General features: G+C 46.6%; 21 protein-coding genes and 1 pseudogene across 21 annotated transcripts, besides 1 other annotated feature; 11 read left to right on the forward strand and 11 right to left on the reverse strand.

Annotated features, from left to right (window-relative positions):
• Window positions 1-33145: 33145 nt before the first annotated feature.
• Window positions 33146-34011, forward strand: MYCTH_2310986 (uncharacterized protein). The gene is made up of 3 exons (XM_003666320.1): window positions 33146-33210; window positions 33268-33465; window positions 33531-34011. Exon 3 carries the CDS (start codon window positions 33707-33709, stop codon window positions 33893-33895), a length of 189 nt encoding a protein of 62 aa, XP_003666368.1. The 5' UTR covers window positions 33146-33210; window positions 33268-33465; window positions 33531-33706; the 3' UTR covers window positions 33896-34011.
• Window positions 34012-59597: 25586 nt separating this feature from the next.
• MYCTH_2310989 (uncharacterized protein) lies at window positions 59598-61124 on the forward strand. Its single transcript, XM_003666321.1, has 3 exons — window positions 59598-59957; window positions 60082-60521; window positions 60616-61124. Exons 1-3 carry the CDS (start codon window positions 59909-59911, stop codon window positions 60829-60831), a joined length of 705 nt encoding a protein of 234 aa, XP_003666369.1. The 5' UTR covers window positions 59598-59908; the 3' UTR covers window positions 60832-61124.
• A 590-nt stretch (window positions 61125-61714) lies between these two features.
• On the forward strand, window positions 61715-63210 carry MYCTH_2096690 (uncharacterized protein; the record flags this gene model as incomplete). The annotated part of the gene is made up of 2 exons (XM_003666322.1): window positions 61715-61799; window positions 61880-63210. The coding sequence occupies 2 exons, from the start codon at window positions 61715-61717 to the stop codon at window positions 63028-63030; spliced, it is 1236 nt and encodes a 411-aa protein (XP_003666370.1). The 3' UTR covers window positions 63031-63210.
• A 389-nt stretch (window positions 63211-63599) lies between these two features.
• MYCTH_98458 (uncharacterized protein) lies at window positions 63600-66840 on the reverse strand (the record flags this gene model as incomplete). The annotated part of the gene is made up of 12 exons (XM_003666323.1): window positions 63600-63738; window positions 63834-63970; window positions 64094-64604; window positions 64731-64757; window positions 64862-65057; window positions 65138-65302; window positions 65382-65475; window positions 65647-65781; window positions 66028-66136; window positions 66208-66374; window positions 66467-66692; window positions 66767-66840. 12 exons carry the CDS (start codon window positions 66838-66840, stop codon window positions 63600-63602), a joined length of 1980 nt encoding a protein of 659 aa, XP_003666371.1.
• Window positions 66841-69007: 2167 nt separating this feature from the next.
• On the reverse strand, window positions 69008-71457 carry MYCTH_2310995 (uncharacterized protein). The gene is made up of 2 exons (XM_003666324.1): window positions 70767-71457; window positions 69008-70708 (listed from the first exon to the last, which is right to left on the reverse strand). Exons 1-2 carry the CDS (start codon window positions 71117-71119, stop codon window positions 69346-69348), a joined length of 1716 nt encoding a protein of 571 aa, XP_003666372.1. The 5' UTR covers window positions 71120-71457; the 3' UTR covers window positions 69008-69345.
• Window positions 71458-73873: 2416 nt separating this feature from the next.
• On the reverse strand, window positions 73874-75162 carry MYCTH_2310997 (uncharacterized protein). Its single transcript, XM_003666325.1, has 2 exons — window positions 74647-75162; window positions 73874-74470 (listed from the first exon to the last, which is right to left on the reverse strand). Exons 1-2 carry the CDS (start codon window positions 74801-74803, stop codon window positions 74118-74120), a joined length of 510 nt encoding a protein of 169 aa, XP_003666373.1. The 5' UTR covers window positions 74804-75162; the 3' UTR covers window positions 73874-74117.
• A 1-nt stretch (window position 75163) lies between these two features.
• Window positions 75164-76400, forward strand: MYCTH_2310998 (uncharacterized protein). The gene is made up of 3 exons (XM_003666326.1): window positions 75164-75444; window positions 75551-75628; window positions 75740-76400. Exons 2-3 carry the CDS (start codon window positions 75563-75565, stop codon window positions 76232-76234), a joined length of 561 nt encoding a protein of 186 aa, XP_003666374.1. The 5' UTR covers window positions 75164-75444; window positions 75551-75562; the 3' UTR covers window positions 76235-76400.
• A 274-nt stretch (window positions 76401-76674) lies between these two features.
• On the reverse strand, window positions 76675-80905 carry MYCTH_2310999 (uncharacterized protein). Its single transcript, XM_003666327.1, has one exon. The coding sequence runs from the start codon at window positions 80788-80790 to the stop codon at window positions 76888-76890; it is 3903 nt and encodes a 1300-aa protein (XP_003666375.1). The 5' UTR covers window positions 80791-80905; the 3' UTR covers window positions 76675-76887.
• A 78-nt stretch (window positions 80906-80983) lies between these two features.
• MYCTH_2311000 (uncharacterized protein) lies at window positions 80984-82474 on the reverse strand. Its single transcript, XM_003666328.1, has 3 exons — window positions 82270-82474; window positions 82012-82153; window positions 80984-81917 (listed from the first exon to the last, which is right to left on the reverse strand). Exons 1-3 carry the CDS (start codon window positions 82329-82331, stop codon window positions 81264-81266), a joined length of 858 nt encoding a protein of 285 aa, XP_003666376.1. The 5' UTR covers window positions 82332-82474; the 3' UTR covers window positions 80984-81263.
• A 295-nt stretch (window positions 82475-82769) lies between these two features.
• Window positions 82770-84947, reverse strand: MYCTH_2311001 (uncharacterized protein). The gene has a single exon (XM_003666329.1). The coding sequence runs from the start codon at window positions 84583-84585 to the stop codon at window positions 82885-82887; it is 1701 nt and encodes a 566-aa protein (XP_003666377.1). The 5' UTR covers window positions 84586-84947; the 3' UTR covers window positions 82770-82884.
• Window positions 84910-86720, reverse strand: MYCTH_2311002 (uncharacterized protein). The gene is made up of 3 exons (XM_003666330.1): window positions 86317-86720; window positions 86184-86259; window positions 84910-86133 (listed from the first exon to the last, which is right to left on the reverse strand). Exons 1-3 carry the CDS (start codon window positions 86550-86552, stop codon window positions 85117-85119), a joined length of 1329 nt encoding a protein of 442 aa, XP_003666378.1. The 5' UTR covers window positions 86553-86720; the 3' UTR covers window positions 84910-85116.
• Window positions 86721-86871: 151 nt separating this feature from the next.
• On the forward strand, window positions 86872-87932 carry MYCTH_2096708 (uncharacterized protein). Its single transcript, XM_003666331.1, has 4 exons — window positions 86872-86989; window positions 87047-87063; window positions 87150-87355; window positions 87454-87932. Exons 1-4 carry the CDS (start codon window positions 86921-86923, stop codon window positions 87738-87740), a joined length of 579 nt encoding a protein of 192 aa, XP_003666379.1. The 5' UTR covers window positions 86872-86920; the 3' UTR covers window positions 87741-87932.
• Window positions 87933-88249: 317 nt separating this feature from the next.
• Window positions 88250-89539, reverse strand: MYCTH_2035750 (annotated as a pseudogene; the record flags this gene model as incomplete).
• Window positions 88250-89539: a sequence feature (glycoside hydrolase family 61 protein).
• A 1342-nt stretch (window positions 89540-90881) lies between these two features.
• On the forward strand, window positions 90882-91208 carry MYCTH_2130288 (uncharacterized protein; the record flags this gene model as incomplete). Its single annotated transcript, XM_003666332.1, has 2 exons — window positions 90882-90950; window positions 91041-91208. 2 exons carry the CDS (start codon window positions 90882-90884, stop codon window positions 91206-91208), a joined length of 237 nt encoding a protein of 78 aa, XP_003666380.1.
• A 244-nt stretch (window positions 91209-91452) lies between these two features.
• On the forward strand, window positions 91453-93901 carry MYCTH_2311011 (uncharacterized protein). Its single transcript, XM_003666333.1, has 2 exons — window positions 91453-93315; window positions 93424-93901. Exons 1-2 carry the CDS (start codon window positions 91647-91649, stop codon window positions 93747-93749), a joined length of 1995 nt encoding a protein of 664 aa, XP_003666381.1. The 5' UTR covers window positions 91453-91646; the 3' UTR covers window positions 93750-93901.
• A 3061-nt stretch (window positions 93902-96962) lies between these two features.
• On the reverse strand, window positions 96963-98657 carry MYCTH_2311014 (uncharacterized protein). Its single transcript, XM_003666334.1, has one exon. The coding sequence runs from the start codon at window positions 98162-98164 to the stop codon at window positions 97064-97066; it is 1101 nt and encodes a 366-aa protein (XP_003666382.1). The 5' UTR covers window positions 98165-98657; the 3' UTR covers window positions 96963-97063.
• Window positions 98658-99130: 473 nt separating this feature from the next.
• MYCTH_2311015 (uncharacterized protein) lies at window positions 99131-99725 on the forward strand. The gene is made up of 2 exons (XM_003666335.1): window positions 99131-99413; window positions 99531-99725. Exon 1 carries the CDS (start codon window positions 99195-99197, stop codon window positions 99396-99398), a length of 204 nt encoding a protein of 67 aa, XP_003666383.1. The 5' UTR covers window positions 99131-99194; the 3' UTR covers window positions 99399-99413; window positions 99531-99725.
• A 1253-nt stretch (window positions 99726-100978) lies between these two features.
• MYCTH_2316383 (uncharacterized protein) lies at window positions 100979-103491 on the forward strand. Its single transcript, XM_003666336.1, has one exon. It carries the CDS (start codon window positions 101682-101684, stop codon window positions 102849-102851), a length of 1170 nt encoding a protein of 389 aa, XP_003666384.1. The 5' UTR covers window positions 100979-101681; the 3' UTR covers window positions 102852-103491.
• A 1389-nt stretch (window positions 103492-104880) lies between these two features.
• Window positions 104881-105693, reverse strand: MYCTH_110038 (uncharacterized protein; the record flags this gene model as incomplete). Its single annotated transcript, XM_003666337.1, has 1 exon — window positions 104881-105693. A coding segment is annotated over exon 1 (252 nt), but the record flags the coding sequence as incomplete, so codon positions are not given.
• A 1136-nt stretch (window positions 105694-106829) lies between these two features.
• On the reverse strand, window positions 106830-108487 carry MYCTH_2121009 (uncharacterized protein; the record flags this gene model as incomplete). The annotated part of the gene is made up of 5 exons (XM_003666338.1): window positions 106830-106984; window positions 107105-107605; window positions 107732-108004; window positions 108128-108206; window positions 108344-108487. 5 exons carry the CDS (start codon window positions 108485-108487, stop codon window positions 106830-106832), a joined length of 1152 nt encoding a protein of 383 aa, XP_003666386.1.
• Window positions 108488-110686: 2199 nt separating this feature from the next.
• On the forward strand, window positions 110687-112520 carry MYCTH_113577 (aldehyde dehydrogenase-like protein; the record flags this gene model as incomplete). The annotated part of the gene is made up of 3 exons (XM_003666339.1): window positions 110687-110710; window positions 110982-111946; window positions 112064-112520. The coding sequence occupies 3 exons, from the start codon at window positions 110687-110689 to the stop codon at window positions 112518-112520; spliced, it is 1446 nt and encodes a 481-aa protein (XP_003666387.1).
• An 8948-nt stretch (window positions 112521-121468) lies between these two features.
• Window positions 121469-121636, forward strand: MYCTH_40437 (uncharacterized protein; the record flags this gene model as incomplete). The annotated part of the gene is made up of 1 exon (XM_003666340.1): window positions 121469-121636. A coding segment is annotated over one exon (168 nt), but the record flags the coding sequence as incomplete, so codon positions are not given.
• Window positions 121637-138900: the final 17264 nt, after the last annotated feature.

Consider the following 138900-nt stretch of genomic DNA (forward strand, 5'->3'; position numbering starts at 1 on the left):
GTGGCTTAGGCGGTATCTATATGTATATTTCCGTGACACGATGCCCTCCCTCCGAGGCTTTCGACCCGAAAGCCCTCTTTTAGGCCGTTTCAAATAGCGCCAACATCCTTTCCACGTATGCCTCGTAATTTTTTCCCTTTTCCCGTACTGCTGGTGACTGACAAGATGGCAGATCGTGTTTCTAAGCGCCGATCTTCGAAATCCTAACAGCGCGCCGCGCTTGCTTCTTTTATTGATTCTTCTGGCGTAGACGTCATGCCGTGTTCGTGGTATTTTAAGCGGAACTTGGCTTATTGTATGGCGTCAGGCTCTTCTCGCTATAGCGAGTGCGTACATCAGGGTCATTCTTACGATGGTTCCGACGTAGCGTCTACTTGTTCGTGACCTGGTTTGTTGCCTTAATGTTCGTGGCTAATTCTTTATAGTAACGAAGATTATATCCGAACAAAAGCGTGTAGAACAAGAAGAGGCCGATACTAAAAAGGCCCTTTTTGTCCTTCAGACTTAACTTCAGACGGCTGTCGGTCGATTAGCTCGTCTTCGTCGCCAGAAACGTTTCTTGAAGGAGCAGGGTTCCGAGTTGTTTCGTCGAGGCATGCAGTCTCTAGAGGAAATAGAGGCAGAAGAACGGAGGGTGTGGGAGTCCGAAGCACGCGTTATTAGTGATGTACGGTCCTAGGGTGCTGACGTCCCATTTGACTGGTCTTCTTTAGGCCTAGATTTGTCGGAGGCCGACTTGGCCGTTTTGTCCGAGCTAGTGCCTGCGGTCGATCCGGGTTCTGCTGGTGGAACTGTTCTAGTTTCTTAGGGTAGTTTAAATTCTTGATTGGTTCCTATAAGTTGTCTTTTAGTCCAAAATTAAGCCATTTGACCAGGTACTACAGTTCCCTGTTAATGATACGTAAATCCAGAATTTCTTTGACGTCCTATTTTTCTTCCTCGTCTTTTGCTTCGATGTACGTAGTAACCTTGGCGTTTTTCGGTGCTAGTTCGAGAAGCGAAATATGAAAAACATCCGTCCGTAGGCGCATGGATGACGGTAACGATAGTCGGTAGTTAGATGTCGAAATTTGTTCTTTGATAACGAAGGGTCTGACCTTTTTAAAGTCTAGCTTTGTGCTTGGTCGTTTGGTTCGTAAGTTTCGTGCGATTAGGTAGACTTTGTCTCCCCTCTCTAGGCGAGGTCCCTCGAGCCTATGTTTGTCGTAGTAGTTCTTTATTCTGGTTTTAACAAACCCGAGTTCCTTCTTAAGCTTCTTATATAGTGTGTATATCTGTTCTGCTTTGACTGCTGCTCTCGGCACTGTGACCTCTGGTCCTTGCCTAAGGTCTGCTTTATATCTATAGTTCGCGAAGAACGGTGTGACTTTGGTCGTTTCTGTTGGCGTCGTGTTGTAGGCGAGTTGTGCTACTGGTAACAGCATGACCTAGTCATCTTGCTGGTAGTTAATGTAAGAATGGAGATACTACTTGACAACTTGGTTTAGTCGCTCCGTTTGTCCGTCAGTCTGTGGGTGATATGCCGTTGACAGCTTGCTGTTGACGCCTAATCGTTGTATTAACGCTTGCCAGAACTTTGATGCGAACTTGGTATCTCTGTCGGTGATCCATTCTTGCGGCTAAGCATGTACTAATGTAACTTGCCGATAGATCACGTCTGCTAACTGTTCCGCTATCTAGGACTCCTTGTAGGGAAAGAAGTATACCTATTTAGTCAGGCGATCTACTATAGTAAGAATACTATCGTAGGTCACTCTTGTGGCTGTGTCCTTGGATTCTGGCAGCTTTATGACGAAGTCTATCGTAACTAAACTCTATAGTTTGTCAGCTATTGGTAGTAGCTAAAGTAGCCCGTACGGCTTATATCATGCCGTTTTGCTCCGATTGTAGATGTCGCAGTTCCGTACGACTTCCTTGACTCGTGTCGTTAACTATGGAAAGTCATAGTGTTTCTTGACTTGTGCGACAGTCTTCGTGACTCCTTTGTGTCCTCCGAGTTTCGACTCGTAGAGTTCTCGAATCATCTGCAGCTATTGATCTTTGTCGTGGATATACGCTTTGCCTCGGTACCAGAGTTTCCCATCTTTTTCTTCTACTCCGTCAGGTACCACTGGTCCGGGTGCTGCTTGATACTATGCCTCGTTGATCCTTTCCTCTCGAAAGATTGCGTAGCATTCTAGGAACGAGTCAAGTAGATCATCTTCTACGGGTGTCTACGTTTCGTGATGTAGCGTTCCGTCTGTTCGTTCCTTGAACAACGGTGGTATTATTCCCGTTCGTCCTTTCGTGTGATCCGTTCGTCGGCTTAAGATGTCCGCTCGTACGTTCTCTTTGCCCTTCTTGTAGCGGATCTCAAAGTTGAATTCCGCGAGGAATTCTGCCTATCGTATTTGTCGTCCGTTGAGTTCCTTTGTCGTCGTGAAGTATCGTAGGTTCTTGTGATCTGTATACACTTGTACCGGTTTAATCGTACCACTGAGGTATAGTTGCTATTCCTTGAAGGCTTCGATAATCGTAAGTAGTTCCTTGTCGTGAATCGGATAATTGAGACGTGGTCTGTCGAGCTTCTTTGAAAAGAAGGCTATAGGATATAGCTTCCCTTGTTCGTCTTGTTGTCCCAATTGTCCTCCGATGGCGTAGTCTAAAGCGTCCGTTTCTACCTCGAATAGCTTCTTAGGGTCTGGCAGTACTAGTATTAGGTCTTTGGTAATGGCGTTCCAGATCTACGTAAATGCTTACTTGTGTTATTCTTCCTATTGGAATTTAGCATTCTTCTTGGTAAGTTCGTATAAAGGTCGTACGATCGCTCTAAAGTTCCTAATGAACATCTGGTAGAAGTTTGCAAATCCGATGAAGCTTTGTACTTCCGTGACTGACGTCGGTCGTAGCCAATTCTTGATAGCTTTAACCTTTAAAGGTTCTATCCGGATTTGTCCTAGGGATATCTCGTATCCCAGAAACACCGTTTTCCTGACGTAGAATTCGCTCTTTTCCTTGTTAACTGATAGCTTGTACGCGTATAGCGCGTCTAGTACTGCTTTTACGTGCTTCTGGTGTTCGTCTATCGTCTTAGAGAAGATGAGTATGTCGTCGAGATAATATACCGCAAATTTGTCGAGAAAGGGTCGGATAGCTTGATTAATCAGGGCTTGGAACGTTGCCGGCGCGTTCGTAAGTCCGAATGGCATGACGAGGTACTTATAGTGGCTATAGGGTGTCCTAAAGGCCGTTTTCTACTCGTCGCCTTCTTTGATCCGTATATAGTTATAGGCCGATAGCAAGTCAAGACGTGTAAAATATTGGGCTCCTGCCAACTAATCTCGGAGCCGTGAGATCAGCGGTAACGGGTATCGGTTTTTCACGGTCTGTTCGTTGAGTTGCCGATAGTCGACGTATAACCGTAGCTTTCCGTCTTTCTTAGGCATAAACAGGATTAGGTAGCCTGCTAGCGATGTCGACAGGCGGATATGTCCTCTTCGAAGGTTCTCCTCTAAATATCGCTTAAGTTCTTCGTTCTGTGTCTGGCTTATATGGTAAATCTTGAAGAACTTTAGTCGTGCTCCTTCCTTGAGCTTGATCTCGTGATCCTATAGGCCATGTTCTGGTAGTCCTTCTAGATGTTTCGGTTCGAATGCTAGGTATCCTTTGTATTCCTTTGGTACTTCCCTAGTCTTGTCTCGTCTCTCGGTTTTCTGGTAGTATGCGAACTTGGTTCCGTCTATGGCGATACTGGCGATTTCTCCTATCTTAACCTACTACTCCTATTGTAGTACTCTGCATTCGTCAACGGAGAGAACAGCTATCGGCGATTCAGCTCGTTCCTCCTGTCGCGATATCGATATCGTTGTACCGCCTCTTCCAGAGTCTGTAGTGGTCTGCCTGCCACTATCCGTCTCTTGCGGTAGATCTGTAGGATATGCCTTTCCTCGAGTATTATCCTCTTGCGATCCTTGCGCGCTCCCTATCTCGCTGGTCGAATATGACTCCGTTCGGGGTTGTAGGTGGCTACTATTCTTCTAGCTAATGTCTAGGTCATAATCTTCATACTATGGTAACCCTAATATTATGTCTTTGTCGTTACCCATGTCTACGATGCTAAATATGACTACTATAGTCTTCCCTACCATAGTGATATCGATCGGTTCGGTCTCTCTACGTACCTATTACGTCGGAAATAGCCCTTTGACTATACCATGCTTCCGCTTTATTCTCTAGGGTATCCGTAGCTGATTTACAAGTGTCGGCGAAATCAGGTTCATCTCTGCTCCACTATCTACTAGTACAAGCATTTCGTGCCGTTTCCATTGTGCTGTTATCTATAGTCGCTTGTCTTGCCGCCGTCGTCTAAAGATTGCAGCGATTTCCCATGTTTCTGCCGGGAGGTCTTGGTATAGTGGTCTCTTGCGCCAGTTCCTCCTATACTGCACTACCACTCGCCACTACGCAGGCGTTAATGGTTTTCGGGCCCCTTGAAAGGCCCTGACCTGTTTCCCAGGTTAGTGCTAACCTCTTTAGTTGTTCGGCTGATAGCGGCTTTGTCGATCGTGCTCATTTCCGTAAGCCATTAGGTGCTTGCGGCTTCCTACCATTAGGTCCGTTCTACTTTCCATCGTACATGCCATAGCTTCGTCTGAAGCTCCCGAATTCGCAATTTCTTTTCGTCCGCGTGATAGAGGCAATCGTTGCTCCAGCACGAGTCCCATATATCTCGTCCGGTTCCGCAGTACCTAGGCCAGGCTTGTCTTAGAACTATCGTGATGCTTTCTAGATCGCGGGCTTCGATCTTCTAGAGCAATTCGGCCGCTCTATTTCCTATATTGTAGACCTATTCCATAGGGTACAAGCCTCCGTCCCTGTTTTCCTGTCGGGTCGGCTAGTGATTGTTTTCGAATTTGTCGCGGAAGTGATATCGGCATTCGTATGCCACACACTGGAACCAGGGCACTTGCACATGTGCCTCGTGTCGCGGGTGCAGTCGCGTGGCGTTGCCTAGAAGGTATTAGAACTCTTTCCCAAATCCTTCCCATTGTACGTAGACTGTAGGTACTCCAATGCTAAGATAGGAGTGTTTCTTCTAGTAACTTTCCTATATACGCTCGTCTTTCCCGCGATTCGCTCGCATAAACTGGTATTCTGGGTTCCGTACGTCGTTGCTAAGTTGCTGGCCGTCAAGATACTCGGTGTAGCTATCGGGCCTATTATATATCACGGGCTATTCTCCTTTGATAGTTTCTACGATACGTCGGAGTTCCCTTATTTTGTCCTTTATCTTATCGCTCTGCTAGGCAAGTCGAGTCAAGCGCCTATCCCGTTCGTATAGTTCTGTGTTAAGTCGGAAAACTTCGTTACGGTACTATTCAATTCGTTCCTAGAGGAATAGAGCATTAGGTCCGGGTCTTTCGATTCCTTGAGTGTCGGTTGTCTACGATCCATCCCGCCTCTACGTGATTATGAAACCCTACTACCTTAAGGCTAGGAGAATCGAAATTGGCGGTGTATACTCTCCTGCCGTGTCCCATTCGGCGAGACCTGTCTCTGGATCTACAGTGACCAGTTCGGAGTACGGTGCTTCGTCTTTACCATTGCCATCGTATCCGAGACTGTCCGTGTCACTGCCTTTGTCTTCGTAGCTTGTGGCTGCTACTTTAATAACGTCCTTGGTGGTTTCGTCGATAGCCGTAATTTCCTTCCCAGGGGTTGGTTTCCATTCTTTCTTCGGGCTCTAGCATTCTCGCTTATAGTACCCTTTCTTTCTGTAGTTATAGCAGGTGACATTGGACTTGTCTTTAGTCGTCTTCTTCTGATCCTGCTTCTACGCTACGTCTACATCTATGGCTCCGGGGTACGTCCCGTACGAGGTACTGACGTACGCTTGCTTTTTCTTGTCGTTAGCCTTAACCGTGGTTCCGTTTATTCGACCTCGTTTCTACTACTCTTGTGTGTAGAGTCGATCATCGATTCTAATAGCCTGTATAATGTATTCGTCTAGGGTCTTAGGCCGGTCGTACTTATATAGCTTGTCCTTGACCTTTTCCTTTAGGCTATTATAGAACAATTATATTAGTGCCTTATCATTAAGCTAAGACTTGAGTATGTCCTATCTAAACTATATGGCATAGGAGGCTACTAACTTGGTCTGTCGAAGATTGGCGAGTCTTTCTTACGTATAAATCTTCTTATCTTTATCGCCGAAAACCTTTCGAAGCTCTTCTTTGAAACGGTCGTAAGATTGGAAGACTGCCTGTATAAACGCGTCTCGGTCGTCTTCGTCTTCCTTAGTGAGATAGTCGTTCCACGTAGGCTCGAACCATCTGAGTGCCTTGCCCTCTAGTCTCGTGGCTACGTAGAGGACTTTGGCTTTGTCGTCCGGAAACTTGTCGTTATTAAGCCGGAAGTAGGATTAGAGGTTTATTAGGAATCCTACGAGATCCTCCTTGGTTCCTCCGTATTTACTAGGTAGTTCGATCTTGATACGGCTCGCCTTAGCGGTCTCGAGCGCTTCGATTTTGGCATAGGCCTCGTTAACCAACTTCTGCAAGTACTTTTCGCGATTCTCGAGTTCCTTGATTCGAGCTTAAGTAGCCTTGTCTCTCTGGTCTAACTCCTGGATCTGCTACTGGAGTTAACTAAGCTAAGTGAGCAGCTGTTCGGCTGTGACGTCGATAGCCATGTTGATGTCGAGGTCGAAGTCTCCTCCGTTCTGAACCATGACAAAACAAAGGGAGTAGTAACAACGTGTGACGAACCTAACTCAGACTTCTTCTGAAAGGGTCCAGACGGAGGTGGATTGAGCAGGACAAGCAGGCAGGTCGTCTGAGGGATTCGGTGAAGCCAAAGGGTTTATAACAACACTTAGAGTTGTCTCTTATAGTAATTAACAATGCTCGGTATAAGTACTATGATTGTGATTGTTACTACTGGTAAACTCCTAGAGTCTACTATAACGAGTGACTATTTACATGTATATATACTCCTAGGATCACTAGCAGTCGTGGTGATCATTTATACTGGCTTACCTAGCTTATATCGTGAGCCAGTGATCCTCTGTTGGGATCATTTCTTGCCAAGCGTGATCCTGTCCTGATTGGTCCATCATTCCTTCGGCTTGATTGGCCCGTTCGTGCCAGTGGCTCAGGCGGCATCTGCATGCATATTTCCGTGACAAATGGCCGTTACCTTCTAGGCGACTATAGCCTCTAGTACCTTGCCTACTATTAGTAAGAGCGCTATAGGCCTATAGCTACCTAGGGTAAAGTAGGCCTATAGGGGTTTACTGGGCTTATAGAGGACTACTGTCTTAGCCCTTTTAAACTAGGCTAGGAAACAGCCAAGCCGTAGGCTTTCCAAGGCTAGTATAGCTAGTATCTGGTAGAGCGGCCGCCTATAGGCCTTTAGTAGACCTATAGGGAGGAGGTCCTCCCCTAGGGCCTTCTATAGGGCCGCTCTAGCTAGTACTACCCTAACTTTGCCTACTATAACCCCTTGGCTCATTTCGAACTTCGGCTCCTAGTGGTCGTTCAGATCCGGGTCGTTAATATCTAATAGGTCTGCTTCTAGGTTCGGAAAGAACTTATCGGCCAGTGCTTTAGCCTTCTATTAGTAACTTATAAGCCTTCCTTTAAAGGTTAGGAGCTTTAGAGGGTCGACCAGTAAGTGGCTTTATAGCCTTATCTACCGCTCTAGCCTCTATAGCAGGTCCGGCCGGTTAGTTAATGTTACGATTTAGCTACATAAGGCGACCCAGCAAGGCACACAGAACCAATCAGGAACCACAAGACCTAAGGACCAATCAGGAAGTAATCGTAGTGATCGTACTTCGATTAAGACGAGCACTTAGGTAACGATCGCAGGATCGTAATAGCGATCGCACGATCAAGACTCGAGGGGGAAGGACAAGGAAATTGTATATAGTCACTCGTTCTAGCGAACTCTAGGAGTTCACTAGTGATAGCAATTATAACTTATAGTACCCTAACATTATAAGGAGATAACTAAAGTGTTATTATAAACCCTTTGGCTTTACTAAATCCCTTAGACGACCTGCTTACTAGCTCTGCTTAATCTACCTTTATCTAAACCCTTTTAGAAGAAGTCTAAGTTAGGTTTATTATATATTGCTATTACTCCCTTTGTTCTATTATAGTTTAGAATAGAGGTGACTTCGACTTCGATACTAACATAGCTACCGACGTCACAGCCGAATAATTACTTACCTAGCTTAGTTAACTCTAGTAGCAGATCTAGGAGTTAGACTAGAGAGATAAGGCTGCTTAAGCTCGAATCAAGGAACTCGAGAACGGCGAAAAGTACTTGTAGAAATTAATTAACGAGGCCTACGCCAAAATCGAGACGCTCGAGGCTATTAAAGCGAGCTGTATCAAGATCGAACTACCTAACAAATATAGAGGAACTAAGGAGGATCTTATAGGATTCTTGACAAACCTCTAATCCTACTTCCGGCTTAATAACGATAAGTTTCTAGATAAAAAAGCCAAAGTCCTTTATATAGCTATAAGACTAGAGGGCAAGGCACTTAGATAGTTCGAGCCTATATAGAACGACTATCTTACTAAGGAAGACGAAGACGACTAAGACATATTTATATAGGCAGTCTTCTAATCTTATAACCATTTTAAAGAAGAGCTTTAAAAGGTTTTTAGCAATAAAGATAAGAAAATCTATATATAAGAAAGACTCGCCAATCTCCGATAGACCAAGTTAGTAGCCTCCTACACCATATAGTTTAGACAGGACATATTTAAGTCCTAACTTAACGATAAGGTATTGATATAATTATTCTATAATAGCCTAAAGGAAAAGGTCAAAGACAAGCTATATAAGTATAATCGACCTAAGACTTTAGATAAATATATTATATAGGCTATTAGAATTAATGATCGGCTCTATATACGAGAGTAGCAGAAACAAGGTCAAACGAATAGAACTATAGTCAAGGCTAACGACAAGAAAAAACGAACATATACCAGTACCTTATATAGGACGTACCCTAGAGCTATAGATATAGATATAGCGTAAAAGCAAGACTAGAAGAAGACGACCAAAGACAAGTCCAATGTTACCTACTATAACTACGGAAAGAAAGGGCACTATAAGCAAGAATGTCAAAGCCCGAAGAAGGAATAGAAGCTAGTCCCTAGAAAGGAAATCGCGGATATTGACAAAACTACTAAGAATGTTACCAAAGTAGTAGCTACAAGCTACGAAGACAAGGGCAGTGACACGGACAGTCTTAGACACGATGGTAACAGTAAAGACGAACAAGTACTGTATTCCGAACTGGTCACTATAGACCTAGAAACGGGTCTTGCCGAATGGGATATAGCCGGAGAGTACGTACCGCTAATTTCGATTCTCCTAGCCTTAGAGTAGTAGGGTTTTATAGTTATATAGAGGTAGGATAGATTATAGATGACCGATACCTAAGGAACCGAAAGACCTAGACCTAATGTTCTATTCCTATAGGAACGAATCGAAGGATACCGTAACAAAGTTTTCTGGCTTAACACAGAACTGCGTAAACAGGATAAACATTTGACTTAACTTGCCTAGTAGAGCGATAAGATGAGGGATAAGACGAGGGAACTCCGACGTATCGTAGAAACTATCAAAGGAGAATAGCTTATAGTATATAATGGACCCGACAGCTACGCTAAGTGCTTTGACGATTAGCAACTTAGTAACAATGTATAGAACCTAGAATATCAGTTTATACGCGTAAACCGCGGAAAAGACGAGCATATATAGGAAAGCTACTAGAAGAAATACTCCTACCTTAGCATTAAAGTACCTACGGTCTACGTATAGTGGGAAGGATTTGAGAGAGAATTCTAATACCTCCTAGGCAACGCCACGCAATTGTACCCTTGACACAAGGCATATGCGTAAGTGCCCTAGTTCCAATGTATAGCATACGAATGCCGATACTACTTCTATAACAAATTCGAGAATAACCACTAGCTGACCCGATAAGGAAATAAGGACAGAAGCTTACGCCTAGTAGAGTAGGTCTACGATATAGGAAACAGAGTAGCCGAATTGCTCTAGAAGATTGAAGACCAGAGTCTAGAAAGCATTATAATAGTTCTAAAACAAGCCTAGCCTAGGTACTACGGAATAGGACGAGACATATAGGACTTATGCTAGAGTAACGATTGCCTCTACTACGCGGACGAAAAGAAGTTGCGAATTTGGGAGCTTTAGATAAAGCTATGGCACGTACGACGGAAAGTAGAACGGACCTAATGGTAAGAAGCTATAAGCACTTAATGGCTTATAGAAATGAGTACGATAGACAAAGCTGCTATTAGCCAAACGACTAAAGAGGTTAGTACTGACCTGGGAAACGGGTTAGGGCCCTTTAAGGGGCCTAAAAACTATTAACACCTGTATAGCAACGAGTGGTAGTATAATATAGGAAGAACTGCTATAAGAGACTACTATATTAAGACCTCCTAGCAGAAACATAGGAAATTGCTATAATCTTTAGATGACAATAGCACGATAAGCGACTATAGATAATAGTATAATAGAAACAGCACAAAATACTTGTATTAGTAGATAGTAGAGCAGAGATAAACCTAATTTCGCTAACGCTTATAAATTAGCTATAGATACCCTAGAGAATGAAGCAGAAGTATGACATAGTCAAAGGACCATTTCTAATATAATAGGTATATAGGGAGACTAAACCAATTGACATTACTATAGCAGGGAAGACTATAGTAGTTATATTTAGTATCGTAGATATAGGCAACGACAAAGATATAATACTAGGGTTACTATGGCATAAAAATTACGACCTAGACATTAGCTAGAAGAATGGTAGCTACCTGCAACCCCAAATGGAGTTATATTTAACTAGCGAGATAGGGAGCGCGTAAGGATCGCGAGAGGACGATGCTTAGGGGAAGGCATGTCCTACAGATCTACTACAAGAGACGAATAGTGGCAGACAGACCACTACGGACTCTGGAAGAAGTAGTAAAACAATAACGACGATATAATAGGAGGAATAAGCTAAACCGTCGATAGCTATTCTCTCTATTAATAAGTACGGAGCACTGTAATTAGAGTAATAGGTCGAGATAGGAGAAATTGCTAGCATTACTATAGATAGAACTAAGTTTGTATACTATTAGAAAACCGAGAGACGAGACAAGACTAGGGGAGTACCGAAGGAATACAAAGGATACCTAGCATTCGAACCGAAACATCTAGAAGGATTACCGGAGTACGGCCTATAGGATTACGAGATCAAGCTCAAGGAAGGAGTATAACTAAAGTTCTTTAAGATTTACTATATAAGCTAAATATAGAATAAAGAACTTAAGTAATATTTAGAGGAGAACCTTCGAAGAGGACATATCTGCCCGTCGACATCGCTAGTAGGCTACCTAATCCTGTTTATGCCTAAGAAAGACAGAAAGCTACGGTTATATATTAACTATTGGCAACTTAACAAACAGACCGTAAAAAACCGATACCCATTACCACTAATCTTATAGCTCCGAGATTAGTTAGCAGGAGCCTAATATTTTACACGTCTTAACTTGCCATTAGCCTATAACTATATATAGATCAAAGAAGGCAACGAGTAGAAAACGGCCTTTAGGACACCCTATAGCCACTATAAGTACCTTGTCATGCCATTCGGACTTACAAACACGCCGGCAACGTTCTAAGCCCTAATTGATCAAGCTATCCGACCCTTTCTCGACAAATTTACGATATATTATCTCGACAATATACTTATCTTCTCTAAGACAATAGACGAACACCGGAAGTACATGAGAGTAGTACTAGACATGCTATATATATATAAGTTATTAGTTAATAAGGAAAAGAGCGAATTCTATGTTAGGAAAATGGTATTTTTAGGGTATAAAATATCCCTAGGACAAATTCGAATAGAACCTTCAAAGGTTAAAGCCATTAAGGATTAGCTATAACTAACGATAGTTACAGAAGTACAAAGCTTCATCAGATTTATAAACTTCTACCAAATATTTATTAGGAACTTCAGAGCGATCATACGACCTTTATACAAACTTACTAAGAAGAATGCTAAATTCCAATAGGAAGGACAATACAAGCAAGCATTTATATAGATCCGCGACGCCATTATTAAAGACCTAGTACTAGTACTACTAGATCCTAAGAAACTATTTGAGGTAGAAACGGACGCTTCGGACTATGCTATTAGAGGACAATTAGGATAACGAGACAGATAAGGAAAGCTACATCCCGTAGCCTTCTTTTTAAAAAAGCTTGACGGACTACATCTTAATTATCTAATCCACGACAAGGAACTACTTACAATTGTTAAAGCTTTTAAGGAATAGCAACTATACCTTAGCAGCATAATCAAACTAATATAAGTATATATAGATCATAAGAACCTACAATACTTTATAACGATAAAGGAGCTTAACGGATGACAAATACAATAGGTAGAATTCCTTGTAGAATTCAACCTCGAGATCCGCTATAAGAAGGGCAAGGAAAACGTATAAGCAGATATCTTAAGCCGACGAACAGGTCATATAGAAGGACAAACGGAAACAATGCTACTATTATTCAAGGAACAAATAGACAGGACGTTACATCACGAAACGCAGGCACCTATAGAAGATAATCTACTTGACTTGTTCCTAGAGTATTACGCAATCTTTCGAGAAGAAAGGACCGACAAGACATAGTATTAAACGGTACCTAGACTAGTAATACCTAACAGAGTCGAAGAAAGAGATAGGAAACTCTAGTACCGAGGCAAAGTGTATATCTACGATAAAGATCAATAGCTGCAAATGATTTAAGAACTCCACGAATCGAAACTTAGAGGATACAAAGGAGTCACGAAAACTGTCGTACAAGTCAAGAAATACTACAACTTTCTACAGTTAACAGCACGAGTTAAGGAAGTCGTACGAAGCTATAACATCTGCAATCGAAGCAAAATGGCATAATACAAGCTATATAGGCTACTTTAGCCACTGCTAATACCTGACAAACCATAGAGTTTAGTCATAATAGACTTCATTATAAAGCTGCCAGAATCCAAGGACATAGCTATAGAAGTGATCTACGATAGTATCCTCACTATAATAGATTGCCTGACTAAATGGGTATACTTCTTCCCCTATAAGGAATCCTAGATAGCTAAATAGCTAGCAGACGTAATCTATTGGCAAGTTACATTAGTATATACTTAGCCGTAAGAATAGATTACCAACAAAGACACCAAATTCACATCGAAGTTCTAGCAAGCGTTAATACAACGATTAGGCATTAATAGCAAGCTGTTAATGGCATATTACCTGCAAACCGACGGACAAACGGAGCGACTAAACCAAGTCGTCAAATAGTATCTCCGTTCTTACGTTAACTATTAGCAAAACGACTAGGTTATATTATTACTAATAGTATAACTTGCTTATAATACGACGCTAATAGAAATAACCAAGGTTATACTATTCTTCGCGAACTATAGATATAAAGCAGACCTTAGACAAGGACTAGAGATCATAGTGCCAAGAGTAGCAGTCAAAGCAGAACAAATGTACGTACTATATAAAAAGCTTAAAAAGGAACTCGAGTTTGTCAAAACAAGGATAAAGAACTACTACGACAAATACAGGCTCAAGGGACCTCGCTTAGAGAGGGGAGACAAAGTTTACCTAATCTTATAATACCTACGAACCAAACGACTAAACAAGAAGCTAGACTTCAAAAAATTAGGACTATTCATTATCAAAGAGCAAATCTTAACATCTAACTATTGACTATCGTTACTATTATCTATACGACTATAGATAGACATTTTTTATATTTTACTCTTGGAACCAGCGCCGAAGGACGCCAAGATTGCTATAAACATTGAAGCAGAAGACAAAGAGAAAGAATAGGACGTCGAAGAAATTCTAGATTTACGTATCGTCAACGGAGAACTATAATATCTAGTTAAATAGCTTGATTTTAGACTAGAAGATAACTTATAGGAACCTATTAAGAACCTAAATTGCCCTAAGAAACTTTAGCAGTTCTACCAGAGAAACCCTAATCGACTAAAAGTAATAAACTAGAAACTAACCCAAAATCGGCTAGCAAAGATAGATCTAAAGGAACTTCAGGATACACGGTATCCCAAAGCTATCCGAAATCGGCAGACAGGCGAGATAGGGTCAAAGAAGACATAGTAACCCTAGAAGCCTCTGCTACCACCACCACCGTAGCCTCCTCATGCTCTACTCGCTCTAACTCCTCTATACTATTAATACCCTAAGTAATAGCCCTTATTATCTTCTTAAACTACATCCGTTTTTGCTTCTAAAGACGAAGGACTTGCTCCTTAGCAGCTATAAGTTCATCCTTAAGTTTCTAATGCTAAGCCGTGATAGACCGAAGCTAAGCAAGGGAGACGCCAAGAACATTATAATTCAAGCATTTATTACAGACGTACTCTACATATTAAGAAAAGTCGGCTTTCGAGACCTCATATAAACTAAGGCCTTTAGACTTATATAGTAAACAAGGACGTATCGTTAAAAGGCTATCTAAAGAAAGAATCGCCGTAAGAAGGTAATTAGTACAAAGAGTTAATATAGCAGGTTTAGATTTTAACTTCTTTCTTATATAATCAGCCATCTTAATAACATTATAGGAAGGTAAAGGAAGGAAGAAACTAGGAAACGTAATTACATATAGACAGAGGATGTTAGCGCTATTTAAAACAGACCAAAGTCTTTCGAGGACAAAAGACCTAAAGGAGAGGCATCGTGTTATGATTTGGCTATATAAGGCAACCCGGCAAGGCATATAGAACCAATTAGGAACCACAAGACCTAAGGACTAATTAGGAAGTGATCGTAGTGATCGCACTTCGATCAAGACAAGCACTTGGGTAACAATTACAGGATCGCAGCAGCAATCGTACGATCAAGACTCGAGGGGGAAGGACAAGGAAATTGTATATAGTCACTCGTTCTGGCGAACTCTAGGAGTTTACCAGTGATAGCAATCATAACTCACAGTACCCTAACATTGTAAGGAGATAACTAAAGTGTTGTTATAAACCCTTTAGCTTTACCGAATCCCTTAGATGACCTGCTTACTAGCTCCGCTTAATCTACCTTTGTCTGGACCCTTTTAGAAGAAGTCTAAGTTGGGTTCGTCATAGTTAACTCCTATAGCATGGCTCTCTAGCTCTTGGTCTTCGCGGCCGTAATGGTCTTAGCCTAGTCCTATAGGGCCTGCCGAAGTGCCTCCTATATATAGGGGTTTAGGGTGCTCTTATAGGCTCTCTCTGCCTCCTTAGCCCTCTTCCGGGCCTCTCGTACCTCCTTTGTCTACTATCGAGCTCGTTTGCTACTTACGCTAGCCTTCTTTACCGGAGCCGAGACCGAAGCTATCTCCTTGAGGGCCTCTATAAGCCTGTCAAAGGCCTGTAGAAGCTCCTCTAGGCCCTAGAAGACAGGCCCGGCCCGGGCCGATACCTATCTACTAAGCCGGAGTAGGAGGTAGGCCGCTTTGGCCTACGCGACCTTCTAATCTAGGCTATTCTAGTCCTATCCTTTGTTAGCCGGTATAGGCCTACTAGTCCCCTAGAAGGAGACGTATAGGGCTTATAGGTAGTAGTTAGATTTCCTACGTTTTACAATATCCCTATAGGTCGCTTCTAGCCCGGCCGAGGCCTAGAATAGGTCTATCGTAGAAGGCCGGTTACGTTAGTCCCCCTAGAGGGCCCTAGTGACTTGGCTATAGGGTGTATATAGGTTAAGGTCCTACTAATCCGCAAGGCTAAGGAAGTCCCTAGCCCCCGGGCTAAGCCTGTCAAATAGGTCCTAGACCGGGTGGTAGAGGTTAAAGTCACCTATAAGAACTAGGGGGTAGGTTGGCCAAGGTAGGGCTAGCAGGTCCTATAAGAGGGTCCGCTCCTCCTTATTATTATAGACTAACTAGAGCTCGAACCCCTTCTCTCCTAGGGCCAGAAAGGTTACCTTATACTAGTTCTCCTTTGCCGAATAGTCCTACTAGCTAACTAGGAAGCGCTTAGCCATTAGAATAGCCGCCTTGCCCTTAGGCTTTGTTACGAGCCAACCATATACCGCGACCCGGTGGGGCGCAGAGGGCTGAATGAGCCACCAATCAAGAAGGGCACGAAGCGAGGCTAACACGGATCGCTAGGGAGCGCAGGCTACTACAGACGAACAATTGCCAAAAGGGGAAAGATAGCAGAGGATAGCTAGCTACCAAAGGCAATCTAGGGACAGGACCGAAGAGGGCTATAAGCGGTCAGAAGGAATATATATACATATAGATAGTCACTCGTTATAGTGGACTCTAGGAGTTCACCAGTGGTAACAATCACAATCACAGTACTTATACCAAGCATTGCTAATTACTATAAGAGACAACTCTAGTGTTATTATAAACCCTTTGGCTTTACCGAATCCCTTAGACGACCTGCCTACTCGTCATGCTTAATCTACCTCCGTCTAGACCCTTTTAGAAGAAGTCTAAGTTAGGTTTGTCATACGTTATTACCACTCCCTTTGTTCTGTTATAGTTTAGAATAGAGGAGACTTCGACCTTAATATCGATATAGCTATTAACGTCACGGCCGAATAGCTGCTTACTTAGCTTGGTTAACTCTAGTAGCAGATCTAGGAGTTAGACTAGAGAGATAAGGCTACTTAAGCTCGAATTAAGGAACTCGAGAACCGCGAAAAGTACTTATAGAAGTTGGTTAACGAGGCCTATACCAAAATCGAGGCACTTGAGGGTACTAAAGCGAAGCGTATTAAGATCGAACTACCTAGCAAATATAGAGGAACTAAGGAGGATCTTATAGGATTCCTAACAAACTTCCGATCCTACTTCTAGCTTAATGATGACAAGTTTCTAGATAATAAAGCTAAAGTCCTCTATATAGCTATAAGACTAGAGGGCAAGGCACTTAGATAGTTTAAGCCTATATAGAACGACTATCTTATTGAGGAAGACGAAGACGACTAAGACACGTTTATATAGGTAGTCTTCTGATCTTATGACCATTTTGAAGAAGAGCTTTGGAAAGTTTTTGGCGACAAAGATAAGAAGATTTATATATAAGAAAGACTCGCTAATCTCCGATAGACTAAGTTAGTAGCCTCCTACGCCGTATAGTTTAGATAGGACATACTTAAGTCTTAGCTTAATAATAAAGCGTTAATACAATTGTTCTATAATAGCTTAAAGGAAAAGGTTAAAGATAAGCTATATAAGTACGATCGGCCTAAGACTTTAGATAAATATATTATATAGGCTATTAGGATCGATGATTAACTCTATATATAAGAGTAGTAGAAAAGAGGTTAAATAAATAGAACTATAGTTAAGGCTAATGATAAGAAAAAGCGAATATATATTAGTACCTCGTATAGAATGTACCCTAGAGCTATAGATATAAATATAGCATAGAAGCAGGACTAGAAGAAGATGACTAAAGACAAGTCTAATGTTACCTACTATAACTATAGAAAGAAAGGGCACTATAAGCAAGAATGCTAGAGCCTAAAGAAAGAATAGAAACCAGCCCCTAGAAAGGAAATTATAACTATCGACAAAACTACTAAGGACGTTATCAAAGTAGTAGCCACAAGCTATAAAGACAAGGGCAGTGACATAGATAGTCTCGGACACGATGGTAACGGTAAAGACAAACAAGCACCGTACTCCGAACTGGTCACTATAGATCTAGAGACAGGTCTTGCCGAATAGGACATGGTAGGAGAATATACACCACCAGTTTCGATTCTCCTAGCCTTAAGGCAGTAGGGTTTTATAGTTATATAGAGGTAGGATAGATTATAGATAACCGACACCTAAGGAATCGAAAGACTAGGACCTAATGTTCTATTCCTCTAGGAACAAATCGAATAGTACTGTAACAAAGTTTTCCGACTTAATACGGAACTACGCGAACAGGACAGGCGCTTGACTCGACTTGCCTAGTAGAGCGATAAGATAAAGGACGAAATAAGGGAACTCTGACGTATTGTAGAAGCTATTAAAGGAGAACCGCCTATAATATATAATAGGCCTAATAGCTATACTAAGTATCTTAACAGCTAGTAACTTAGTAATGATATATAGAACCTAGAATACTAGTTTATATAAGCGAACCATAGAAAAGACAAGCGTATATAGGAAAGCTACTAGAAGAAATACTCCTATATTAGCACTAGAGTACCTACGGCCTATATATAATGGGAAGGATTTAGGAAAGAATTCTAATACCTCCTAGGCAACGCTATATGACTACACCCTCGACACAAGGCACATACGCAAGTGCCCTAGTTCTAGTGTATAGCATACAAATGCCAATACTACTTCCACGACAAATTCGAAAATAATCACTAGCCGACCTGACAAGGAAATGAGGACAGAAGCTTACACCCTATAGAATAGGTCTACGATATAGGAAACAGAGCAGCCGAATTGCTCTAGAAGATCGAAGCCCGCGATTTAGAAAGTATTACGATAGTTCTAAGATAAGCCTAGCCTAGGTATTACGGAACAGGACAAGATATATAGGACTCGTGCTAGAGCAATGATTACCTCTATTATACGGACGAAAAGAAATTACAAATTTAAGAGCTTTAGATGAAGCTATGGTACGTACGACGGAAAGTAGAATAGACCTAATGGTAGGAAGCTATAAACACTTAATGGCTTATAGAAATGAGCACGATTGATAAAGCCGCTATTAGCCGAACAACCGAAGAGGTTAGCACTGACCTAGGAAACAGGTTAGGGCCCTTCGAGGGGCCTGGAAACCATTAACGCCCGTGTAGCGGCAAGTAGTAGCATAGTATAGGAGGGACTAGCACGAGAGACCACTATATCGAGACCTCCTGGTAGAAGCATAGGAAATCGCTATAATCTTTGGACGACAGCGGTAAGACAAGCGACTATAGATAATAGTATAATAGAAACAGCATGAAATGCTTATACTAGTAGATAGTAGAACAGAGATAAACCTGATTTCGCCGACACTTGTAAATTAGCTACAGATACCCTAGAGAATGAAGCGGAAGCATGGCATAATCAAAGGGCCATTTCCGACGTAATAGGTATATAAGGAGACTAAACCAATCGATATTACTATAGTAGGGAAGACTATAGTAGTCGTATTTAGTATTGTAGACATAGGTAACGATAAAGATATAATATTAGGGTTACTATAGTATAAAGATTACGACCTAGACATTAGCTAGAAGAATAGTAGCTACCTATAACCCTGAACAGAGTTATATTTGACTAGCAAGATAGGGAGCGTACAAGGATCGCGAGCAGACGATGCTTAGAGAAAGGCATATCCTATAGATCTACTATAAGAGACAGATAGTGGTAGGTAGACTACTACGGACTCTAGAAGAGGCGGTATAACGATATCGATATTACGATAGGAGGAACGAGCTAAACCGCCGATAGCTGTTCTCTCCGTTAACGAATGTGGAGTACTGTAATTAGAGCAGTAGGTTAAGATAGGAGAAATCGCTAGTATCGCTATAGACGGAACCAAGTTCGTATACTATTAGAAAACCGAGAGACGAGATAAGACTAGGGAAGTACTAAAGGAGTACGAGGGACATCTAGCATTTGAACCGAAGCATTTAGAAGGATTACTAGAATACGGCCTATAGGATTACAAGATTAAGCTTAAGGAAGGAGCATGACTAAAGTTCTTTAAGATTTACTATATAAGCTAGACATAGAACGAAGAACTTAAGCGATATTTAGAGGAAAACCTTCGAAGAGGATATATCTGCCTGTTGATATCGCTAGCAGGCTACCTAATCCTATTTGTGCCTAAGAAAGACGGAAAGCTACAGTTATACGTTAACTATCGGCAACTTAACGAACAGACTATAAAAAATCAATACCCGTTACCGCTAATCTTATAGCTCCGAGATTAGTTAGCAGGAGCCTAATATTTTACACGTCTTGACTTGCCATTAGCCTACAACTATATATAGATTAAAGAAGGTAACAAGTGGAAAACGGCCTTTAGGATACCTTATAGCTACTATAAGTACCTTATTATGCTATTTAGACTTACAAACGTGCTAGCAATGTTCTAAGCCCTAATTAATCAAGCTATCTGACCCTTTCTTAACAAATTTACGGTATATTATCTTGATGATATATTTATCTTCTCTAAGACGATAGACAAACACCGGAAGCACGTAATAGTAGTACTAGATACGCTATACGCATATAAGCTATTAGTTAACAAGGAAAAGAGCGAATTCTATATTAGGAAGACAGTCTTTTTAGGATACGAAATATCCCTAAGACAAATCCGAATAGAACCTTTAAAGATTAAAGCTATCAAGAATTAGCTATGACCGACGTTAGTTATAGAAGTACGAAGTTTCATCGGATTTACAAACTTCTACCAGATATTTATTAGGAACTTTAGAGCGATCGTATAACCTTTATATAAACTTACCAAGAAGAACGCTAAATTCTAATAGGAAGAGCAATATAAGTAAGCATTTACATAGATCTGTAACGCCATTACTAAGGATCTAGTATTGGTACTACCAGACCCTAAGAAGCCATTCGAGGTAGAAACGGACGCTTCAGACTACGCTATTAGAGGACAATTGGGACAACGGGACGAACAAGGGAAGCTATATCTTATAGCCTTCTTTTTAAAGAAGCTTAATAGACTATGTCTTAATTATCCGATCTATAATAAAGAACTACTTGCGATTGTCAAAGCCTTTAAGGAATAGCGACTATACCTTAGTAGTACTATTGAACTAGTATAAGTATATATAGATTACAAGAACCTATAATACTTTACGACGACGAAGGAACTTAATAGATAATAAATACAATAGGCAGAGTTCCTCGCGGAATTTAACTTTAAGATCCGCTACAAGAAGGGTAAAGAAAATGTATAAGCAGACATTTTAAGCCGATGAACAGATCATATAGAAGGACGAACAGGAATAACACTACCGTTATTCAAGGAACGAACAGACGGAACGCTATATCACGAAATGCAGACACCTATAGAAGATGATCCACTTAACTTGTTCCTAGAATGCTATATAATCTTTCGAGAGGAAAGGATTAACAAGGCATAATATCAAGCAGCACCCGGACCAGTGGTACCTGACGGAGTGGAAGAGAAAGATAGGAAACTCTAGTACCGAGGCAAAGTATATATTTATAACTAGGATTAATAGCTACGGATGATTCGAGAACTCTATAAGTCAAAACTTAGAAGATATAAAGGAGTTACAAAGACTATCACACAAGTCAAGAAACACTATGACTTTCTATAGTTAATGGCACGAGTTAAGGAAGTTATATAGAGCTACGACATCTATAATCGAAGCAAAACAGTATAACATAAGCCGTATAGGCTACTTTAGCCACTGCTAATAGCTGACAAACCATAGAGTTTAGTCACGATAGACTTTATTACAAAGCTACTAGAATCTAAGGATATAGCTATAGGAGTAATCTATAATAGTATTCTTACTATAGTAGATCGCCTGACTAAATAGGTATACTTCTTTCCCTATAAGGAGTCCTAGATAGCTAAACAGCTAGTAGACGTAATCTATCGGCAAGTTACATCAGTACATGCTTAGCCGCAAGAATGGATCACCGACAGAGATACTAAGTTCGTATCAAAGTTCTAGCAAGTGTTAATATAACGATTAGGCATCAATAGCAAGCTATCAACGGCATATCACCCGTAGACTGACAGACAAACGGAGCAACTAAATTAAGTTATTAAGCAATACCTCCACTCTTACGTTAACTACTAGCAAAACGACTAGGTTATGCTATTGCTAACAGTATAACTTGCCTACAATACAACGCCAATAGAAACGACCAAAGCTATACTATTCTTCGCGAACTACGGATATAAAGCAGACCTTAGGCAAGGACTAGAGGTCATAGTACCAAGAGCAGTAGTCAAAGTAGAACAAATGTACGTACTATATAAAAAGCTTAAAAAAGAACTCGAGTTTATTAAAACTAGAATAAAGAATTACTACGACAAATATAGGCTTGAGGGACCTTGCCTAGAGAGGGGAGACAAAGTCTACCTAATCGTACGGAACTTACGAACTAAACGACTAAGCACGAAGCTAGACTTTAAAAAGGTTAGACCCTTTATTATCAAAGAACGAATTTCGATATCTAACTACCGACTATCGTTACCATCATCTATATAACTATAGATAGATATTTTCTATATTTCACTTCTTAAACTAGCACCAAAAAACGCTAAGGTTGCTACGTACATCGAAGTAGAAGACGAGGAAGAAGAATAAGACATCGAAGAAATTCTAGATTTATATATCATTAGCAAAGAACTATAGTACCTGGTCAAATGGCTTGATTTTAGACTAGAAGACAACTTATAGGAACTAGTTAAGAACCTAAATTGCCTTGAGAAGCTAGAGCAGTTCCACTAGTAAAATCCTAACCGGCTATAAGAACCGGCTCTAAAGCCCATTCCCTAACAGAAAAAGAAGGGAACCTACTAGAATTAGGACTAGGATCTAACCCGATCGACTCCTAATCAAGCATGTCAAAAGTACCTAACGCCTAAGCCTAACCTGTAAGGGTCTACGTCTCTGACATCGGCAGAGGAGTATCTGGTTCTTCCTCTTCTTCTAGACAAGCTACGCTACAACGAAAAACTTCGGCACCACGATCGTATAGGGATTACTATAAACGACGTAATCGACTTAAACGGCTTAGTATCTAAGTAAGTAGCGCTTCGGTCTTAGTAATCTCTTTTAAAACCTTTTCCTGCTCTGACAAATTCGAAAGGACTAAGATAGTTAGTAACCCAAGACTACAAAGGAAAATAACAAGGAACCTATAGGTATCTATAATATTCAAATTACTGTACTTCTTGCCTATATAAACATAGTTTTGACACTTGTTTAAACCCTTTATTATTATATAATGCTTTTACGGCTTTGTATTCTAATAACGCTCGTAAGGCATGGCGACTTTGTAACCCTCTTGCTCAATCTTGATCGTAATAGTATGTCGTTCACGTTTAAGATCACGACGATTCCTAGGAATACGATTAGCTATAACAAAAGGAAGTTAGCAGAAGAAGGACGTTACCTATTAAGAAAAGGGGATATAGGTAGTATTTAAAACAAGTCATAAGAAGCTTTTAGGTCGAAAGCCCTAAAGAGGGGGCATCGTGTCACGAGCTAACCATATACTACGACCCGGTGGGGCGTAGAGGGCTAAATGAGCTACCAATCAAGAAGGGCACGAAGCGAGGCTGACATAGATCGCTAGGGAGCGCAGGCTACTACGGACGAACAATTGCCAAAAGGGGAAAGATAGCAGAGGATAGCTAGCTACCAAAGGCGATCTAGGGACAGGACCGAAGAGGGCCATAAGCGGTCAGAAGGAATATATATATATATAGATAGTCACTCGTTATGGTGGACTCTAGGAGTTCACCAGTGGTAATAATTACAATCACAGTACTTATACTAAGTATTGCTAATTACTGTGAGAGACAACTCTAGTGTTGTTATAAACCCTTTGGCTTTACCGAATCCCTTAGACGACCTGCCTGCTTGTCACGCTCAATCTACCTCTGTCTGGACCCTTTTAGAAGAAGTCTGAGTTGGGTTCGTCATAGGCTTATAAACTAGGTAGTATTTCGAAGCCTAGGGGTAGTATATTAACCCTATAAACCGGTTGATCTACGGTTCTTAGATAGCTAGTAGGTCGTATTTGGCCTCCCCTAGTAGGACCTTAAGGGCCTGTTTATTACCTTAGGTGTTTTATTAAGGGATCTTAATTTGCATTTGAGGTAGCCGGAGTAGAGGCCAAGGGTATAGTAGTTAGCTCTATAGCCGTTACCCCCTTAGCTAGTTACGAAAAGGAGGGGGTTCCGGGCTATAGAAAGGAGATATAGGTCTATCGGGCATCGAATAAGGCGCTCCTAGCTACCTACTAGGCTAGGGTAGGCCTTCTATAGGGGCATTTAGCCCTAGTTTGGTAGTAGTCGTCATCTTCCAGCTGGTTACTAAACTCGAAGGCTACCTTCTAATGTAGTTGTTCCGGTAGTTAGAAGGTCTAGGGTCTATACTAGTAGGCCTCCCTAGCCCTCTCCTAGGCTTCGACTTTCTTCGGGCAGCCCCTATACTAGGCTATATAGGGGCCCCTATAGGCTATATACCTATAAGGGAGTTAGTTAGAGTAGGTAAGGCACTAGGCCTCCCTAGTCTTCCCCCCCTCCCTATAGGCCTTTACGCTATAACGGCCATAACAGGCCAGCCGCTAGTAGTACCGCTAGGTATAGCCAAAGCTCCAGCACCTATAACACTACCTTAGCTCTAGAGCATCCTAGTAGGGCTCTATGACGAACCTAACTCAGACTTCTTCTAAAAGGGTTCAGACAAAGGTAGATTAAGCGGAGCCAGCAAGCAGGTCGTCTAAGGGATTCGGTAAAGCCAAAGGGTTCACAACAACACTTCAGTTATCTCCTTACAATGTTAGGGTACTATGAGTTGTAATTGTTACCACTGGTGAACTCCCAGAGTCCACCATAACGAGTGACTATCTACATATATATATAATCTCAGTGATCACTCGTGATCACGGTGATTATAAGTGATCGTATGGTGATAATCACCCTAATCACTAGTAAGCGTAGTAATCACTATGCTTCCCTATGTTGTGATTAGTCCTTTCGTTCCTTTGGCTTGATTAGCCCGTCTATGCCGGTGGCTTAGGTAGCATCTATATATATATTTCTATAATACGATGTCCTCCCTCCGAGGCTTTCGACCCGAAAGCCCTCTTTTTAGGCCGTTTTAAATAGCGCTAACATTCCTTGTATTCCCTATACGTGTTCTTTCTCCTTAGCCCTTGTTGCCCTTTATACTGTTAATCATGTCGTCTAACGCGCGTAGATCCCTAGCGTCTATTTGTCATAAGTATTTGGCTTAGTTTATTTCTGATTACGGGTTTGTAGTAATAGTATATTCCTATTGCGTAGAGTATAACCGAGTATATAAGATGATTGAAAAATCTCGTTGCTACGAGGCTTACATGCGTCGGGGTCGTGCTTACGATGGTTCCGGCGTTCTAGTTTCTTCTTATAAGTTCCTATTTCTTTACGAGGGTATACTTCTAATCGCTATATAGTAGATCGCATTATACGCGAATAACGTCGTTTAAAGGCTGAAGAGAAAGAGGCCGAAGCCTTACTATAGGAATATTAGCGTAAAGCGTCTAAGGCATTAGCTCGTCTAACTCGGGTTTATAAATAACAAGAGTTCCTGGTAGAGAAGGGGGCAGACATGGTTACATGGGGTTTGTCGAATCTAGACGAATTGGAGGCGGTAGAATAGTAGGAATCGGGGGCTATTATGTAACTTAGCGGTGGTATCAAGGTTGTTAACTAGGGCACTGTTTTCGGTTCTGTCCTAGGTTTGCCTTTGGCCGATCCGGGTTCTGTCGGTGGAATTGCTCTAGTTTCTTAGGGCAATTTAGATTCTTAATTAGTTCCTATGAATTGTCTTCTAGTCTAAAATTAAGCCATTTAACCAGATACTATAGTTCTCTATTAATAATATATAAATCTAGAATTTCTTTAACGTCCTATTCTTCCTCTTCGTCTTCTACTTCGATATTCGTAACGACTTTGGTATTCTTTAGCACTGGCTCCAAGAGTAAAATATAAAAAATGTCTGTCTGTAGTTATATAGATGATAGTAACGATAGTTAATAGTTAGATGTCGAGATTTACTCTTTAATAACAAATAGTCCTAATTTTTTAAAGTCTAGCTTCTCGCTTAGTCATTTAGTTTATAGGTATTATAAGATTAGGTAAACTTTGTCTCCCCTCTCTAGGCAAGGTCCCTCGAGCCTATGTTTGTCGTAGTAGTTCTTTATCCTTGTTTTGACAAACTCGAGTTCCTTCTTAAGCTTTTTATATAGTATATACATTTGTTCTACTTTGATTGCTACTCTTGGTACTATGATCTCTAGTCCTTGTCTAAGGTCTACTTTATATCTGTAGTTCGCGAAGAATGGTATAACCTTGGTCGTTTCCGTTAGCGTCGTGTTATAAGCAAGTTATACTATTGGTAACAATATAACCTAGTCGTTTTGCTAATAGTTAATATAAGAACGGAGATACTATTCGACGACTTAGTTTAGTCGCTCCGTTTATCTGTCAATCTATAGGTAATATGCCGTTAACAGCTTGCTATTAATGCCTAATTGTCGTATTAACGCTTGCTAGAACTTCGATACAAATTTAGTATCTCTATCGGTGATCCATTCTTACGGCTAAGCATACACTAATGTAACTTGCCGATAGATTACGTCTACTAGCTATTTAGCTATCTAGGATTCCTTGTAGGGGAAGAAGTATACCCATTTAGTCAGGCGATCTACTATAGTGAGGATACTATCGTAGATCACTCCTGTAGCTATGTCTTTAGATTCTAGTAGCTTCGTAATGAAGTCTATCGTGACCGAACTCCATGGTTTGTCAGGTATTAGCAGTGGCTAAAGTAACCTATACGGCTTATATTATGCCATTTTGCTTCGGTTACAGATGTCGTAGTTTTGTACGACTTCCTTAACTTATGCCGTTAACTATAGAAAGTCGTAGTATTTCTTGACTTATACGATAGTTTTCGTAACTCCTTTATATCCTCCGAGTTTCGATTCGTAGAGCTCTCGAATCATTCGTAGCTATTGATCTTTGTTATAGATATACGCTTTACCTCGGTACCAGAGTTTCCTATCTTTTTCTTCCACTCCGTCAGGTACTACTAGTCTAGGTACTACTTGATACTATGTCTCGTTAATCCTTTCTTCTCGAAGGATTACGTAACATTCTAGGAATAAGTCAAGTAGATCATCTTTTACAGGTGTCTATATTTCGTGATGTAGCGTTCTGTCTATCCGTTCCTTAAATAACGGTGGTATTATTTCTGTCTATTCTTCTATATGACCTGTTCGTCAGCTTAAGATGTCTGCTTATACGTTTTCTTTGCCCTTCTTATAGCAGATCTCAAAATTAAATTCTACGAGGAATTCTACCTATCGTATTTGTCATCTATTAAGCTCCTTTGTCATTATAAAGTATTATAAGTTCTTATAATCTATATATACTTGTACTAGTTTAATCATACCACTAAGGTATAGTTACTATTCCTTAAAAGCTTCGACAATCGCAAGTAGTTCCTTATTATAGATTAGATAATTAAGATATAGTCTATCAAGCTTCTTTAAAAAGAAGGCTATAGGATGTAGCTTCCCTTGTTCATCTCGTTATCCTAATTATCCTCTAATAGCGTAGTCTGAAGCGTCCGTTTCTACCTCAAATGGCTTCTTAGGGTTTAGTAGCACTAGTACTAGATCTTTAGTAATAGTGTCGCGGATCTACGTAAATGCTTACTTATATTGCTCTTCCTATTGGAATTTAGCGTTCTTCTTAGTAAGTTCGTATAAAGGTCGTACGATCGCTCCAAAGTTCTTGATAAACATCTAGTAGAAGTTTATAAATCCGATAAAGCTTCGTACTTCCGTAACTATCGTTAGTCGTAGCTAATTCTTGATAGCTTTAACCTTTAAAGGTTCCATCCGAATTTGTCCTAGGGATATTTCGTACCCCAAAAATACCGTTTTCCTAATGTAAAATTTGCTCTTTTCCTTATTAACTAATAGCTTATATATATATAGCGTGTCTAGTATTACTCTTACATACTTCTGGTGTTTGTCTATCGTCTTAGAGAAGATAAGTATATCGTCAAGATAATATACTATAAATTTATCGAGAAAGGGTTAGATAGCTTGATCAATTAGGGCTTAGAACGTTACTAGCGCGTTTATAAGTCCGAATGGCATGACGAGGTACTTGTAATGGCTATAGGGTATCCTAAAGGCTGTTTTCCACTTGTCGCCTTCTTTGATCTGTATATGGTTGTAGGCTAATAGCAAGTCAAGATGTATAAAATATTAGGCTCCTGCTAACTAATCTTAGAGCTATAAGATTAGTGGTAACAGGTATTGGTTTTTCATGGTCTATTCGTTAAGTTACTAATAGTCAACATATAACTATAGCTTTCTGTCCTTCTTAGGCATAAACAGGATTAGGTAGCCTACTAGCGATGTCAATAGGCAGATATATCCTCTTTAAAGGTTCTCCTCTAAATATTACTTAAGTTCTTCGTTCTATATCTAGCTTATATAGTAAATCTTAAAGAACTTTAGTCGTGCTCCTTCCTTAAGCTTGATCTTATAATCCTATAGGCCATATTCTAGTAATCCTTCTAGATATTTTGGTTCGAATGCTAGGTGTCCTTCGTATTCCTTCGGTACTTCCCTAGTCTTGTCTTGTCTCTCGGTTTTCTAATAGTATACAAACTTGGTTCTATCTATAGCGATGCTAGCGATTTCTCCTATCTTGACCTACTACTCTAATTACAGTGCTCTACATTTGTTAACAGAGAGAACAGCTATTAACGGTTTAGCTCGTTCCTTCTATTGCATCGTCGTTATTGTTTTACCGCTTCTTCTAGAGTCTATAGTAGTCTGTCTACTATTATCTGTCTCTTGCGGTAGATCCGTAGGATATGCCTTCCCTTAAGCATCGTCCTCTCGCGATCCTTGTATGCTTCCTATCTCGCTAGTTGAATATGACTCTATTTAGGGTCGTAGGTGGCTACTATTCTTCTAGCTAATATCTAGGTTATAATCTTTATACTATGGTAACCCTAATATTATATCTTTATTGTCGCCTATATCTATAATACTAAATACGACTATTATAGTCTTCCCTGCTATAGTAATATCGATCGGTTTAGTCTCCTTATATACCTATTATATTAGAAATAGTCCTTTGACTATACTATGCTTCCACTTTATTCTCCAGGGTATCTATAGCTAATTTACAAGCGTTAGCGAAATCAGGTTCGTCTCTGCTCTACTATCCATTAGTATGAGCATTTTGTGCTATTTCCATTATGCTATTATCTATAGTCGCTTGTCCTACTATCGTCGTCCAAAGATCGTAGTGACTTCCTATATTTCCGCTAGGAGGTCTCGATATAGTAGTCTCTTACGGCAGTTCCTCCTATACTATACTACCACTCGCCGCTATACAGGCGTTAATGGTTTTTAGGCCCCTCGAAGGGCCCTAACCCGTTTCCTAGGTTAGTGCTAACCTCTTTAGTCGTTCGGCTAATAGTAGCTTTATCTATCGTGCTCATTTCTATAAGCTATTAAGTACTTATAGCTTCCTACCATTAGGTCTATTCTACTTTCTATCGTACGTGCTATAGCTTCATCTAAAGCTCCTAAATTCGCAACTTCTTTTCGTCTACGTAGTAGAGGCAATCGTTACTCTAGTATAAGTCCCATATGTCTCGTCCTGTTCTGTAGTACCTAGGCCAGGCTCGTTTTAGAACTATTGTAATGGTTTCTAGACTCTGGTCTTTAATCTTCCAGAGCAATTCGGCCACTCTGTTTCCTATATTATAGACCTATTCCACTAGGCGTAAGCTTCTGTCCTCATTTTCTTGTTAGGTCAGCTAGTAGTTATTCTCGAATTTGTCGTAGAAGTAGTATTAGCATTTATATACCATACATTAGAACTAGGGCACTTGCGTATGTGCCTTATGTCAAGGGTATAATCGTGTAACATCGCCTAGGAGGTATTAGAATTCTCTCCTAAATCCTTCCTACTATACGTAGACTATAGGTACTTTAATGCTAAGGTAGGAGTATTTCTTCTAGTAGCTTTCCTATATACACTTATCTTTTCCGCGGTTTATATATATAAACTAATATTCTAGGTTCTGTACGTTATTGCTAAGTTACTAATCGTTAAAGCACTTAGTATAGCTATCAAGTCTATTATATACCATAAGCTGTTCTCCTTTAATAGTTTCTATAATACATTAGAGTTCCCTCGTCTTGTCCCTTATCTTATTGCTCTACTAGGCAAGTTAAGTTAAACGTTTATCCTATTCGCGCAGTTCCATGTTAAGCCGGAAAACTTCGTTATAGTACTCTTCGATTCGTTCCTATAGGAATAGAATATTAGGTCTAGGTCTTTCGGTTCCTTAGGTATTAGTCGTCTACGATCTATCTTACCTCTATATAACTATAAAACCTTACTACCCTAAGGCTAGGAGAATCGAAATTGGCAGTACGTACTCTCCGGTCGTATCCTATTTACCAAGACCCGTCTCTAGGTTCATAGTGACCAGTTCGGAATACGGTACTTATTCGTCTTTACTATTGCTATTATATCCAAAACTGTCTGTGTTACTGCCCCTGTCTTTGTAGCTCGTGGCTACTACTTTAGTAACATTCTTAGTAGTTTCGTCGATGTCCGTGATTTCTTTTCTAGGGACTAGCTTCTACTCTTTCTTTAGGCTTTGACATTCTCGCTTATAGTGCCCTTTCTTTCTATAGTTATAGTAGGTAACATTAGACTTATCTTTAGTTATCTTCTTCCGGTCCTACTTCTATGCTATATCTATATCTATAGCTCTAGGATACGTCCTATACAAGGTACTAATATACGTTCGCTTTTTCTTGTCATTAGCTTTGACTATAGTTCTATTCGTTTGACCTCGTTTCTACTACTCTTGTATATAGAGCCGATCATCAATTCTAATAGCCTATATAATATATTTGTCTAAAGTCTTAGGTCGATCGTACTTATATAGCTTGTCTTTAACCTTTTCCTTTAGGCCGTTATAAAACAATTATATTAACGCCTTATCGTTAAGCTAAGACTTAAATATGTCCTATCTAAACTATACGGCATAGGAGGCTACTAACTTAGTCTATCGGAGATTAGCAAGTCTTTCTTATATATAGATTTTCTTGTCTTTGTCGCTAAAAACCTTCTAAAGCTCTTCTTCGAAACAATCGTAAGATTAGAAGACTGCCTATATAAACACATCTCGGTCGTCTTTATCTTCCTTAGTAAGGTAATCATTCTATATAGGCTTAAACCATCTAAGTACCTTGCCCTCTAGTCTTATAACTATATAAAGGACTTTAGCTTTTTCGTCCGGAAACTTGTCGTTATTAAGCTAGAAGTAGGATCAGAGGTTTGTTAAGAATCCTATAAGATCTTCCTTAGTTCCTCTATATTTACTAGGTAGTTCGATCTTGATACGGCTTGCTTTAATAGTCTCAAGTGTCTCGATTTTGGCGTAAGCCTCGTTAATCAATTTCTATAAGTACTTTTTGCCGTTCTCGAGTTCCTTGATTCGAGCTTAAGCAGCCTTATCTCTCTAGTCTAACTCCTAGATCTGCTACTAGAGTTAACTAAGCTAGGCAAGCAGTTGTTCGGCCGTAACGTCAGTAGCCATGTCGGTGTCAAGGTCGAAGTCACCTCCGTTCTAAACTATAATAGAATAAAGGGAGTAGTAATAACGTATAACGAACCTAACTTAGACTTCTTCTAAAAGGGTTTAGACAAAGGTAGATTAAGCGGAGCTAATAAGCAGGTTGTCTAAGGGATTTAGTAAAGCCAAAGGGTTTATAATAATACTTTAGTTATCTCCTTACAATGTTAGGGTACTATAAGTTATGATTATTACCACTAGTAAACTCCTAGAGTCTACTATAACGAGTGACTATCTATATATATATATAATCTTAGTGATCACTCGTAATTACGGTGATTGTAAGTGATCGTATGGTGATGATCACCCTGATCATTGGTGAGCGTAGTGATCACTATGCTTCCCTATGTTGTGATTGGTTCTTTTGTTCCTTTGGCTTGATTGGCCCGTCTGTGCCGGTGGCTCAGGTGGCATCTGCATACATATTTCCGTGACAGGCTCGCAGTCTAGCACCTAGGCATCCTAGATTATGCCCTCGTTATAGGCCTTCCGGGCCTCTTCGAGGTCCCGTAAGCCTAGGAGCACTATGGCCTATTTCCTCTACAGGCTCTTTGGCAGCCGGAACTTGACCGTTTCGATCGAGTATAGGCCTACGGCCCCCTTAAAGTCCTATTCGCTAACCCCCTGTAGCTCTTCTTTCCAAACTCCTTTAGCTAGGACTATATAGGCCCTACCGACCTCCCTAGCCTCCTCTCCAAAGGCTATAGCCATCCATTGCTTATTAGCCAAATACCAATCCTTAGTAGCTTTATCCTTAAAGACTACTACTATATCCCCGCTTAGGAGCTTCCTAGCTATAACGGCTCCCTAGTAGCTAGAAGCCCTGTTAACTGCTTAGACTATCTCGGCCGGGGTTTAGGCTTTAAGGTCCTCCCGTAGGCCTACGTTCCGTATCGTAACCTCCCGCGAGGCCTATAACGGCACTGCCTTAGCCGACAGTAGGCCCCCCTAGGGGCCTATTACCCCCTGTTACAAGCTTACGGCTACCTGTGCCTAGGTAGGGTAGGGGGTGGCCTTAAGGGCTTCTTTAAGCCTCTTTTTGACTTCCTCGGCTATAAGTTCCTATAGGTTCGGAACCAGGCCTATAACGGTAGTCGTAAGGCCCTATAAGAGCCCATTAGCAAGGTCCTATGCCCTGCCCCGTTTAGGGCTTAGTACGAGGTCGACTAGTTACGTGATAAGACCCCTTAGTTCCTTGATATCTAGGGTAAGGTAGTGTGACGAACCCAACTCAGACTTCTTCTGAAAGGGTCCAGACGGAGGTGGATTGAGCGGGACAAGCAGGCGGGTCGTCTGAGGGATTCGGTGAAGCCAAAGGGTTTACAACAACACTTAGAGTTGTCTCTTACAGTAATCAGCAATGCTTGGTATGAGTACTGTGATTGTGATTGTTACCACTGGTGAACTCCCAGAGTCCACCATAACGAGTGACTAGCTAGCTATATATACACAATTGTCTGTCCTTCTTCAATAGTTATCACCAGTACCACTTCTCCTTTCACTTCGTGATTCTGCGTTGTCGACGGTGACATGTTATTATCACCAGTGAAGACCTTAGTCTTGGCGGTGATAATCTTCTGATTGGTCCGTTAAGTGATTGGCTGTTAGAATGTCCCGCGTCCTGGCTACAGCCTGCTAGGCCGCCCATGTGCTTATTCGTGACACGATGCCCCTCCTTCAAGGCTTTCGACCCGAAAGCCCTCTTAGGCCGTTTCAAATAGCGCTAACAACCCTTCGCTTATGAGTACTGTATTCTCCCTGTTTCTGCGTCGCGGTCGCCATATTGACAAAATGCCGATAGAGAAACGGAAGTCGCATTCTGCACGTTACCGTGCTTCCCTTGCTTAGAACATCGCTAAGAACGGTTTTGTCGTTATACCTTGCTCTTGGTGCGCGTCGCAAGGCCTCGTTTGCAAAATGATCACGCGTACAAAGCGTTGCGAAGCCTGCGTTCGTCAAGGTCGTTCTTACAATAGCTCTAGCATACCGCTTTCTTCCTGTAAGCACGTCTCCTTTTCTTTTTTTTTTTTTTCCTTTGAATGTAATTCCTGATGTTCGTTCTAGTGGATCGCATTCTCTAGGAGCAGCGTCGTATCAAGGATGCTAAACGTCGTGCCGAACTTGAGCTGGATAAATCTCAACGCCGTCTGGAAGAAGCCCAGCGCGAGTTGTCCGAAAAGCTTGCGCGGCTCCGGCGTCTTCGTCAGCAGAAGGAGTTTTTGGTGGAGAAAGGTGCCGACATGGTGGCGCGTGGTCTGTCGACCTTGGACGAGTTGGAGGAGGTTGAGCGGCAAGAGACGCCTGCTATGCCCTCGTCACAGATTAATGATGCCGTCGATGCTGTCGACTGGGGCGCCGTCTTTGGTTCTGTCCCGGGTTTTCCTTTGGTCGATCCGGATTCTGCCGGTGGAACTGTTCTAGTTTCTTAAGGCAGTTCAAATTCTTGACTGGTTCCTATAAGTTGTCCTCTGGTCCAAAATCAAGCCATTTGACTAGGTACTACAGTTCCCTGTTGATGATGCGTGAATCCAGAATTTCTTCGACGTCCCATTCTTCCTCTTCGTCCTCTGCTTCGATGTGCGTGGCAACCTTGGCGTTTTTTGGTGCTGGTTCGAGAAGTGAAATATGAAAAACATCCGTCCGTAGTCGCATAGATGACGGTAACGATAGTCGGTAGTTAGATGTCGAAATTCGTTCTTTGATAACGAAGGGTCTGACCTTCTTAAAGTCCAGCTTTATGCTTGGTCATTTAGTTCGCAAGTTTCGTGTGATTAGGTAGACTTTGTCTCCCCTCTCTAGGCAAGGTCCCTCGAGCCTGTGTTTGTTATAGTAGTTCTTCATTCTGGTTTTGACAAACTCGAGTTCCTTCTTAAGCTTCTCGTGCAGTGCGTGCATCTGTTCTGCTTTGACTACTGCTCTTGGCACTATGACCTCTGGTCCTTGCCTAAGGTCTGCTTCGTATCCGTAGTTCGCAAAGAACGGTGTGACTTTGGTCGTTTCTGTTGGCGTCGTGTTGTAGGCGAGTTGTGCTGTTGGCAACAGCATAACCTAGTCGTTTTGCTAGTAGTTGACGTAAGAACAGAGATACTGTTCGACGATTTGGTTTAGTCGCTCCGTTTGTCCGTCGGTCTGTGGGTGATATGCCGTTGACAGTTTGCTGTTAACGCCTAATCGTTGCATTAACGCTTGCCAGAACTTCGATACGAACTTAGTGTCTCTGTCGGTGATCCATTCTTGCGGCTAAGCATGCACTGATGCAACTTGCCGATAGATCACGTCTGCCAACTGTTCCGCTGTCCAGGACTCCTTATAGGGAAAGAAATATGCCTACTTAGTCAGGCGATCTACTATAGTAAGAATACTGTCGTAGATTACTCCTGTGGCCGTGTCCTTAGATTCTGGCAGCTTCATGATGAAGTCCATCGTAACTAAACTCCATGGTTTGTCAGCTGTTGGTAGTGGCTGAAGTAGCCCATACGGCTTGTGTCGTGCCGTTTTGCTTCGATTGCAGATGTCGCAGTTCCGTACGACTTCCTTGACCCGTGCCGTTAACTGTGGAAAGTCGTAGTGTTTCTTGACTTGTGCGACAGTCTTCGTAACTCCTTTGTGTCCTCCGAGTTTTGACTCGTAGAGTTCTCGAATCATCCGCAGCTGTTGATCTTTGTCGTGGATGTACGCCTTGCCTCGGTACCAGAGTTTCCTATCTTTCTCTTCCACTTCGTCAGGTACCACTAGTCCGGGTGCTACTTGATACTGTGCCTCGTTGATCCTTTCCTCTCGAAAGATTGCGCAGCATTCTAGGAACGAGTCAAGTGGATCATCTTCCACGGGTGTCTACGTTTTGTGATGCAGCGTTCCGTCTGTTCGTTCCTTGAACAATAGTGGTGTCGTTCCCGTTCGTCCTTCCGTGTGATCCGTTCGTCGGCTTAAGATGTCTGCTCGTACGTTTTCTTTGCCCTTCTTGTAGCGGATCTCGAAGTTAAATTCCGCGAGGAATTCTGCCTATCATATTTGTCGTCCGTTAAGTTCCTTCGTCGTCGTGAAGTATCGCAAATTCTTGTGATCCGTATATACTTGTACCGGTTCAATCGTGCCACTGAGGTATGGTCGCCATTCCTTGAAAGCTTCGACAATCGTAAGCAGTTCCTTGTCGTGGATCGGGTAATTGAGACGTGGTCTGTCGAGCTTCTTTGAAAAGAAGGCTACAGGATGTAGCTTCCCTTGTTCGTCTCGTTGTCCCAATTGTCCTCCGATGGCGTAGTCTGAAGCGTCCGTTTCCACCTCAAATGACTTCTTGGGGTCTGGCAGTACCAGTACTAGGTCTTCAGTAATGGCGTTGCGGATTTGCGTGAATGCTTGCTCGTGTTGTTCTTCCCATTGGAATTCAGCATTCTTCTTGGTGAGTTCGTGCAAAGGTCGTGCGATCGCTCCAAAGTTCCTGATGAACATCCGGTAGAAGTTCGCAAATCCGATGAAACTTCGTACTTCCGTGACTGACGTCGGTCGTGGCCAATTCTTGATGGCTTTAACCTTTGAAGGTTCCATCCGGATTTGTCCCAGGGATATCTTATATCCCAAAAACACCGTTTTCCTGACGTGGAATTCGCTCTTTTCCTTGTTAACTAATAGCTTGTACGCGTGCAGCGCGTCCAGCACTGCTTTCACGTGCTTCCGGTGTTCGTCCATCGTCTTGGAGAAGATGAGTATGTCGTCGAGATAACATACCGCAAATTTGTCGAGAAAGGGTCGGATAGCTTGATCAATTAGGGCTTGGAACGTTGCCGGCGCGTTCGTAAGTCCAAATGGCATGACGAGGTACTCGTAGTGGCCATAGGGTGTCCTAAAGGCCGTTTTCTACTCGTCGCCTTCTTTGATCCGTATGTGGTTGTAGGCCGATGGCAAGTCAAGACGCGTGAAATATTGGGCTCCTGCCAACTGATCTCGGAGCCGTGAGATCAGCGGTAACGGGTATCGGTTTTTCACGGTTTGTTCGTTGAGTTGCCGATAGTCGATACATAACCGTAGCTTTCCGTCTTTCTTGGGCACAAACAGGATTAGGTAGCCTGCTAGCGATATCGACGGGCGGATATGTCCTCTTCGAAGGTTCTCCTCCAAATATCGCTTAAGTTCTTCGTTCTGCGTCTGGCTCGTGTGGTAAATCTTGAAGAACTTCAGTCGTGCTCCTTCCTTGAGCTTGATCTCGTGATCCTATGGGCCGTGTTCTGGTAATCCTTCTAGATGCTTTGGTTCGAATGCTAGGTATCCTTCGTATTCCTTTAGTACTTCCCTAGTCTTGTCTCGTCTCTTGGTTTTCTAGTAGTATACGAACTTGGTTCCGTCTATGGCGATACTGGCGATTTCTCCTGTCTCAACCTACTGCTCCAATTGCAGTGCTCCACATTCGTCAACGGAGAGAACAGCTATCGGCGATTCAGCTCGTTCCTCCTGTCGCGATATCGATGTCGTTATGCCGCCTCTTCCAGAGTCCGTAGTGGTCTGCCTGCCACTGTCCGTCTCTTGCGGTGGATCCGTAGGACATGCCTTCCCCTAAGCATCGTCCGCTCGCGATCCTTACGCGCTCCCCATCTCGCTAGTCGAATACGACTCCGTTTGGGGTCGCAAGTGGCTACTATTCTTCTAGCTAATGTCCGGGTCGTAATCTTCATGCCATGGTAACCCCAATATCATGTCTTTGTCGTTGCCTATGTCTATAATGCTGAATACGACTGCTGTGGTCTTTCCTACCACAGTGATGTCGATCGGTTCGGTCTCTCTACGTACCTATTGCGTCGGAAATGGCCCTTTGACTATGCCATGCTTCCGCTTCATTCTCTAGGGTATCTGTAGCTAATTCACAAGCGTCGGCGAAATCAGGTTTATCTCTGCTCTACTATCCACTAGTGCGAGCATTTCGTGCTGTTTCCACTGTGCTGTTATCCACAATCGCTTGTCTTGCCGCCGTCGTCCAAAGATTACGGCGATTTCCTATGTTCCTGCCGGGAGGTCTCGATATAGTGGTCTCTTACGCCAGTTCCTCCTGTACTGCGCTACCACTCGCCGCTACGCGGGCGTTAATGGTTTCCGGGCCCCTCGAAGGGCCCTGACCCGTTTCCCAGGTCAGTACTGACCTCTTTGGTTGTTCGGCTAATAGCGGCTTCATCGATCGTGCTCATTTCCGTAAGCCATTGAGTGCTTGCGGCTTCCCACCATTAGGTCCGTTCTACTTTCCGTCATGCGTACCATAGCTTCGTCTGAAGCTCCCGAATTCGCAATTTCTTTTCGTCCGCGTGATAGAGGCAATCGTTGCTCCAGCACGAGTCCCATATATCTCGTCCGGTTCCGCAGTGCCTAGGCCAGACTCGTTTTGGAACTACCGTAATGCCTTCTAGATTACGAGTTTCGATCTTCTAGAGCAATTCGGCCGCTCTGTTTCCTGTATCGTAGACCCATTCCACAGGGCACAAGTCTCTGTCCCTGTTTTCCTATCAGGTCGGCTAGTGATTGTTTTCGAATTTGTCGCAGAAGTGATATCGGCATTCGTGTGCCACACACTAGAACCAGGGCACTTGTACATGTGCCTCGTGTCACAGGTACAGTCACGTGGCGTCGCCTGGAAGGTATTAGAATTCTTTCCCGAATCCTTCCCATTGTACGTGGACCGTAGGTACTCCAATGCTAAGGTAGGAGTGTTTCTTCCAGTAGCTTTCCCACGTACGTTCGTCTTTTCTGCGGTTCGCTCGTATAAACTGGTATTCTAGGTTCCGCACGTCGTTGCTGAGTTGCTGGCCGTCAAGATGCTCGGTGTAGCTATCGGGCCCATCATATATCACGGGCTGTTCTCCTTTAATAGTTTCCACGATACGTCAGAGTTCCCTCATTTCGTCCTTCATCTCATCGCTCTACTAGGCGAGTCGAGTCAAGCGTTCATCCCGTTCACGCAGTTCCGTATTAAGTCGGAAAACTTCGTTACGGTACCATTCGATTTGTTCCTGGAGGAATAGAGCATCGGGTCCAGGTCTTTCGATTCCTTAGGTGTCGGTTGTCCACGATCCATCCCGCCTCTGCGTGACCGTAAAACCCCACTGTCCTAAGGCCGGGAGAATCGAAGCTGGCGGTGCATATTCTCCTGCCATGTCCCATTCGGCAAGACCTGTCTCTAGATCCACAGTGACCAGTTCGGAGTTCGGTGCTTGTTCGTCTTCACCGTTGCCGTCGTGTCCGAGACTGTCCGTGTCACTGCCCTTGTCTTTGTAGCTCGTAGCCGCTACTTCGATGACGTCCTTGGTGGTTTCGTCGATGGCCGCAATTTCCTTTCCCGGGGTTGGTTTCCATTCTTTCTTCGGGCTTCGGTATTCTCGCTTGTAGTGCCCTTTCTTTCCGTAGTTATAGTAGGTGACATTGGACTTGTCTTTGGTCGTCTTCTTCTGGTCCTACTTCTACGCTGCGTCCACATCCATGGCTCCGGGGTGCGTCCCGTATGAAGTACTGACGTACGCTCGCTTTTTCTTGTCGTTGGCCTTAACCGTGGTTCCGTTCATTCGACCTCGTTTCTGCTGCTCTCGTACGTAGAGTCGATCATCGATTCTGATGGCCTGCGCGATATATTTATCCAGAGTCTCAGGCCGATCGTACTTGTACAGCTCGTCCTTGACCTTTTCCTTCAAGCCGTTATAGAACAATTGCATCAACGCCTCGTCGTTAAGCTGAGACTTGAGCATGTCCTGTCTGAATTGTACGGCGTAGGAGGCTGCTAACTTGGTCTGTCGGAGATTAGCGAGTCTTTCTTACGTATAAATCTTCTCATCTTTGTCGCCAAAAACCTTCCGAAGCTCTTCTTCGAAACGGTCGTAAGACCGAAAGACTGCCTACGTGAACGCGTCTCGGTCGTCTTCATCTTCCTCGGTGAGATAGTCGTTCCACGTAGGCTCGAACCATCTAAGTACCTTGCCCTCTAGTCTCGTGGCTACGTAGAGGACTTTGGCTTTGTCATCCGGAAACTTGTCGTCATTAAGCCGGAAGTAGGATCGGAGGTTTGTCAGGAATCCTGCGAGATCCTCCTTGGTTCCTCCGTATTTGCCAGGTGGTTCGATCTTGATACGCTTCGCTTTGGCGCCCTCGAGTGCCTCGATTTTGGCGTAGGCCTCGTTGACCAACTTCTACGAGTACTTTTCGCGGTTCTCGAGTTCCTTGATTCGAGCTTGAGCAGCCTTGTCTCTCTGGTCCAACTCCTGAACCCGCTGCTGGAGTTGACCAAGCTGAGTGAGCAGCTGTTCGGCCGTGACGTCGGTAGCCATGTCGATGTCGAGGTCGAAGTCACCTCCGTTCTGAACCATGACAGAACAAAGGGAGTGGTAACAACGTGTGACGAACCCAACTCAGACTTCTTCTAAAAGGGTCCAGACGGAGGTGGATTGAGCGGGACAAGCAGGCGGGTCGTCTGAGGGATTCGGTGAAGCCAAAGGGTTCACAACAACACTTAGAGTTGTCTCTCACAGTAATCAGCAATGCTTGGTATGAGTACTGTGATTGTGATTGTTACCACTGGTGAACTCCCAGAGTCCACTATAACGAGTGACTAGCTAGCTATATATACACAATTGTCTGTCCTTCTTCAATAGTTATCACCAGTACCACTTCTCCTTTCACTTCGTGATTCTGCGTTGTCGACGGTGACATGTTATTATCACCAGTGAAGACCTTAGTCTTGGCGGTGATAATCTTCTGATTGGTCCGTCAAGTGATTAGCTGTCGGAATGTCTCGCGTCCTGGCTGTAGCCTGCCAGGCCGCCTATGTGCTTATTCGTGACAGGTAGGCCTATAGCAGGCCTCCCTTTGATTAGTTCGAAGCCATAGGCCTCCCTACTTAGTGGCTTGGCGGTAGGCTTTAAATCGACGTTACGTTCAGGGGCGCTAGGTGGTCTGTACGGTGAAAATTTTGACAGGCGTGCGAGGTACGGTCGGATTGCGGTCGGGTCCGGTTTCTACGCCTGCGATGCCTGTTGTATACCCGCAACGGCTCGCGCGTGGTTGAAAGTGGTACCGTTAAATAGCGTTTTTCGAGAGCTTTCTAGCGACGGTAGTTTCATGTGTTTTGGTAGGGTATTCGCAAAGATACAAGAGAAGTACCTCGGCTCTTAATAAGGTTAATATAGAAGGTAGGGTAGAGGCTATAGGGAATATTTAAAGTTATTATTAATAGTATTAGTATTATAATTACTTTATATTTAGTATTAACTTAGTTAAGTTTATAGCTAGGGCGGTTAGTCTTAATATTATATAAGGATAGCTATACTTTATCCCCTACCTTAAACCTTTTAACTAGATATTAAGAGTAATTAGTATTTTCTTACTAATGCTATTATATATATATAATAGTAGCCTAGGTCTATTCTATACCTTCTCTTAGGTAATGTAAGAAATTAGTAGCTCTTCCTTATAGGGTCGAGATAGGAGTATCTAACAAGTCGGTAAACTATATTAGGCTTATATTATAACTATAGAAGAGGTAGCTTATACTTATCCTAATTACTATCGAGTTACGGTTATTAATTATAAGCTAGTATATAGGTAGATATTTAGGCTAGTTATACTAGGCAAAGGAAACTATAGTCTATAGGATAGTCTATACCTCCTAGTTTGTACATTCTATACCTTTATCTATTCATAGGTAATAGGCTATCGATAATAGCTATTCGATGCTAATAATCCTATAGAGGGTAGTCCAAAACTAGCTAAGCTAGTCCGAACTATAATTAGTAATAATTTATATTAGAAATCTATAAAACCTCTACTATATATCCCAGAATCGGAGTATATATACCTCGGCTCCTATTAAGGACATAGCTTCAAGCTAGACATACTTTAATAGCCGGTTAGTAATTACTATAAGGTACTAGGGTAAATTCTTGTCTTATATAGGGAGATTGACTATAAAATCGATAGAAATCTATTTCTAGAAGCGATTAACGATAGGTAGGGGCTAGAGGAGTCCTTATTATAGTTAATATAAAACCTTAGCCCTTTAACACGTATAGTAGTTCCTCGTAAATCTCTTTATATCCAGAGATATAAAGTCCTAATGGTAGTCCCATTAGAATATTTTAAATAACCCGTTCCTCCCTAGGTAGCCCGATATAGGGGAGTTATAGATACGTTAAAGAATGGTAGTTATAAATAGCTCCTATATAGAAAGCCAAAGTCTACCCTAGAATTAAAGGGCACCCTATATATTAAGGGAGTAATCTATAATCTAGGTCTATATTATATTTACCTCCTTTAGGAATTTTCGGGCCCTATCTTAGATAGCCTAGAGCTAGTATATATAATGTTTGTCCTTAATAACTCCCTCGTCCTATAAAGCTATTAGCTATCCATCTACGAAAATGGTACTCCCCTTTGGCAGGTAGTATATTTCAGGTAACGACGAGGTACCAGTTATATCTATCCGAATGGCAGGGAGGAGTTACACTATATACTATATATCCTTAGGGTAATCTTATTTATGGTAGGATAAGGCATTAGGATAGGAAGCTTATAATCCCGGTTAGTAATAAAGTTCAAAGTTAAAGAGGGAGAGTATTTTAGCCTATTAAGCTTGCCGTTTACTAATTAAACGAGGCTAAGAGAAGTATTTAAGGTTTTTATAGTTAGTTAGGATCTGAAAGGAGGCGGTAACACTACAAAGCTTAGCTAATTAGGCCTTTAGATATAAGATAATCGTAAGTAATTCCTTGTTATAGATCGTATAGTTCCATTCGGCCGGGGATAGTTTTATAGAATAATAGGCCATAGGATATAGAACCCTATCTTCTCCCTATTAGGATAAGTACCCTCTTAATACCATCCTGGAGTAGTCTACCTCGAGTACTATCTCCCGTTTAGGATCCTATTATACTAGGACTAGTTCCGATATAAAAGCTATTTTAAGAGCTTTAAAGGCCTCTTGTTCCTTAGTCTCCTACTAAAATGGGGTGTTCTTACGAGTTAACCATATTAAGGGTATAGTTAGTATAGAGAAGTTAGGGATAAAGTCTTAGTAGAAGTTTATAAACCCTAGGAAGCTCCGTACTCCCCGAACCTTATATAGTACCTCTTACTCGTGGATAGCGGCTAGCTTTTTAGGGTCTAGGTAAACCTAAGCCCCTACCTTTATAATATAGCCAAGATATTTGACTTCTTTTATAGCAAATATATATTTCTTAAGATCTAATATAAGTCTTACTTTTTATAGCCTTTAGAGTATATCCCTCACCTACCTTATATAATCTTTCTTACTACCTAATATATAGACTAAGATATTATTAAGGTATATTATTATAAAGTCTCTAAGTATTAGGCCGAGAGTATTATTAATATATTATTAGAAAGTTATAGGTATACCTATAAGTCTAAAGGGGTAGATAAGCTACTTAAAGAGGATAAACTAGGTCCGAAATACTATTAAATACTCGTAACCCTCTATAATCTAGATATAGTAAAAGGCCGCCTAGACGTTAAGCTTCGTAAACTACTTAGCTCTGGCTAGGGAGTAGAGTATCTCCTTAATAAGTAGAAGGGGGTACCAATCTTACTTTATAATCTTATTTAACGCCCGATAGTCGATATAAAACCTCTATCCTCCGTCTACTTTCTTTACTAAGAGGATAGAGGCAATAGCCAAAGAGGAGCTAGCTTAGATCTATCCCTTATCTAGCAAGTTAACGACTTGTTTTCGGACTTCTAATAAATAATCTCGTAGCATATTATAGAGAGGCCCCTAAGGGAGTTCGGGAATCTTTCTATCTAGGCCTTCCTTTAATTTGATATAATGGTCGGCTGTACTACGATATAGGGGGAGTCTACTAGCTTTCTCCTTATTAAAGAGGTTAGTAAAGTTACGAAGTTTGTCTAGTAAGGTAATCTCTAACTCTATACTGGGCTTAGATCGGGTACCCCCTTTTCCTTAGCCGTCTCTATTAAATTGGTGTCTCGATTCTAGGATAGTTATTATCTCCTAGATACTAGTAACTAGGAAGGTATTAGAAGTCTTCTTTTTCTATACTCTCTATATTATACCTATAAAGATTATATCCATTATTTAGGAGATTCCTATTTACCTAGGCTATAAAGAGATCTTATAAATAAGTAGTCCTAATTATATTCTAATCTTAAGAATACCTATATATATATCTAATATAACCTCTTAGTATTCTATCTATAGGAGGCCTAATATAATATTATATATAAGTCCTAAGACTATATAGAACGTGGCTTAGCTCTCCTAGCTATTGATATCCATTATGATACAGGCTATCCAAGTGATCTTCTAGTCTAGTTATAGCCTAGTTATAGTCCTAAGGGTATATATAGTAGGTAAACTATTAATTCTAAGCTTCTAGTATATTCTCTCGCTAATAATGCTATAGCTAGAATATTTACTATCTATTTAAGCGTTTATAAAGCTAATAGAGTTAAGGAAGATTAGAATGAAAAAAGGAGGTCTATCTATTCTTTTGCTAATCTCTATAAACTCGTCTTTTAGGTAGTTATAGTCTTCTAGCCCCCTTATAAGACTTTGCTCAGGGGCTACTCTTTTCCCTACTCCCTGTCTTCTTCGTTAGATAGATCGTTATCTTCCTTCTAATCCTTAGCCTCTAAGGCATTAATATCGATTCTTAACTAGTTCTACTATACCGGCCTTAAAGCAGGGGCAAAGTTATATTTAGTAATAAAGTGACCTTTCTACCTATACTAGATATATACTCTAGTTACCTATTAGGCTATATATACTTCCGGGCTAACCTATTTTGCCTATAAGGTATTACCCCTCCGTTTTCTTACCCTATCCTTATTAGGTCTCTTCCTCTATAAGTTAGTATATAAGGGGTTAATTCCGGTTATTAGTATATCTCCTTCTACGTCCTTCTCTCTCTATAGTTCAGGCGCTACCTACTACCCTTATATCTACTAATATTTGTCACTAAGCCAAAGAGCCTTAAGATCTATAACAATCTTATAGTATTTCTTAACCACCATTATATAATTATCTTAGGGGATTCCTTATCCGACCGCTATATATTTAAGTTTCGAAGAGAGGTATTATTATAATTTAATTAGGTATAACTTGTCACTCTAAACGAGGCCGCCTACCTTTGATAGCTTGGCCTTAAACCAAACAATAAAAGCAGTAAACGGTTCGTCGTCTCTCTATCGTAAGAATTCTAGTTCCAATAAGGCTACCGTTTTCTTATAAGGATCGGAGAAGATACTCTCGAGATATTAGAGGAACTAAATCGGGTTATACCTAACTTTTAGGCCTATAGATTTATAGTAGGCTGTAACTTAGGTCTATACCTAGTATATTAGGTTTCTCTAGATAAAGACCTATTAGTTATAGTTAGAGCCAATAAAATCTCTATTAGCTATAAGGACGTGTTCTATTATACTCTTCTATACTATGAAGAGTTCCTTTTTACCATCGAAAGGTTATCTAGTTAGGAGGCACTTTCGTTACGGCCGTTAAGCTTTAAGGGACACCCTAGCTGACTTAGGGGTTAAGATAGGTTAGGTTTAGAATACCTAGAGAGTCTCGATTATGGTATTCTATTGTTCTACTACTACTTAAAGGGAACGGATAAGCTCCTATAATTCCGCTAAGCCCGAAGGCCTATATACTCCCGAATCCGCTATAACTATATTGTTAATAACTCCCTTAGGGAGTTACCGCCGGTAAGAAGGTAGTTAAAATGTAATATACTAGCCTTATAGTATCTATAGATAAGCGTATAATGTTCTATTCGACTACCTTAAGGAGGAAAAAGAGGAAGAATACAAGAGTTATACAGAAGAGCGCCTTTTTAATATATATATATATTACGATTTGGCCGTATAAGGCAACCTAGCAGGGCACATAGAACCAATTACAGGCAACGGATACATAGCCAATTAGGAACAGATCATTAGGACCGAGGAATGATCCTAGATAGATCATTAGGACGCTAACATAATCTAGTAAGTTAGATCATTAGATTATAGTAATGATCTAAAGATCTAGAAGAAGACTAGGGAGAAGGAAATTATATATAGTCACTCGTTCTAGCAAACTCTAGAAGTTCACTAGTAGTAACAATCATAATTACAGTACTCATACTAAGCACTACTAATTACTATAAGAGACAACTCTAAGTGTTATTATAAACCCTTTAGCTTTACCAAATCCCTTAGACGACCTGCCTACCTGTCCCGCTCAATCCACCTTCGTCTAAACCCTTTCAGAAGAAGTCTAAGTTAGGTTCGTTATACATTATTACTACTCTCTTTGTTCTATTATAGTTTAGAATAGAGGTAACTTTGACCTTAATACTAACATAGCTACCAACGTCACGGCCAAATAACTACTTGCCTAGCTTAGTCAATTCTAGTAGCGGATCTAGGAGTTAGACTAGAGAGACAAGGCTACTTAAGCTCGAATCAAGGAACTCGAGAATGGCGAAAAGTACTTATAGAAATTGATTAACGAGGCTTACGCCAAAATCGAGACATTCGAGACCGTTAAAGTGAGCCATATTAAGATCAAACTACCTAGTAAATATAGAGGAACTAAGGAAGATCTCGTAGGATTCCTAACAAACCTCTAATCTTACTTCTGGCTTAATAACGACAAGTTTCCGGACAAAAAAGCTAAAGTCCTTTATATAGCTACAAGACTAGAGGGCAAGGCACTTAGATGGTTTGAGCCTATATAGAATGACTATCTTACCAAGGAAGACGAAGATGACTGAGACATATTTATATAGGTAGTCTTCTGATCTTACGACCGTTTCGAAGAAGAGCTTTAGAAGGTTTTTAGCGACAAAGACAAGAAAATCTATATATAAGAAAGACTTGTTAATCTTCGACAGACTAAGTTAGTAGCCTCCTATACTATATAGTTTAGATAGGACATGTTTAAGTCCTAACTTAATGACAAGGTATTAATGTAATTGTTCTATAACGGCCTAAAGGAAAAGGTTAAAGACAAGCTATATAAGTATAATTAACCTAAGACTTTAGATAAATATATTATATAGGCTATTAGAATCGATAATCGGCTCTATATACGAGAGTAGTAGAAACGAGGTCAAACAAATAGAACTATAGTCAAAGCTAACGACAAGAAAAAACGAATGTATGTTAGTACTTTATATAGGACGTACCCTAGAGCTATAGATATAGACGTAGTATAGAAGTAGGACCGGAAAAAGACGACCAAAGACAAGTCTAATGTTACTTACTATAACTATAGAAAGAAAGGGCACTATAAGCAAGAATGTCGAAGCCCGAAGAAAGAGTAGAAGCTAGTCTCTGGAAAAGAAATCGTAGATATTGACGAAACCACTAAGAATGTTACCGAAGTAGTAGCTACGAGCTATAAAGATAAGGATAGCAATATAGACAGTCTTAGATATAACGGTAATAGTAAAGACGAACAAGCACCGTACTCCGAACTAGTTACTATAGACCTAGAGACAGGTCTTGCCGGATAGGATATGGTAGGAGAATATGTACTGCCAGCTTTGATTCTCCCGGCCTTAGGACAGTAGGGTTTTACGGTTACCTAGAGGCGGGATAGATTATAGACGACCGACACCTAAGGAATCGAAAGACCTAGACCTAATGTTCTATTCCTTTAGGAACGAATCGAATGGTATCGTAACGAAGTTTTCTAGCTTAATACGGAACTATATAAACGGGATAAACGCTTAATTTGACTTACCTAGTAGAGTAACGGAATAAGGGATAAGATAAGGGAACTCTGACATATCGTAGAAACTATTAAAGGGGAATAGCCTATAATGTATAATAGGCCCGATAGCTATGCCGAGTATTTTAACAATTAGTAACTTAGCTACGACGTATAGAACCCTAAATACTAGTTTATACGTATAAACCGCGAAAAAGACAAGTATATATAGGAAAGCTACTAGAAGAAACACTCCTACCTTAGCATTAGAGTACCTATAGTCTATATATAGTAGGAAGGATTTGGGAGAGAATTCTAATACCTCCTAGGCGACGCCACGCGATTATACCCTCGACACGAGGCACATACGCAAGTGCCCTGGTTCTAATATATAGCATACAAATGCCAATACCACTTTCACAACAAATTCGAAAACAATTACTAGCCGACCTGACAAGGAAATAAGGACGGAAGCTTACGCCCGGTGGAATAGGTCTATAATATAGGAAACAGAGCGGCCGAATTGCTCTAGAAGATTAAAGACTAGAGTCTAGAAAGCATTATAATAGTTCTAAAACGAGCCTAGCCTAGGTACTATAGAATAGGATGAGATATATAGGACTTATGCTAGAGTAACGATTACCTCTACTATATAGACGAAAAGAAGTTACGAATTTAGGAGCTTTAGATAAAGCTATAGTACGTATAATGGAAAGTAGAACGGACCTAATAGTAGGAAGCCGCAAGCACTTAATGGCTTACGGAAATAAGCATAATAGATAAAGCCGCTATTAGCCGAACGATTAAAGAGGTTAGTACTAACTTAGGAAACGGGTTAGGGCCCTTCGAGGGGCCCGGAAACCATTAACACCTACGTAGCGGTAGGTAGTAGTATAGTATAGGAGGAACTAGTACAAGAGACTACTATATTAAGACCTTCTAGTAGAAATATAGGAAATCGCCGCAATTTTTAGACGATGGCAGCAAGACAAGCAATTATAGATAATAGCACAATAGAAATAGCACGAAATGCTCGCACTAGTAGATAGTAGAGCAGAGATGAACCTGATTTCGCCAATACTTGTAAATTAGCTACGGATACCCTAGAGAATGAAGCGGAAGCATAGCATAGTCAAAGGACCATTTCCGACGTAATAGGTATATAGGGAGACCAAACCAATTGACATCACTATAGCAGGGAAAACCACAGCAGTTATATTTAGCATTATAGATATAGGCAATGACAAAGACATAATATTAGGGTTACTATAGTATAAAGATTATAACCTAGACATTAGCTAGAAGAATGGTAGCCGCTTACGACCCTAAACAAAGTTATATTTGACTAGCGAGATAGGGAGTACGCAAGGATTGTAAGAGGACAATACTTAAGGAAAGGCATGTCCTACAGATCTACTACAAGAGATGGGCAGTGGTAGACAGACCACTACAGACTCTAGAAGAAGCGGCAAAACGATAACGACGATGTAACAGGAGGAACAAGCTAAACCGTCGATAGCTGTTCTCTCTGTTAACAAATGCGGAGCACTATAACTAGAGTAGTAGGTTGAGACAGGAGAAATCGCTAGCATTACTATAGATAGAACCAAGTTTGTATACTATTAGAAAACCGAGAGACGAGACAAGACTAGGGAAGTATTAAAGGAATATAAAGGACACCTAGCATTTAAACCGAAACATCTAGAAGGATTACTAGAATATAGCCTATAGGATTATAAGATTAAGCTTAAGGAAGGAATATAATTAAAGTTCTTTAAGATTTACTATACGAGCTAGACATAGAACGAAGAACTTAAGCGATATTTAGAGGAGAACCTTCGAAGAGGATATATCTGCCTGTCGACATTGCTAGTAGGCTACCTAATCCTATTTATACCTAAGAAGGATAGAAAGCTATAGTTATACGTCGACTATCGGCAACTTAACAAACAGACCGTGAAAAACCAATACCTATTACCACTGATCTTACGGCTCTAAGATTAGTTAGTAGGAGCCTAATATTTTACGTGTCTTGACTTGCCATCGGCCTATAACCATATACAGATTAAAGAAGGTAACAAGTAGAAAACGGCCTTTAAGATACCCTATAGCCATTATAAGTACCTCGTTATGCTATTCGGACTTATAAACGCGCTAGCAACGTTCTAAGCCCTGATTGATTAAGCTATCTGACCCTTTCTTGACAAATTTACGGTATATTATCTCAATAATATACTTATCTTCTCTAAGACGATAGATAAACACCGGAAGCATATAAGAGCAGTACTAGACACGCTATACGCGTATAAGCTATTAGTTAATAAGGAAAAGAGCGAATTCCATGTTAGGAAAACGGTATTTTTAGGATACGAAATATCCCTAGGATAAATCCGGATAGAACCTTTAAAGGTTAAAGCTATTAAGGATTAGCTACAACCGACATTAGTTACGGAAGTACGAAGTTTTATCAGGTTTACAAACTTCTACCAGATGTTTATTAGGAACTTTAGAGCAATCGTACGACCTTTGTACGAACTTACTAAGAAGAACGCTAAATTCCAATAGGAAGAGCGACACGAGCAAGCATTTACGTAGATCCGCGACGCCATTACTAAAGATCTAGTACTAGTGCTACTAAACCCTAAGAAGCTATTTGAGGTAGAAACGGACGCTTTAAACTATGCTATTAGAGGACAATTAGGATAATAAGACAAATAAAGGAAGCTATATCCTATAGCCTTCTTTTTAAAGAAGCTCGATAGACTATATCTTAATTATCTAATCTATAACAAGGAACTACTTACAATTGTCAAAGCTTTTAAGGAATAGCAACTATACCTTAGTAGTACAATCGAACTAGTATAAGTATATATAGATTACAAGAATTTATAATACTTTATAACGACAAAAGAGCTTAACAGACGACAAATACAATAGGTAGAATTCCTTATAGAATTTAATTTTGAGATCTGCTATAAGAAGGGCAAAGAAAATATACAAGCAGACGCCTTAAGCCGACAAACGGATTATACGGAAGGACAAACAGAAACAACACCACCGTTATTCAAGGAACAAATAGACAGAACGCTATATTACGAAACATAGATACCTGTAGAAGATAATCCACTCGACTCGTTCCTAGAATGTTATATAATCCTTCGAGAAGAAAGGATTAACGAGGTAGAGTATTAAGTAACACCTAGACTACTAGTACCTAACGAAGTAGAAGAAAGAGATAGGAAACTCTAATACCGAGGCAAAGCGTATATCTACGATAAAGATCAATAGCTGCAAATGATTCGAGAGCTCTACGAATCGAAACTTGGAGGATACAAAGGAGTCACGAAAACTGTCGTATAAGTCAAGAAACACTATGACTTTCCACAGTTAACAGCACGAGTTAAGGAAGTCATACGAAGCTATGATATCTGCAACCGAAGCAAAACGGCACGATATAAGCTATATAGGCTACTTTAGCCACTGCTAATACCTGATAAACCATGGAGTTTGGTCATGATAGACTTTATTATAAAGCTGCTAGAATCCAAGGATATAGCTACAGGAGTAATCTATAATAGTATCCTTACTATAGTAGATCGCCTGACTAAATAGGTATACTTCTTTCCCTATAAAGAGTCCTAGATAGCAGAATAGCTAGTAGATATAATCTATCGGCAAGTCGCATTAGTATACGCTTAGCTATAGGAATAGATCACTAACAGAGACACCAAGTTCGTATCGAAATTCTAGTAAGCATTAATACGATGATTAGGCGTTAATAGCAAGCTATTAACGGCATATTACCCGTAGACCGACAGACAAACAAAGCGACTAAACCAAGTCATTAAATAGTATCTTCGTTCTTATATTAACTACTAATAAGATAACTAGGTCATGCTATTGCTAATAGTATAGCTCGCTTATAACATAACACTAATAGAAATAACCAAGGTTATACCATTCTTCACAAACTACGGATATAAAGCAGACCTTAGATAAGGACTAGAGATCATAGTACCAAGAGCAATAGTCAAAGTAGAATAAATGTATACACTATATGAAAAGCTTAAAAAGGAACTCGAGTTTGTCAAAACGAGGATAAAGAACTACTACGACAAATATAGGCTCGAGGGACCTTACCTAGAAAGGGGAGACAAAGTCTACCTAATCGTACGAAACTTGCGAACTAAACGACTAAGTATAAAGCTAGACTTTAAGAAGGTTAGACCCTTTGTTATCAAAGAACGAATTTTGACATCTAACTACCGACTATCGTTACCGTTATCTATACGACTACAGACAGATGTTTTTTATATTTCACTTCTCGAACTAGTACCGAAAAACGCTAAGGTTGCTATATATATCGAAGCAAAGGATAAAGAGGAAGAATAGGACATCAAAGAAATTCTAGATTTACGTATTATTAATAGAGAACTATAATATCTAATCAAATAGCTTAACTTTAGACTAGAAGATAACTTATAGGAACCTATCAAGAACCTAAATTACCCTAAGAAACTTTAGTAGTTCTACTAGAGGAACCCTAATCGGCCGAGAGCAACGAACTAGAGACTAACCTAAAATCGGCTAGCAAGGACAGATCTAAAGGAACTTTAGGATATATAGTATCCTAAAGCTATCCGAAATCGGCAGATAGGTAAGATAGGGTCAAAGAAGACATAGTAACTCTAGAAGTTTCTACTACTGCCACCGCCTTAGCCTCCTTACGCTCTACTCGCTCTAACTCCTCTATACTATCGATACCCTAAGCGATAGCCTATATTATTTTCTCGAACTATATTCGCTTTTAGAGGTATAAATAGTTAACCTTTGCTATAGATACCGCTAACTCAGCCTTAGCCTTTTCTATTTTAGCCTTAAGCTTATTATACTATAAAATGATTCGATTAAGTTACTAAACCGAAATCCTAAATACATCATACTAAGACTGGCCGCAACGAACGTATTCGAGACAACAAGAAGAATCGGAAGCCGATACCTCGCAAGACAACTTGCGAGACTCGCAGAAAGAATACAGACACTATATGAGGGTAGGCGTACGGAGAATCGATTAAATTAACTCGAAGCGCCGGAGGGACTTCGGATGGAAATTGCGAGACTTCAACCTCTTCTTTACACGGTTAGCTATTATAGTAATATTACAAAGGAAAGAAGAGAAAGGAAAAGCTAGAAACGTAATTACTTATAAACGTAGGACGTTAGCGCTATTTAAAACAAACCTAGGTCTTTCAAGGACAAAAGACCTAAAAGAGGGGCATCGTATTACGATTTGGCCATATAAGGCAACCTAGTAGGGCATATAGAACTAATCATAGGCAACGGATATATAGCCAATTAGGAACAGATCATTAGGACCAAGGAATGATCCTAGATAGATCATTAGGACGCCAATATAATCTAATAAGTTAGATCATTAGATCATAGTAATGATCTAAAGATCTAGAAGAAGACTAGGGGGAAGGAAATTATATATAGTCACTCGTTCTAGCGAACTCTAGAAGTTCACCAGTGGTAACAATCACAATTACAGTACTCATACCAAGCACTACTGATTACTATAAGAGACAACTCTAAGTGTTGTTGTAAACCCTTTGGCTTCACCGAATCCCTCAGACGACCTGCCTGCCTGTCCCGCTCAATCTACCTTCGTCTGAACCCTTTTAGAAGAAGTCTGAGTTAGGTTTGTCACAACGTATATAACCTAGGTAAGGCCCGGTTAGGCTCCGGGTTAGGTCCTAAGTAGGCCCTGACCGCGCGCCCTATGAACGACCTACGAATATCTTACGAACTAATTATATATACTTAGGTAGGTCGAGTAGGTCCGGTCTGTTGCCAGGTAGGTCTGGTCCGTTGCCGGGCAAAGCCTAGCATTATTTAGCCCAGGTGAAGCCTAGGCCTATAATACTAATTATCTATCTAGATTTAACCTTAACATTTTCTATATTCTAGGAATCTTAAATGTTATACCTAATGTATTGTTAAGACTGCCTATATAGGAATAGGAGGATCTAAAGGTTAAGGATAGTCTAGCTAATAAACTTAGAGACATCTAGAGCGATTAGTAAGATAAGGATATCTTTATAGTAGACATGACTATTATAGAACCAGTGCTTAGTGACAAGTTTAGGGCTAGGATTATTGCTAGCTATTCTAAAGACCGTAAGTACGGACCTATCTACTATATACTCTAAGAAAGCAAGAAGGACCTGGTTAGAAATGACTAGGATAGGGTTAGGAAACGTAGACGGCTAAATCTACCTATAGGACCGTTCGAATTAACGAATAGGCTACTTTTTCATATTAACTTCAATAGTACTAGGAGACTTTACCTACTAGAAAGCTATATTAACCTAATCCTTTAAATCGTTTATAATGATATATACTATTTTAGTGAAAACAAGATAATAAACGAGCTTATAGCTATCTATTTCTATAAGAAGGCTTGGAAAGTTTTAAAGTTCGTATAGTACTATAAGGTATACTAGATAAACTCGACCGACTAGAACCTATTACTAGGGGAACTCTAGTCAATTCAGACCTAGCCAATACTATACTATATAGTAGCTATAGACTTTATTACTAACTTACCGCCGGCACTAACCATTAGGACCCTCTAGTTACTTAAAGGCCACGTACTAGCTAATATACTCTATACCGTAATATACAAGTTTAGTAAGAAGAAGCTACTCGTAGCAGGCCACTAGATATATACGGCCAAGGAATAGGTAACCGTACTTCTAAGGACCTAGATATTTACTAACTAGGGTATACCTACCTAGATTATTAGCGATCGTGACCCTAAGTTTATATCCGACCTATAGAAGGAAATATTCTTACTACTAGGAACCAAGCTATTATTTTCCATAGCCTACTACCTATAAACCGATGGCTAGTCTAAACGAACGAACCAGACAGTGGAAATCGCGCTTAGAATAAACTTTACAGCCAATTCTAACCACTTATAGGTCGAAATGCTCCCTGCCCTATAGTACTACCTTAATAATATGCTAGTCACTAGCATTAGAAGGTTACTAAACGAGCTAGTATATAGGTTCAAGCTACACTCGGTTCTAGATATCCTAAGCAAGAGGACTACCAAATCTAGTAGATAGGAAGCTTTAGAAATCTTATATAAGCAATACTAGGCCGAAGCTAGTAAAATGATTAACCGAGCTATAGTATTAGCCAAGTTATGGTATAACTAGAGATATATACCTACTAAATTCGAGGTTAGAGATACCATTTGGCTATACCTATATAAAGGCTACTACCTACCTAGTAAACCTAATAGGAAGTAGTCAGCCTAGAGGGCAAGACTGTTTAAAATCAAACGGAGGGTAGGAAAACTAGTATATGAGTTAGATTTTCCTAAATCCTAGAAAGTCTACCTAGTCGTATCTATTGCCTAGCTCTACTACGTTAAATAAGGTCCTGATCTATTTAAAAGGACTACTCCTCTACTATAGCCAATTCTGGTTGACGGCGAGGAATACTAGAAGATTAAGAAGATCGTCGACCATTAGGTACGTAGAAAGAAGCGCCTAAAGGTAGAATACCTTGTCCGTTAGCTTGGATTTAATGTAAAGGACGACTAGTAGCTTCTAAAAAGCGAACTTGAAGCTACTACTAGCGAACTAATCTAGGAATACGAGAATTGCTATCAGATTTAACTGCTACCTAGAAGAAAACAAGGCTAGCTACCTAAGTAGAAAGCCTAAGGCGTCATTTCTAGCTAGAAAGAGGCCAAATAGCGCCTAGGGGTATATACTTTCAATAGGATACCCTAGAATCTGGTTTAATACTGGAAAACCTATTACTACTCCCCTTTTATCTACCTTTTACCTACTATATTCGCTTTAATTTTACCTACTATATTCGCTTTAATTCTACTACTCGTTACAAACAGGGTTTTAACTACCACTTTAAACTATATACCCGGCTTGGCTAACCTATTAAACAGCTACTTGTTTAATCTATAGGGCTAAACAGCCTACCTATTCTGGTTAGCAGGGCCAAATACCCCTCTTATTTAGGCACTTTTCATCCTATCTTTAAAGCCCTGCCCTAAATTATAAGAACCCTAGTTTTCCTACTATTTCCCACCTCTTTAAACCTCTTCTACTTCTTCTATAACTTCTTTAATAACTACCTTCTTTTCTAACTACCAGACCCTTTAACCTAGCCTTTCTATTAACCTACTACTACGTAACCATTTTCTATAGCCTGTATATTGCCATTTCTATTAAAAGGAGGCTTTAGAGTTTGTTTTCCTGCTCCCTTTTGCCTATTTCGTCGCGCGCGTAAGAAACTACTAAGTTTTAGCGATTTTAGCTAAGTTTTGTCAACCTAGAACCACCTAGCTATAACCATTATAGCCAAGTCTAGAAGCAAAGCTAGGAAGAGTGATAAGCAGGCTGCCAAAAGCGCTAAAGGCCCTATAGCTACAAACCCGGCCTAGGGAAATGAGCCTATAGCTAGCTAGTAAGATATGCCCGTACTATAGTTAGTAGTAGCAGAGTCGACTAACACCCCTACTATTACATTTACGCCTATTAATCGGCAAAGGGCGTCGTTAACTATAGGCACTAGGGCAACCAGCTAGGTATAGCCTATACTAACACCTATACAGGGTATATATTCTAGCCCTATAAGCGAGAATAATAGCCCGGATGACAGGGTTATCTAGGAGGTCCTTAACCATATAGATACCTTCTTCGAGAGCGGTATAGGCTTTGCTACCGCCATAGGTGATAAGGAGGAAGTTCGGAATGACCTGGCAACAGGTAGCCTAGTCCGAGTACGCTATAAGGATATAACCTCATACTTCGATTCTAAGGGCAAAGACCTTGCTATACCCTAGAATAACCTATAGCGTATATCTCTTCTAGCCGCTATTAACGATCTATCTGCTATATATAATACCTTTGGCCCTCTATACTTATAGTTCCTAGATAATGCTATCGTTAAATGGTACTATAATAGTAAGATAGGTGCTATAGTCTAAGTCCTAGGTAATGTCGTTAATATAGTCTATACTAGCACTAGTAAGTACGATACGGTTTGTCTCCTAGCTATATACTACTTTGTCAATAGCTACTAGTCCTAAGGAGAGCAAATGACTATAGCTAACTATAAGACCTTCTATAGTATAGATAAGGATAATATTACTAAGATCCCCTGCCTAGAGGCTAGATTTACCTTTATTAGAGTCGATAGTAAGATAAAGGCTGTGCTCTTTAGCATTATTGCCGGCACTACGGTCGTGGTTAACTTATATAAGGCTACTAAGGCCAAGATCTACTATATTATACTAGCGCTATTCCTTGCTAGGTACTATAAGACCTTAAACCTATAGGGAGGATTCTAGCCTTGTACTATTAATAGCAATATAGTATACGAAACGGATAATAACTATATAGTTATATATAGCTAACGTATTAGTATAACTAGATAGGTACTAATTAACCTATATAAGGCATATAAGTATGAAGAACTAGCCGCTAATAGCCCTAACGAGCTAATAGACCAAGATAATAGGCTGACCTTACTATCGTTAATCAAGTTCGCTATTACTAAGGTACAGAATATAGTAAATAAGAAGAGGCTGCTAATACCCCTAACTATATACTAGGCAATTCTAATGCTTAAACCTACTAACCGCCTGTCTTATAAATTAGATATAGCTTAACTAGAGTAGAACTACTAAGACTCCGGCTCTATCGACGCTATTACCTAGGACACGACTATGTACCTATATATATATATTAGCCTACCTATAACTATATAATAAGGCACTAAGCACTATAACGATAAGGGCATATCGGTTATCACTAAAACTATAGCTACTACTACTACCACTCTAACATCGTAGGCCTTGCTATAGCCAGATCTAACACTCTACCCGCCCGAGCCTACACCCTAGCCTGTCACGCCAACTAGGTATACTTAGTATAGGGTACCTACTAGCAGGTTCGTCCGTAGGAATGAGAGGGACCCTAATGACGACAAAGAGGCCGAATTATAGGCCAGATTTAATAATGCCTATATTATCTTCGATAGCCTTAAGGAGGTAGAAAATACCCTTATAGGCATAGAGTTCGACCCCTTTACTAGTACTAGGGTTATTAAGTCTAGCCTGCTATACCTGTCTACAAGCACGTTAATTAGGCCTGTTAAGGATTACCTTGCCTATACCTACTAGGAGTATCATAGTAATAAGGATATACTTATCCGTACCTATTACTAGATCTACTACTATTATAAAAAGGCCGGTAGTAACTCCTTTAGGGCTAACCTAGCTATATATAGCCTTAAAAAGAAACTAGAGACTATATATAGGATATACTATACTACTAGTATAGTACCTGCTAGTATACCTAAGCCTAAGGAACTATTAACAGCCTATATCTATATACCTAAGGGAGATAGTAATGCCCTAGTTAGCGGCTACCTATTTAAGCTTAGCTACCTACATTATAACTTACCTAGCTACTAGGCTATATAGTCTATACCTATATAAGTCATTATTACCTAGGGTATAGCTAAAGATAATAAGGATAACAAGGACTTTACTAAGCGCTAGTAATTAGCTACCAAGGCCGACCTTCTTAGGCTAGCTCAGACTATAGTTTAGAGATAGGATAAAGCTACTAATAGTATTACCAAGGCCCTTAACTAGATTAAAGAAGAGCTTAAGTAATTATAAGAGACTTTAATAGCTATAAATGATAGCTATATAGCTACCCTTAACTAGAAGAAGGGCTTAGATAAGAAGCTATAGTAGCTTAAAGGTATAGTTACCTAGCTTAGCAAGCGTACTATATTAGCCACTATACTATAGAGGGCTCCTAGAGCCTAGGTACCTATAACTCGGCCATTACTACCTACTATAAGGGCCGGCGTCCCTCCTAGTTTAATTGCCTACCTGGTTATATACCTGCCGCCTATAACTACTAGCTAAAAACGCCTATAGCCAGAAACGCTAGTATAGGAGAGCCCCTCGCATAAGAGGGCCACTAGCGTACTCTATAGTAACCGTACCCTAGCTAGGGATACCTAGGCCAGGGCTAGGACCCTCGCGCGCCTATAGTAGGAGCGCCTATTAGCTCTATCTATATTTCTAGATAACCTAGGCCCGGCTAGTAGTAAGAAGGACTAATAGGCAAGTAGATAGATACGATTATAAGATAAAGGAACAATTATAAGGATTGTTACTATAGAATGGCTAATATATTTACTAAGTTATAACGGGTTGTCATTTTTCTTTTCGAACCCTAGTATTTATTATAGTATATAACTACTAGTAGGTCAGATCTGACTAACCTACTAATAGGGATGACAAGCCAGGGTTAATATATATTTAGATAGCTTCTCTAAGTGCCTCTGGCACTTAGAATAATCAACGCTTTTATTACCTACTTCTGTAGACCGTGATAGTTGGTCTAGGAGTGCCGCCTATAGCACGAATACTGCTATGGTGTCGTACTTTTACAGCCTATCTGAGCTGTACTGATTGTAGCTACCGAGCTGTAGCACTGTTGCCGTTTAATAGTTGAAAAACATCACCATTCCTGCCTGAGTACTACCTCTAAGATTATATATAAGTACTGGATAATTAGGCTCTCTTTCCCAGGTTCAATTCCCAGACCATCTTCCTTTTTCCATTACTAAGATAGAAATCGGCCTCTGATTTACCCATTTTCAGTCCGCTGAGTGCAGCAGGATTAGCTATTACAGGAAGTTAGTTGCTTGCCCCACGAACAGCGTGCGCCACGGGCTCCGGGCAGTCCGCATCCGTCTCACAATCAATCCCTATTAGCGCTCCAGAAGCGCTTAGGAAGGTAGGCAGGTGACTTCGTTGGCACATACACAGGGCGGAAGCTCCCTCGCTTAGTAAGGTAGAATTAGAAGATCAGGTAATTAAGCAGGGTATCACCAGCAACCCGAGCACGGAGAGATTGTGGAACTAAGGCCGGAGTTCGGGGCAACAAGCCAGCATACCTACCTACTAATTACCTACGGACTATGTGAACTGGCACTTTGGCGGAGGTTGCGAACCATTTATAAACACGGGACATGATAGCGTCGAGAGAGAGATTGGCAAAGAATAACATCGAGTTGTTCTGCCGATCAATGTTCGGAACAAGATGCACCCTAATTAGTCTTCAAAGTCCCCTTGGAAAGCAACCTCGACTTTTCCCTTCCATGCTGCGGCCGCGTGAATCGGGTGGAGATGCCGGTCATTGTGACTCGAGGTGCCCCGCTCGGCGAAACAGTATGGATACCTAAAGATAAGGTAGCTTAGAAATATTCTAACCCCGCAAACACGACATCCCGTCTCGGGGACTTAAGTGGTGGGGGCTTGGCGCTGCGTTGCCTAATTAGAGTTCGACTCCGCTCGCCGTAGTGCTTGCTACGTAGTTTCGAAAGGCCCCGAATACATCGAAATAGCGCCATCGATGGCGCAACAGGTTTTGATATGTCAGCAGGCGCTGCAGCTTGGACTCGAGCTGCGTTTTCCCGACCTCGACAAGCTACCCCAGTGAAGGTGTCCGGCTCGCCTAATTAATTACTTAAAAGGAGCGCATCTCCCGCTCGTCGTTCGTTTTTAAAACTCGAACCATAATTACCTGCACAGCTGTCAAGTCACCCATCCGCTCACCGGAAGAGAAGAACAAAAGTAAACAAACCTTCGAGCAGTGGCAAAAGCTGAGCAGACACCATGGCGTCCCAAGACAAGCTCATCCTCTACACCAACCACATCTGCCCTTGTGAGTGTCGATGATTGATAGAAACAGCCCCTCCTCCTCGGGGGAATCAAGGAGGGATAGGAGCGACTGGGTGTGTGTGTGAGAAGACGGCCTGTGCTGACGCTGGCATGCGAACACAACCAAGGGGCGCACCGGGCACATATCGCGCTGGAGGAGCTCAAGATCCCATACGAGGAGGTCATCATCGACCTGACCAAGCCGCGGACGCCCGAGTACCTGCAGATCAACCCGCGCGGGCTGGTGCCGGCGCTGTCGTACAACGGCGAGATCATCACCGAGTCAGCCATTGTCGCGCAGTTCCTGGCCGACCGGTACCCGTCCCACTTGGTGCCGCCCTCGGACGCCCCCGGCGGCGCCCTCCGCCGCGCGCGCATCGCCTTCTTCGTCGATGCCTACTTCTCCAAGGTCTTCAACGTCCTGCTCGGTCTCAACTCGGCCAAGACCGAGGAGGCCCAGAAAGCGGTCGCCGAAAAGGTGGTTGAGGGCCTCCTCAAGGAGGTCGAACCGCTGCTGGCTGACGCCAACCCCTTCTTTGGCGGCAGCGACAAGCTCACCCTGGCCGAGGTAAGCCGCGCCCTCGAAGCCGGCGTATTGGGGAAGGCGGAAGATAAGAAAAGAAAAGAACGAGAAGGATGATGCTAACGTGAAAATCTCGCAGGTTCTGACCGGCTCGTTCGTCATCCGTCTCAAGGCCGTGACGCAGGCCAACATCTATCCCAAGTCCATCTGGGCGGCCATCGAGGAGAAGGCGCCCAACTTCCGCAAGTGGGCCGAGGCCGTGATCGCACACCCCAGCGTGACGTCCATCTGGAATGAGGAGAAGGTCTTGGAGATCACCAAGACCCGGCTTGAGAAGGCCCGAGCAAGCGCTTAAGGGTGCCGTGCTGGACTTAGCTACCTAATCAAATGCTGTATGTCGGTAGTTTGTAATTGTGTATGTACTGCACATGCAGAACATGCAGAGAGTAAAGTGTGAAGCAGCTCTCTACCACGCTGCCACTTGAAATAAAAGACCATAATTGGCATTCGATGAATGAAGCAGGCGTGTTGCGCAAGTGGATAATTAAAAGACACAGGATTCTGTGTGCGTATTCAACGAGAGTTTCTGCTGTCATTATAGGAGTGACGCTGCCATCTTTGATGAGCTTCAGAATCATTCGTGTATAAGGGAAGAGGTGTTTCGTGGTGCTGACTACTAATCACGAATCAGTTGTAATAAGGTGTTTACTCGTGATGATCTCCGGCCAAGCTTCCCCGCTGCCACTTTTGGTCCCTGGCACCACTGTCAGACCCACCCACCCAAACTCGGGCAGCTCTTTCGCAACCGAGGCATTGCGCTGGACTTCAGCAAAGGCCAACCCAACCTGAACCAAACCGGACCGACGCGTTCACCCACTCCGTCATCCCAACAATCAATCCCGGCCACACAGAGATACGACTACTTCGCTCGATGACGAAGCCATCCCACCTCCGCTAATGTGTGCCCCCCAGCATTGAATTCATTCTCGAAAAAGAGGGTCTAAGGCTATCCGTGTCAACACCCCCCACCCGACAACATTCGCGGCCGCATGTCCTCACGTCGGCGGCCCTGACCGCATCATCTCCCGGTCTCTCTCTCCAAACATCCTCCATCCGGGACGATGGGCTCCTCCGATTTCCACAGCAGCGGCAGCGGCAGCCTCCCGCCCCGGCGCATCCCCCCCAAAAGCGCCGACGGCGTCAAGAGTGCTCTGACCATGCCCGCGCGATGGGTGCACATGTACGATGACTTCATCACCAAGAACGCACACCAGGTGTCGCAGATCGAGTCGACTCTGCGATCCCTCACCTACATCATTCCCGGTACGTGGACTTTGCTCCTGTTTTTTTGCGATGCATTTGAGGAAATAAAGCCAATGGCCCGCTAACTCTCTTCCCCGCAGGCCGTTTCCGCGACGCCGAGATCGCCTCCGAGTCCATCCACAGCGGCGTCCAGCTGCTATCCCTCTACCACGACATGCTGCTGCGGCGAGCCCACAAGCTCGCGAGGTTACCCCTGCCCCCGTCGCTCGCCCACCCGCCGTCGCCGCACGGGCGATACACGCGTTTCTGGACGTTCAAGAGCGCCCTGTACCGCCGCGTCGCCTACGTGCTGCAGGTCGTCCAGTACGTCGAGCTGCTGTGCGAGATGGCCGCCAAGCGCCGCGGCGAGCGCGTCCGCTGGCGCGTCGTCGTCCTGCTCGAGGCCGTCAAGGCCGTCTGCCGCCTGCTGCTGATGCGCATCACCCGCTCCCGGCCCCTCGTCACGCCCGTCCTGCCCGAGCGGGAGCCGATCCCGGAGGAGCCGCCTGAGGAAGAAGAGGAGGTGTACCAGGGAGACGAACCCGGGCTCGGGGAGGACGACGAGGATCGTCGGGGCGGGAGGACTGTCGAGGGGGCGCAGGGCGAGTCATCTTCATCATCATCACCACCACCGCCACATGCGAATGTGTCGGCGGACACTCCTTCCTCCTCATCACAACCACAACGACAACAACATCAACGGCAACTTGGCCCCCACGGCGAATGGACCATGTCGCGCACCGGCATGAGCCTCCCAGCGCTGCCCGCGCCGGGCGACACGAGCGGGTACCTGCTGTCGCGGGTGCTCACGGCCGACGACATCAAGCCAGCGCCCAAGCTGCTCAACCGGCTGCAGGGGCGGGCGCAGGCGGCCGAAGTGCTGCACATCCTGGCGCCGCTCATCTTCGCCGTGGCGCTGGCGCTGACGCGGACGCGGAGCGGCGAGTCGGCCAGCGGGGGGCCGAGTCGGGACCGGCGCCGGGCGTGGGTCCCCTGGCTGCTGGGCGTTGGCGCCGAGCTGGCCGCGCGCCAGCTGCGCGACCGCAGCCTCCGCACCACCCCCCTCGAGCGCGACGAGTGGAGCCGCCGCGCCTGGGCCATGGGCTGGTGGGCCATGCGCGGCGCTTTCTACGAGCACGTCACCAAGGGCCTCGTCGAGGGCGTCCGGCGCCGCATGCCCGGCCTGCTGGCCGGCATCCTGGAGGATTACGAGTACCTGTGGGAGAACTACCACTTCAGCACGAGCTCATGATGAGCATCAGGTGGGGAAAGAAGAAGATGAAGAAGGATGATGACACAAGGACGGGGGGATATTACGGTGCTGGCGTCCGTGGCGGACACCTAGGATCCTTCACCGCAATGTATGATAACTAATCTGGGCATGTACACGACATATCACGGCACCGTTCTTCTACATTTTGCACATATCTCGATTCTCCCTGTCGCCTTCTCGCAAGAGCCGGCCGACTGTCTTCTTTCGCTGCCGGACTCACTCGCTCTCCTAAACCAACACAGCAAACAACAGAAAACAGCACACATTCAACAGGACAAATCGTATTTACGAAGTGATAGTACGAGCGAACATTTCTCTCGCCCCTGCCTAGGCTCGCCCGCGTTAGGGCTGTTGAGAGAGAGAGAGAGAGAAAAGGAATGACGGGGACCCAACGGCATTGCCCAAATCTCGAGCCAGCAACGAGTGCTTTTGTTTGAATCAATCTGTGCCGGCAGGGGAACATCAAGAGAAAAAAATAAGAACAATCAAGTTGGTCCAATACGCCCACCATCCATGAAACTCCACACACAGCAGCCGCAGGGCTCACCTCACAGCCTCGATGCGAGCCGGTTCTCGCCCGGCGCGTGATAGTCGGGCACGCGCATCTCGAGCGCCTCGCCCGCGTAGCCAAGGTCCTCGGCGACGAGGACGGCGGCCTTCTCGCCGATCAGGAGCGCGGTCGAATACCTGGGAAGGCAGTCGTCAGTTTTTTTTTTTTTTTCATTCTTCTTCCCCCCCTTTTTTCTTTTTTAATCTGATTGGGCATGCCCTGAACGACTTACGTGTTGCAACCGACGTTGTCCGGGCAGATGCTCAGGTCGGCCACCTTGAGCCCCTTGACCCCGTGCACGTTCAGGCGCTCGTCCACGACGCCGTGCTTGACGATGCTGTTGCCCTCCCGGGGCGCCATGGAGCAGGTCTGGGAGCGCAGTCCGTGGTCAGCAGCGACCCTTTTTCCGCAACAAGGCCCATCGAGCATTAAGAGGGTGGGTGGGAGGAAGGGGGGAAAAAAAGAAAAGAAAAAAGAAAAGAAGATACTAACCCCGAGACAGTGCCAGGTCGTCTCGACGTGCCGCTTGACCCATTCCTCGATGGCCGCGATGTCCTCCCTCGAGTACTCGAGCTCCTTCCGCCTCTCCTTCCGGTTGCTGCTGACCACCGCACCGGCGCCGCCGGCCGCGGCGGTGCCCACGGGCACGTCGGCTGGGGGCAGGGGCGCGCTCCAGCTGCCGTGCTGGATCCCCGCGGTGATGTTGCCGGGGAGGGCGTAGCGGGTGGTGTCGTCGAGGTCGAGGTCGTGGGCGCGCGCGGGCGAGTCGAAGGGGAAGTGCGGGTGCATGGCCTGGACCTCGCCCGCGTAGGCGTCCATCCGGCGGGCCGTCTCGCGCGACTTGATGTACCCCCACACCAGCGGCGCCATGTCGCGCCCGTCGCGCAGGAAGCCCGCGTCGAAGTCGGGCGCCGCGTACGGGTCCGCCGACCGGATGTGCGTCTCCCCGCGCGAGAAGGGGTACTCGAGGAAGTGGAACATGGTGAAGAAGTTGCCCGGGGGCCTGAGAGAGAGAGATCAGCACCCAAACTTATTTTTTTTAATTTTTCTTTCATCTTTTTTTTTCTGTTCTCTTCTACTCTTTTTTGCATGGGGCAGGTGGACAAAAGAAAATGGGAGAGGGACTTACATCAACATGTGGTCGCCGAACCAGCCACTGGTGATTTCCAACCGCCAAGAGGCGGTATTATTTAGTGGTCAGCATCTTCTGAACTCGCCGGCTTCAAGTTTGATAAAGGGAGTAAATAAGGGAGCACCTGCCTAATGATCGAATAGTGCATCACCGGCTTGTCGGGCTTGTTCTTGAAGTAGGATTCCCAGCCTTCAGTGAAGTCGGGAGTCGGCCACGACCGGAACTGCTTCAGCTCGGCCTCGGTCGGCCGGATCTTGACGCCGGCTTCGATGCCGTTGGTGGCGAGGGGTCCGGTCCCCTTGACATTCCACTCGTCAAAAACGCCTGTGGCCATGGGGTTAACGACGGTCCAAGGTGGATTTGGGGGGGAGAAGAAACATGGTACAAGGAAGAACTGGACATACGCTTCTGCACTTCGGGATCTCCCCGGGCAAAGTCGTCAAACGTCTCGGTTCCCGGCTTGGCTCGGTAGACGGCAAAGGTGAGGTAGTGGTCCTGGAAGTTCAGACCGACTCCCGGGAGGTCGACGATTGGCTTGACGCCGACGCGGCGGAGCTTGTTCGGGTCGCCTTCAAGATTGTCAGTTGTTTGTTTGATCCGTTTTCTAAGGGCCTCGTGGAAGCCGGGCAGGGGAGAAATCAATCATACCGATTCCGGACCGCTGCAGAATCAGGGGAGACGACAATGTCCCCGCCGACACGACAATCTGCTTGCGAGCGCGGAAGACGCGAATTCCAGGATCCTGCAAGGGGTGCGTCAGCCGTGTTCGATGGCCGTTCCACCTGATTGCTGGAAGGCGCGCACTTCACCACACCGCTTGGTCGGACTGTTATTGGCGTCAGCGGAGGAGTCGCCGTCAAAGGCCCTGGTCTGTTATTTCACGCTGCCAGGGGAAAGGGGGAACACATTACACAGTCTGGACAGCAACGGCTCGGCCGTTCTCGATGATCACCTTGTCGACCTTGGTATTGCAGGCCAGGTACAGGTTCGAATGGACGGCGCGGGTGGAATGAACATACGCATGAGCGCTGTCGCTGCGACGGCCGGTCTGCATGTGTGTCCATGGATTAGATGCAGGGCATCAACGTCAGTGGCCGTCCTAAATTATGATTACTTAGCCCCTTCGGACAGGGTAAGCCACTCACGTCGCGGTTGATCCACTTCAGCCTGGATCTCTAGTTGATCAGCATCTTCCCTTTCTTTCTTTCTTCCAGCAAGGGCTGAGCATGTGGGCTCGGTGACCATCACCAACCCCCCCTTTCCAGGGGTTCGATATCAGATAGTATGTATGTACATACCATTGTTCAGCACCATGGCCGGTGCGAAGATCCTGTAGGTCATCAACAATAGGGATTCCCTGGCTCTCGACAGCCCTGAGGAAGTCGTCCTTGATCGGGTACACGCTTACGAGAGGTCAGCATCCGTTCTCCCTGAGAAAAGCCGGGTGCTGATATCCGACTGATTATACACATACTAGTTGCCAAACGAGACCTTGATAGGGCCGTCAAACCCGTGGATGTCTCGGTTGTGCGAAGCACGCTGGTACGTCTCATGCTTCTTCATCAGGGGCAAGAGCTCCTTGGTCGTCCACCCTTTCGCCTGGAAGTCGTCATAGTCCGAGGCGGAAGCGCGAGTGTACATCTGCACAGCGTTTAGGTCGGAGAAAGGTTCTCGATGTCCGGGGGTAGTGGTAGTGGGTAGTTGAGCTCTTCTCGGGACGTCCTCCAACGTACCATGAAGTTGATAGAGGATCCGCCGCCAAGGACGTGAGCTGCGGGAACTATGGCACTTCGGCCGCTGAGCGATTTCGACGGACGAGACTCGTAAAAGGTCGCCGTCTTGGAGTCGAGCTTCATGTTGCGCGGGTAGATGGCCGGGCGGTACACCCATGGGTTGTTGAGGTTGGACTCTCCGGCCTCGATCAGGAGAACCGTGAGGTTATGGTCCAGGTTGGCCAGCCTTGGAATCATGTCGGTCAGTCGGTCAGTCGAGGGAAAACCACGTTGCCGCCGTTCCTGTCGATGGTCTCATACCTTCCTGCCACCACACACCCACAACTCCCACCTCCGCAGACGATAATGTCAAACTCCTCGGGCAGCGGCGACATCTTGATCAGGGCACTTCTTACCCCAGGACGTGCTGCAAAGTCGTACACGAGCATCCTCCGCCAACATCTCGGGAACCAGAGCTGTTCTTATAGTTTCTCTGCCCCGACGTCAAGCGGGATCACCTGCCCAGTCATCATTATTCATGCTTGGGCCAACCCCTCAGCAAGAAGTCGGTGGCCTAGAGTCCGGGTCCCCGTTTCCCTGACCGTCTCCAGATGATGTATGGTTGGTCGGTTGGTTCGTTCGCCTTCTCACACTGTTGTCTTCGCAAACGCCCTGCATTTCACCTCGTCCAGGTAGCAGATGACCTTGCGAGGAATACGACCCGGGCATGCATTCTTGGGAACCCCTCACTGCCCTCGGCGTTGCTCGTGTCACCGCGGCTTTGAACACTCTCTGCCGGAATGGAAAGAAGGGCGTCATACTTGACGGCAATGCAGTTGTCCAGAGCCACTTCAACGCTCTGATTGGGGCCCGCACCCACCACGATCATGAAACATGAAGATGCCTGGACAAGAACTTGGACCCCCCACGAACGGCTCACGGTTTCCAACATCCAACGGGCTGTACCACCACCACATACCGGTGAACACAATTGAGTACCGGCACAATGGAGCGCCTACAACGCGTTTTGTCCTTATTCGACAGGTCTTGACTGGATGGATGCCTTTACCCGGGAGCCCTCGGACTCTATAGAAGATGAGCTCGAGTTTGTATGCCCCCCTCCTCGTGTCTCAGAACCTAGGGGTCACTCCAAGTGGGCCAACCACTTTTTGAGCCCTATTTTCGGACATGATGTTCCTGACACATCTAATATGGTATCTCCCCGGCCAGAACCGTGATTAATTAATGGACAGAGTAAAGCAAGTCTATCTCTATCTTTGAGTGCCTAACGACCTCATATAAGCCACCCAAGCAACATGTCCGTGGCTTCTCCGCGACTAAAGACGGTACAAGAAGGTTGGGGGGTGGTTGTGCATGGCCAAGAACGACCGCGTGGAGTGAAGCACACCGGAAATGTAATCCGGATGCTGCATGCATGCATCTAATAGGTTTCCCCGATTGTTCCACGACATGATTTGCGGGGAAGCACACTCGACGGCCACAACGCGGGGCTGCCTTTCAAGGATCCATTGGACCCCGGATACCCCAGGGATCCGGAGTCCCAGAACCCCTTCAGGCTCTCTCGTGCTCGGTTGGACAGTGACCGGAGCATAGCACACCGGAGCATAGCACCAGATGTTCCCAGAGAAATTGCCGAGCGGCCGTGGATGGATTCCTCCCATGTCACGCGCCGCCTGTGTCTTGCAGTGATTTGTCTCCTGGCCAACAATGTCCATGGCCACCAGGACGATCTACACGGAAGAATTGAATACCTAAGTAATACTGTATGTACACAGGTAGGGAAAGGGCATGTCGATATCAACTCGGCAGTGGATCCTCCCTTGAGCGGTGTCACTCCGAGGAGAGCTGCACATAATCGTTACCTGTTTCTTTTCAAAGTCAGATCGAGACGGAGACGGCTTGCCGCTGCGGCAAGACACCCAAGTGTTTTTGTTCCAAAGTGATTGGCACGAACTGAGCCAACCAGAAGAAGGGGACAAGACAACAATTGATACCTTATGTGCAACACATACAGTACAGAATGCACACCTTCTCGAGCCAACAACCGGCAGATAATACAGTACGACACACGCGGAAACCTCCCCCTTCCTTCCTTCCCTACCCTCCACTCCCCTCTCATGAAGAGTAGCACAGGCCGCTAACTTTGCGTCGCCTCAAGTTCCCAAACTGAGCTCCCCCCTCATCCCTCCTCCGTTCACCAACGGTTCTATACGAGGGTACTCCATACCTAGATATCTTAGGTTATGATACCCGGAAACTTGTTAGCTCCTGCGCCGGCCCGGCTTGCTGAAAGCCACAGCACAATATGTATGTAATTATTTACTGCACTCCGTAGGACCCAAGCCAGAGGGGGGAGGGGGAGGGGGGTTAGTTGGGGTTGTAGGGATTAATGAAATGGCGAGAGAGCCCGAGTCATCAACCAGTCACTTGAACTCACCTCGTCTACCGACGACAATAATTGATGACAGATCCAGGATCACCTCGAGTTACAAGGGAAGATTCAATCTTGGAATAAATAGAGAGCGCAGACAGCTCTCAGTAGCGAGATTAATACCAAAGCAACTTAGCTCGCTCCATAACACTTGCCATGGACCAGACTCTTCAGGATCACAATGTTGGAAAGCATTGCAAATACTAACCGCAGTTACGGACAGCCCGGTAGAACGGCACACAGGCACAGAGACACATTAGGGACAAGCACCAAAAACGAGAAAACCGAGTCAAGTGTCCATGAATATGCATAGATTGTTGTGATATATACACAGTATAAGAGCACGAGCCGTCTCGCGCAGCACCAGAAATCAACGCAAAACGAGACTACCAAGGGTTCCCTTTTCGCCATGCTATGCCATCCAAAAAAATTGATTCATACAGATCGTTCATTGAAAGCGCCGCCTCTTGAGGGAAGCAGGCCGGTCTTGTTCTTCCTCCTCTCGCTTACGTAATACTTTCAAAACGAATGTTGTCTTGTTGGCTGGTGTCGTCGTCTGGGTGACACCGGACGTTCCGGGCTTCGACAGGGCCTTGGCCTGTTCGCGAATTTGAAGCCTCCGCTCTTCGACTCTGAGGACCCACAAGAGGGTGAGTAGGACCTCCTTCGACGGGAGCGCGGCTCCGTTCAGCCATCCACTCAACCCGCGACGTGGCAGCTGCTGCGGCGAAACCCCGCTGACTGCTGCCGCCGCAGACTCGTCCGCTCCTGAAACCCGGTCGCCCGAGCGTCCCTCAGTTGACACCAACCGCAATACCGCCATCGTCGCATCCATCAAGGGACGCGCCAGAGTGGGGCTGCAGGTAAGGATCTTCCGAAGGGTTCGGAGTCTCAGGGTTGAGGAGTGACGAGTCGGCGACAGAGCGGCCAAGGAGTTGCTGCTGCTGCTGCTGCTCGCTGCTGGGCGCGCCATGGAGCTCGCCGTCGGTGATGAATTCGTTGATGTCGAAGTCGGTCGTGAATGGAAACGACGAGGTGTCGTCACCAGCCAGATGATCGTATTCAGAATCGCTTGAGTTGGGGGAAGAGAGAAGTCCGCTTTCAAGGAGATAGCGATCTGCGTCAAGGGCCTCTGGCATATTGAAACCATCGCCGAGGTCGAAGCCAGCAGGAACTGGAGCTGGAGGAGCAGCGTCTGTGCTGGGTGTAGCTGTTGCTGGGACGCCCGCTGCCACGGCGAGGCTGGTGCTTCCGCCGACCGACACTGCAGGTCCGGGCACAACATCTCTGCAGGATGTTGTGTCGCGTCGGGGGAAGTACTGGCCTGGGCCGTGGTGGGGGCATCCGCAACAGGAGCGGCGGGCGCCGCCGGCTGCTTGTTCTCCTCTTCCGCCGCCTCCGGGATGGGTGGAAGGGCGGGCGACAGCGACGATGGGTCCACCGTTTTGTTCGTGGCTGATGGGATGGATTGCAAGATCTGCTGCAGCGTGCTGGTGCTACCCATGGCAGGATTGTGATCGCCCTGGGAGCCGAACAATTGCTGCGAGAAGGTGACGGGGGTTGGGCGGAGGGCCTCGAAGGCCGGCGAGGTCCTGGCACCGCTGCCACCCCGCATCCTCTGGAGTTCCTCAAGGAGGGTCAGGTTGATTTGCTGTGCTTGCAGGAGCGCCGCCTCGAGCTCCTTGTTCCTCCTCTCCAGACCCTCAACCTCCAGGCGCTTACGCTCGCGCGACGACTGGGCAGCGCGGCGGTTTCGGAGGACACGCTCGACTCGCCGCTGTTCCTTCTCGTCCTCGGTCTTCGCGCGTTTCCTGTTTCTCACGTCAGCGTGTGACCTTCATCGTGACCAGAAGCCGTCCATGCACATACCTTGGAGGCAGGTTTGTCTTGGGCTCGGGAAGGACTTGACCCCACGACTTCCTCTTCTTGACCGGCTTCTTCTCCGGCTCCGGGGTGACGGTTGTCGGGGCCGGAGGCGCGGCCAAGGTGGTATGTGTTAACGCCGTCAGGCCGGCGAGTAATGTGAGGTCGGGCTTTGGGAGTTGAGGTGCCGGCTGGGATGACCTCATGTCGACCGGGTTAACGGTAGTCGTCGGCGCAGGGCTAGTGCCGAACAGGGAGGGATACATCTCGTCGGGGGTCGAGAGAATAGATTCGGCGGGCGATCCCTCGAACTTGATGCTTGGTGACGCTGCGCTGGCCCAGGAGTGCATTTCAGACATCTCGGGACTCGCACGACGTAGGAGGACTTATTAGTGCTTTCTGCAAATGGACCGGTGGTTTCTTCTCCTGCCAGGCTGAATAACGGCTGACAAGAGGGCGGTCGGGTGTGATGTGCAGAGCAGTATTATTGTATTGACCGTATCGAGGCGCCTTCCCAATTCCTCAATACTTGTATGTCAGGGAACAAAAGCGTCAAGGGAGTTGCATTGCGCGTGACGAGTCTGTCAAGTTGGCTCGGCCAGCACTGACGACTCGAGCGAACAGCTGGTTGGCTGCGTTGGCGAAGAGGACAGTCTGGCTTCTTTGCTGGGCAAGGAAGGTTCCTGTTCGAATGATGAGGGCTCCAGGCTTCTTTTATGTTCAGGACACGTTGCGAAAGGGGGTGGTCGCCTGAGGCAGGAGGCGTGACCGCAGGTGGGCCCGCCGTTGCTTTGATTGGCCCGATTTGTCTTACGAGAGCTGAGACGTCCGAGGTCCCAATTAGGAAATCACAAAGACCAGCCAAAATCGCCCACGGATCCACAAGCTCCATTTGCACCATGGAACCTGTGCCCAAAGAACCAAAGAACGCTATTCGCACATATTGCGAATCAGTTGCCAGTGATAGGGGGCGGGGACAGAACCCAAGCCGAGACATACTGTACAACCCAGCGGGTTGTCAATTGCACGCTACATGGTGTAATTTGTATTCCGGACGCACATCATTTCGCAGTTAAGGTTGTGCCCGCTTTTCTGCACTGCCGCTTTGGCGTCTCTTTTTTTTTTTTTTTACGAAGGCTTGCAAGGCGACGTCTTACGCGGTCGGACTTGAATCAGACAACCTCGCGGAGTGTGGGCCAATGGTGCGCCAATCTCCAGCTAATGCTGACTTCGCTGGGTGCGCCACGCTCGTGTTGTGCATACATACACGACGGCTGTGCTACACAACAGTTTCTAAGTGTAGAAGTGTATGCTGCTGCGGCTGCTGCTGTAATTCACAGCACTGATCTCGATCGTCTTGCGTGCACTAACATGTTTTGGACATATTTGGAATAGCAGCCCGACCGTTTGAACCAGTGTGGGTGCAAATGGTTGACCACTGCTAAGACCTGGTGCATATTCCACTTCATTCAGGAAGCAACCTAAGACGGATGATGGTCTCTCGTCCTTGGCTAATAATCTACGGAGTATCGTAGAGACTACGGATTACAGCAGATTGAGTCGACTCAAGCGATCTGACTTTCGGTCCGATCGTGCCTTGACTCCGGCTCAGGCCGGGGGCAAATGGAACCGTTCGTCCTCCTTTTGCATGCTCCGAGCGAGTTGGATCGGGCCTCTCCAGGTGCGGCAATCAGGCTGAATATCCCCGGACCCAAAGATTCCCCAGATTCTCGCATGCAACCGAAGGATGAATTAGCGCTCAGATGCCACTCGCTATACCGGGTGCGAGGTTTTCTAGAAGCCCCAGATTAAATCAATTCGAAATGGCTCTGCATTCGGCATTGCAGCGGACCGCATCGTCCGCAAAGGCGGAGGCCGGGAAAGTTTCCCGTCTTTGAACTGAATGTAGTGTCTCGTCAATTTTGTTGGCGATGGTGTCGAGCTGATGACGGTGCAGTACGGACAATACTGCACTACGGATTAAAGACGTGTGGAATCATAGTTACTGCAACATGCCAAAACACGCAGTCAGTGGTCTTAATCGGCAAGACATGAAAGCATTCAAGGCTGAGCAATATGGATGTGTTTTACGACCGTTCTGTCTGTCCGCGGCTTGACTTGTGGGCGTTTCTAGCCTTCTTTTTCTGGAAGTGCCAAACCTACATACATACATTCCACCTCCCAGATCTGGGAGTTGCAAAAGGGGCGCAAGGGGCGCCAAGGGGGGGCATCCATCTCCATTTCAGGGGTTACTTCCGGCGGCCGTTCGGTGGATGTTCCGAGACTTCTTGGGCTTGCAGGTCGCTCCAACGGAAGGAAGGTGCTGACATTTTGGCTTGGCGGCACGTGTTCTCACCCGCGTAGCCCTTAGCCAGATGCTCCCAAGTTTTCCATCGTCCACAAAGAAGAGGCTGTGCAGAATTTGCTTCTCCTCCTCCTGACAAGTGAAAAAGAACCGCTCGGTGTCTGCACGCTCGGAAACATCCTCCACCAATTTTTTTCTGAGCATCATGGCGGTAACGCCCAAGTCAACAACTTGAGCACAAGAAGTCCAAGTCGAGGGCGGGGCTAACGAGTAAGTGCTCGGGACTTTTGCCTTCTTCGCCTCCGGGGCTCCCCACATCAAGCCAGCGCAAGCGCGTTGCATCCCAGATCGCCTCCAGCGGCCGGCCCGCCATCCCTGGGCCCTTCTCTCTAGTGTTCTACTCTGACATTGGATGGGCAACCGCCCCCCGCAACCTTCCTCTTTTCCCCTCCGTTTCTTGTGGAGTCGCTTCGAGTGACGGGCCTGAAGGAGCGCTGGAAGGGTGGAGGACTGCAGGGTTGCCATCCTCCGCACTCCGTTACAGCTGGTGAAGTGGATTGCCAGCGATCTGGGATGTGCGGGAGTGTCAAGCGGCACGGGAATCCACGCTTCGGCGGAGCTGCTTACGGGATGCTGTGCTCCTGCGTATGTATGTATGTACTGTACATGCTGAGAGTTGCGGCTCCATCCGATACGCAGGAATATATTATGAAGCGCTGCCGATTTTGCTTTCGTACCCTGGACCGCACTCTCTTCCCTTCCTCCATATTAGTGGGCACGGCTTTCGAGGCCGGCTCGAGAGTCTGTCGACGAGCTCACATCTCCATGAGAAGCCTCAAACCTGGACGAGAAACATTTTTTCTACTCCGATGCCGTCTATCAGTCCACCTCGCCCCAGCCTAATGCCCTCCTCCAAGTGATATGGACCGTTCCCCAACGCCGCAGACACCGAACATGCTGACCGCTCCTTTACTACCCCTGAAGATAGCGGTGGCGGGATGTGAGAAAAAATTTTCTTCCTTTCGTCTTCTCTCCTCCTATGGTTCTCCTCGTCAGAAGACGCCGTCCCAGCCTGTTCCCCACTGAGGCTGATGGGGCGAGGGCTTCACGAGACCCTCAATGTCGCTGGTAACCCAGCCGCCGTAGTAGTCACCCGGCGGAGGTTGGGCTCTCTCATTGTCGACATAGCACTCCCAAGGTCCGACGAAGAAGGCGAGGTAGCCCTTGATGGCCTCGTACTCTTTGGGCGGCTCGTTATACGACCAGATGCGGTTGCTGAGGATCTCGGATGCGGAAATAGGGCTCATGATGGCATAGTACGTGGCCGCGCCATGGAACTCGGAGAAGGTCGACCGAGGAGTCGTCGAAAGTGGCAGCCGGACTCTGTTGGGAGGGATGTAGTAAGCTACATATAGGGAGCCACCACCGGTCAGTAAAACGGTCCGGCACATATCGAGGGAATATTTGCCTGGTTCGTCGCCAGAAGCAGGGACGTCCATCAACCAAACGGTAGATGGACGGTGAATAGCGATACGGGATATGGGTGTCCGCAATGGGAGAAGCCAGGGGAAGGGTACGGACTCGGAGCATGATGGGCTTCCAGCACCCAGTAGGCCTCGCCGGGCGGGCAGTCGGCCACGAGCTGGCCGTGCCACTTGATCTGGATGTGACGGTCTGTCCTCTCCACAATCGGCGGACGAGGAAAGGTCGTGACGTTGTGTTTCCGCATGGTCGACATCGTTGCCGCTACTTTCTTTCGAGGGCTACAAGGGAGATTCGGGGCTTGTATCCGGATGGGGAGGAGAAACCTTGCGGGCAATCCGAGGGTGAACGTTGGCGAGGTGAAGAAAAAAAAGCTCTTTCGACTCTTCGAAAAGTCTACCGGGGCCATCCATGTGCAGTCTGCGGGTCATGGTGTGGCTTGCACACGGCCCACATGTGCATACCCACACTGGGCAGGCGTGCATTAACTAACTACAGTACATGACAAGGACCACAAGCTTGAGCCGAGGGCAAACGCAGGCGCGCTGCAAAACCGCCCGCCTCACCAGCCACAAACACTGCGTCATGGGGCCAAGAAAAAAAGCCCCGCCATGCCCATGCCGTTCAGCATTGTGCGCCCCGCCTTTTTAACTGACCAACGGAGTGCGGCCTCGCCTTCAGGCCTGGAACCATATCGCCGTCACAGCCAAGCACCTCTTTGCCGCCGCTCCATTGCCATCCATCCATCGACCCTTTCGACTCGCATTCATTAAGCCGATTTAGCGCATTTACGCGAACACACCAACTTGAACGCTATCTCCCGTTACTGCGAAATCACCGTCCACCATGTCGAACCGCCAGCTTGCCCGCGACATGCAGCTTGAATTCCAGGCTCGGGTACGCTTCTCCCGTCCTTCTCCTCGCGCTCCGTTGCGCTGCTGCCTTTGCAATCGAGGCACGGCAGCACGCAATCAAGGCGACGAATCCTAACACTTCAGCGCAGTTTAACGCCAAAATGGCTCGCCGAGAAGCCCAAAAGGCAGCGAAGCAAGACAATGAACTGAAGAAGCAGATCCAGAACGTACGCCATCTATCATTCTCTACTTACACCCCCCCTCCCCCCCCCCTCCCCCCCCACAGGCCACGTTCATTTTCCGAACAACGGCTAACTCTCTACCTCGCCCGAATCCAGCTCCTCAAGAAAGGCGAGACGGCCCAAGCCGCCCAGAAGGCCCGCATGCTCCTGGCCAAGCAGGCGATCGCCGCGCAGATGGACCAGGCGGCCGACATGGCGGAGCTGTCGCTCGCGCAGATCCAGGCCAACAACGCGATGAACCGGATGACGGCCATGATGGCGCAGTCGTCCAAGACCATGACGCGCGCCCAGCGCAGCGCCAACCCGGAGAAGACGCTGCTCACGCTCGAGCAGTTCCGCGCCCAGAACGAGGAGTACGCCATGAGCAACGGCATCTACCAGGACGCCATGACGCAGAACACGTCCGTCCAGGTCAGCGACGACGCCGTCCACGAGCTCCTCGGCAAGCTCGCCGACGACGCCGGCCTCGAGCTCGGCCAGGAGCTCGCCTCCGCCTCCACCAGCAAGGTCGAACCGGTCAAGGAGCCGACCGAGCCGACAGCCGAGGTCGAGGACGCCTTGCAGCAGCGGTTGAGGGCGTTGAGGGCATAATGCTAAGACGTAGGGAGGAGGGAGGGGGGGCGGGGGGGGGAACCCCGGGGGAGCGTCTGACGGGATGGCGAGGATTCCAGGGACACGAGACGGGCGACCATACAGGGCGGGCCTGTTGTTTGACTGACTGGCTGCAAGCTTCCGCGTTTTTGCTCGATGGACGGACGGTGCACAATTTTTTTTTTTTTTTTTTTGTTTTGGCTACGGCGTTTTGGGCGCAGGGTTGATGTATCTGGCTTCCCATGATGGAACGATTCCTGGAGGGTTTTCACGCTGCACTGGCACAACGGGGGATTCTTTTGTTTTCGGTTTAGACTCGACATGATTCTTCAATGCTTTCTTCTCTCTCGTCTAGATATGCCAACGAACAAGTCTCGTCTAGATATGCGAATGATGACGGTTCGTTTCATCGTTCGTCCGAATGTCACTTTATATCTCTTGAGTCCCTTTCCTTTGGATTTTGTCATGTCTCGTTTAACCAGCCCATGCCAAACATGCTCTTCATTCATGCCATGCTGATGCTATGCCATTTTCATCTTTTTTTCCCGCAACACAAAACAACACCTGGACGCAATATATATCGATAAGAAAAGAATAAGAAATTCCTCTTTTTCAACATTTAGCCACCCACAAATGCAGACATTGTTACATGCCTACATGTACAAGCTCGCCACCGCCGTGATATCCCGCCTGATCATCTCCTGGGCGGCCGCCATCTTCTGGTAGAGGTCCGGGTCGCCAATGATGCGGGCCGCGTTCTTGACCTCGCGGCACGTCTCGTCGAGGCGGGTGATGGTGCGGACGATGGTGCCCTCGAGCACGTCGGTCAGGTCGGTGATGTTCTTGAAGCTCATGCCGCGGGCCCACTCGTAGACGACCTCCATGAGGCCGAAGCGCGGCTTGGACACGAAGTCGTTGCTCTCGTCGCTCGTCTGGATGACCTGGTGCAGCGTCTGGACCGCGTTGACGCGCTCCGAGATGTCGACGATGGTCTTCATGCCCCGCTCCAGGTTGGCCGTCAGGCGCGGGACCGACTCCGTCTTCTCCTGGAAGACGAAGGCCGACAGCAGCGCGGCGATCTCGGCCGGGTCGTAGTCGGCCAGCACGTTCTCCAGTATCAGCTCCGTCAGCACCAGCTCGTCGCCCGAGTGCACCTCGCAGGCGACCTTGCCCTTGAGCTGGATGCGGCTGGCGTCGTCGATGAAGGAGAGGTCCTTGAGCACCTGGATGCGCTGCTCGTAGTCGGGCAGGAGCTGCAGGTTTTGCTCCGACAGGGTCTGGCGGAGCTGCTGGATGTGCGTCTGGATGAGCCACTGGTCGTGGCACATGGCGTAATGCTTCAGGAAGGACTTGCACTCGGCCGCGGGCGACTTGGCCACCTTGATCTCGGCCTCGCGCCGCTTGGCGGCGATCTCGTGCACTGCCAGGTTCTTGACGCGGCCCAGGTCCATCTCGTCCCAAATGTCCGAGTTCCACGAGCGGCAGATCATGTGCAGCTTCTCCTTCGCCTTGGCGTAGCCCTCGCCGCCACCAAAGATATCTGGCACGACACCCTTGGTGACATGCTTGGTGAGGCACACGAGGTCCGAAATGGGGACGTGCAGTGTCTTGGTCGAGATGTGCTTCTTGGCTTGCGGCAGCGGGGTGAGATGCTTCCGGAAGGCGGGCACGAAAGGCAGCAGATCCGTATCGTTGCGCATCTCGCGGTTTGTCCGTATCTCGAGGACGTGCAGCGTCGGGTTGGTCGCGCTGCTCTTGACGCTGGCCCCCTCGGAGAGGAGAATGCCGGGCGTGCGCACGCCTTCCTTCATCCACACGATCAACCGCCCCGTCGCGAACATCTTGCGGCCGATCGGGTTGACCAGCAGCATGCGGTACAGCTCCTCCGTCAGCCGCTTGAAGTCCTCGCCCGCCTGATGACATTCGTCCATATGGGCGTCGCAGATCGGGCAAGGGTCGCGCTTGACCTTGGCCAGGTCGGCCTCGGATAGCTTCACCGCCTTCTCGTGCTCGGGCAGGAGCTGCTGCGTGGCGTGCTCTGAGAAACTGCGCTTAATCATTTCTTCGATCTTGAGCGCCTCGACGCGGAGGAGGTTGAGGATCATGTTGTAGGTGAGCCGGAACTGTGACCGGAGCTTGCTAGGCTCGCCGAGTATCATCTGCCGGAGGTCGGAGACGGGAGGTGCCTCGTCTCCGCCGGGCGGGACGATGATGACGGAGCCGACCGTATCAAGACCGCGCCTCCCCGCTCTGCCGGCCATCTGGGTGTACTCGCCGGGAAGGAGGTTGCGGAACGAATGGCCATCGTGCTTCCGGTAGCCGGAGAAGACGACGGTCCTGGTAGGAAGGTTCAGGCCCATGGCGAAGGTCTCGGTGGCGAAGAGAACCTTGACCAGCGTCTGGGCGAACAGAATTTCCACGAGCTCCTTCACGATCGGAAGCAGTCCGCCGTGGTGGACGGCGATGCCGCGGGAGAGCATCTCCCTAATCCTGATGATCTGGGGGAGAACGCGGTCCTCCGGCTTCAAGCGCGCGATCGATTTCTCGATGGTCATGTGTATCGCGCTCTTCTCCTGGGCGGTGCAGAAGTCCTGGTTGCTCAGGGCGTCGGCATTCTCCTCGCAGCGTTTCTTGGAGAAGACGAAGATGCAGGCCGGAAGAAGGTTCCCCTTCTTCAGGAACTGCACCAAATGGACCCAGAGGTTCCTGTCCTGAGCGGCCGTCGTGAATCCGCCAGGTCGCCCTGTGCGGCCCAAGTGGCCAGGCGCATGGCTTGCGCGAGGCGGCCCGCCGCCTCTGCCCCGTTGCTGACCGCCGCCCCGGCTACCGCCACGCTGCTGGTTACCGCCCCTCTGCGAGCCGCCGCGACCACCCCTCCCGTTGGCGCCGCTTCCGCCGCCGCGAGCCGGAGCCGCTGCGGCTTGGGGAAGCGCCTTCTGCTTATCCTTGCCTTGGATCGCCGCGTTGGCTTCTTTCCAGCCCTTCTCGAGGAACTTCTTGTCCGAGTCGACGATCTTGTAGATGTTCTTGTTGCCCCAGAGATAGTGCTCCAGAGGGACGGGCCGCTTCGGCGTGGAGATGACGTAGATGTCCTTCTGCTTCGTCCGGCCAACCCAGGAGGCGAACTCGTAGGTGTTGGGCACGGTGGCGGACAGGAGGATCAAGGAGACGTGCTCGGGCAGCATGATGATGACCTCTTCCCAGACGACGCCGCGCTCAAAGTCGTTGACGTAGTGCACCTCGTCGAAGATGACAAACTCGACATCGCGGATCAGGTCGGCGCCGCGGTAGAGCATGCTGCGGAGAATCTCGGTCGTCATGATGAGACAGCTGGCCTCGGGGTTGATCTGCACGTCGCCCGTCAGGATACCGACCTCGTCAAAGGTCTGCCTGAAGTCGCGGAACTTCTGGTTGCTCAGCGCCTTGATGGGCGACGTGTAGATGGCCTTGGTCATGTGTTTGGCCGCGAGGGCGATGGCATATTCGGCCACCACGGTCTTGCCGGCCGAGGTGTGGGCGGCCACGAAGACGGAGTCGCCGTTCTCGAGGTGGTAGATGGCCTCCTTCTGGAACGTGTCCAGCTCGAAGGGCCACTCCCTGGCCATATCCGGCACCAGCTCCCGGAAGTTGGGCATCTCCCGGTTGACGTCGACCATGTGGGCCCACTCGCGGCCGGCCTTTCTAGCGCTGGACGCGGCGAGCGTGCCGCGGGGCTCGAGAGCGGGGAACTCGACGGGCAGGATGGAGTCAATATCCTCCTCCATGGCCTCGTCGTCGTCGTCGTCGTCCTCGCCGCCGCCGCCGTCGTTTTTGTCCCCATTGTCGCCGCCCTCCTGCTCCCCCTCGCCGCCGGGCGCATCCTCGGGCTCCTGGCCCAACACCTCCTCGACCTCCTTGGCCTGGCGCTCGCTGTCGGCGTCGGCCAGCTTCCGCCTCTTGCTAAAGTCGATGCCGCGGTCGAGCCCGGGAGGGATCTCGAGCAAGCCGCCCTCGCCCAGCTTGATGACCTTCTCCAGCTTCTTCCGGCTGTCGCCCTCGCCGGTCCCGGGAGCGGACGGGGCGCGCAGCTGGTCCTCGAGCGCTGCGGTCGACTCGATGCCCTCCAGGCCACCGGGGGCGAAGGGGAAGAAGCCGGCGGCGCCGCGGACGAAGTCGGCGCGGCTGGCGGGCTTGCGCAGCATGGAGGTGCTCGACTTGGCGGTGGCGTGGGAGGCCGGAACGGTGACATTGCGGTAGCCGGTGACGCGGCCCTCGAGGCCGTGGCGGATGAAGCGGGTGACGGTGCGCGACTGGGTCGGGGCGATACGGAAGAGGAGCGAGTAGTCGGCGGGGGCGGCCCAGCGCTGCTGCAGCTTGTCGAGCCAGTCGCTGGAGAAGGTGGCCGAGGGAGATAGGTACTTGGCCTCGAGCTCGGCGCGCAGCTGGTCCGGGTCTTGTGCTTGTTGTTGCCGGGACGGGCTGACGGTCTTGTCGAAGATGTCGTCGATTGCGTCAAAGGGGAGGTCGCCGTCGAGAAGATGCAGCGCCTGCATGGCTTCGCTAAGTTCAGATGCCATGATGGCGCGGTGTGGGAGGCCGAGCGGCCTGCGGCGGGAATTCAATGTCTTTCGAAAGATGATGTATATTGATTGGGTTATGGCAGACGCATCATTCACGAGAGCTGAATCGGACAAGGCACCAGGCTCTAAGCGGGTGGTAGGTGGGGCGGAAGCTCTCTGGCGGGGTATTAAATTGCTCTGTACTCCGTAGCTCAGGTACTGTACATACATACATTCATACTATAGTACGGATTACATACATACAAAAGGTACCTTAATTCTTGCCTCACCTGGAATAAAGCACCTGAGAAGCCTCCATGGTGAACTGAGCCTGTAGGGGCCGGTATTCTTTATCTCTAAACCATGGCTGGTCGGATTTTTCTCTAATGTGATAATGCCATCACGGCCGGCAGCATTTAAAAGGGGGGGGGGGCTGCTCTTTTTTGGTCTTTGATTCTTAATACTTAGGTCCCATCTCCTTTTTCGCCCCCCTAATCGAGCCTATCCTTCAGCGCATTGTTCGCCGGCGCGGGCGCGGCCGGGCCTTCGGGCGTGACGTATGCCTTGGTCATGCCGCCGTCGACGACAAAGTCGGTGCCGTTGACGAAGCTGCTCTCGTCGCTGGCGAGGAAGACGACGGCCTGGGCCTGCTCGACGGCCTCGCCGAAGCGGCCGGTGGGGAAGTGCACCTCGCGGCGGTGGCGCTTGGCCGCGTCGTCGCCCAGCCAGTCCTGCAGCAGCGGCGTGTTGAGCGGCGCCGGGCACAGGCTGTTGAAGCGGAAGCCCTCGCGGGCGTGCACGATGGCCAGCTCCCTCGTCAGCGCCAGCACGGCGCCCTTGCTCGCCGTGTACGCCAGCTGCGGGGTTGCCGACCCGACGAGGGCCACGACCGAGGCCGTGTTGATGATGCTGCCGCGCTTCTTGCCGTTGCGGCGCAGGGCGAGCACCGCGTGCTTGCAGCCGTACCAGACGCCCTTGACGTTGATGTTGTGCGTCAGGTCCCAGATGTCCTCGGGCGTGTTGAGCGCGTCGTCGTCGCGCGCGTGCATGATGCCCGCGTTGTTGAAGATGACGTCCAGCCCACCCCACGAGTCGAGCGACTCGACGGCCGCTTTCACGTCGGCTTCCTTGGACACGTCGCAGATCTGTCCATGGTGTGTGAGCTGATCAGCACGTAAACCAACCATCAAAAGGGACGAGGAAGAGGAAGGAAGGAAGGGGGAAAATCAAATGCCCTACCCGCGTCTCAACCCTGCCGGCGTCGGGCACCAGCTGCTTGACCTTAGCGAGGGCCCTATCCAGTGCCTCCTGCGAAATATCCGTCATGAGCACATTGGCGCCTTCTTTGGCGAACAGGATGCTGGTCTCAAGACCGATGCCTCTGTTTCCCTCAGTGTTAGTTTTTGCATCTCGTATCTGGTCGCTGCCATTGGTATTCTTGAAGAGAAACGAGAAATTGCGTGTACCATGTTCATTACATTGTTGGTGAGTACTTACCCGGCAGCACCAGTGATCACGGCATTTTTTCCTGCCAAGCGGCCACGGCCCGAGGAAGCCATTTTTTTTTCACACACAGTTGGTTGAAGGAAGTTGAGTCCGACTGCTTTAGATGTTGTTGGGCAACGTGATGGCGTTGAGGGGTGATAGGCGGGGTGAGTTAAGATAAGACCCGGTATAGTGTAAAGAGTGATAAGGGGGTGGGGTCATGGGACCAGGAATCCAAACACCGACATCTCCCCACATAACTAGTCACCTAGCCTTGATGCGTACGGACGTAACGGTCTATCTTAGGAGGGAAGTGCTTATACGGTAGGTAGCTGATGTACTGTATGTACATAATTACATAGACTACTACCAGTGGTCCCTCAACCTTGAGCCCCATTGGGTCCGATGTACGGAGCACGGAGTAAGGATAGATATCCACCCGCCCCCGAGGCCTCAGCTTCGACGACCTCCGACCCCTTTTCGTGATCGGCTCCAACGCCCGTATTTAAGGTATGTACGTATAAGAATACACCGAGAACTCCAGTCGGTCGCGAAAATGTATGTATGTACTGTACTTAGGTACATACATACCTTACATACCATGCAGACTACGGATTTACCACCGGTCTACACAAACTGCCCCTCCGTGTTGCCCTCTCCCATGCTCTTGCTCCCCGAGCTGCCGCTCTGGATGTGACCCAGGACGGCGTCCACGTAGTTGGCCCCGCTCCACTTCTGGTGCGTGAGCACGTCCACGCCCAGCTCCTTCTCGCGCTTCTGCACCAGCTCCACGTAGGCGGCCATGCCCTCGTCCTTGAACCGCCGGGCCAGCTCGCTGCTGATGGTCGCCGTGCTGTGCAGGCCCGCAAGGCTGACCAGCTGCAGCACGAAGCCCTCCTTGGCGATGTCCCAGACGAAGCTCCGGAGCGTTTCGGCCGTGAACCCGTGCGCCATCCAGTTGAACGACGGCGACAGGTTGTACACCAGCGGCTTGCCCGGGAACCGCCCCCGCACCGCCCGCCCCAGGTCCGCGCACACCCGCACGTTCGGGTCGCCCGTCTCGACCCAGAGCATGTCGGCGTACGGCGCGAAGGCGAGCGCGCGCTTGGTGGCCGCCGCCATGCCCGCCCGGAAGTGGTAGAAGCCCTCGCGCGTGCGCGGCACGTCCCAGTCGAAGTAGACCGGGTCGTTGGGCGTCAGCGACTCGGCCAGCTTGCGCCGCGCCGTGATGCCCATGTCGCGGTCCGCCGCGACCGCGTCCGTGTACGTGGCGATCTTGTCGGCGCTGAGGCCGCGCGCCCGGAAGTGGGCGACGGCGGCCTCGTCGAACGTGACGAGCTTGGTGTTCTTGACCCACTGCGCCTCGAACGCGTCGATCTCGGCGCCCGGCGCCCCCTTGGCCTCCATGTCCGCCAGCTTCTCGGCGAGGGGCTCGACGGACGGGTCCGTCACGCCCAGGATGAACTCGTGGTCGCGCACGTCGATGGACGACGACAGGAGCTTGCCGCTCTCCGAATCGGTGCGCGCGATGACGAGGTTTTCCGTGCCCATGATGTCCCACTGGAAGCGTGCTGCCTTGAGCCGGTTGATGTGCTCGCCCGTCGGGACGAGCACCTTGCCCGCCAAGTGGCCGCACTTCTTGCCGCCGTGCATCTGGTCCTCAAAGTGAACCGCCGCCGCGCCGTTCTCGGCGAACAGCTTGGCCAGCTTCATGACGGCCGTCAGCCCGCCGTGGCCCGTGTCGCCGTCGGCGATGATGGGGCGGAAGTAGTCGACGTAGGGTGTCTTGGCGCGCTCCTCGGCCGTCATCTTGGACCGCAGGAACCACTGCTTGCGGTCGTGCATGCTCTGCGCCTTGAACATGCGCTGCACCTGGTTCGGCACCGTGTTATACGGGTAGTCGCCAAAGTCCGGGGACACCTCGTTCGTGGTCGTCAGCAGCGACGAGCACGCCCACCCGGAGATGTAGAGCACCTCCTGGTGCGGCGCCTGTTGCGTCATCTGGACGGGGTCGATGGCGCCCAGCGTGTGGATCGGCTGTCCGGCGGCCTCGCGCTCGCGGATGAGGTTCCAGAGCTTGCGCGCCATGACGGAGCTCGGGTACGACTGTTGCAGCGAGCCGCGCTTGCTCACCACGTCGGCCGCCGTCCAGTCGCGCTTGATGCCGGCAAACCGAGGTGATGCCCACCACGCCTCCACATCCTTCACTTGCTGTTGGTGCAGGGCATCCTCAGCCGCGCCCGCCTTTTGCGTCTCGGAGAGGAGCTGGTATGACGATGAGGGTGTGGTGGACGGAATTGACGGATCGATGGGCGGGAGCGAGGCCATTCGACTAGATGCCGAGATGAGCCGACGGGAGCTTGTGACAGGACCGGAGACAAGGGCGGGCAGGGACCGTAGCGATGCAGTCCGCCGGGGGACGCGCGGAATGATTGTGCGCAGCATTGAGCAACTGTGCTAATAATTATTCGAGCTCGATCTGCGTCCGAGTAGTCTCTCTGGCGTCGCAGGCAATGGACCGAGTGTGGGATGCGGAAACTGGAAATGATGCCGATGTTTTGTTAGTTCTCTTGGCCCTCCTGGGAAGCTCGGTTAGCCCCACCAAGCGCCGAAGCTACCCGCTTCGCTTTCGGCGAAACGGAGTAAGTCCGGGGTCGAGCTACCCTAAGTAAGAAATGCCGATGGGGCACCGCCGATTGGGAGCGGACTGAATGACGCAGCACTTAGACATCGCTCCGAACTCTGTAAGCAGATGTGGATTGGCTGTATATCTAGCCAGCGCTTCGTGCGTCAATGTGCTTCCTGAGATCTCATGGCACTGCTTAGTCATGAAGTGCGGGATCGTACAAAAGCCAAGCATCACCATAAACCGTCCATCTCGGCCATCGCCTCTTCTTCCTCGTCAAAACTCGCAGTTTGGGGTCCAGCATCAGCAGGTGCTGGTAGAGCGTTGTTAGTCTTCCCTGGAGGGTCCGGGGCGGCATTCGTGCCCGCCGCCGTCCTTGCTCCTGCCTCCGCCTCCGCCTCCGCCATTAGCGCATCGAGGTCGTCCTCGTCGTCAAAATTGTCAATCTTCTTCGTCGAGTGAGCATTGCCATTCGTAGCCCCTTCCCCGCCCGTCGCTTGGGAGGATTCCTGAACCGTTGTCCCCGTTCCTGCCTCTGGTTTATGAGCGTGAGGGTTATCATCGTGCCGTCCAATCCCCGGTGTCGTCGATTGCTCGGGCTTCCCGTCTCCGAAAATGCTCTTGCGTATTGCTGTTGAAGTTGATTGCGGTGGCACCGACTGTGCCTCCGCCTCCGCCATAAGAGCATCGAGGTCGTCCTCGTCAGGCTCTCCAAGCGGACCCGGGGCGGGGCCAGTATTTTTTGTCCCATTACCAAAAATGCTTCGGAAAGGCGGTGCGGATCCTGTATGTTGTGAACTAGCGGTGGCCTCGGCCTCCGCTTCGGCCATTAGCGCGTCCAAGTCGTCTCCATCGGGGACATCGTCGGCCACCACTTGTCTAGATGGCTCGGTGCTGGCAGCACTTCGAACCGGTGTCGCATTGTAAATATCGTCGTCTCCAAACAAATTGTCCCCTCCCGGTGTTTTTGCCCTTTCGCCAGCAGCCTTCGCGGCATTGTCGAATATCGGCGCAACCTTACCCGGTTGACGTAGGTCAGCTGCTCCCCGGTGGATGCGATAGTCTTCATCGTCCTCCGCGGTGGCGGCCCTCGGCTTGGTCTCGTCGATCCATTTCAGTCGGGCGTTGCGCATGACCGTCTTGTGCCCAGTCTTCTCCACCATCGCGAGGGCGTCAAGGAAGGTGGCTTTCGGGAAGAGATCGTCCAGCCATTCTTGGTAAAAGGAGAGCAGGCGAGCGGCGTCGGAGAACTGGGACCGGGTCAGCCACAGAAACGGGAGTGACAAGCGTAAAAGCTTACCTCGTGTCCCTTTCCCTTAAACTTCAGCCTGGGCGCCATCTTTCTGAGTTTGGGGATCCCTTTGTCGGATAGCAGCCTACAGCAGAGTCGTCGATTAGAATGTGCGTGCAGGACAAGGCGGCGGACCACCTACCGAGCCTCGTCCAACTTGACTCTGGGGGCTCGAGGTCTTCTTTTCAAGTCGAGCTCCTTCTCGATACCCAGGACATCGGTCTTCTTTTCCGTAGCCTTGTCATTTTTGGCCGGCTCAGGACTGGGTGACCGGAACGGATCATCGTCCCAATCGGCAAGATAATCGTCGACAAAGTTGCTGTTATCTTCCCCTCTGCTTGAGGCGCCTCCTGGCTTTGTGCCTGTCTTTGAAGGCATCGTCACAATATTTTTTTTGACAATATTGGCTTGCCCGTGCCTGGGAGTCGATCTGTGGTGATTTGTGGTGGTTGTATCAGTAGTAAGCCAATGCCGAGGCTTTGATGGACGCGTTGAGAGTAGTCCGTAGTCGAGCGCGTCGAGCGCGTTAAGCGGGTTCCTAGAATTAGTTGTGGCTTGTGCACCATAAACAAGTCAATCAAGTGGCGCTGCATGTGCGGCGGTGCGGTGCTCCGTCTCCACAAGAACTTCCCGCCTGAGGCAGCAAGATCAAGCTCGTGCGCAGGAAGCTTCGCCCGTCGCAACGGAACATCCCAATTGCTCAAGAACATCGCGACTCCTCGACGACTGCCTCGTCGGCCGCCAAGATGTCGAACTCAAACTCAACCAATCAGACGTACCAGTGGCCGAGCAAGACAATCAAGACCGAATATCCGGTGAGTGGCAGTTCAATTGCTCCTCCATGTGTGACAAGCAACTGACGAGGAAATCAGCTCATCGACAATGACCCGTACGTTTCCTTCTCCTCCCGGCCCAATACTACCTGCGCCCGATTGCGTTCATCCAGTCAATTCTAACACAAGCCGTGTGCGATAGACATTTTACGCGCGTGATTCGGTACGCCCGCCCGTCCGACTATGTGCACGGCGTCGTTGCCGCCGCTGCGGGCCCCGGCCTGCTCTACGCCATGGAGAAGTTCGCCCCGTCTCAGGTCGGTAGGGGCGGTTTTGCCCAGGCCATGCGGCTATGTAGCTTTATTGGCGCTGCCGGCGGCTTCCTTTACTTCTACCAGCGCTCCATCCGTACGTCAATCGATCGCCCTGGGATATCACGTGGATGGCTCTTGGGAGGGTTTGTTGGAAGGATAGTTTGGAGGAGATGAGGGCTGACGGTTATGCAGTCCGGTTCTACGGCATGAGTGAGAACGCCCGCGAGGTCGAGATGGACATGCGCGAGATGGTCGACAAGGTCAAGGCCGGCCAACCGCTCTACGGCGAGAGCAGGCTCACCCCAGCCATGCAGGGTGTTGCCGCGCGCCAGTCGCGGTACTCGGCGCTCTTCTTCGGCGTCCTTCCCTGGTTCAACTTTGTGAACCACAACCAGCACGGCGTCGACACAGCCAAGTACTACCAGCAGGCGGAGCGGGAGCTGGAGGCCGAGCGCCTGAGCAAGGGCTCGTCTTCATGAGTGGTGGGGGGTTTGAGAGAAGGAAGTGGTGTTTGCGGGTGGGAAATGAAGCAGGTGAGGTTTAGGCACCAGGGTCCTTGTCAGATCAGGCGCCAGGTGTACATACAACGGACATAGACGACGGCCCCACGGAGGTCTCAGTCCACAGACATATTCTTTTTTTTGTTTTTGTGTCGACAAGAGAGATCGGTCAAACACTTTCCTTGCCAGATGGTTTGATTTTATGGCGGAACTAACGTCCAGCGTGGACATGGCTCTTTCTGCTGACCTGCGAAGATGGCACCACGGGCATTTGAGAGCCAGACATTTATTTTAGAATCACGGACTTTACGGATTGAGCATCCGGATTCGGAAGCAGTGTATTCCACTACTAACAACTATGCTAGGTACAGTCATTCCGCTCCTTACAGCATCCGACGGCTCGCCATGCGCGCATGTCCTTCTCTGTCCCGCCCGCCGCCTCGCCTTGACTCGTTCGCCGTCTGCTCCTCTCCTTAAGAGCTGGGAGCACACTGCGAGTAGTACGGGGGGGAAACTGCCTTGCAGGTGAAGCCGGCCTGCAACACGGTTATCCGGTCAGTCAGCGGCACCCCGGAGGTTGGGGAAGGGTCGGGGGGGGGGGGGGGAGATTTGGTGGGGGAATAGGGGAGGAACGTGGCTCGAGCGACGGAGATGGGGTGTAGACTCACCGCGCACTGAGTGCAGCCGGTGTATCCTTCGCCGCCGCACTGGCCGTAGGCCTGGACGGTGCAGGCGCCGGGGCTATCGGGGTTGGAACCGCCGCCGTTGCCCGCGCCGCTGCCGGGGGCAACGGCGCTCGGGGACGACCCGACCTTGCAGGTCTGCGCGCAGCCGGTGCAGGCGGAGCCGGCCTCGCGGATGGTGCCGCCCGCGTAGACGGCCGGGCCGGGCGCGGTGTAGCTGGAAAGGGGGGCGTGGATGTTGACGAGGATGCCCGGGTCGTTGGCGCTGTAGGCGCCCGGGAACTTGACGGTGGGCGGGTTGGCGGTCCCGGAGCCGCCCTCGACCGTCATCTGGTAGCAGCTCATGTAGAACTGGGCGCCGCCGGCCTGTCCGGCCGTGTGCAGGGCCAGCGCCTCGGCCCGCAGCAGGTAGTCGCCCGACGCGATGTCGGCCGGGATGGCCACGTCCATCTTCCCCGCAGCAGGCGTTCAGGTCGCGCGTGCCCCAGTTGTCGTCGTCGCCCGAGTTGCCCCCGGGCTTCTTGAACCACGAGTCGGAGAAGATCTTGAACCAGCCCGTCGAGCCGTCGGCCGTCGCGGCGTCCTGAACCTTGGTCAGGTACACCTGGACGGGGCCCCAATGCGCCCCTCCGATGGCTTCGTTGTTGCAGCTGCGGTCGCCGGGTTGCTGGGAAGAGTGTGTTACCGCTTGACCCTCTGTACTGCCCCGGGGGTGAGGGGAGAGGAAGGTGGGGAGGGTCATCAATGCGGATATGAGGTCTAATTAACGAACCTGGTGCATCTCGATGGTGACGGTGCCGCCAGCCTTCACGGGGCACTTGCCACTGACGGGGCGGGTGCCAGCGTTGCAGACGAAGTCTCTGCTTCCCACATTGGTGACGGGTGAGTTGCTAGCCGGAAGGCGGACACAGGAGGAGCCGTGCTAGGTCCATCAGTCATCAGCTTGGGGTCCGGGAGAAAGGGGACAAGGACACTACACAGGGAATGGAAACTTATATAATCGGTGCCGTCCACCCAGAGCTGCTGAAACGTGGCGTGGCCGGCTACTTTCTGCGCAGCGATGGCTGCCAGGGCACCGGCCAATGTCGACCTCATGTTGGCTCCGATACGAACCTCTCAGGGTACTCGGTATGACCTTGGGGTGTGTTCAGCGATAATTAAACTTGTCAGCTGTGAGAACAAACCAAGAGCAGGTGGTGCTGGAGAAGTCGACGGCTGCATGCTCAGTGCTCGGAAGATGATATAATAATTATTCCCTCTTCCCTTACCGACCTTTTCCCAACCAGGGGGCCGGCCATTGCCTGTTCTGGTCCATACTCACCACGAACCTCCGGATTCAATTACCGGCGCTGCCAACGGTTCCACTCCCGTGGCCACGAGACATATTGTAATAACGTGGCCGCCTTTTCGGTCATTTCTTCTCATCACAATGCTACCTCCCGAAATAGACGTCTAGGCTCTCGGACTGGGCGAGCATTCTGGCCCCTATATAGAGCACGATACCTGCTGGTATTGGTGGCTGACTGTGCGCGCAATATCAGACCCCAATTTACCCGGCACTGCGGCCTCCTAGATCCGCCCGGGACTTTCTCTACCGGAGTCTGGGGGGATATGGATTGGACGACTTCCAACCCGGTTATATAGTGGGCCTGCTCCAACCTTTGCAGGACGGATGCCGAGCCGTCTTGGAAGCTCACCATCCGTGTGGCAGGCTTGCCTTTGATGTAATCAGTGAGACGGCTTCGAGCAGTAAATACGGTAATTACCTACCTATTTGTAGAACACAGCATGAAAGCAACCTTATTCAGAGTTGCGGGGGTTGTCCTCCATCCTTAAGGTGAGTTGGTGACAAGCTGTAATACTGACAGTATGATGGCACCGCCGCTCGACTTCCACATGCCGTGTTCCTCTGTGTTTTAGAAATGACAGCATCTTCCATTTTGATTTCACTAATATTTGATTTTAAATTGAAACGAGGCAGCACACCGTCAATCGCACCTCGAGGAGTCTCAGCTTTTCGCTCTCTCTTTCTCTGTATATGTATAATTATATTCGTGTGTGTCACCTCTTTTCTGCGGCTGAGCCAATGACAATTCCCCCATGACGGCCGACTCAGGCTTCGCTGTCCCTTTGGAACTCTTCGTTCACTCTGTCGGGCAGAATCCTCATGTCGTCCAGAAAGCTGTGAAAGATTTAACGCATCAGAAGGCTTTGAGCCCGTATCTTGAAAACATATCATAGCCCGCATGTACCGGAGCCTGGTCTCGTTTGGGTAAACACTTGTTGAACGCACCTGATGCCGGGACTGTCCTCCGGGTTGCACCTAGAGTGGACGGGCAGGATCGGTGTTATATTACCTTGGAATACGTCGGGGCAAACATGCACTCGGCTTGGCTTGAGAAACATAAAATCTTGCCCGTGGGGACTTGAGGCGACGATGAAGCCTTCTTCATCTACAACTGGTACCTCGGATAAGATCTTCAGGCCTGCGCAACTCCAGATGATCGTGTCCGCCAAGCCCTAGCTCCAGGTAGGGCGAGTCAATAAACGGCGGTCAAGGGCAACGTCTCCGCCGGGGTGCGGCGACGGCGTGCAGGTGTTCAACCCATCGGGGAAGCTGATCGGAAAGATCTATTTCGGGAGCGTGTCGGCCAATTTCCAGTTCGCGGGCGGGGGCCAGATCGTGATCCTGGCTAAGACGGAGCTGTACTATGCCATGCTGGCGGCGGAGGGGGCGTTCCCCGGAAAGTTGTACCCCGAGTGACGAAAAGTGGTCGGGTTAAATCCTGACGGAACCAAGCTTGATCAAAGCTGTAGTTTATCGGGAAGAAACTAACACGAGAGAGGGCAGAATTCGAAAAGGAAGTGGTTAAGCAGCTTATACAGAGCTCTTCCGGTGTATTAAGGGGTGCGGGGTTAGGGTTGGGCGTGGTTTAGTTGTTGTTAGTCCCATGTGATTTGGTCCCCTGCTTCTGGCTCGCCCTCCACAAAAGCTTAGTTAGCCGCAGCGAGTGGGCCAGGCCTTGCTTTGCCGTTTATACTAACCCCCAGATTACGGTCACTAGTTACCCCACGGCATCCCCCGGCGGCACCGCTGCGAGACAGCAAACAACGCGAAGAACACGAATGATTAGGTTCTGGTGATGGGAGGTCTAAGCGCGAACAACACCTCGCAGCATCGACGAGCTCGCCATCCCCCGCCATGACTGGCAAAAAGCGCGCCCATTCCGACGTCGACGTCCACGTCGACCTCGACCTCGATGCCGACGACCGGAACAACACAACATACAATGACCTCGACGTCCGAACCCCGACGAGCACGGCAGCATCCGCCGTGCCACCACCAGAACCACTTCCCAAACGCCGCAGACTAGCCCACGCCGCATCCGCCGCCGCCGCCATTACCACCACCCCAACACCGCCGCTTTCCGAACAACCGGGCCGCGACCTCCTCTCCCCGCTGTCCGACGAGCTCCTCCTGCGCATTCTCTCCTTCCTCCCGCGGCGGCACCTCCTCGCCGTCGCCCCGGTTTCGCGCCGCTTCTACCGCCTATCCTCCGACTCCCAGCTGTGGAAGGCCCTGTACTACGCCCGCTTCGTCCTGCCGCGCGCCATGCGCATTCCCGGCTTCCGGGGGGGCGCGGGCGACGGTGGGAGTGGTAGCGGCGGCGGGCATAAGCTGCACTATGCCGGGTGGGGGAAGGGCGTCTCGTCGCGTCCGGGGCTGCTTGGGGCCGGGGTCGGGGCCGGGGCTGAGACCGAGCAGGAGGAACAGCAGCAGCAGCAGCAGCAGCAGCTGAGGTCGCCGCGTGTCGACTGGAAGCGGCAGTACAAGATTCGACACAACTGGGCGAGGGGCAAGTGCGTGGTGGAGGAGCTGCAGCTCGGGCGGGAGACGGGTGTCGCGGGCGCGGAGGAGGGGAGGAGGAGGAGGAGGAGAATGCTCGTCAAGATTGCCGAGGGCATTGCTGTGACGGCCGACGGGACCGAAGGGCTGCGCGCGTGGGATCTCAAGAACAGGAAGCTGATCGCGCAGGCCGCGATCGGTGGCGACGGCGGGCCTTCCGACGACGCCGTGCCGAGCTGCATCGCCGTGGACGAGGGCGAGGCCGGGCGCGGGCTGCTGGACGTGGCGCTCGGCTTCAGCGACGGGAGCTTTGGTGTCTGGAGGTTGAGCGCCGAGTCGAACCGCCTGGAGCGTAGGTACCGGCACGAGAAGTCGAGCAACGGCGAGCTGGTGGCCATGGCATTCGCCTACCCGTACCTCCTGACCGCCACCGGGACCGTGCTGGTTTCACTCTACACGTTCGAGGGACCCGGCGCGACTCGGGGTGATAAGGAGAGGAGCAAGGCGGCTGCATCGCGCGATGGGGCTGGAAAGCTACCCCCTCCATATCTCTTGACGTCTCTTGACTCACACTCTTCCCGGCCGCCGCTGGCGCTATCCATTCGCAAGGCTGGCGGGATGACTATTGCATCGGTGGCCTACACCTTCTCTACACGCAGGGGTTGGTCCATTGGCCTTCAGGACTTGCACATTCACCAGCCCGCTGCCGGCCTAGACTCCGTCCCGGAGATCGGGGCCACCCGGATAGCGTACACTCCGCCGGTCGAGACGGACGGCGTCTCGTATTCCCCGCTCAGCCCGCCGGCGACGCCTCAGCGCGGCCGTTCTGACTTGGCGGCGTCTGCTCCTCCCTTCACCGGATCGAGCGGCTCAGAATCGGAGACTCCGGAGCCGGGACCTACGACGCTTTGCTATACCCACCCATACCTCCTGGCCGCCTTGCCGGACAATACCCTGATACTGCACATGTGCACGTCCAACGCCTCGTCGCTGTCGATATCGGACGGCATCCGACTCTGGGGCCGTAGGTCATTCGTTACTTGTTTTCGCCCTTTTCCCGGGCCTGCATTGCTCTATCTTACAGAATAACGCAAGGAGAGAAGGAAAAGAAAGCACTAACGTTCGGGAGCAGACACATCCGGTATCAGCGACGCCGAGATCACCGCCCGCGGCAAGGCCGTCAGCGTCAGCACTCGAGGCGAGGAAATGCGAGTATGGGAGCTGGAAGGTCGGTCCACAGGCGTTTCCAGCCGCAGCGTCGAGATCCGACCCTGGCAGTCTCCCGGAAGCGGCAGTGCCGCGGGCGGCCTCGCACTTTGCGACGACCTTCGCACCGGCGACCCGGCCCGCGACTGGGACGAGAAGAGAAACTGGGTGGGCTTCGACGACGAGATGGTCATCGTGTTGAAGGAGACAAAGGGCGCGCGGGAGAGCCTGATGGTTTACGACTTCACCTGATTACTCGTGCAAAACCTGGCCTGGATCCGACTACTCGCAACAACCTGCGACGAGCTCGGCGATGACAGCGCAGCGCGCGGATTCGCGGCATCAGTTACACTGCCCGCGCTTAATCCTCGGGCTCTTGGCGAGCCACAAGCCATTGGGAAGCTAGCTGAGTGTTCTTTTCAGTGACCTGCTGTGTTGCTTGCCCTTTCTCACGGCCTCGGGAATTAGAAACGATCGTATCGGGCCACGACAGCAGGTCATGTTTGGCTGCACTGCCCCAGCGAGAGAGACCTTTACCAATTGCACCGCATCCGCATGACCGCGATACCCGGCTCCAGGCAAGGCCCGCTGGCCTGCTTTAGTGCAGCCCCTTTTTTTTTTTTTTTTTTTTTTTTTTTTTTTTTTTTTGGCAGCCTACCGAGGCACGCACAATCTCGGCTCCAGGCTCTCTCCCAGGTATTGATGCCGAACAGAAACGTCGTCTCCACCGAGAGCCTCACACAGGTGTTTCTAAAGCTGCCTTTGAGCAGTAGGGGTACCGATTTGCTGACAGGCGTGGAAAAGCCCGAGGCTGCGATACAAAGCGACATGATACAGTTCAATCAGATGAGGAGTCGTTCACGTTCAAGTCATGTAACAACCATGGAAATGCCTTCGCCGAAAGACTCATCACAGGGGTTATCTTGCGGCCTTCACGGCCCCGCTTATCCGGCGGCATCTTTGTGCACACAACAGTGTTGCCTAACCGGGGCAACCAAGGATGGAAAGGGAAGGGCCGCGCAATACAGAGCGTACGCAGTGGAGGCGTAAATCAAGAAGAGCGAATGAAAGAGAAAAACGTTTGGCGGGTTGCTAGGCAGGCAATTCACGTCTTGAACAAGTTCGCGGAGGCCACCACTTTTACGCCTTCGGAACGCCGGAAAGAGCCGAGAAGCAGAGAGAGGGATGGGAGGAGGAGATGGAGCCTGTCACTCCGGAAAGCAGTCCCACCTGATACAGTGAGAGGAAGGACTAAGCCATCTCGCATGTTTATTTTGGAAACCTGCTTTCCTATCTCACCATTCCCTGCTGTGCACACACCATCCAGTCCGGCTAGGTTACGCTAAGTGGTGCCTGTGATCGATATCTACGCAGTAGGAGGGCTAGAGCAGAGAACAAGCGGCATGATGCACCTTGCCATTCGCGAATGCGAATGCCGACTGGGGGCCGGAATGTCTCAGCCTTTTTCTTGCTGAGACACCGGTAGGGTTTGGTAGGGTTTTGGTAGGGTGGGGGAGGGTGGTCAATTGACACCCACGATTCGTCACCTGAGCAAGTCATCTTCGGCCGTCGTGTGTGAGACGTGTGAGCGCCCGGGAAGGTGTGGCAGGCAGCGGCAGCGGCAGCGGCAGAGGGGAGGGAATGAGAGAGCTCAACCCACTGACACCACCACATAACACACACGCACACACCGTACGGATCCGTATTCCGTACGGAAATACACAGCCTTGTTGCATTGAAACGGGATGAACAGGGGGTGTCGTGATCAATTGCCCTAGGACGGACTGAACCCCGCTTGGCATTGATGGGACCGGGGGGATAGTGTATGTACGGATTAGTCTACGACCTATGTTTCGCAGGCGTGATAGATCCACGCCTCTCTCTGTGTTTTGCCTAGCATGGGCCATTACGAGAAGAGGAGAGAGCGGACGGAGCTACCAGCCCGTCGTTGGCATTGTCCTTCTCTGGAATACTGAGGCGCGTCTTCCTCCAGGCATACTTGTACGACCCGGTGCAAATGGCATTGTTGTTGTTTTGGCGGCAAATCTTGTCGATTGGCCATCTGCCAGGTACCCGGGATGCCGAATGCCATCCGAAGGGCCAGTGATAGTATGTTGCAAGCCCGGGATTTGCAGCGCACGCAAACGGGGCGCAAGGACAACTCCACCTCGACCATGCAGGGCCAGACAAGTGGCGCGCGTGTTTCGCTGCAAGTGCTTGGGATGGAGGCACAGCAGGGTTCGAGGCGGCCCTTGGGCCAGACGATCAGACACGGGAATTGGCTGGATTCGCCTTCTGCTGCTTGACGACACCTGTGGTTTGAGCCAAAGCAGAATGGCTATGGGAGATTGGACAATTGAGATCCAGGGCGGCCGACTTTCATGCGCTTCGGCTCCACGTCCGGACCTTGGAGGCAGCCCATTCGGCGAGAGAGCGAGCTGACGGCATTTGTTGGCCCTTTATTTGTCGTGGTGAACGCTTGTTCGCTCCTCGGATGAGCCCTTGCGCATCTTCTGTGCACGGAGAAGAGTGTACGGAATTTGGACAATACAGCGGGACCGCTGATTTGGTGCCAATCGGAGCGGCAGAGAAAGCTACCTGTCGAAGAACTCGAGCCAACCTGCTGTTTAGCGCCGTGGATGGCGGCGCGGATCGGATTTGAAACCACACCGCCTGCAGCGGCCCAATTGACCAATGGAGGGTTGTCGCGCTTCAGCCAGCATTGAGCTCATCGGGATCCTCAGCGGGTGTTGAAAAAAGGAGGTGGGGGGGGGGACTGATGACAGTCTCTGTCTCATATCAGAGAGTTTTGACCAAGCACGAGGTTCAATCCAGGAAATCGAGGGGACGGGGGTGATTGAGCTGCTGCACTTTCTTGGTCCGACTCGGGAGCGTGCATTGCCCCCGATGTGGAAGGAGGGCGGGTGAACTGAGAAGGAGGGGCAACGACAACCCCTCCCTCCAAGGCTCTCCTCAAACGCGGGGTGATAAGATAAGCTAGCGTTACCTGCACCACAGTGCAACAACCGTGGGATGGAAGGAGGCCGAGGATAGCAATGGCAAATGGAAATAGCGTGCCATGTGAGAGTCTCGAGCGGACAAATCGTTCTACTTTAGTCATGGTAATTGAGACTGAATCACCGCCATTCCAAGGCTGAGGACGTTGAACCCCGCCCGATACATCTCAAGCCTATACTTGCACGGAGTATCTGGTGTTGATCGGGTCATGTGGGGACCGCGTTCGCCCCAGACGTTCCAGCTCAGCCTGATTTTCGTTCTGTTCGTCTCTCCGCTTCCAGGACTTTTCGGTTGTCCCGGAGCATTCGCAGGACTTTAGGGACCGGGAAAGCTCCGGTTGTTAAGTCCCTTAAAGTCCGGCTTACAAAGGAGATACTGCCTGCACGGGAAGTCAGAGGGCCGCGTTTCAGAGTTTACCTACTATAAAGGTATGTCGGAACCCAAAACGGAGAACCGGCTCCCGTTAGGGAAACATGGTTAGGATCGTAGGTTATAAGGGCGCTCTGGCCCACAAGGTATAATACCAACTACCACTGCTAGGTCGCCACCTATTTTGCGAACTCGAGCTTTGCCGTGATGGGGGCATAACTGGCCATATTCTTGCCTCCGAAGCGCTTGCTCAGCCATTCCTGGCGCAACCTGGGGGCGGCTTCCCACTCGGCCGGGATCCAACCGCGGAACTCCTGCAGCGGGTTGGTCCAGTGAATCTGCATGGGGTTTGGCGGGAGCGTCGTGCCATGATAGGGTCCGATCTTGCGTTTTGTCCTCGCGTAGACGATTGAAATGTTGTAATCAATCAGCACGAGCCGTGGGATCATGGTGTGCCGCTCTGCTGGCGGGAGACCGGGAGGGTAATTGAGAAGGACGTTGCGTGCAGCCAGATCGCGCTGGTTGATGCCCTTGAACCGCAGCTTTGCATCGCCATCCAAGACTCTTGCGAGCACCTCCAGGCGGTATGCCTCGTCAAACGTGGCGGCAGCGGGGGGTGCGGGACAGAGCTCGCGGATGCTCGGCCCCCGGACGTACTCGAGAAGGATGAGGCGCACCGGACGGGACCGCGGCGTCGTTTTGTCGATCAGGATGCGGGCGGTAAAAGTCCAGGAGCCAAAGTACCTGGGCGCAAAGGATCCGGCCTTCCCGATGCTTTGCAGATGCTCGTACGCGGCGGCCTCGCGGCTGTAGTCCTCATCGGCAAGCCAGGTGACATCGCAGGGCACGCTCGGCACGTCCTTGTTGGGAAAGGAGTAGTACAGCGGATCGTATATCTTGGCCACTGCCTGGAAGGCGGCCTGCCCAGCGGGGACTTTTGGCGTGATGGTGCAGAGGACCAGCTGGGCGCCTCGCCCGTCGGCGACGGCGAGCTCGTGGGTCACGGACAAGGTATGGGTGCGCGGGGCGGCCGGGTCTGCTGTTCTCAGCGGTGGGTTGCCCATGACGAGCTCGGTCTGCTTGAGCGACCGCAGAGCCTGGTCGGGCACGACAACCCGTGTCCCGGGGCCGTAGTCTCGCCCGCCAAAAGGGGCGGGCGGGGTGTGGCTCTTGATGTCGATCGTGAAGCCCGTTTGGTAGGGGCAGGCTGGTTTGTCCGGGTCCGTAGGGGGCCTCCATGTCTGGAGCTGCGGGGCGACGGTGCTGGGCGGCGAAGGCATGGTAGGCACCGCCGAGGACAAGCGGAACTGGAAACTTGGAAACAAAGAAAGTAACACGGACAAGGTCGCTGGAAGTCATCCCGCACGCCCAGTCGCAACGGATGCGCGGTGCCCTGCTGGGATTCCTGGCCCACGCCTACAACAATGCTCCCGCCATCTAGAGCGGTACCTAGCGCTATACCACTCGAGAAAGGCCTATCCTCAGTTGTGAATCTGGCAGCAGGAAACAGTTGCCGTTGTGTTTGGGAACGCCCACAGCCAGCCCCGGTTCACCAATTGGTCGTCGATTTGGAATCGAGTCAACCGGACCAAAAATACCTGTCGGTAATCTTCGGAAAGAAGGGCTACGCGTCAGTCGGATGGAGTTCAGCGAGCGTCGGACTGGTGACGAAGAGCGGCAGTGACCAAAGCAATGGCAGTTGGAGCATCTTAACCCTAACTCAATCTCAAATTGCCCAACCTCGCGATGAAATTTAACCAGCTGGACGTATTTATCCATTTGCTCACTGGATAGCGACATTGGTCATGCCGACCGCAGAAACGGAGTCTGCGTAGTAACAAATACAAGTGCCACCGAATACGTTGCATGTGTTGAGGCGGGCAACGGGACGGTCATATGCCCACGCCTCCCTCCGTTCCCTCGATGGGTCGGGCGTCAGCAAGCAGGTACGCGGAACGTGCCAAGAGTACCTCGGACACGGATATTGTTATCGATAACCCAAATTACTAAACCCAAAGGGGCAATTCAGGTGACGAGCTGACTTTGACTGGCCAACCTTCTACGTTCTTTCTTCGAAATTGCTCATCAGTTTTGTCGCTGGCAACAAGCGATGAGTCACACGTTCAAAGGCAGCCGAAAGCCTGTTCATCAACCATTTGCGATTGGGGCGAGAAGAGAACGGCCACACGAAAGAGACCTACTCACGGATTGCTGCAGCATGGCGTGATTGGCCAATTCGCCGCCCCATTGCTTCTCTTCGGCCCACGCAGCATGAATTGACAGGTTGCAATCCAAAAAGGAAAACTCGTCATGCTTGCTGCGGGCGATACTGGCAGCCCAAAAGCTATCAAGTTACCAGCTTTGCAAAACAAGACAGCGAGAAGTGAGCTCCACAATCACGAGCTCCACAGCGAAACCATCTCGAAGACGAGACGAGAGCTCTTCAATTTCTCGATGCCCAAATGGAAGCCCAATCGGCGCTCAATTGAGTCGTTTGAGGTCAACGACCATTGAAGCTCCACCGAGGAGGTAGGCATCGCGTTCGTTTTGCCCCTCCTTCCCCTCCTTGCCCCTCCTCTTTGCAGAACGTCCAATATACCCCTCTTACACTATGGCAAGCTGATTTGGTTGTTTCTCCTTGTTTAGTTGAGCTGATCAAAGCCGGCGCGATGTGCATTTGGCACTGGCCTGAACCCCTCTGAGAGTTGACCTGTTGTCTTAACCTGAACACCAGGTTCCCCTGGCTTTTTGGACCGGCCTCACCTTGCGGTGAGCACAGCATTCTTCGAGAGTAACAGAAGAGGGTATGGCCCACCAAGATCGAGATTCGTCGTCAGAGCGCTAGCAAGCCCCATTCTCCACGCTCTGCTCCAGGAACTGGCCAAGGAGCTCTTCCGCTTTCAACGAAGAGGGGACGGGAGATCAGCAACACGGGACGGCCTGCCAGGTTGCCCGCTCTACGGCTCCATCCCAAGATTCACCTACGCATGCCTAGGAGCCTTATGGATCGTTACGCCGCTCCTCCCGGTGGAAAAACGTCTTGCCACGTTTCACGGGGGTTCTGGCCGTCTCTGCCCGGTGTCGAGGCGGAGTGGTATTCGGAGCATTGCGAATATTCTCAAGGCACAAGTTAGTTGGCTCATCTGCTTGTGCACCTGCCCAACATGCACGGCTTTAGATAAGCATCGCAGTCGAGCCGACTGCTCGGCTTGGGATATGCACAGCTCAAACCGCCCGAAGCGCCAGAGGCAAAGGCTCTCCCGTCTTGCAGTTTTGCACATCCTTGATTTTGACACACTGTGCCTTCAGTGTATTGCTGCCGGGGCGATAGCACCTGTGAACAACACGGCATGTCCTCAATGCACAGTTAAACCGTACAGTACCTCTGCGGCTTGAAAGTGTAAAGAGCGCAAGATTTCAGTGCGGCGACAACCAAAGATACTCGAATCTGTTTTCAACAAATCTCTGGGGAACACGGCTGGTTTGAGTTGGCAGTTCTCGTTCTCCGTTTCTCCTCTTCTTCTCTTCCCACGCGGGGTTGGCATGAAGTACCTCGCTTTGGGCAGAAGTACCTCTTCAACACCCGATTATTTTTGCCTAACGGAACCGAGAAGCTTGACGGATGACCATTGGCCCGGTGCGGAGACGGCCACATGATTGGTCGCGCGGAGACAGAGGAGGGCGTGTGCGTGTTGAGTGTGCGTCAGGGGGTGTCTGACTGGTGTGGGTGACTCCTCACGGTGTGCCCAACATCCCTGCCAGCCAACGCCACGCCACTCCACTTCACTTACAACCTCTAACCCCAGATTCGTGCCCGCCCACGCAGGCGGTCTTGCCTGGAGCGACAGACGCGCTGTGCGCCGCCAGGCCGTCTGTGTGTGACTTGCTGGCGCAATTCTTGCTCCGACACCCTCCTCCGTTCCTGGGTGCCTTGGATGCCCAGCCCTGCCGATGCCCAGCCAGCCGTCAAGTGACGACGGGGGTGGATGAGGGTGGATGAGGGGGGTGAAAGGGGGGGTGATGACCTTGGAGCCGCCATGGTACTTACATGGTGCCTCTCCCCCGGCTTCCCGTCCTCCTTCAACCCATTTCACCTTTTCCACCTGTTCGCGCCCTCTGCCATTGTCCTTGTACCGAGTCTAGACACCGGATATTGGCATATCTCCGTTGCCTGTCCCGACAAAGACCGCTTTTTGCCACACCGAGCCCCGGTTTCCAACGGATTCCATTGACCAGCAATTGCGAGGAGCGACCTGCTATTGTTCTGCACCGCCCCTGATTGTCAATGGGACTAGGGATAAATGAATAGCGGCGAAACACAGGCAATTCCTCCATTGTCTATTATTCAGCAATTGAGCAGATCCTCTATATCTTGCATCCGCAGCACAGCACGCGCGTTACATCCTTTCTACCAGGAGCAACAGAAGCGGCATTCGGAACGTTGCACACGCCTCTTCCGTCCCGCAAGTTCCTCATCCCTCAAGCACTCATTTTAGTCGGCATTAAATCAGCTTCCCTGGCCGCGCGATCAACTCCCGGCGAAGAGCGCTCTCACCTTATCTGACCCCAGCACACCTCTCAGGTTCAATTCTTACTGTCACCGTTGATGACAGATCGCCTATTCGCCACCTCGATCCCAATCTCAAGCAGTCATAACTAAGTGTTATGGCTGACAAACCCACCGCTCGTGCTATGCAGCTGCCCGTGTCGCACCCTGGGGACCAAACAGCAACAAGACCGCCCTGGGCCCCCTCATCCTCTCCGCCCACCTACTTTCCCCCAACACCAACAAAAGAGATGCAGGACGCAGGTGCGCTGCCGCAGGACAGGCATTCCCCGATGGCGTCAAAGCAGAAGAAACCCTACGATATCAGCAACCTAATGTCGCCTCCCGAGCCCGCACCCCTGGACATGTACAGGTCAACGAGCTCGACGACCGGGAAACCTTCCTCGCCCACCGACGAGGCCCGGGTGTCTCATCAACCTCTGTCTCCGCCCGTTTCCCCCTTCTCCCAGGCGGCCAATACAGTTAACGCGGCACCGCCCCTGAGTCTCGGCGGCAAAGATCCGATTCTCTACCCCGCCGGCGGCGAACCCTCCTCGAGCTCCCCGACCGGTCCCTTGTTCACACCTACCGCGGGTTCGGTCGAGAATCTAAAGGCGACTACGGAGCGGTTGGTCAACGCGCACATCGCATCCAGGCCCGCCGGTTACTTCCGGGACTCGACGCCACCGAGGCCAGAGGACTACGAGCTGGCCCTCTACTTCAAGTCCAACTGCTTCCGCATGTTCCAGGACAACCCGAAGGAATGGCTGCGCAAGGAGCGCGAGCTCCTCAGGGCCGACCGAAAACATACGGCGCACTCGTACCAGCCCAGCAAACTGCCGCACATCTTGCCCGCCTCGAAGCCTGCAGTCCTAGGCCCGCAGACGACCAAGGCCCCAGCCGTGCGCGTTCAGAAGCCAAGATCCCCGAAGACGAAGCCACAGCAACCGCGGCCGATTCGGGCAACCCCGGCGCCGGTGCGCGAGACGATCCGCGTCGGCACGCCGGAGCCCCGAGTTCGGACAGTTGCGCCCAACCGCGAGGATAAGGATTTTGCGGCGCTGGAGGATCTCTCTCCGCCCCTCAGCTCGCTCCCCTCGAAGCCAAACAGCCTCAAGGTCGATTGGAAGGGCAACGCGCTGGACCTGAGCAACGACCCGCACCGGCATCTCCTGCACCCCGACGAGCTGATCCTGGCCAGCAATCTCCGGCTCGACTGCGCGACCTACCTCACCAGCAAGCGGCGCATCTTTCTGCGGCGGCTCGAGTGCGCCAAGATCGGCAAGGAGTTCCGCAAGACGGACGCGCAGCAGGCGTGCAAGATCGACGTCAACAAGGCGTCGAAATTGTGGCAGGCCTACGAGCGCGTGGGATGGTTGGACATTGAGTGGATGCGCAAGTACCTGGACCGAAAGCCGTAAAATCCGGGTTCCGTTGATTGGACGCATTGTGGCGACTCCTTCGACTGACTACTTTGCCTTTTTTTTTCCTTTTCCTCCCCCCTTATGGATTGTTGTTGGCTTTCCTGCACCACACCCCATGACTGACTTGAGGTTGGCGTTCTGCGGTTTCGTTACCTTTGTCTCATCTCACGGCATCACGTCACGGCACAGCATCAGCATCACGAAATGATCATATGATACCCCCGAGCACCGAGGCATTATCGGCTAGCTCACCTTCCCGGTTTTGCATTCCACTCCTGTTTCCCCTTATCTCCTCCCCATCCACTCACGGCATTGCGTGGACATTTATGATTTTGTTTGGGCGGGCGGTCAGCTGGTGGTGATCGGATATATTGCGCCAAATCCATACGGCGCGGTTAATCTGGATTCTACAGACAGATCGGAGAGAGAGGACTGGACAGGACTCGACGGGACTGGTTAGGACTACACTAGGCATGGTTGCAGAGTTGGGAGGCTACTTGTCGTCTTGCATTTTCCGGCGTTGAGATGTAGTGTGTTTTTGGATTGTTGACGGGAATGGCGAGGTCGCTCACCAAGATCACCCAAGAGAATGCATTGTTATTATTATCAATATACCCCGCCCCCCTCTCCCCCCGCTCACAAGACATACCGTCTGTTCTCGGGCTTTTTATTCCCCAGATCCTCTTGTTTCGAGGAGCCGTGTTCTTCCATAAGGGGAGGGCTGCATCCCGCCATCTGCTGGTCTACACTGGGAAAGAGAATGAGATCACTGGAGGGGCGCCGATAATGATATTCTGGTAAATCGGCTTGCTACCTTACCCCTCCAAACTGTGCCCGCCTGTTCTATCGCAGAACCCGGTTAGATCCGTTAATAAGGGCTGTTGGAACGAATCCTTGCCCGCGGGCTGGCTCTCTCGCCCTGCACTAATGCAATGATCTCTGCTAGGTTTCTGGGTTTCCGGGTCAAGTCTGTTAAAAAAGAGGTCGGCTGATTGCCGTTACCTGCCTTCCCGCTTGGGTCAGGGGCCGGGCAAGCGGGAAGAGAGACCAGGGCAAGGGGGGGGTCTCAGCCCTGTGAGCGTGGTGATGTCATCTCTCATGTCCGGGTGCCTCGTCTCGGTGCCAAATGGGCCCACATTTTCGCCAAGTGCTTCCCCCAGATGCAAGCGCTGATGAACGAACCCCTTGCTTGTTGTGGGGTCGGTTTCTCGTGGTGGCGAGACAGCTTAACACTCTTTTGCTGCACTAATCCGTACTTATCCGTACTGCGTGCCACATTGCGTCGCGGTGGCGCCACCTTTTGACACGAGCACTTCTCCGTCCTGTTTAGTGTGTGTGTGTACTGTACGAGTTTGGAAACTCGGATCACTTCCACACGTTTGTCGATACCTCCTCCTCCCCTTCTAATAGTGTCTGCACCGAAAGTCTTGACATTCCTGGATTGTTGATTTGCTTGGTCGCACATACAGGTAGGAAAGAGTTTTTAATAAAAGGGCAGGTTTGCTCTGATGCCGTCTGTCTCCATCCTAACGCAATTGCTGCAGCTTTTCGTTTCGAGAGGCGACAGGGACGCGAGGACATGCGCAGCAGGGTTGGAGGAATCGACAGCCTACTCCTAATCACAGCACCATGATTATGCATATCGTCGCCGTCTGCATACCTAGCTAACACTGGCGCCGACTCTCGAGTCTCGAGATCCGAGTGTGCCGAGGACATATCTTGGTGTGATATTATGGATGATCGATTCTAAATTATGTCTTTACATTCCCCAGCTCCTTCTGCTGCTCTTTCATTTCCCCGATATGCTTCAGGTCTACTGCCCGAGGGATAGAGTATAGCCGCCGTCGACGACGAGGGTCTGGCCGTGGATGTACTCGGTTACAGGCGAGGGCGAGGACGGCCTGGGCGGCCACCTCGGAGGCGAGCATGCGGGTGAGGTTGTTGGCGGCGCCCTTGGCCGCGTTGTAGGCGAAGTGGCGCTGGGCCGACTTGACGAGCCCGCTGATGCTCGCCACGTCGATGACACGGTGCCGGACCAGTGCGGGTGCCGCTCGGCGGAGCGCCGCAGCAGCGACAGGAAGGCGGTGGTGGTGGCGAAGAAGGGCGAGAACGACGTCGGTCTCGTACGCGGCCAGCCAGCCAGTCGGCCGCCGTCGTCTTGGTCGTGTCGAACAGGTTGCGCCGCATCTCGTCGGCCGACCCGGACTCGGGCTGCACCGTCTCGCTCGACACGGCCGCGTTGTTGACCAGGATGCACAGGCACTCCTCGCGCGCCGCCATCTCGTCCGCCAGCCGCGCCACGTCCTCCTTCTTGGTCAGTCACGTCCCCCGTCAGCGGCACGATGGAGCCCTCAATGTCCGTTGTTGTACGTGCTCGCCACCGTGTCCAGCTTCTTGCCCGTGCATCCCACGATGTACAGCTTGGCGCCGTTGGCCGCCAGCGCCTGCGTGATCTGATATCAGCCCGATACCGGACCCGCCTCCCGTGACCAGGGCGACGCGGCCCTTGAGGTCGAAGAGGGAGTTGCGGTTGAAGTCGGCGTGCGAGGCGGCTGCTGCACTCTTGGACATCTTGGCTGCGGCTGCGGCGGCGGCGGAGGCGAAGGTGCGAGTAGTAGTAGTGGTGGTGGTGGTATTAATGGCAGGCTGTGTGACGAGATCGGTGCGGGTCAAATACGCGGGTCGAATACGCGAGAGACGTCCTGATACTAGTGTCGATGGCGTAGTGGTCAAGCATTTTGTTGGTACGCTGGAGGCAACTCGTCGTGGTCCGAAACCGGGTTGCCGGAGTCAGGGTCATGTCGTTGCCGAGGCTGGGGGATAATGCGCAGGAATATACTGCAAGAACAAGATTCTTCTAAGGTTTATAACTAATCACTGAAACCTGAATCAGCTCTTTTCCTTCCCTTTTTTTCTTCTACATAACCTATCCAACTTGTTGCCGATGACGAAATGGAGCGTCTGGCATTTCGGGGGTCTATGACGGCATGGATCATCGCTGAAGACCGTTTACGCGGAATTGACCAATCAGAACGGCGTACCCAACAAGGTTGGATGATACCAACTTCTACAGACTGTTGAGTTCAGACTTACTGCGACGCTGGTTCCCTGTGTGCCGCTTTACCGTGTATTGTAGCCGTGTTTTAATGCAGAATTGTCCATTGTAAGAATGCAAGTTATTGCAGGAACCACTGCTGGAGAAGTCGAGGTGATGAAGAGCCCTTCTTTCAGTGGTGGAAGATGGAAGCTTGCAGCCCCTACCTCGTCGGTAGCTTCAGAATTAATATCGGGGTGAGAAGACACGAAAAGGTTCTGCTTTGAATGGAACTTCTAAATGAAAGATATGACGAAAATCAGTTGCGAAGAGAAAGTTTCCAAAGAGAGAAAGAGCGGAGGGCGGAAGAGTTGCAGCGGAAAGTGCTTGCTTGCACAATTGTTCACGCGCAGCGTTCCTCCTCCCTCTCGTCGGATATTGTTACTCCCTGGCTCCTGGCCGGATGTCAGAAGCGCTATTATTGCGCGCCTGATACATTTCCAGATCTACAAATCGCAAGCTAAAATCAAGATTAGGTGAGGAATCGAGTTCGTGTGGAACGCCTTCCCGGGTCGCTTGAGCAGAAGTCATCAATCACGGGGACACAAGGCATAGGGAACTTCTGTGGCTAAGATAAATAAAAATGTGAGTGTGTATGTGTATTCTTACATCGATGTGCCAAAGGCATAATTACCGGTCCTTCTACCGCTGAGGTAGATAAGGTAAGTAATTGTGCATGAAATGATTGGCGACGTAGGCTGGGAAGTCTATCGCTGCAAAATAATCCTAACAACCAATCCTCTGTTGTGTGTGCTCTTTTCTCTATCTCTCTTTCATGAGCAGAGTCGATCGGACCGAGGGTCCTCTTAATAAACGAATAGCCAATTGACAAAGGAAAAGGACCCGGACGAGGGTTAAAGTGACCCGGTGACGATCGGCGCTCACGAGGCGTGGAAGCCCATCTCAACGTTGCGCTTCTCGCGGGCGGCGGTTTCGGCGTCCATCCGCTGGCTGTGCACCTGCCACTCAGTCGTCACCTTAATGTCCTCCTCGGGAATGGACGGGACGATGGACTTGCCGTCGTACCCGGCGGCACCTCCCACCGCCGTTGCCCCCGTTGCCGCCGTTAGCGTCGACGCCGCTCCTCCCCCGCTGCCGCCGCCGCCGCTTCGATCCGACTGGTGGCCGTCACCGCCGATAATCTCCTCCTCGGAGCCGAAGCGGGTGTACACAGTGTCGGCGGGCAGGGAGAGCGGGTGCTTGAAGTTGCGCTTCTGGTTGCGGCGCGAGATGGTGGTCAGCTTGAAGCCGGAGCTGTTCTTGGTGCCGGTGCCGGGGGTCCCTCCGGTGTTCTTGCCGGAGGAGCTGGCGCCGAACAGGGTGCCTCCGTGGGCGCGCAGGGCGCGGTGGACGATGGGGAAGATGACGGGGAAGTTGGTGACGAAGACGGCGACGAAGGACTCGCGGCAGGACCACTCGCCCGCCTGCTGGGGGCCGTCGACCGTGTCGGCGAGCACGTAGCCGCACCGCAGGCCGCCGAAGACGGCCGTGATGAGACCGCCGCAGAACATGATGCATAGCCCCATCTTCTTGGGCGTCGAGATGCGCGCGCTCCACACCATCGGCATCGGGATCGAGATGATGTAAAAGTCGGTCGTCAGGTTGGTTGTGATTAGCACAATCGCCTGCAGCCGGGACACTGCAGGGTAGCAAAAGTCTATTTTTTATTTGGTGAGCAAGAAAATGAAGGGAGAAACGAGGACGGCCACGGTCAGCTTTGTTACATAGTAAAATGGGAACTCCAGAAAAAAGAGAAAGAAAAGAAAGAAGAAAAAAAACCTACTGCCTGGGTCGGGATAGATCTGCCAGTGCTTCTCCACCGGGTAGCAGCCAAAGAGGATGGCGAAAAATGTGCCAAAGAAGGTGACAAAGACAAGGACGAAGCCGATGTTGATCTTGAGGGACATGTTGCCCACACCGTCGCCGAGTCGCTTGAAGAAGAAGAGCCAGGCCGTCTTAAGGGTCCAGAGGAGACAGGTGTAGACGAGCCAACCGAACAGCTGCGTCTGAGAACCCTTGACGCGCAGGTGGTATTCCTCGCTCAGGGGGCCCAGGGCTGCCCGTTGTTCGTCGGGTCATGCTGCGGGAGGAGGAGGACGAGACGGCCGTGTGAGTTAATCATCTTTTGTTAACTGCGTCAAGAGTGGGGATATGCCCAGCTAACTGGGTATGAGAACACAGACATACCCGCTGTTGGCCAGGCCATGCCAGTATGCGCCGACGTAGTGTGCGGTTGCCGTTTCGGCCGTGTATAGGAGCTGTTCCGGGGCGACGGACGGGGTCAGTCAGTTTCTTGCCATGAATGCCCGATGAGGCTCCGTTTCTGGTGCTCGAAATATCGCCTCACTAGCAGCAAAGTTTTCTTGAGAAGCAGAGGGGAGGAGAGGAGGCTCACAATGGCGATAATCATGAGGAAATCGTCGGGCGCCAGGCCGCGGATCCCCATCTGGCGCCACCGCGCGAGGGTGCGGACTGCGACCACAACGATGTCAATGACCAAGTAGGTCCATGCCTCGATTGTGAACGATTCCACAGACATGGTGGGCTATTCTGTTGTTTGTGTCGCTGCTGCTACTACTGCTGGTGGTGGTGATGGCAGCAGCATACATATCAGGCCGGGTGTGAAAAATATCCCATATGGGAGAGGGGAAAACAAAACATAAAGACGAAGAGGCCTGATATTATAAGGAAGGAAAGAAGTGAGGTATAACGATCCCAGAGGCAGATACAAAAGATCAGCACTGGGGGTTCAAAGTCTAGGCCATGTCTTTGTGAGAGAGAGAGAGTGTGTGTGTGTGTGCGTTGAAACGGTTCTTTCGCTTGTTCTTCTTTCTCTGAGAAGTTTCTCCTGGCACAGGACAAGGGGAAAGCGATACCGTCGGAATTCCAAGTCAACGGCCCCCAAAAAAATCATGGGCCCCTGGCACTAACGTTGCACTGGACCAGTGTATCTACACACTATGTCGCACGGAATCCATTATTACGCTACACAGTCGTGTAGTGTGTTTCCCAGCCCGCCGGTAACTGTGTAGTGCCAAGGGCCAAGGGGCGAGCCAAGGACGGTAATTGTGGTGGGGGTTGGGAGGTATCTTTGGCCGGTCGTGCGAGCTTAAATTGACGTTCTTGGGGGTCGTTACTAGAGTCCACTTGATAAGCCGAAGGGACGAGTTGCCTACCACGCCCTTGGGAGGGACCAAGCACTACTATGTATGTACTACGCGATAGGTATGGTCAGATCCTCACCTATTGAAAAAAAAAAACGCAGACTAGTGTGTGCTCTGGTGATACAGCGTTGAAGAGAAAGAGGCGTGCATGGTGAGACCCTCATCCTGTATCTCACGGTGTGTTTTGCGTATTCTCGCTGCTTGTCTAGGAAGTTGATTACCGTGGAGTGGACGAAGTACCTGTAGGGATTTTCCCGAAGGATTCAATAGCCATGTCCCAAAGTCCGTAGTTAGTATTGCACTAGACTGATTACAAACACGGGTGTCATAGCACCCCGGTCCCACGGTCACGACAAAGGTACACAGTACCTTCTTCTCTCCCCTCCCCCAATCCAGAAGCAATTGAGGTACGCAGAATGCACGTACATATATATATATATATACGTACATCTAGATAACGCTCTGGGCTATTGAGCACCGCTTGGCCAATGCATACATGTCTGCACATCGTTAGTATTCTATTCCGAACACAATAGCAAACAGTACATAACTACTCCGTATGCAAGGTGACTTCCTACGCCCCGGATTTGGATTGCCGATGAGACAAGAGCACTTGCACGACGAGGACCCGAGTGACTGCTCCGTGCAAATCCCAAAACGAACCCCAAACCCCCAACGATCTCCACAAGGTCGAGGAGCCAATAGGTGCCCGTCTATGGAGGGTGGATACGACGATGCCCCGACAACCGGGATCATGCTCAGTTCGGACAGCTACGCGATTGGGCACGGTGGGCAGCGGGGCCGAGGAAGAACCCGCCGACGGGTCGCTTCCACAAGTCAGGGTCGGTGAAATAATAATAAGATCTGCATCGGATGACGGAGCACCGAGCACTTCAAGGACAACAAGGACAACAAAACCTGCGAGGGGTTTTGCACCCTTTGATGTGCCACGAAGGAGCGACAAGCTCGTCATCCTCCTTCACCAGGAAGCTTAGCAGTCTAATCAGTTTAGTGGAAGGTGGATATGCACGGATGAAGAGATCACCCTAGATTGTTGCTATCTGTTTTATATACGGTAACTATGTATGTACTGTACCCAACGGAGGGGGAGAGCAGGCTGCACTCAACCAACTAACTACTAGTAGTTACCGCAAGTAGCGTAGCGCTCCATAGCACTCCGTATGGAGTAATCCGTAGTGTAATTTGGAAATGTCCCCCCGCTCTCAAGTCCCCGCAGCGGCGGGGGAAGGAGAGAGGGAGGGGGAGAATGCCGGGTGATGAAGGTTCTCCTCCATGGCGACTGAAACTGTAAAAGGGAGGACATGTCCCCCCGGTTGGCGTCGCAGCAGTACTACAGTAGTATACAGCAGCTTCTACGAGCTCCTCCTGATATCCCTTGTCTGTCCTCCCTCCCTTAAAATTTTTTTTCTCCTTCCATTTAACCTTTTTGGTTGTTTCTGTTTCTCTCCCCCCCCTGATTTTCGAAGGGGATACCCCTGACTGAATCCTACCGGAGCATTTCTACAACGTACCGAACCATTCGTCTCTTCGTACTCAACAACGCAGTCGGCACCATGGCCCCCAAAATTGATATCACGGTATGATAATGATGGTAAATAATAATGATGATGACAATCATGATGATGACAACATGGACGGATAATGGATGGATGTGTGAATATGAATGAGTAAAACCCCATGGGTCACTCATTACTTACACAGCCGCGCCAGCTCGTGGTGTCCGTTGCATCATCATGTTACTCTCTTCTGCCCCCCTGTTTGTTGTGCATAATGATTTAATGTTAATCAAGCGGACGGCAAAAGGCTGACGATAAAGTGATATGGTCATAAAATAATACACGACAACAGACGTACCCCGGCAACATCATCAACGGCGAGTTCGTGCCGACGCCGACGACGCGGCACTCGATCGACCCGGCCACGGGCGAGCCGCTGTACGAGGTGCCGGTGGCGCGGCGGGAGGACCTGGACGCGGCGGTCAGGCACGCGCGGGCCGCGTTCAAGACGTGGTCGGCGACGACGCACGAGGAGCGGGCGGGCCTGGTGCGGGCCTTTGCCGACGCCATCGAGGCCAACCGGGACGAGCTGGAGCGGCTGCAGACGATGGAGCAGGGCAAGCCGCTGGGGCTGGCGCGGACCGAGGTCGACATGTCGCTGCGGTGGCTGCGGACCTTTGCGACCATGCGGCTGGACGACGAGGTGCTCGACGACAACGAGGAGCGCACCATCTACTCGACCCGGGTGCCCCTGGGCGTCGTCGGTGCCATCGTGCCCTGGAACTGGCCCATCCTGCTGGGCCTGGGCAAGATCGGGCCGGCGCTCATGACGGGCAACACGGTCATCATGAAGCCGTCCCCCTACACGCCCTACTGTGACCTCAAGCTGGGCGAGCTCGCCATGTCCGTCTTCCCCCCGGGCGTGGTGCAGGTCCTCAGCGGCGACGACAGCCTGGGGCCCTGGCTGACCGAGCACCCGGGCGTCGACATGATCAGCTTCACCGGCTCGATCCCGACCGGCAAGAAGGTCGCGGCCAGCTGCGCCCGCACCCTCAAGCGCTACGTGCTCGAGCTGGGCGGCAACGACGCCGCCATCGTCTGCGACGACGTCGACATCGACAAGTGCCTGCCCAAGATCGCCACCCTCGCCTTCCTCAACTCGGGCCAGATCTGCATGCTGGCCAAGCGCATCTACGTCCACGACAAGATCTACGACCGCTTCCGCGACGCCATGGTCGAGTTCACCCGCAACCACATCAAGACGGGCGGCGGCTTCGAGCCCGACGTCGTCGTCGGCCCCGTCCAGAACAGCATGCAGTGCGTCTTTTCTCTCTCTCTCTCTCTCTTTTTTTTTCTTTTTCTTTTTCCCCCCTTCCTTCTTCGTCTTCTTCTTCGTCTTCTTCTTCTAATCGAGTCAATTACTCTTCTGTCTAGGTTCGAGCTGGTCAAGGACATGTATGCGCAGATCGAAAAGTGCGGGTGGAAGACGGCGCTCGAGGGCCGGGTGCGCGAGGGCGAAAAGGGCTACTTCATCGAGCCGGCCATCATCGACAACCCGCCCGAGGACTCGCGCATCGTGGTGGAGGAGCCCTTCGGCCCGATCGTGCCGCTGCTCCGGTGGTCGGACGAGGACGACGTGGTCGAGCGCGCCAACGCCCTCGAGACCGGCCTCGGCGCCTCCGTCTGGAGCCGCGACCTGGCCCGCGCCGAGCGCCTCGCCCGCCGCCTCGCCGCCGGCAGCGTCTGGGTCAACTCGCACTTCGACGTCGCCCCGGACGTCCCCTTTGGCGGCCACAAGGAGAGCGGCATCGGCATGGAGTGGGGGCTCGAGGGCTTCCGCCACTTCACCAACTCGCGCAGCCTCTGGGTCTGGAAGAAGGTCTTTGAATAAGTAGCTACTACCTACCTTAGTTACCTTAATTGTTAGCTAAATAAGCAGTGATGGATGGATGTATGTACATACATACATGCACATGCACGGAATACAGTGCACAGTCGACATGCTGCTGTGGGGCGACTCATTCTGGTTTGTTGTGATGCCCCTTTCTGTGGTGGGCCGGGCCCCACTAGGGTTCCCGGCCCCACCAGGGTTGCAGCCACCCACATCTTCCCTGCAGGGTGGCCCTGGTCAGCCTCTTCTCCATCCTCCATCATCCGAACTCCATAGCAGATATACCAAGATCGTTGATTTCCGTATCCATCCATCTACCATACTTTCCGATTGCTGTTCTACGAAAAATGGCTGGAAAAAAAAAGAGCGCCCACCCCGAAGTTGATGCTATACCAACAATGTAATTAATCAGGCACTGATCAGTGCCGGGCTGATTAGGTGTCGGAAGAGACGAACGACTTACTTTTCGATCAAAGGTAGTACCGGTCAGATTTCAGAACGTCCCGGTAATAGAGTGCGTAACAAGAAGGGCACTTGTTCAGCTTTCCCCGACGTTTGACCTTGTCCCAACACCTCGTGCCTCTGTTGCACTCGAGAAGGCACTCCCACTCTCTGGGATGAAGTCGGCAATTAACGTCCCAATGCTCGCCTTGGCACATCGTGAACGATCGCGTCTGAAAGGGCATCGATATCTCATACGGTGAGTGATTGATGCTAGATTCGATGTCAGCGCCAATGTGGTAGCGTGGGATGTGACCGGCAGAGAGCGAGTCCGGGGGGCTGTGAGATCAAGTGAGCGTGGGCCGTACCTTCGCGTCTTGGACCAGAGGCTAAGAGGGCGACTGATTGATACGGGGAAGATGAGGGTGCTAGTTGTGATGAAGTTTGTGATGAGGTCGGGTGATCTGCCCTGAGTATCAGGCTTCTCTGGCTCAACTTTATCTTTTGGGGCGTTGAAATCGAGTCCTCTCCCGTCTCACGACGGTCAAAGGAACGGGACGAGAGAAAGCTATCCATAACCAACAACACCGCTGACAATGGACCAGTGTGGCCCGGCAAGGGCAAGCCCAGCGAGACAGAGGACAGGCTCCAACAACCCATCAAGCAATCCTGTAATTAAATAATGGATCGCAGCTGAGACCCAAGGCTCTATCAAAACTCCTTGGCCATGCCAATCCGTCGGAATCGGGCGTTTGCCTGTTAACGTTTCTGGCTCAAAAGAAAATCATTGAACTGGTCATTGGTCAGTTCTGCCCCTGGCCTAGAAAGGTAGGATTCGGAATGGCCGTGTTCTAATCCGAGAAGTGCCGCCGCCACCCGTCGCGTCGCTGACTTGACTGGGCTATCCGTTATTATTAATTATCCCCTGAAGGGTGTGGGGGGCGCCCGAGAGCCAACGCATGCGCGCACATTGACCCTTCCTTCGTCAAGTAGTCATACTACTCCGTATAGTGTACATAATCTAAGGGTAGGCATGCATGATGCAAGAGTTCGAAACCCGCCAGTAGGAGGCAGCGGTGTGACGACTTAATATCTGTTTCCTTTTTGGGAAATCGGGGTAGAGGGCCCTGGCAACTGGCAACTAGATCAAGAGCCAATACCCGCAGTGGTGGCGCAATCATATGCGTGTACGTAGTATGTAAGGGACCTAAGCATAATTAATTCATAATCGTACAGTACCTTAACGTACCTACCTTATCTGCCACACCACGGTGCAGCGAGACTGCCCCAAACCACTGGACCAACGCCCTACAGGCACCGACGGCCAGCGACTCAAACACTAAGATTTTTCACAGGCAGGGCTTCGATCACTTCGCCACGTGGCCACGGCACGGAGTGATCTGGCAGAACGAATGACCCAAATGATTCTGGCGCCGCTGGGGGCGTCCCCCAGGTTTCCAGTTAAGCATATTACCTGTTTCAAGGAACGCGTGAGCGGCACCGAACTCTGAAAAAAGACGCAGCATGTCTGAAATTCAGCCACCCAATAAAGGATCCTTCGATCTTTCAAGGTTAATAGATGGTTAGCATCAGGGAAAAAAAAAGGAGCTGGGCACAACGTTGCTGACTGGGTCAACTGCTTGGTACCAAGGAATGTAGTGGTCTACCTTGATTATCAATGATCGCTTCTTGTGGTTACACAACCGGCTCTAACACCGGGGAACATACCAGATGACGGTCTGCCCCCCTCTAACATGGACAACTTCCAAAGTTCTGGATGATGGGATTGTAGCAGAATCCACCCGAGAGAAGGCGACGGTGACAAGGGGCGAGGAATGAAGGGGTGTTACTGGTGAATTGACGACCATAAGAATAATTAACACTCTTGAATATCTGTCGGAAGCTGTAGAGCTTCCAAACGTATTAGCCACGCGTTTGCCACAGCTATATGAGGTTGTTCAACGCATTGGCCAGTCCCTTTGTCTATAAATACCACTCTTTTTGTCTCCTTTGTAGATAGTTTCAACAAGGCACTCTTTCCTTCGTACAGCCACCCATTACAAACACTGCTTTCAACGCTCCCGGAGCTCCTACTACGTTCGGCAGTTATAAGCCCGGCGCCTTGACTACTCCTCTGCCGACGTATCGTCAATATCAGTAGTAGCTTCTTCTATTACGAACTCTCTTACCCTGCTTTAATATGCTTTCGATGATACGTCTATTATATCCGAGATCCTAGTTGAGACTTCTATATGCCTTATAAGGCCTAGTTCCTGAAACTTGTAATATATTAAACTGTAGTTATAGGCTAAATTTGCTAGTATATAGGGATTTGTCGACCCTAATGGCGACTATAAGCTAGATCTAGAAGTTCTATAGTGCCTAATCTGTAAGTAAGCTAGAGATAATCTTATCCTAGCTTTCTAAGAGTAACTCTAAGAAGGATTATTACCCTTAATGTCTATAGATTTAATGCCTTCTAATGTAGCTGTTATAGCCGAATTTACATAACTATAAGACTCCTTTTACAAAGATATTATATATATTATGGACGTTAATAAGTAAATAGGATAGCTATAATGCTAGCTAGTATATATTATAGATCTTAAACTCTATAAAGTTATAAAAGCGTGTAGGAAGAAGGATATTAACCTTATTAGGGGGATTATCTAGGCGCTTTGTTCCATATTTACGCTATCTATTGTAACGCTCTATACGATAGTTATAGTATAATATATAGCTAGTCTTGATATAGCTAAGCATTTGGGAGTTAATCTATAATGCTAGATTTGTAACTTTAATGTTACTATTAGAGGTATATATAGTTACTACCTTAGCTAATAATTAAAAGATTATTAATGTAACTACTTAATGGTTATATCCTATGTACTACTTATATATATACTTAGAGGCATCCCTTGACCTCTGATAACTATCTCCCCCCTAGAAGAGCTTGTCTTTAAGCTCCTTAGCGGTGGTTACTAGCTACTAAGATAGTTATAATGTAAGTATCAGACCCCTAATGGACCATATAACTTGTATAGAGGAGAGGGCCAATCTACCTATAACTAGATATCTTGCTACCTCTTGTAGCGGCTCGTTAGCCCCTTTCTAGCCAGGGTTGCTACCGTTCTCCTATACACCTATTAGATAGGCTATGACGAGGCATGCCGCCACTATGTTATACGTCATTATAAGCGTAACGAAAGAGGGTCTATCCAAAACGCCTGTCGCAAGTGCCCAAGCTTGCGTTCGAACGTAGGACCTCTAGTACACCTATTGAGTGGTTATATAATTATCAGAGGCATACATAGTTACTACCTCGGCCAACAATTAAAAGATCACCAATGTAACCACTTAATAGTTACATCCTACGCACTACTTACATATATACCTAGAGGCACCCCCTAACCTCTGACAGTCGCCTTCTAGCAAGCCATCTAATACAATATCCCAGAAGTATAGGGTATATAAGGACTCTACGCCTTTCTTGATACTATCGCTATACGTATCCTGCTAACCTAGGTAGCAAATAAGAGGATAGAAATCGAGCTCGCTAATAGCATAGGATAGCCACTTCTAGAGCTTAGTACCCTTATTACAATAGCCGAAATCCTAATTAATAACGATACGTAACCTAGAGTCTCTTAGAAGTATAGAATCTTCTCGACAACTTATACGCTAACACTTCCTATAGCTTAGAAGAGTGGTAAGGAGAGAGGTGGAGACTTATATAGAGACTCTTGTAACGATTAATAGTATAATATAAGATATCCTTATAAGCGTCTAAGATATCTATAGGATCTAATGGACTACTATACATTTAAGTAAGCTATCTATAGTAACGAGTAACGCTTATACCTATCTAATAAGGAGTATAAGAGGATTTACTAGGAGCTTAATAAGCCAAAGTAGGCTAGACTAAAAAATCAACTTATTGCTAAGTAGGGAGAGCTATCCTATTCTAGGTAGTTAGGGGTAGGATACCCTAGTTCCTTTAATACGTTAATTATTAGCCCTTAGCTACTTGGCAAGCTCTCGACTTACTATAGGGCGTTTAGTATAGTCGCTCTATAATGCTATCTTCTTTTGGAAAGCACTCTACTAGACTTATATAGCACGACCTACTTAGTTAACGATAAGAAGTTCCTTTTACCTAGGATATTCGTTAAGGTAGAAGATCCTAAGTTCATTAAAGCAGGTATAATGACCTTCCCTATTAATAAGAGGGGCACTTAGGTAATTAAGAACGTTTTAGATAGACTATATAGACTATATACCAAGAGCCCAACACTTAAGAATATTACTATCGTCAAAGGATTCTATATTAACATTATCTTAGAAGCTCTATTACTTAAGGTAGGCGCTTAATACTATAGCTTAGATTACTTACTACGTTTTGGAACACTAGAAAATAACATTATACTTTGTAAGTTAGTGTCATAGAAATATACATACAAGACGCCACCCGAGCCGCCTCCCTAACAGACCAATAGGAGAGTAGAAATGATAGGCCAATTAGGACAAGATTACACTTGGCAAGAAATGATCCTAGCAGAGGATCACTAGCTTACGATATAAGCTAGGTAAGCCAGTACAGAGGATTACCACGACTATTAATGATCCTAGGATTATATATATATATAGATAGTTACTTATTATAGTAGACTCTAGGAGTTCACTAGTAATGGCAATTATAACTATAGTACTTATACTAAGTATCGTTAAATACTATACAAGATAACTCTAGCATTATTATAAACCCTTTAACTTTACCAAATCCCTTAGACGACCTATACGCTTATCCCGCTTAATCTACCTTTATCTAAACCCTTTTAGAAGAAGTCTAAGTTAAGTTTGCTATATATTATTATTACTCCCCTTGTTCTATTATAGTTTAGAACGAAGGTAACTTCGACCTTGATATCAATATAGCTACTAACGTCACGGCCGAACAGCTGCTTGCCTAGCTTAGTTAACTCTAATAGCGGATCTAGGAGTTAGATTAGAGAGATAAGGCTGCTTAAGCTCGGATCAAGAAACTTAAGAACGGCAAAAAGCACTCGTAGAAGCTAGTTAACAAGGCCTATGCCAAAATCAAGGCATTTGAGGGCGCTAAAGCGAGCTATATTAAAATCGAACTACCTAGCAAATATGGAGGAACCAAGGAGGATCTTGTAGGATTCCTAACGAACCTCTGATCATACTTCTGGCTTAATAATAATAAGTTTCTAGATAATAAAGCTAAAGTCCTCTATATAGCTATAAGACTAGAAGGTAAGGTACTTAGATAGTTTAAGCCTATATAAAATAACTATCTTACTAAGGAAGACGAAGATGATTAAGATGTGTTTATATAGGTAGTCTTTTGATCTTATAACCGTTTTAAAGAAGAGCTTTAGAAGGTTTTTAGCGACAAAGATAAGAAGGTTTATATATAAGAAAGACTTGCTAATCTCTAATAGACTAAGTTAGTAGCCTCTTATACTATATAGTTTAAATAGGATATACTTAAGTCTTAGCTTAATAATAAGGCGTTAATATAACTATTCTATAATAGCTTAAAGGAAAAGGTTAAAGATAAGCTATATAAGTATAACCGGCCTAAGACCTTAGATAAATATATTATATAGGCTATTAGAATTAATAATTGACTCTATATATAAGAGTAATAGAAATAAGGTTAAATAAATAGAACTATAGTTAAAGCTAATAATAAGAAAAAACGGGTATACGTTAGCACCTTATATAGGACGTATCCTAGAGCTATAGATATAGATATAATATAGAAGTAGGACCGGAAGAAGATAACTAAAGACAAGTCTAATATTACCTACTATAACTACGGAAAGAAAAGACATTATAAGCGAGAATGCTAAAGCCCGAAGAAAGAGTGGAAAACAGTCCCTAGAAAGGAAATTATAGTTATTAACAAAACTACTAAGGATATTATCGAAGTAGCGGCTATAAGCTACGAAAATAGGGATAGTAATATAGATAGCCTTAGATATAATGGCGATAGTAAAGATAAATAAGCACTATACTCCGAACTAGTTACTATAGACCTAGAGATAGGTCTTGCTAAATAGGATATAGCAAGAGAGTATATACTACTAATTTTGATTCTCCTAGCCTTAAGGTAATAGGGTTTTATAGTTATATAGAGGTAGGATAGATCGTAGATAACCGATACCTAAGGAATCAAAAGACCTAGACCTAATGTTCTATTCCTCTAGGAACGAATCGAATAGTACTATAACGAAGTTTTCCGGCTTAATATAGAACTATGTAAATAGGATACACGCTTGACTCGACTTGCCTAGTAGAGCGATAAGATAAGGGATAAGATAAGGGAACTCCGACGAATCGTAGAAACCATTAAAGGGGAATAGCCTATAATATATAATAGGCCTAATAGCTATACTAAGTATTTTAACGACTAATAACTTAACTATAATGTATAGAACCTAGAGTACTAGTTTATATACGTAAATTATGGAAAGGACGAATATACGTAGGAAAACTATTAGAAGAAATATTCCTACCTTAGCATCGGGGTATCTATAGTCTATATATAATAGGAAGGATTTGGGAAAGAGTTTTAGTACCTCCTAGGCAATGCTACGCAACTATACCCTCGACATGAGGCATACGTGCAACTGCCCTGGTTCTAGTATATATTATATAAATGCTAATACCACTTTCGTAACAAATTCGAAAATAATCACTAGCCAACCTAATAAGGAAATGAGGACAGAAGCCTCTACCCTATGGAATAGGTCTATAATATAGGAAATAGAGTGGCCGAATTGCTTTAGAAGATCGAAACCCGTGATCTAGAAGGCATTACGGTAGTTCTAAAACGAGCCTGGCCTAGGCACTGCGGAATAGGACAAGATATATAAGACTCGTGCTAGAGTAACGATTACCTCTACTACGTAGACGAAAAGAAATCGTAGATCTAGGAGCTTTAGATAAAGCTATAGTATATATGACGAAAAGTAGAACGGACTTAATAGTAGAAAGCTATAAGTACTTAATGGCTTATAGAAATAAGTATAATTGACGAAGCCGTTATTAGCCAAATAACCGAAGAGGTTAATACTAACCTAGGAAATAGGTCAGGGCCCTTCAAGGGGCCTGAAAACTATTAATGCCTATATAGTGGTAAGTAGTAACGTAGTATAGGAGGAACTAGTATAAGAGACTACTATATCGAGACCTCCTAGTAGAAATATAGGAAATCGCTGTAATCTTTAGATGATGGCAATAAGACAAGCGATTATAGATAATAGTATAATGGAAATAGCATGAAATACTTATATTAATAGATAGTAGAGTAGAGATAAACCTAATTTCGCTAATACTTATGAATTAGCTATGGATATCCTTAGAGAATAAAGCAGAAGTATAGTATAATCAAAGGGCCATTTCCGATATAATAGGTATATAGGGAGACTAAACCAATCAATATTACTATAGTAGGGAAGACTATAATAGTTATATTTAGTATTATAGACATAGGTAACGACAAAGATATAATATTAGGGTTATTATAATATGAAGATTATAACCTAGATATTAGCTAGAAGAATGGTAGCTACCTACGACCCTAAATAGAGTTATATTCGACTAGCGAGATAGGGAGTATATAAGGATCGTAAGTAGACGATACTCAGGGGAAGGCATGTCCTACGGATCTACTATAAGAGACGGACAGTAGTAAGCAGACCACTACAGACTCTAGAAGAAGTAGTATAATGACACTAACGTTATAATAGGAAGAACAAGCTAAACCGCTAATAGCTGTTCTCTCCGTTAACGAATACGGAGCATTATAACTAGAGTAGTAGGTTAAGACAGGAGAAATCGCTAGCATCGCTATAGATAGGACCAAGTTTATATACTATTAGAAAACCGAGAGACGAGACAAGACTAGGGAGGTACTAAAGGAATACGAAAGATACCTAGCATTTGAACCGAAATATCTAGAAGGATTACTAGAACACAGCCTATAGGATCATAAGATCAAGCTTAAGGAAGGAGTACGACTAAAGTTCTTTAAGATCTACTATATAAGTTAGACTTAGAACGAAGAACTTAAGTAATATTTAGAGGAAAACCTTTAAAGAGGATATATCTACCTATCGATATTGTTAGTAGGCTATCTAATTCTATTTATACCTAAGAAAGATAGAAAGCTATAGTTATATATTGACTATTAGTAACTTAATAAACAGACCGTGAAAAACCGATACCTATTATCGCTAATCTTATAGCTCCGAGATCAGTTAGTAGGAGCCTAATATTTTATACGTCTTGACTTGCCATTAGCCTATAACTATATATAGATCAAAGAAGGCGATAAGTGGAAAATGGCCTTTAGGACGCCCTATAGCTATTACAAGTACCTTGTCATGCTATTCAGACTTACAAACGCATTAGTAACGTTTTAAGCCCTAATTAATCAAGCTATCTAACCCTTTCTTAACAAATTTACGGTATATTATCTCGATAATATACTTATCTTCTCTAAAACGATAAATAAACACCAGAAGTATATAAGAATAGTACTAGACGTATTATACGTATATAAGCTATTAGTTAATGAGGAAAAGAGCAAATTCCATGTTAGGAAAATAGTGTTTTTAGGATACGAAATATCCCTAGAATAAATCTAGATAGAACCTTTAAAGGTTAAAGCTATTAAGGATTAGCTATAACTAACGTTAGTTATAGAAGTACAAAGCTTTATCAGATTTATAAACTTCTACCAAATGTTTATTAGAAATTTTAGAGCAATTATACGACCTTTATATAAACTTACCAAGAAGAACGCTAAATTCTAATGGGAAGAATAGTATAAGTAAGCATTTATATAGATCTGCGACACTAATACTAAAGATCTAGTACTAGTGCTACTAGACCCTAAGAAGCTATTTAAGGTAGAAACGGACGCTTTAAACTATGCTATTGGAGGATAATTAGGATAACGAGACGAACAAGGGAAGCTATATCTTATAGCCTTCTTTTTAAAGAAGCTTAATAGACTACGTCTTAATTATCCGATCTACAATAAGGAACTACTTATAATTATTAAAGCTTTAAAGGAATGGTAACTATATCTTAGTAGTATAATCAAACTAGTATAAATATATATAGATTATAAGAATTTACAGTACTTTATAATGATAAAGAAGCTTAATAGATAATAAATACGATAGGTAGAATTCCTTATAGAATTCAATTTTAAGATCTACTATAAGAAAGGTAACGAGAACATATAAGTAGATGCCTTAAGCCGATAAACGGATTATACGGAAGGACGAACAGAAATAACGCTACCGTTATTTAAGGAACGAATAGACGGAACGCTACATTACGAAATGTAGATACCTGTGAAAGATGATCTACTTGACTCGTTCCCAGAATATTATATAATCTTTCGAGAAGAAAGGATCTATAAGGTATAATACTAAGTAGTACCTAGACTAGTAGTACCTAACGGAGTGGAAGAAAAAGATAGGAAACTCTGGTACTAAGGTAAAGCGTATATCTACGATAAAGACTAATAGCTACAAATGATTCGAGAACTCTATAAGTCGAAACTCGGAGGATATAAAGGAGTTACAAAGACTATCGTATGAGTTAAAAAACACTACGACTTTCTATAGTTAATGGTATAAGTTAAGGAAGTTATATAGAGCTATGACATTTATAATCGAAGTAAAACGGTATAATATAAGCTATATAGGCTACTTTAGCTACTGCTAATAGCTAATAAACTATAGAGTTTAGTTATAATAGACTTTATTATAAAGCTACTAGAATCTAAGGATACGGCTATAAGAGTAATCTATAATAGTATTCTTATTATAGTAGACTACCTAACTAAATAGATATACTTCTTTCCCTATAAGGAGTCTTAGATAGTAGAACAGTTAGTAAATATAATCTATCAGCAAGTTATATTAGTATACGCTTAGCTATGAAAATAGATAACCGATAGAGATACTAAGTTTATATTAAAGTTCTAGTAAGCATTAATATAACGATTAGGCGTTAATAGTAAGCTATTAACGGCATATTACCTATAGACCGATAGATAAATAGAGCAACTAAACCAAGTCATTAAGTAGTACCTCTATTCTTATATCAACTACTAGTAAGACGACTAGGTCATACTATTACTAATAGTATAACTCGCTTATAATATAACGCTAATAGAAATAACCAAAGTTATACCATTCTTTACAAACTACAGATATAAAGCAGACCTTAGGTAAGGACTAGGGGTTATAGTGCCAAGAGTAATAGTCAAAGTAAAACAAATATATATATTATATAAGAAGCTTAAAAGGGAACTCGAGTTTATTAGAACCAGAATAAAGAACTACTATGATAAATATAGGCTCAAGGGACCTTGCCTAGAGAAGGGAGACAAAGTCCATCTGATCGTATAAAACCTATATACTAAATAACTAAGTATAAAGCTAGACTTTAAGAAGGTCAGACCCTTTATTATTAAAGAACGAATCTTAATATCTAACTATCGATTTTCGTTACTATTATCTATATGACTATAGACAGACGTTTTTTATATTTTACTTCTTAAACTAGCACCAAAAAACGCTAAGGTTGCTACATATATCGAAGTAAAAGACAAGGAGGAAGAATAGGATATTAAAGAAATTCTAGACTCGTATATTATTAATAGGGAACTATAGTATCTAGTTAAATAGCTCGATTTCAGACTAGAAGACAACTTATAGGAACTAGTCAAAAACTTAAACTGCCCTAAGAAACTAGAATAGTTCTACCGCTAGAACCTAGATCGACTATAGGCACTAGTTTAGACAAAATAGCCAAATTAGCCTCTAATAAATCTAGGCCTAAAGAGGACTAATTAAATAGAATATTAGCACCCTAGGACCGTATATTACTAATAATATGTACTTCGGAATCCTATATCCTCTATTCTTCCGCCTCTATTTTCTCTAGAGACTATATATCTTGACAAAATAACTTAGAACCCCGCTCCCTTAAGAAACGTTTCTAGCGACGAAGACAAGCTAATCGACCGATAGTCGTCTAAAGTTAAGTCTGAAGAACGAAAAGGGCCTCTTTAGTATTAGCCTCTTCTTATTCTATACGCTTTTGCTTAAATATAATCTTCGTCACTATAAAAGATTAGCTATAAATATTAAGGTAATAAACAAGGCTATAAACAAGTAGACATTACATCGGAACTATTGTAAGAATAACCCTAATATATATACTCGCTATAGCAAAAAAAGCCTAACGCCATATAATAAGCCAAGTTCTGCTTAAAACACCACGAACACGGTATAACGTCTATACCAGAAGAATCAATAAAAGAAGCAAGCGTGGCACGCTATTAGGATTTCGAAGATCGGCGCTTAGAGATACGATCTGCTATCTTGTTATTCACTAGTAGTACAGAAAAAGGGAAAAAATTACAAGGTATATATAAAAAGGATATTAGCGCTATTTGAAACGGCCTAAGGAGGGCTTTCAGGTCGAAAGCCCTAAAAGAGAGGCATTATATTATAGAAATATATATATAGGATACCGCCCGAGCCGCCTCCCTAATAGACCAATAGGATAGTAGGAATAATAAGCTAATTAGGATAAGATTATACTTAGCAAGAAATGATCCTAGTAGAGGATCACTAGCTTACGATATAAGCCAGGTAAGCTAGTACAGAGGATCACTACGACTATTAGTGATCCTAGGATTATATATATACGTAGATAGTCACTCGTTGTAGTAGACTCTAGGAGTTCACCAGTGATAGTAATCATAACCATAGTACTTATACTAAGTATCGTTAAATACTGTGCGAGACAACTCTAGCGTTGTTGTGAACCCTTTAGCTTTACCAAATCCCTTAGACGACCTGTACGCTTATCCCGCTTAATCTACCTTCGTCTAAACCCTTTTAGAAGAAGTCTAAGTTAGGTTTGCCATAGTTAGAATATAAGTATAATCTTACCTTCCTTAAATATAAGCTACTTTTCTACTACCTGAGCTTTCTGGACTATATCTTAATTAGTAAAGCAGGTATCGTAAACGTTTGTATATCCTTATAGAATATATTTACTATATATAGTAGAAGGTCCTAGATGTAAGCGTTACCTACCATAAGAGAGGATACTAAGGATCTTTAGTACTTAAGAGCTAGCTACCTTGGACTAGAAGCGTTAAAAGCGCTTATTAATAACGCTAGAAACGTCTATATCAAGGGGATAGTATATATTAAATATAAGAGCTATACTTATACTTATATAAGTAAGGTTATCTCCAGGAAAACACTACCTAAGTGGAAGTTAGCACGCCCGTTCTAGCAAGTAGCCTAGGATCTGTTCGACTATCCTAAAGCGATTAATAGATTACGATAGCTGCTTATAATTATTAACAAGTATAATAGGAAGCTCTTCCCTTTCCTCCTAATAACGAAGTCGCTAGACCAGATTATAGGAGTCATCTAGAATTTCGAGAGCTAGGTAAGACGCTAATATAGGCTCGCTATCTATAAGATTAAATAGGATAACGATACTATGACGATTAGTTTAGTAAGGCGCGTACTAATATACTACTAGACTTAGGCTATAGAAAGTGGTATTGATCTTAAACTCTTACCTTTGTATACCTATAAGCCTAACAGACTAATAGAACAAGTAGGGTAAGAACTAATCTTACACTTAATTAAGATACTTAATAGCACGAATCTACCTATAAAGCTCTAGTTAGAAAGTATATAAGTAGTGGTATACTCATACGTAATAAGCCTAAGCTATACTTACTCGTTTAAAACTCCTAATAAGGTACTCTATAGCTAGTTTAAATAGTATTTTCGCCAGTATAAACCTAGCTTAACAATTATATTAATTAGTAACTTATACCTAGACTAGAGTAGTATCTTTATATATAAATACTAGGTATATATTCTCTATAAGAATAGGGAAGCTAAGTAGTATATAAAGGACTTTAAGGTACTACTATATAGGCTAATAAGGTATCTTATAGGATATCGCGCTTCTAATATCTATTATATTTAGATACCTAAGCTTAACAAGGTCATTATAACTTATAATGTTCGCTTTAATAAGAAGACTTTCTACCGTCTAGGTAAAGAGTAGCTAATAGAGTTACTACTAGTGGTAGCAAGCTAGGAAGTCAATTAGTTTAATCTTAGCAAAGATTCCTAGGATAGCAATTTTCTCTAGGAAGCGTTATAATAGACCTAATAACTAGTAGAAGACTCTATTATAATAGCTTAGCTACCTTTATTATAAAAGAGTTTAATAGTAGATTAACCTTTCTAATAGGGTCAAGACTTAGAGGTAAGGGAGCTCTCTAATATATAGCCTATAAGTAAGGAATTAGTTCTAAAGACTCTTATAGCAGAAATATAAGTAATAGACAAATTTACTAAATAGATAAAGAGCTTTAGAGGACTCTTAACCCCTAAATATATACCTAAGCCCTTGGTAACTTGCCTTATACTAGCTAGTAAAGGGGATATCTACTAGGAAGTAGGAGGGTTTAAATTAGGGCCTTCCTAGTTACTAGCTAGCTAACTAGATGCTAGGGAGAGTAGAGGAGCTGCTAAATCTAGCAGAGGAATACCTTCTATAGAAGAATCTAGTACATACGACGAGTAGACAGAAGAGCTAGGAGCTAAAGATGGTACTACCGATATATCGTACCTAGCTAGGCTAGATATCACGGAAATATACATGCAGATGCCGCCTAAGCCACTAGCACAAATAGGCCAATCAAGTCAAAGGAACGAAAGGACCAATTACAGCATAGGAAGCATAGTGATCACTACGCTCACCAGTGATCAAGGTAATCACCACCATACGATCACTCATAATCACCATAATCAGGAATAATCACTAGGATTATATATATATATAGATAGTCACTCGTTATAATAGACTCTAGGAGTTTACCAGTAATAACAATCATAATCACAGTACTTATACCAAGTATTGCTAATTACTATAAGAGACAACTCTAAGTATTGTTATAAACCCTTTAGCTTTACCAAATCCCTTAGACGACCTGCCTACTTGTCCCGCTTTACCTACCTCCATCTAGACCCTTTTAGAAGCAGTCTAAGTTAGGTTCGTTACACGTTATTACTACTCCCTTTGTTCTATTATAGTTCAGAACGGAAGAGACTTTGACCTCGACATCGATATAGCTACTAATATCATAGCCGAACAGCTGCTTACTTAGCTTGGTCAACTCTAGTAACGGATTTAGGAGTTAGACCAGAGAGACAAGGCTACTTAAGCTCGAATCAAGGAACTCGAGAACCGCGAAAAGTACTCGTAGAAGCTAGTTAATAAGGCCTATACTAAAATCAAGGCACTCGAGGGCGCCAAAGCGAAGCGCATCAAGATCGAACTACCTAGCAAATACAGAGGAACTAAGGAAGATCTTATAGGATTCCTAATAAACCTCTAATCCTACTTCTAGCTTAATAATAATAAGTTTCTAGACGATAAAGCCAAAGTCCTCTATATAGCTACAAGACTAGAGGGCAAGGCACTTAGATAGTTCGAGCCTATATAGAATGACTACCTTACTAAGGAAGACAAAGACGACCAAGATACATTTATATAGGCAGTTTTCCGATCTTACGACCGTTTCGAAGAAGAGCTTTAGAAGGTTTTTAGCGATAAGGACAAGAAGATTCATATATAAGAAAGACTCGCTAATCTCTGACAGATCAAGTTAGTAGCCTCTTATACTATATAGTTTAGACAAGACATACTTAAGTCTTAGCTTAACGACAAGGTATTAATATAATTATTCTATAATAGCTTAAAGGAAAAGGTTAAGGACAAGCTATATAAGTACAATCGGCCTAAGACTCTAGATGAATACATCGTATAGGCTATTAGGATCGATAATTAACTCTATATACGAGAGCAGTAGAAATAAGGTCGAATGAATAGAACTATAGTTAAGGCTAATAACAAGAAAAAGCGAGCGTATATTAGTACCTTATATAAGATGTATCCTAGAGCTATAGATATAGATATAACGTAGAAACAGGACTAGAAGAAGACGACCAAAGACAAGTCTAATGTTACCTACTATAACTATAGAAAGAAAGGGCACTACAAGCAAGAATGTTAAAGCCTAAAGAAAGAGTAGAAGATAATCCCTAGAAAGGAAATTATAACTATCAACGAAACTACTAAGGACGTCATCAAAGTAGTAGCTATAAGTTACAAAGACAAGGATAGTAATATAGATAGTCTTGGACATGATAATAATGGTAAAGATGAACAAGCACTATACTCCGAACTAGTCACTATAGACCTAGAGATAGGTCTTACCAAATAGGACATGGCAGGAGAGTATACACCACTAGTTTCGGTTCTCCTAGCCTTAAGGCAGTAAGGTTTTATAGTTATATAGAGGCAGGATAGATCGTAGACAACTAATACCTAAGGAATCGAAAGACCTAGACCTAATATTCTATTCCTCTAGGAACAAATCGAATAGTATTGTAACGAAGTTTTTCGGCTCAATATAGAACTACGCAAATGGGATAGACGCTTGATTCGACTCGCCTATTAGAGCGATAGAATGAGGGACAAAATAAGGGAACTCCGACATATCGTGGAAACTATCAAAGGAGAACAGCCTATAATATATGATAGGCCTGATAGCTATACCAAGTATCTTAATAGCTAGCAACTTAGCAATGACATGCAGAACCTAGAATACTAGTTTATATACACGAACCGTAGAAAAGACGAGCGTATATAGGAAAGCTACTAGAAGAAATACTCCTATATTAGCATTAGAGTACCTATAGTCTACATACAATAGGAAGGATTTGGGAAAGAATTCTAATACCTCCTAGGCAATGCCATATGACTGCACCCTCGACACAAGGTACATATACAAGTGCCCTGGTTCTAGTATATGGTATACGAATGCTGATACTACTTCCACGACAAATTCGAAAACAACTACTGGCCGACCCGATAGGGGAATGAGGACAGAAGCTTACGCCCCGTAGAATAGGTCTATAATGTAGGAAACAGAGCGGCCGAATTACTCTAGAAGATCGAAGCCTACGATCTAGAAAGCGTTACAATAGTTCTAAGACGAGCCTGGCCTAGGTACTGTAGAATAGGACGAGACATGTAGGACTCGTGTTAGAGTAACGATTACCTCTATTATATAGATAAAAAGAAATCGCGAATTCGGGAGCTTTAGACAAAGCTATAATACATACGATAGAAAGTAGAACGGACCTAATAGTAGGAAGCTATAAGTACTCAATGGCTTATAGAAATGAGTATAATTGACAAAGCTGCTATTAGCTAAATAACCGAAGAGGTTAGTACTAACCTAGGAAACGGGTCAGGGCCCTTCGAGGGGCCTAGAAACTATTAACGCCTGTATAGCGGCGAGCGGTAGCATAGTATAGGAGGGATTAGCATAAGAAACCACTATATCGAGACCTCCTAGCAGAAATATAGGAAATTGCTACAATCTTTAGACGACGGTAGCAAGATAAGTGATTATAGATAATAGTATAGTAGAAATAGCACGAAATACTCGTACTAGTGGATAGTAGAGTAGAGATAAATCTAATTTCGCCGACACTTGTAAATTAGCTATAGATACTCTAGAGAATGAAGCAGAAGTATAGCATAGTCAAAGGGCTATTTCCGACATAATAGGTATATAGGGAGACCGAACCAATTAATATTACTATAGTAGGGAAGACTATAGTAATTATATTTAGCATTATAGATATAGATAATAACAAAGATATAATATTAGGGTTACTATAGCATGAAGACTACAACCCGGACATTAGCTAGAAGAATGGTAGCTACCTACGACCCCGAATAGAGTTATATTCGACTAGCAAGATAGGGAGCGTGTAAGGATCGCAAGCAGACGATGCTCAAGGGAAGGCATATCCTATAGATCTACTATAAGAGATAGATAGTAGTAAGCAGACCACTACAGACTCTAGAAGAGGCGGTATAATGATATCGATATCACGATAGGAGGAACGAGCTAAATCGCCGATAGCTATTCTCTCCGTTAACGAATATAGAGCACTATAATTAGAGTAGTAGGTTAAGACAGGAGAAATTGCTAGCATCGCCATAGACAGAACCAAGTTCGTATACTACTAGAAAACCGAGAGACAAGACAAGACTAGGGAAGTACCGAAGGAATATAAAGGATACCTAGCATTTAAACCGAAACATCTAGAAGGACTATTAGAACACGGCCTATAGGATTACGAGATCAAGCTTAAGGAAGGAACACGACTAAAGTTCTTCAAGATCTACTATACGAGCCAGATATAGAACGAAGAACTTAAGCGATATTTAAAGGAAAACCTTTAAAGAGGATATATCTGCCTGTTAACATCGCTAGTAGGCTACCTAATCCTGTTTGTGCCTAAGAAAGATAGAAAGCTATAGTTATATGTTGACTATCGGCAACTTAATAAATAGACTATGAAAAACCGATACCCGTTACTACTAATCTTACGGCTCCGAGATCAGTTAGCAGGAGCCTAATATTTTATATATCTTGACTTGCCATCGGCCTATAACTATATATAGATCAAAGAAGGCGACGAGTAGAAAACGGCCTTTAGGATACCCTATAGCTACTACGAGTACCTCGTTATGCCATTCGGACTTATAAATGCGCCAGCAATGTTTTAAGCCCTGATCGATCAAGCTATCCGACCCTTTCTTAACAAATTCGTAGTATGTTATCTCGACGATATACTTATCTTCTCTAAGACGATAGACAAACACTAGAAGTATGTAAAAGTAGTACTAGACGTACTATATATGTATAAGTTATTAGTTAATAAGGAAAAGAGCGAATTCTATATTAGAAAGATAGTCTTTTTAGGATACAAAATATTCCTAGGATAAATCTAGATAGAACCTTTAAAGATTAAAGCTATTAAGAATTAGCTACGACCAACGTTAGTTACAGAAGTACAAAGCTTCATCAGATTTACAAACTTCTACCAGATATTTATTAGGAACTTTGGAGCGATCATATGACCTTTATATAAACTTACTAGGAAGAACGCTAAATTCCAATAGGAAGAGTAATATAAGCAAGCATTTATATAGATCTATAATACCATTACTAAAGATCTAGTACTAGTACTGCCGGACCCTAAGAAGCCATTTAAGGTAGAAATAGACGCTTTAGACTACACTATTGGAGGACAATTAGGATAACGAGACAGACAAGGAAAGCTATATCCTATAGCCTTCTTTTTAAAGAAGCTCGATAGACTATGTCTTAATTATCTGATCTATAACAAGGAACTACTTACAATTATTAAAGCTTTTAAGGAATAGCGACTATACCTTAGTAGCACAATTAAACCAGTATAAGTATATATAGATTATAAGAATTTATAATACTTTACGACGACAAAGGAGCTTAATAGACGACAAATATAATAGGCAGAATTCCTCGCGGAATTTAACTTTAAGATCTGCTACAAGAAGGGCAAAGAGAACGTACAAGCGGATATCTTAAGTCAACGAACGGATCATATGGAAGGACAAATAGGAACGATACTACCATTGTTTAAGGAACAGACAGACAGAACGCTATATTACGAAATACAGACACCTATAGAAGATAATCTACTCGACTTGTTCCTAGAATACTATATAATCTTTCGAGAAGAAAGGATTAACAAGGCATAGTATCAAGCAGCACCTAGACTACTAGTACCTAATAGAGTGGAAGAAAGAGATAGAAAACTCTAGTACCGAGGCAAAGCGTAGCTCTATAATAAAGATCAATAGCTGTGAATGATCTGAGAACTCTACGAGTCAAAACTCGGAGGATACAAAGGAGTTACAAAGACTATCGTATAAGTTAAGAAATATTATGACTTTCTATAGTTAATGGCACAGGTTAAGGAAGTCGTATAGAACTATGACATCTGTAATCGAAGCAAAATGGTATGATATAAGCTATATAGGCTACTTTAGCCACTACTAACAGTTAACAAACTATAGAGTTTAGTTACGATAGACTTTATTATAAAGTTATTAGAATCTAAGGACATAGCTATAAGAGTGACCTACGATAGTATTCTTACTATAGTAGATTGCCTAACCAAGTAAGCATACTTCTTTCCCTATAAGGAGTCCTAGATAGCAGAACAGTTAGCAAATATAATCTATCGGCAAGTTACATTAGTATATGCTTAGCCGTAAGAATAGATTACCGACAGAGACACCAAGTTCGTATCGAAGTTTTAGCAAGCGTTAATACAACGATTAGGCATCAATAGCAAGCTGTTAACGGCATATTACCTACAGACTAATAGACAAACGGAGCGATTAAACTAAGTTATTAAGCAGTACCTCTGCTCTTACGTCAACTACTAGCAAAACGACTAGGTTATACTATTGCTAATAGCATAACTTGCTTATAATACGACGCCAACGGAAACGACCAAAGTCACACCGTTCTTCACGAACTATAGATATAAAGCAGACCTTAGGCAAGGACCAGAGGTCATAGTGCCAAGAGCAGTAGTCAAAGCAGAACAGATGTACACGCTATATAAGAAGCTTAAAAAGGAACTCGAGTTTGTCAGAACTAGAATGAAGAACTACTACGACAAATATAGGCTTGAGGGACCTTGCCTAGAGAGGGGAGACAAAGTCTACCTAATTATACGAAACCTACAAACCAAACGACTAAGTATAAAGCTAGACTTTAAAAAGGTTAGACCCTTTATTATCAAAGAAAGAATTTCGACATCTAACTACTAACTATCGTTACTATCATCTATACGACTATAGATAGATGTTTTTCATATTTCACTTCTCGAACCAGCACCAAAGAACGCTAAGGTTACTACGTATATCGAAGCAGAGGACAAAGAGGAAGAATAGGACGTTAAAGAAATTCTAGATTTATATATCATTAATAGGGAACTATAGTACCTAGTCAAATAGCTTAATTTCGGACTAGAAGACAACTTATAAGAACCTATTAAGAATTTAAACTGCCCTAAGAAACTAGAATAGTTCTATCGGCAGAACCCGGATCAGCCAAAGGCAAATCTAGGACAGAACCGAAAATAGCACCCTAGTTAATAATATCGACGCTACCATTAAGCTATATAACGGCCCCCGATTCCTGCTATTCTACTGCCTCTAATTCGTCTAGACTCGACAAACCCTATATAACTATATCTACCCCCTTCTCTATTAGGAACTCTCGTTACTTACGGACCTAAGTTAGACAGGCTAACGCCTTGGAAGCTTTACATTAATATTCTCATAGCAAGGCTTTGGCCTCTTTCTCTTCAGCCTTTAAATAACGTTACTTACGTATAATATGATCTACTACATTATAATTAGAGATATGCTCTTATAAGGAAATAGGAACTTACAAGAAGAAACTAGAACGCTAGAACCATCGTAAGCACGACCCCGACGTATATAAGCCTCGTAGTAACGAGATTTTTCAATCATCTTATATACTCGGTTATACTCTATACAATGAGAACATACTATTACTACGAACCCGTAATCGGAAATAAACTAAGCTAAACGCTTATAACGAATAGATACTAGGGATCTATACACGTTAGATAGTATAACTGATAGTATGAAGGGTAATAAGAGGCTAAAGGAGAAGAATACGTATAAGGAACGCAAGGGATATTGGCACTATTTAAGACAGCCTAAAGAGGGCTTTCGGGTCGAAAGCCTTAGAGGGAGGGCATCGTATCATAGAAATATACATATAGATGCTGCCTAAGCCACTAGTACAAATAGGCTAATCAAGTCGAAGGAACGAAAGGACCAATTATAGCATAGGAAGCATAGTGATCACTACGCTCACCAGTAATCAGGGTGATCACCACCATGCGATCACTCACGATCACTATAATTAGGAATAATCACTAGGATTATATATACATATAGATAGTCACTCGTTATAGTAGACTCTGGGAGTTCACCAGTAGTAACAATCACAATTATAGTACTTATACCAAGTATTGCTGATTACTATGAGAGATAACTCTAAGTGTTGTTGTGAACCCTTTGGCTTCACCGAATCCCTCAGACGACCTGCCTGCTTGTCCTGCTTCACCTACCTCTGTCTGGACCCTTTTAGAAGCAGTCTGAGTTAGGTTCGTCACACTAGAGGAGTAGAGCGTTAAGCAAAGTCCGGATTAGCTAACGTATCCTCTAGAAGATAGAAGCAAAGAAGAAGCTATTTAGTAACCTCTTATAAGGAGAGGCAGAGGTAAGAGGAGGGCTTATAAGCCTAGGGACCCTATTTGGTTAAGTAAAAGGCTATAAAATAAAGAGAGGGTTAATTATTACTACTCCTTCATCTATATAACTAAGGAACTCTAGCGATAGTTCTATAAGACTTACCTACCTAATTAATAGGAGGCTTACTTAGAGAACTAGAGTATATAAACGGTATATATAGTATTTGTTACCACTATATAATAGAAAGATACTATATACCTTAGAGTAGCTCTAAATAAGCTATATTAGTATATTAACAATCTTACTTACGTTTTTACTAATTAGCGAGACCTATATAATCACCTATTGGAATAATAGTTTAAAGATATAGCTTATAAGGAGATATATAACTTAGAGAGTAAGGGAATATAGAGAATTATACTATATAAGCGGGTAAAAGCGTGACCTATCCTATTAAAATAGGTCTTCGTATATAAGTTCAATAAGGACGGTTTCTTAGAGAAGTATAAGGCAAGGATCTATATATAAGGAGATCTATAAGATATTAGCTTAATAGAAAGTATATATATAGCTACTCTAGTAGTGTAGTTATTCTATATAATGATAGCGATCGCTATATACTTTGACTTAGAAGTTAAGTAGTTCGATATAGTATAAGCGTTCCTTAACGCTAAACGACCGGAAGACGATTCTATCGTCTACGAATTACTAGAAGGATTTAAGTAGCTAAGGAAATATATAGAGTTACGAAGAGCTCTATATAGCTTAAGAGACTTGCTTGTGAAAAACCCAACTCAGACTTTTTCTAAAAGGGTTTAGACAAAGGTAGATTGAGTAGGACAAGCAGGCAGGTCGTCTAAGGGATTCGGTAAAGCCAAAGGGTTTACAACAACACTAGAGTTGTCTCTCATAGTAATCAGCAATGCTTAGTATAAGTACTATAATTGTAATTGTTACCACTAGTAAACTCTTAGAGTTTACCTAACGAGTGACTAGCTAGCTATATATATATAATTGTCTATCCCTCTTTAATAGTTATTACTAGTACTATTTCTCCTTTCACTCTGTAATTCTGCGTTGTTGACAGTGACATGTTATTATTAATAGTGAAGACCTTAGTCTTGGCGGTGATAATCTTCTAATTAGTCTATCAAGTGATTGGCTATCGGAATATCCCACATCTTGGCTATAGCCTGCTAGGCTATCTATATGCTTATCTATAATATAATACCCCTCCTTTAAGGCTTTCGACCTAAAAGCCCTCTTAGGCTGTTTCAAATAGTGCTAATATCCTTTGCTTATAAGTACTATATTCTTCCTATTTCTGCGTTATAGTCGCTATATTAATAAAATGCCGATAGAGAAATGGAAGTCGCTTTCTATACGTTACTATACTTCCCTTGCTTAGAATATCGCTAAGAATGGTTTTGTCGTTATACCTTGCTCTTAGTACGCGTTACAAGGCCTTGTCTGTAAAATGATCGTGTATATAAAGCGTTATAAGGCCTATATTTGTCGAGGTCGTTCTTATAATGGCTCTAGCATCCCGCTTTCTTCCTATAAGCTTATCTCCCTTTTTTTTTTTAAGTATAATTCCTAATATTTATTCTAGTAGATCGTATTCTCTGGGAGCAACGTCATATTAAAGATGCTAAACGTTATACTAAACTTAAGTTAGATAAATCCTAACGCCGTCTAGAAGAAGCCTAGCGTAAGTTATCTAAAAAGCTTATACGGCTCTAGCGTCTTCGTTAGCAGAAGGAGTTTTTAGTGAAGAAAGGTACCGATATAGTAACGCGTAGTTCATCGACCTTAGACAAGTTAGAGGCAGTTAAGCGGTAAGAGTGGCAAGAGGCGCCTACTATGCCCTCGTTAGGGATTAATGATACTATCGATGCTATCGACTAGGGCGTCGTCTTTAGTTCTATCCTAGGTTTTCCTTTAGTCGATCCAGGTTCTGCTAGTAGAACTGTTCTAATTTCTTACGGCAGTTTAGGTTCTTGATAGGTTCCTATAAGTTATCTTCTAGTCTAAAATCAAGCTATTTAACTAGATACTATAGTTCCCTATTAATAGTATATAAATCTAGAATTTCTTTGATATCCTATTCTTTCTCTTTGTCCTTTACTTCAATATATATAGCAACCTTAGCATTCTTTGGTACTAGTTCGAGAAGTGAAATATGAAAAACATCTATCTATAGTTATATAGATAACGGTAACGATAGTTAGTAGTTAGATGTCAAAATTCGTTCTTTAATAACGAAAGATCCGACCTTTTTAAAGTCTAGCTTTATATTTGGTCGTTTGGTTTATAAGTTTTATACGATTAGATAGACTTTGTCTCCTTTCTCTAGGTAAGGTCCCTCGAGCCTATATTTATTATAGTAGTTCTTTATTCTAGTCTTGACAAACTCAAGTTCCTTTTTAAGCTTTTTATATAATATGTATATTTGTTCCGCTTTGACTGCTGCTTTCGGTATTATAACCTCTAGTTCTTACCTAAGGTTTACTTTATATCTATAGTTCGCGAAGAACGGTATAACTTTAGTCGTTTCCGTTGGCGTCGTATTATAAGCGAGTTATACTATTAGTAACAGCATGACCTAGTCGTTTTACTAGTAGTTGACATAAAAGCAGAGGTACTACTTAACAACTTAGTTTAGTCGCTCTGTTTGTCTATTAGTCTGTAGGTAATATGCCGTTAACAGCTTGCTATTAACGCCTAATCGTTACATTAATGCTTACCAGAACTTCGACGCGAACTTGGTGTCTCTGTCGGTGATCTATTCTCGCGGCCAAGCATATACTAATGTAACTTGCTAATAGATTATATCTACTAACTGTTTAGCTATCTAGGACTCCTTATAGGGAAAGAAGTATACCTATTTAGTTAGGCAATCTACTATAGTAAGAATACTATCATAGATTACTCCTATAGCCATATCCTTAGATTCTAGTAGCTTTGTAATAAAGTATATTATAACGAAACTCTATAGTTTATTAGCTATTAGCAGTAGCTAAAGTAGCCTATATAGCTTATATCGTACCATTTTACTTTAATTACAAATGTCATAGTTTCGTACAACTTCCTTAACTCGTGCCGTTAACTATAGAAAGTCGTAGTGTTTCCTAACTTATATAATAGTCTTCGTAACTCCTTTATATCCTCCGAGTTTTGACTTATAGAGTTCTCGAATCATTTATAGCTATTGATCCCTATTATAGATATATACTTTGCCTTAGTACTAGAGTTTTCTATCTCTTTCTTCTACTCCGTTAGGTACTACTAGTCTAGGTACTACTTGATACTATGTCTTATTAATCCTTTCTTCTCGAAAGATTATATAATATTCTAGGAACGAGTTAAGTAGATTATCTTCTACGGGTGTCTGTGTTTTATAATATAGCGTTCCGTCTGTTCGTTCCTTAAATAATAGTAATGTTGTTTCCGTTTGTCCTTCTGTATAATCTGTTTATCGGCTTAAGATATCTGCTCGTATATTCTCTTTGCCCTTCTTATAGCAGATCTTAAAGTTAAATTCCACAAGGAAATCTGCCTATCGTATTTGTTATCCGTTAAGCTCCTTTATTATTATAAAATATTATAAGTTCTTACAGTCCATATATACTTATACCGGTTTAATTGTACTACTAAGGTATAATCACTATTCTTTAAAAGCTTCGACAATTGTAAGTAGTTCCTTGTCGTAGATTATAATAAACCCAACTCAGACTTCTTCTAAAAGGGTCCAGACAGAGGTAAGTAAAGCAAGACAAGTAAGCAGGTCGTCTAAGGGATTCGGTAAAGCCAAAGGGTTCATAACAACACTTAGAGTTGTCTCTTATAGTAATTAGCAATACTTGGTATAAGTACTATGATTGTGATTATTACTACTGGTAAACTCCTAGAGTCCACTATAACGAGTGACTATCTACATATATATATAATCCTAGTGATCATTCCTAATCACGGTGATCGTAAGTAATCGTATAGTAGTAATCACCCTAATCACTAGTGAGCGTAATGATCACTGTGCTTCCTATACTATAATTGGTCCTTTCGTTCCTTCGACTTGATTAGCCTATTCGTGCTAATGGCTCAGGCGGCATCTGTATATATATTTCCGTGACACGATGCCCTCCTTCCGAGGCTTTCGACCCGAAAGCCCTCTTTAGGCCGTCTCAAATAGCGCCAACATCCCTTATATTCCTTATATGTGTTTTTCTCCTTAGCCTCTTATTGCCCTTCGTACTATCAGTTATACCGTCTAACACGCGCAGATCCCTAGCATCTATTCATTATAAGCGTTTAGCTTAGTTTATTTCTGATCACAGGTTTATAGTAATAGCGTATTCTCATTATATAGAGTATAACCAAGTGTGCAAGATAATTGAAAAATCTCGTTGCTACAAGGCTTATATACGTTAGGGTTGTGCTTACGATGGTTCTAGCGTTTTAGTTTCTTCTTATAAGTTCCCGTTTCCTTATAAGAGTATATCTCTGATTATAATATAGTAGATCGTATTATATATAAGCAACGTCATTTAAAAGCTAAAGAGAAAGAGGCTAAAGCCTTGCTATAAGAATATTAATATAAAGCTTCCAAGGCATTAGCCTA

Source organism: Thermothelomyces thermophilus, chromosome 6 (assembly GCF_000226095.1).
Source record: "Thermothelomyces thermophilus ATCC 42464 chromosome 6, complete sequence".
Lineage (NCBI taxonomy): Eukaryota > Fungi > Ascomycota > Sordariomycetes > Sordariales > Chaetomiaceae > Thermothelomyces > Thermothelomyces thermophilus.

What these genes read in the sequence shown, in the direction of transcription:
- MYCTH_2311011 (XM_003666333.1), top strand. Translation starts at nt 91,647, where the DNA reads ATGACTGGCAAAAAGCGCGCCCATTCCGACGTCGACGTCCACGTCGAC. An exon ending in CGGCATCCGACTCTGGGGCC is followed by an intron (nt 93,316 to 93,423) that starts GTAGGTCATTCG and finishes GTTCGGGAGCAG; the next exon opens with ACACATCCGGTATCAGCGAC.
- MYCTH_2311000 (XM_003666328.1), bottom strand. Translation starts at nt 82,331, where the DNA reads ATGGCTTCCTCGGGCCGTGGCCGCTTGGCAGGAAAAAATGCCGTGATC. An exon ending in GTGATCACTGGTGCTGCCGG is followed by an intron (nt 82,154 to 82,269) that starts GTAAGTACTCAC and finishes TGAGGGAAACAG; the next exon opens with AGGCATCGGTCTTGAGACCA. An exon ending in CCGGCAGGGTTGAGACGCGG is followed by an intron (nt 81,918 to 82,011) that starts GTAGGGCATTTG and finishes CACCATGGACAG; the next exon opens with ATCTGCGACGTGTCCAAGGA.
- MYCTH_2310997 (XM_003666325.1), bottom strand. Translation starts at nt 74,803, where the DNA reads ATGTCGACCATGCGGAAACACAACGTCACGACCTTTCCTCGTCCGCCG. An exon ending in GGAAGCCCATCATGCTCCGA is followed by an intron (nt 74,471 to 74,646) that starts GTCCGTACCCTT and finishes CCCTATATGTAG; the next exon opens with CTTACTACATCCCTCCCAAC.
- MYCTH_2316383 (XM_003666336.1), top strand. Translation starts at nt 101,682, where the DNA reads ATGCAGGACGCAGGTGCGCTGCCGCAGGACAGGCATTCCCCGATGGCG.
- MYCTH_2311002 (XM_003666330.1), bottom strand. Translation starts at nt 86,552, where the DNA reads ATGCCTTCAAAGACAGGCACAAAGCCAGGAGGCGCCTCAAGCAGAGGG. An exon ending in GTCAAGTTGGACGAGGCTCG is followed by an intron (nt 86,260 to 86,316) that starts GTAGGTGGTCCG and finishes ACTCTGCTGTAG; the next exon opens with GCTGCTATCCGACAAAGGGA. An exon ending in TTAAGGGAAAGGGACACGAG is followed by an intron (nt 86,134 to 86,183) that starts GTAAGCTTTTAC and finishes ACCCGGTCCCAG; the next exon opens with TTCTCCGACGCCGCTCGCCT.
- MYCTH_2310998 (XM_003666326.1), top strand. Translation starts at nt 75,563, where the DNA reads ATGGCTCGCCGAGAAGCCCAAAAGGCAGCGAAGCAAGACAATGAACTG. An exon ending in TGAAGAAGCAGATCCAGAAC is followed by an intron (nt 75,629 to 75,739) that starts GTACGCCATCTA and finishes GCCCGAATCCAG; the next exon opens with CTCCTCAAGAAAGGCGAGAC.
- MYCTH_2311014 (XM_003666334.1), bottom strand. Translation starts at nt 98,164, where the DNA reads ATGCCTTCGCCGCCCAGCACCGTCGCCCCGCAGCTCCAGACATGGAGG.
- MYCTH_2310989 (XM_003666321.1), top strand. Translation starts at nt 59,909, where the DNA reads ATGGCGTCCCAAGACAAGCTCATCCTCTACACCAACCACATCTGCCCT. An exon ending in CACCAACCACATCTGCCCTT is followed by an intron (nt 59,958 to 60,081) that starts GTGAGTGTCGAT and finishes AACACAACCAAG; the next exon opens with GGGCGCACCGGGCACATATC. An exon ending in ACAAGCTCACCCTGGCCGAG is followed by an intron (nt 60,522 to 60,615) that starts GTAAGCCGCGCC and finishes AAAATCTCGCAG; the next exon opens with GTTCTGACCGGCTCGTTCGT.
- MYCTH_2311015 (XM_003666335.1), top strand. Translation starts at nt 99,195, where the DNA reads ATGCTTGCTGCGGGCGATACTGGCAGCCCAAAAGCTATCAAGTTACCA.
- MYCTH_2310999 (XM_003666327.1), bottom strand. Translation starts at nt 80,790, where the DNA reads ATGGCATCTGAACTTAGCGAAGCCATGCAGGCGCTGCATCTTCTCGAC.
- MYCTH_2310995 (XM_003666324.1), bottom strand. Translation starts at nt 71,119, where the DNA reads ATGTCTGAAATGCACTCCTGGGCCAGCGCAGCGTCACCAAGCATCAAG. An exon ending in AAGACAAACCTGCCTCCAAG is followed by an intron (nt 70,709 to 70,766) that starts GTATGTGCATGG and finishes CGTGAGAAACAG; the next exon opens with GAAACGCGCGAAGACCGAGG.
- MYCTH_2311001 (XM_003666329.1), bottom strand. Translation starts at nt 84,585, where the DNA reads ATGGCCTCGCTCCCGCCCATCGATCCGTCAATTCCGTCCACCACACCC.
- MYCTH_2096708 (XM_003666331.1), top strand. Translation starts at nt 86,921, where the DNA reads ATGTCGAACTCAAACTCAACCAATCAGACGTACCAGTGGCCGAGCAAG. An exon ending in CTTCTACCAGCGCTCCATCC is followed by an intron (nt 87,356 to 87,453) that starts GTACGTCAATCG and finishes ACGGTTATGCAG; the next exon opens with TCCGGTTCTACGGCATGAGT.
- MYCTH_2310986 (XM_003666320.1), top strand. Translation starts at nt 33,707, where the DNA reads ATGGTGGCGCGTGGTCTGTCGACCTTGGACGAGTTGGAGGAGGTTGAG.